This window comes from Rhinoraja longicauda, chromosome 21, assembly GCF_053455715.1.
Source record: "Rhinoraja longicauda isolate Sanriku21f chromosome 21, sRhiLon1.1, whole genome shotgun sequence".
In the NCBI taxonomy this organism is placed as follows: Eukaryota; Metazoa; Chordata; class Chondrichthyes; order Rajiformes; family Arhynchobatidae; genus Rhinoraja; species Rhinoraja longicauda.
In genome coordinates, this window is record NC_135973.1 from 21,490,908 (window position 1) to 21,635,086 (window position 144,179).

General features: G+C 43.0%; 1 protein-coding gene across 2 annotated transcripts; it reads right to left on the reverse strand.

Moving 5' to 3' along the window:
- Positions 1-4,734: 4,734 nt before the first annotated feature.
- baiap2l1a (BAR/IMD domain containing adaptor protein 2 like 1a) lies at positions 4,735-102,960 on the reverse strand. 2 transcript variants are annotated; one of them, XM_078418083.1, is made up of 15 exons: positions 102,733-102,960; positions 98,372-98,447; positions 81,727-81,813; positions 66,373-66,434; positions 58,720-58,791; positions 48,945-49,082; positions 43,716-43,868; positions 42,398-42,550; positions 40,187-40,328; positions 38,806-39,004; positions 32,021-32,089; positions 31,544-31,615; positions 23,313-23,490; positions 13,143-13,183; positions 4,735-8,454 (listed from the first exon to the last, which is right to left on the reverse strand). In XM_078418083.1, exons 1-15 carry the CDS (start codon positions 102,781-102,783, stop codon positions 8,382-8,384), a joined length of 1,566 nt encoding a protein of 521 aa, XP_078274209.1. In that variant the 5' UTR covers positions 102,784-102,960; the 3' UTR covers positions 4,735-8,381. The 2 variants fall into 2 exon arrangements, with proteins under 2 accessions (XP_078274209.1, XP_078274210.1); XM_078418084.1 differs by lacking the exon at positions 31,544-31,615.
- Between the last annotated feature and the right edge of the window lie 41,219 nt (positions 102,961-144,179).

Genomic DNA, 144,179 nt, shown 5'->3' on the forward strand with positions numbered 1-144,179 from the left:
TTGATGGACTGAATGGCTAATTCTGCTTCTATGTCTTATGAACTCAGCAGGTCAGGCAGCATCTGGAGAAGGAATAAACTTATTGAAGGTTAGTGTTGTGAGTTTAACAAGGTGTTCTGGACACATCGCCATCCTAGATAATTGGGGCAAGATGTGTTTGCGATACTTGATAACCATCAATGATCAGAGATGCAAGAAACGGCAGATATAGACTTTAGAGATGCAGGCCCTTCGGCCCACCGTGTCCATGCCGATCACCCTGTACAAGAGCACTATCCTACACACTAGGGACAATTTACAATTTTACCGAAGCCAATTAACCTACAGTCCTGTACATCTTTGGCATGTGGGAGGAAACCAGAGCACCTGGAGAAAAAAACACGTGGTCACAGGGAGAACGTATAAAACTCCATACAGACAGCACCCGTGGTCAGGATCAAACCTGGGTCTCTGGTGCTGTATGGTGGCCTTGCTGGGATAGGAACATCTTTTAAGGTACAGTGTCAAGGACAAGCCTTCCTTAAGCCTTGACTAAAATCCAAACAGGAAAATCTTGGCTTGATGGAAATACAGGTATGAATTGAATTACACTGCACAGGATCTGTGAATGAACGGGTGGTGAAAGTGTCAAATTACCTAGCATTATAATTCACCAGTTACTCTATGGTTTGTATACAATCTGTGAATGTCCAACACACTGGTTCTTTAACTACAAACGTTGTGATGCAGCTGTAAATTTTCCAAAAATTTAATTGGCATTGGATTTGTTAATTTGGACTGAATTGCACAACCAGCATACAAAGACCAAGTGCTGAAGGAACACAGCTGATCAGGCAGCATCTCTGGAGGGAATGCACAGACAACATTTTGCCTTGTGTAACTGGGTCAGAATGTGATTGAGAAACAGGAAAGCAGTGAGAGAGAGCGGGCCTCACAGAATTGCCAGAGAGAGGAAGAGAACGTTCAATGTAGACATAGGTTCAGGAGAACATTGAACTTTTACTGCTGGCTCGATAGAGATGTTTGATAATTAATGATCAGGGTTGAGGCCAATGAGGATAAATACAGATCAAGGTCACTGAATACGGTTTCCAGCTCAGAGTTCAGTGTCCTTCCCTGTCAGTGAATGAAACAGTTTTGCAAGTCTAAAATGGACGTGAACCTGAGTTTGGGAACAGAATCGGCAGAAAGTTTTGGAAAATGTCAGCATGTCCAACAGGGTCTGTGGAAAGGGAAATTTTCAATATTCTGGGATCAATGACACTTTGTCAGGGTGGCACAGTGGGGCAGCTGGTAATGCTGTTGCCTCACAGCATCGGAGACATGGGTTCGATCCTGGCCTTGGGTGCTGCCTGTGTGGAGTTGGTATATTCTCCCTGTGACCATGTGTGTTTCCACCAGGTGCTCTTCCCACGCGATGTGCAGATTAGCCGGTTAATTGGCCTTTGTTAATTGCCCCAAGTATGGAGTAGATGATGGTCAGCATAGACAGTGGACTGAATGGCCTATTTCCATGCTGTAGCTATAAACTAGGTGGGATGGGCCCATCACCTTGCCATTAACAACATTACATAGACTAAATTCATTATTGATAAAAATAAAGGGAGAAAGTATTGGTATTGGAATTTACACACTATTGGTAGATAAAGTGGACTAATTGTTACAATGCACAGATGGGAATCATTGATAAACTCCATCACTCAATAATACCTTTTTCTTCTGAAACAATAGAATGCTGGTTACTCTGGGGCAGTGGTTCCCAACATTTTTTCATCCGTAACTGAAAACTGATTACGTATATGGACTGTGTCTAGTTTAGGGATGGTGGGCCAAAGGGCCAGTTTCCACAATGAGTCCACGCCAACCAGTGATCACCGGTATGCTAGTTCTATCCAACACACTAGGGACAATTTACAGAAGCCATTTAACCTACAAACCTGCACTACTTTGGAATGTGGGAGGAACCAAGAGAAGCCCACACAGTCACAGGGAGAACGTTTAAAAACTCTACAGACAGCACCCATAGTCAGGATCGAACCAGTCTCTGGCACTGAGGCAGCAATTCCACAGCTACACCATCTGTGGCCCATGTAACATAGTATGAATTGATAATTCTGTCAATGATTTGTTTTCAAAATATTTTATTTTGGCTTTGCAACTTATAAATGACAAAATTAAAGCATTTAATAAAAAACAAAATTAGAGCATGATATAATTTTTTGGACCCCCCTCAAGCTCCAATTTTAATCCTGAGTGGCCTAACTTGAGATTGTGAACCAGCGCTCTAGAGAGCACAGTAACACCCCACATCTCAGTTGCTGCACCTGATACACTGCAAGCAGGAGCTGATGCACCCACTGTGCACTGAAACAGGGTGAGGTGGGGGCAATCAAACTGCTGATGTCCTAAATGCACTTCAGTACAGTATGCCCTTTTAAAATTTGAGTTTTATTCGAAATAAACTGGTTTGTATTGATATAGATTATTGCACTTCATGGCTACATTTACAATACATTCTTCAGTTTGACACCATTTTAATCCATACAATAACTTTGCGTCAGTATAATTGTCAGAGTGCTTCCCAAAACAGAATTTTAGATCATAGTATTTCTGATTTAATTCCTCTGCTGTACCAGAGATCATCTCAGGCAGGTGGACTCATGTTCAAGTATTTCTGCATCTTCAAAGGAAGTGTGGCAATAGATCATTGTGCGGAATAGATAATACCATCACGAAGAAAGTGAAATGTGTTCCATTTAAAAACAAATCAGCTGAGTATTGTCAATGCCAGTCATGGAGTTACAGTCGGAAAAAAAGAACGAGACACTTCTAATTATATCTGTCAGTCTCCTACAAACATCAGTAATACTTTTTGAAAGAAATATTTCACTCTTTCTTGTAGCATACAGTGGCCCCCACCCAGTATTAATGCTAACCTCGCCCACCCATTGTAAAACAGATGAAAATAGCCAAACTTGGTTTTCCACCCTGACCACATTGGGTTTATTCCTCTGTGCTTAAAGGTGTACCCACCTCACCATTTCTGTTCTGGAGCTTTTAGAAATTTGCAGCACAGAACTTACAGTACTCATCTGAGACACTAGTCTAATTTTCCCGATCTGTCGCATCTCCCCTCCACTGCAAAAAAAAAGTTGGCATTTGTTTTATGCAAAACAAACAGTTGAAGTTGCTCCAGCACTTTGTTTTGCTCGAGATTCTGGTGTATTGTGCCTCCATTTCTTTTTCATATTGTTTCAAACATAAGTCAGTTCTGCTCATTAGAGCATTGCACCTGTAGAAAACGTCATCTAGAGGCAGCCAGTAATAGTGTTAAGAAACTTTCTTACTTCAAAGGACTGGTTTCCTCGAGTAGTCTGGATGGTGATGTTGCACAAGATTTCTGGTTGTAAGTATGCCTATACTGCACCATCCAATGTTAAATCAGATTTAATCAAAAATATTAGGAGTATGAACCAACCCACCTGTTGACATTGTTCTAAAAGATTAAATCAAATGTATATGCAGATTTAAGTGTTTATAAACACCAACCCAAATAATATTTGTATTCACATTTAACTGGCATGATGGAAAGTAACAACTATTTTTAAATGTTGGAGTTATCTGCCCACTAATGAAATATTTTTAAAGAATATGTTACAGCTGTTAGTTTAAAGTGTAGAAAATGAAGAGTTGCATCAAAATGATGCCAGGTTTTACTTGTTTTTTGGTAGTTGTCCCTCTGACCTGTGTAATCTGTTAAATAGTGATTTATAAACAAGGAACTGCAGATGTGGTTTACAAATAAAAGACAAAATACTGGAATAACTCAATGGGTCACGCAGCATCCCTGGAGAACAGTTTTCCGTTCAGGACTCTTCAGACCCCAAACCGAAATGTCCTATCCATGAGATGCTGCCTGACCTGCTAAGTTACTCCAGCACTTTGTGTCTTTTTCAGTAAACCAGCATTTGCAGTTCCTTGTGTCTATTTATTTAGCGGCTTTGCCATTGGATGAGCGATTTGAAAAAACCTGATTGACTTTTTTGGACAAATATGCAAATAATTGTATAATCAATCTTACAGACTTGATGAGATGAATGATCAGCCATTCCACTGAGCTGTGCCAGTAAATCCCAGACATTTGAGAAACAGGTCCATTGATATTTAAAGGAAACCCAAGAGCCTTCCATGTATTATTAACTACTGTTACAGTGTGGAGTTGCAAAATAAGCAATGGAACACCCAGGGACACAAATATTAAAGTTTCTGGATGGAAATCTGCTAAGAAGATTTCAGCATCTTGACAAATGCCACTTAAAAATTATTAGGAATATGCACCAGCCACATATTGCCATTGTTCTAAATAATTGCATAGATTTCTATGGTGGCTTAAACAATATTTATACTTTGCAAAGTACATGGTTAAAAGGAAACTCTTGGAACACTATGAGGCTCTTCAGCCTTGCCTGACCAGAGCTCTAACGAGCAAAATGGGTTTATTAAACACTCCTGGAGATCTCCCGATTACCAAATATTTTGAATCCCCAAATTTCCCTACTGACCTTTCTATCCTGGGCCTCCTATCAAAGTGAGGCCACACGTAAATTGGAGGACCAGCACTTCATGTTTTGCTTGGGCAGCTTACAACACAGCAGTATAAATATTGATTTCTCTAATTTCAAGTAACTCTTACATTCCTTCTCTCTCCCTGTCCCTCCCCCACTCTAGTCGTTCTGTTAGTTCCACTGTTTGCATCCATATATCCCTTTGTTATCACCTCTTCCACAGCCAACAATGGATCATTGTGGGCTCCACCTTTTGTTGGTTATCGGCACCAGCTCATCTGTTCTGAACCTTTTCATACCTCTAGTTTCCCTCTCCCCTGACTTTCAGTTTGAAGAAGGGTCTCGACCCGAAATGTCATCTACTCCTTTTCTCCAGAGATGCTGCCTGACCCGCTGAGTTACTCCAGCATTTTGTGTCTATCCTGGATATATAATGCTATGCTGTGGTGTCACTGGAATGTCAGTAAATGACATGCAGAAAATTCTGATGAACTCTGAAAGAGTCTTGAGAAGAATCTCGTTTTACCAAACGTATGAGTACTTTCAGCCAGATAAGTCGCTTAGCCCTGTCATGGTTGTTGGTAATAGAGCAAGAAACAGCACGCACATATTTAGTTCAACATTAAATCATATTGATTAATTGAGATCCTCTTTATAAAATATACTATCAATACAATAAATGTTATCTTCTGACAACAAGCACGATACACATTTTATTGCATTTTCACTGGAGAGCAATGGATATTGAAATTATTGCTCATCTTGTCATGGACAAAAAAGCTCCCCAATGAAGGGATAGAATTTAATTCTAATACAGATTCTTTAGTAATGTAAAGCTAAATATTTAGAATTAGCTTCATCTCATCAATTTAACCACATCATATATGAAACAAACACTTTGGTTCTTCACCAGTATCACTTCAACTTCAAGTACGTTGTGCTTTTTTCCCCTCACTAATTTAACAAATTAGTTCTGAGGCAGGACGTAGAACAGAGATGGGATTAATCTAATATTACTTTCAATAGAATAATTCAGTGATGAATATGGCATATTAACTGTTTTTTCCAAATATCATGGATTAAAGCACAGGTTCACTGTAGAGGTGGAAAGGATGACTACATAATTGGAGAAAAGAATACACCAGGAAAAGAAAAAAATCACCGATATGCAGCAAATCTAACATTCAAATATCAGACTGATATTGATCTCTTCCCTGCATCCGAGATGAATTATTGGATCAAATACTTCAAGTTGAAATACTTGGCATTTGGCTGCAGTTGAGTAACCAATGGAAGGAACCGATTATTTGGTTAAAATGCAAGTCAGAGACAGCTGCACAGATTAGAAATAAAAACAGAAAATGTTTGGGACCTTCAGCAGGTGAAGATCCGTGGGTGGAAAGAGAAGACGAGATTAATATTTTAAATCAGAGACTCCTCAACCTGATCTTTGTCCTGAAACGTTCACCATTTCATTCCACAGACGCCAGCTAGCCTGATGACTCTATTTCATATTTTGTGCATCTGCAGCTTTAAAAAAAATATTAATTTTCATCAGCAGATTAAACTAGACCTTGAGTTTGATGCGCATTTGGATCTCCAAGATTAAAGGAAATATTCTTAGGGTGAAGGGTTCGAGATTTGGAGATGTTAGCCATAACGCTTACTTCCAACACCAGCTGACAGGAACAAGTCTTGAATGACCAATGGCAGTGCAAGCTTTATGGAAAAGTGAACATCATAAGCAATAAATGCCAAACTCCATGGCAATGTCATACAAAAGATATTTTGTGGTCATACATTCAAAATAGTGAAAGTTTAACCTCGATTTGCCACAGCTGGAAAAGACTGGAAGTGGAGGTGAAAATGTGTGAGCATTTCAAGGATTAGATGGATGAAGATTTTCTTTGATTAGTAAATTAAATACGCAAGGGGCCTTTTGCATCTTATTCACCTTGAATAAATCACTTCTGTATGTTATGATTTAGAATTTACACATACATGTCTCCTATTTCCCCTCCATTCTTGTGCTTATGAAGGCACTATATAAAAATACTCTGAACAGCAACAGAAATGACATTCAAGTTAAATTGTTCCATTGGTCACAGGAGCAGTACTTTGATCCTAACGTACAACTGTTGTTGCATTCTGATATTTCCACATTTAGTGTTCATTTCTAAAGTGCTGTCACCAGGCTCGATAATATGAAGCAAAACACTCCAGACGTTTAAGCGACATATAGCGAAAGGGTAGGTGACACAGAGAGTGGTAAAAAAACAGACTGAATACTCATTCTCCACACAGAAAGGAAAACCCAACACTTTTGGGGGGAATATGCCTGAAAGTGTGAATTGATATTAATCGGAGATGCTGGAATGGATTGAAGTGGCTTTTCTTTACTTCTTTTACACTTGCTCAGACTCACTGGAAATTTGGTATTTGCTACATCAGTTTAACTGACTACTATTACTCTAGTAGTCCAGCTGATTACTACTGTATACCCTCAAATTGTATGAAGTTAAAGCACAAAATACCTCGACTTGCACACAGATCACTTTAAACGAGGATCATCTCTATGGCACAACTCCAAAAATACTAAATACTAACCCATTAAATATATTGAATTTTCTTTAAATCACAATCTTTGGCTGATAAATCTGAAATGCACTTCAAATGGGTCTGCTGCAGCATTTAAGTTTCAGGAAGCTAGCTGGTTGGGCTACTATAGAGTTATGCCTATATTTGGAGCAGCAATTGAAGAAAATGGGCTATGGAGAAATGTAACTAGAATATATTGGGAGAAAGTGCAGCAGTCCAACTACAGCGTAACAGAAAAAGATAAATTAAAATTTCTGGCTGCAGTGTGGATCACCATTTTGATTGGGGTTAGATGTTCAAAATGTTAAACTCAAGTCTGAAGTACAATGATCCACACAATATTAATCCAGCTTTTCCTGCTCGGCTCATCATCTGTTATCATATACACAAATTAAAATGCAAAACATTAAATAGAAGAGGGAAGGAGGGAGAATATCCTCTGGCTTTTATGTCAAAAATGTAAATTAGTCCCATCACCTTGAAACCAACTCTTAATTAGGTTTAAATAAAAAGTTCTGGGAAGAGGGGGAGGTTGGAAAGGAGGTTTTGTTAATGCAACCGTGAGTAGGAAAGAAAAACTTAAAAAATATACATCCCTGAGAGAAAACAATTGAGTAGATAGAGCTGATTGATGTATGTATGGCTTCCATCGTCGATGCCAAAACAGAGTATGCTTTAGCCTAAACTAGTTTCAAAAACCATGAGCTAGTTGCTGCCTGAACACTCAAAGCTTGCACAAACAACCTTTGGAGTCTTATTCCTCAACAAACAGAACAATGAGTAATACATTTACAAGATTTCTTCAACAATAATTTTTCACTAAACATTAAACGTCAAATGGAATAAATGTTCTGCTTAAATAGTGCACAAGCTGGTAGATGAAAATGTCTTGATACATCGAGATTTTGGAAGGCAACAGCATTTTCCAACATTGAATAAATCCTAAAAAAAACTTTTCTCCCTTCTAAATGTTTAGTAACAAGAGCAGCTGTACATGCTGTATTCTTTCATAAATCATAACTTCTGTCCCACCATTACCTATATAAAATAGGAGTGTTTTTACAATTTGAAGAGCATAAATAACTGATATTATAAGGATAACTGTCAAGACAGTAGCTTGTGTGGAAGGCATGATTGTATATATAATGTCAATCTAGAATAGCATCTGTCGGTTTCCATTTCACATCTTGTACAGGAACTGCATTTGTTACCCGCGCACTAAATCACGGGTGCCGACCTGTCATCTGTTACTGTTGGACGCAGTTTTACAGTTGCAAAAGGATTTCCTCCGCTGTAACAAAAAAGAAAGAATGAGTAGAAACAAGGAACTGCAGAGGGTGTTTTACAAAAAAAAAGACAGTGCTGGAGTAACCCAGCGAGTCAGGGAGCAAGAATGAGTGTTTCCACCATCACCATGGAAGACCGCAAATATTCACACAGTACCATCAGGTGAGGACAAATTAATTGTATTTGGCCCCAATATAAAATGACGCTATGTACCAAAAAAAGGATTTTGCAAATATTAGGTGTCTGGATTTCAGTGCTATTTTGTTATTTTTATGTCTACATTTTTTGGCAGCTATGTTCATGCAAGCAAAGGGAATTGCTCTGAAAGAGATATTCAGCAGAGAGTTTGCTCATATCATAGTGGATGCTTCTAGTTTTGTTTTATTCATATTTATGAGAAAATTCAAAGAGGTAGCAAAGCTTTTTCCAACTGTGTATGCTGTACGAAAACAAAGCTTAGCAGAAACTGTTTCAAAGCAGCAAACAATGTACACAGGGAAAAACCACACTGATAATATGGCCAACAAAGCACTCCAACAGCTCTACATTGTCCGAAGGTGGAGGAAATTAAGCATGAAGAAAGACACAAAGTGCTGGAGTAACTCAGCGGGCCAGGCAGCATCTCGGGAGAGAAAGGATGGGTGATGATCTGGGTCAGAACCCTTCCACACAAAGTAACCAGCACAGTGTGTCTATCTTCCGTAAAAAACAGCATCTGCAGTTCCTACACAGGAAATTCGGCATGTCCTTAATGATTCTTACCAACAGATGCACCACAGAAAACATCCCATCTGGATGCATCACAGCTTGATATGACAACTGCTCGATTCAAGAACACAAGAAACTGCAGAGAACAATGAAGGCTGCGGATCAGCCTCCACGGTATTCACTCTGTCGAAAATTGTCACTGTCTTTGGAAAACAGCTAACAAAATCAAGGACCAACCACTCCCACCCCAGCCATTCTCCCATCCCCTGCTGGGCAGAGGATGCAAAAGCTTGAAAGCACGTTCCACCAGAATGAAGACTTTCTGTCCTGCTGTTATTAGACTCTTGAACAGTCCTCTCAAACATCAAGAATTATTTATCTGCCAATCTACCTCGCTGCAGCCCTTGCACTTTTTCTTATCTGCACCCTCTCTGTAGTTGTAACACCACATACTACATCATATTTTTTCTTTTGCATTACCTTGATGTATGTATGTACTGGTGTGTGGCATTATCTGCCTAAATATAACGCAAAACAAAGTTTGTCCACTGTATCTTGGTACATGTGACAATAGTAACAAACCAAATAGCACTCGAATTATGGCTTGTAGATGGTGGAAGAAGTTTGAAGTGCTGAGGGGTAAATCAGTCACTGCAGGACAACCCACCTCTGACTTGCTTTTGCAGCTAGTTTTTGTATGGCTGCTCCAGGTGCACTTTTGGCTCCAAGAGGTTGATGGTAAGGGATTGATAATGGTAAATATGTTGAATGTCAATGTCAAGTGAAGTATTAGGTTCTCTCTAATGGGAAAGTTCCTTTGTTTCATGACGTAGTAGTACAAAATGTTACCCATCATTCATCGGGTCATGCCTAAATAAGGAGGCAGTATACAACAAGATCCCCTCAGGCTGCCTCACAAACTGTGGAGCTGTAAATACCATCCCACATCGAACCTATTAATAGGGAAGAAGTCATTGGTGAAGCAGTGTGGATTTGTTACACTGAGAATGGTGGCAGCATGTGGTGCACCAGTAGAGCTGCTGCCTTGCAGTAACAGAGACCCGGGTTCAATCCTAACAATGGGTGCTGTCTATACAGAGTTTGTACGTTCTCCCTGTGATCGCGTGGGTTTTCTCCGGGTGCTCCAGTTACCTTCCACACTCCAAAGACGTAGAACCTTGTAGGATAATTGGCTTTGGTAAAATTGTCCCGAGTGTGTAAGATAGTGCTAGTGTACGGGGTGATTGGTGGTCAGTACTGACATGGTGGGCTGAAGGGCCTGTTTCCATACTGTATCTCTGAAGTAAAGTCTAAAGTCAGTGTTGGTTTGTTATATTGAGAGGTCCTGTAGCAAAAAAGAATAAAGCTATTTAAAAATACTTCTGTTATTTCCATGGGGGTGTGCCCACTCTGTTTTCTTCCTGTTCAGTTGCAGTGCCCTCCATAATGTTTGGGACAAAGACCCATCATTTATTTATTTGCCTCTGTACTCCATAATTTGAGATTTGTAATAGAAAAAAATCACATGTGATTGTGCACATTGTCAGACTTTAATAAAGGCCATTTTTACACATTTTGGTTTCACCATGTAGAAATTACAGCAGTGTTTATATATAGTCCCCCCATTTCAGGGCACCATAATGTTTGGGACACAGCAATATCATGCAAATGAAAGAAGTCATGTTTAGTATTTTGTTGCATACCCTTTGCATGCAATGACTGCTTGAAGTCTGCGATTCATGGACATCACCAGTTGCTGGGTGTTTTCTCTGGTGATGCTCTGCCAGGCCAGATGTATTGCAGCCATCTTTAATGTATGCTTGTTTTGGGGGCATACCTTTCGGTTTTCTCTTCAGCATATAAAAAGCATGCTCAATTGGGTTCAGACTGGGTGATTGACTTGGCCACTCAAGAATTGACCATTTTTTAGCTTTGATAAACTCCTTATTGCTTTAGCAGTTTGTTTGGAATCATTGTTTTGCTGTAGAATGAACCGCCGGCCAATGAGTTTTGAGGCATTTGTTTGAACTTGAGCAGATAGGATGTCAGAATTCATTATGCTACTACCATCAGCAGTTGTATCATCAATGAAGCTAAGTGAGTCAGTACCTTCAGCAGCCATACATGCCCAGGCCATAGGTGGTATGCTTTGGATCTTGGGCAGTTCCTTCTCTCCTCCATACTTTGCTCTTGCCATCACTCTAATATAAGTTAATCTTCATCTCATCTGTCCACAGGACCTTTTTCTAGAATTGTGGTTGCTCTTTTAAGTACGTCTTGGCAAACTGTAACCTGGCCATCCTATTTTTGCAGCTAACCAGTGGCAGTCTCTGTATTTCTGTTCATGAAATCTTCTGCGGACAGTGGTCATTGACAAATCCACACCTGAAGAGTGTTTCTGATCTGTCGGACAGGTGTTTGGGGATTTTTCTTTATTATAGAGAGAGATATTCTGTCACCAGCTGTGGAGGTCTTCCTTGGCCTGCCTGTCCCTTTGCGATTAGTAAGCTCACCAGTGCTCTCTTCTTAATGATGTTCCAAACAGTTGATTTTGGTAAGCCTGTTTGGCTGATGTCTCTAACAGTTTTATTCTTGTTTCTCAGTCTCATAATGGCTTCGTTGACTTTCATTGGCACAACTTTGGTCCTCATGTTGATAAACGGCAATAAAAGTTTCCAAAGGTGATGGAAAGACTAGGTGCTGAGAGCTCTCTTATACCTGCATTAAGGAGGCAATTACACACACCTGAGCAATTGCAAACACCTGTGAAGCCATGTGTCCCAAATATTGTGGTGCCCTGAAATGGGGGAACTATGTATAAACACTGCTGTAATTTCTACATGGTGAAACCAAAATGTATAAAAATACCCTTTAATAAAATTTGACAATGTTCACTTTAACCACGTGATTTAAAAAAAAATTACAAATCTCAAATTGTGGAGTACAGAGGCAAATAAATAAATGATGGGTCTTTGTCCCAAACATTATGGAGGGCACTGTATGCTGTGAATCAGGAGATGCTCGTGGCTTGATTAGTTTTGTTGAAAGCAATGTTGGCACTGCATGGTTGGCACTGCATGACAGGTTAGTCAGAGCAAATCAAAATACACTTTCAACACCCAGCAGGTCAGGCAGCATGCAGAGAAAGAGAAATAGAACATTTCAAGTTGAATATCACTCAAAAGAACTAGAAAAGAGTAAAAGTTAGTTTTAAATTGCAGAGAAGGTGGGGGGAGGACAAAGGATTGGGGTGGATAGGTCAAAGGGACCATTTAACAAGGGGGATGTGGGCCAAATGCAGGCAAATGGGACTAGCTTGTATGAGGTATCTTGGTTGGCATTGACAAGTTGGGCTAAAAGGACTGTTTCCGTGCTGTATGATTCTGTCTCTATCTTGTTAGGTTTGGCTTTGGCTAGGGTTGGTTTGGAGAGTGCAGGAACTAATGTCCTGACAAGGCAGAAAGAAGTGTGGGAACCGATGCCTTAAGATAGAATGGAGCACAGTAAACATCACCTGGTGAGCCAGATGCCAATCGATGGTCAGATATTTTTAATGCACTGCACAAATAATCACTCATTTCATATTTGTTTTCTCCAAAGAAGGGACACAGTGAAAATTAAATGCTGCTGATTCAGTCTGCAACAACAATCCCAAGCTTTTTGGTGCCTGTCGCTAACTCTCCATCCCATTCCCACTCTGACCCACACCTTTGACCTACTACGCTGTTGTAACAAGGCCCAAAGCAAGCTTGAGGACAGAACCTCATCTTCTGCTTGGGCACCTACCAGTCATAATACCAAATTCACCATTTCATCCAACATTCTCTCTGCAACGTAAAAGGTCTTTTGATCTGAAACTTTAATTTAAGATGTTATTTTGAATCTTTGACTCTAATGCTTCCTGACTTGCCGTGATTTTCATAATATGCTATTGTTGAGCACACGCTACTGGGAAGATTATAAAGTTGTAGCAATATCTCTTACCTGAGGAAAGGTGGCTTCATAGTGCCATTCACTTCTGAACTCTGAAAGAAGGAAATGTAAATTTCATAAAGCAGAGGTAATAAAATAATACATGAAAAAAATCTAAGCTTAACTACATTAAATTTACCATTCAGAGTTTTCTGATCGTAATGCATTGTAGACATTGTACTGTGTTCTTCCAGTAGAATAAACCTCAAAGTATATGTCGGCCATTCAGTACCAAGGTGAGAATACTTTCTGACTCCAGTGAGTTAATGGATTCAGAGTATATGCAAGACAAGGACTGACTTAAAAAAACACATTAACCAGAAAAGGGCTGAATAGTCTAATTTCTGTTCCTAACTCAAATACATGGACTATGATCCCATCAGGCAGCCTTTGCTAAATTCCAACAAATGGTAAAATTATAGATCTTTCCATAAATTTACATCCAGTTAAAACCAGATTCACCTTAATTATAATTTGACGATCTTTGCCAGTGGTGGGAAACTCTGATCTTAACCTACAGATAACTTTGATTTAACAATGGTTAATCAACAGGAACCCCTCATATGTCAGGCATTTAGATGAAAATACATTGACCCGAAACATCAACTCTTGTTTCTCTCTTATTAAGAGCTGACAGACTTGCTGACTGTAGCAGTTTCCATTTTTATTTCACATGTTCAGCATCTGCAGTTTTTGCTTTTCTAATCTAACAGTGATAAGTAAAGTCAGATATAATTGAGGACATACAATAAATTTCTGTTACTCGTCCAGGTTTTCTCATCCTTACTTTTCAAAAGTAGTATAAAACACTGCCACAATGGATCCGCAATACATATTCTGAAGCTGACAGTTCGGTTGGTGGTGATGGATGGGGGTGATTTACAGATTGGTAAATATTAGAATTTGGCATTTCTGGGTTAGAACTTTTTCTCCATGACTCAACCCCAGTGATTACCAGTATTTAAAAAAAAAAAAGAATATTTTAAAAATGAGCAAAATTAACAAATGTTCAAATTTAAAAACTGTTTTATTTTATTTGGACACCACATTTATTGGTGAAAGGGGGATCAAGTTCCATCCTGTCGCTTAACAGAGGCTTAATGGTCCTTTCTTGCAATACAAACCACAATCACACGATGGCAGTATTTAGTCAGAAAATTGGCACAGAGATCAGCTGTTCCCAATAAACCGATCTTTAAACTTTATTTTAGAGATACAGCACAGAAACAGGCCCTTTGACCGACTGAGTCCGCACCGACCAGCAATCACCCCGTACACTAATACTAACCCACACAAACTAGTGACTATTTTACAACTTGCCAAAGCCAATTAACCTACAAATCTGTATGTCTTTGGAGTGTGGGAGGAAACTGGAGTACCTGGAGAAAACTCATGCGGTCACAGGAAGAACGTACAAACTCCATACAGACAGCACCCGTAGTCAGGTTCGAATCCAAGACTCTGGCACTGTCAGACCTCAACTCTACAGCTGCGCCACTGTGCCACCCAATTCCTTAACGTACAGGTATGTAGGTTAATTGGCTGGGTAAATGTAAAAATTGTCCCTAGTGGGTGTAGGATAGTGTTAATGTGCGGGGATCACTGGGCGGCACGGACTTGGAGGGCCGAAAAGGCCTGTTTCCGGCTGTATATATATGATATGATATGATGAACTATGAAATCTGATCATCTTCTTCTTCTGATGAAGGGTCTCGACCCGAAATGTCACCTATTCCTTTTCTCCACAGATGCTGCCTGACCCGCTGAGTCACTCCAGCATTTTGCGTCTAGCTTCCTTAACAATGAAATGTGGATACAAGGAACTGCAATGCTGGTTTACAAAAACATTGTCCTTAACTATGAAAACATTTTAAAAAATGGTAGCATACTCTAAGTTCCACCTTTCCACACCAATGTTAAAAAAAAGCAAGTGCAGAAAAAAAGAAAATTAAAATTCTGGAAAGAAAAACACCAACACGAGGGCAAAAACTAACAGGCAATACATCTAAATTTAAAAAAAAAGAAGAAGTTTACCCCGAACAAAAACGGAAAAAGGATCTAGTTGTTATGGTCCACATTGACACTAACAACACAGGCAGAACTGGGAAGGATATTTTGCAGAGGGATTATGAGTTGCTTGGGGCAAAATTGAAAAGCAGCACCATGAAGGTCATTCCATCGCCACGTGCAAATTGGCTGAGGGTAAATAAGATTGCAGAAGTAAAGTTATGGCTCAAAGGTTGGTGTGAGAGAAGTGATTTCTGGCTCATGAGGTACTGAGGGAGGATGAATAGAGCTGCTCTGCTGGGAGTAATGTTATGGGAAATCACAAAACCAAGATCATAGACATAACTTTAAATTAACTGGGGAGAACGATTCAAGTAATGGGAAGTTTATGGAATTAAGTCTAATTAAGTTATGAAGAGGCGAGTTAAAATCAAAGAGTGACAGGAAGGGGCAGAAAGTATGCAACAGAAATTATATCCAAATAACTTTAAATTGTTAAAGTCAAAGCTCAAGGTTCTTTATCTGAATACACTCAGCATTTGTAACAAGACAAATGAATTAACAGCACTAACAGAGATAAGTATAGGAGTTGCAACGTCACGTTAGAGTTGTTCAAGCCTTTGGTAGGAGCAAATTTGAAGTCCTATGTACACTCCTGGTCATCCTGCTACAGGAAGAATGTCATTAACTGGAAATGGTGCAAAAGAAAGACTTGATGTTACCAAAGTTTTAAGGTTTGAGTTACAAGGATAGGCAGGGACTTAGACTTTTTTCCTCAAGAACGTCAGAGGCTGAGGGGTGACCTTATAGATGTATACAAAATCACGAGGGACATAAATAAGGTGAATAACAGTCCTTTACCCAGAGTAGGCGAGTCTAAAATCAGAGGGCATAGGTTTAAGGTGAGAGGGGAAAGGTTTAAAAGGAATCTGAGAGGCAACTGTTTCCACACAGGGGATGGTACGCTTCTGGAACGAGCTGCCAGAGAAAGTGGTAGAAGCGGGTACAATTACAACATTTAAAAGATACTTGAACAGGTATATGGATAGGAAAGGTTTAGGGATATGGGCCAGTTCAGGGAAGTGGGACTAGCTTAGTCAGGCAACTTGTTCGGCATGGACGAGTTGGGCTGAAGGGCTTGTTCCATGCTGTACATGCATTTTACATCTCTACATATTAGATTGCTATTACAGGAATATAGTTGTGGGGTGACCAGAACTGGGAGCTCAATATTGCAAGTTTTTCAATGTTCCAATAAGGAACAACAAAAAGGTGGGTGGCATTGTTAACCAAGGAAGGTATTAGTGTAGAAGTGAGTCATGATATAGATGCAGTGGATTGTCATGTGGAATCAGAGGAGTGGAAATAAGGGATAGCAGGTAAAGGAAGACTGGTGGGAGTGGTCTTTTGCCCCCCAAGGTGTTGCCTCATAATAGGCAGAAGTATAAATGGCATGTTAGAATGGAACAGCAATTAACACAAGCAATTTTAATCTGCATATTAATTGGATTTATCAAACAATCAATTGCACCAGGTCTGTTTTTAGAGCTATATCTTATACTCTGGAACAGGCTATTTTAGAGTTTGTCATGTGCAATGAGGTAGGATTAATGAGAGAGTTTGTAGTAATGTTCCTATGGGAGAAGTGATCATATGAGAGAAATAAATATATAGTACGAGGGTAAATACCTTGGGTCCAACTCCAGTGTCCTCAACATAAAGCTAATTACAAAGGTATGAAGGAAGAGTTATCTAAAATGCACGGGGGGTGAAAGGCGAAGGTCAGAAGGTGAGCAGCGGCAGACAGTTCATAATGCTCACCGGCAATTTATCCAAACCAGAAAGAGGGATTCAATTGAAAAGATGACAAAAGAAAATACTAAATAAAAAATTAAAGCAAACAATAATAAAAGTTAGTGATGGACTGGGAATATTTCAGGAAAAGCTGTTAACATGGAGGACAAAATGATTGAGTGTAAATTGACTTATGATATCAAAACAAGCAGCAAGACCTTATACAGATAGATAAAGATGAAGAGAATGGTTTAGATAAGTGTGGAATTCCTTAAGGGTGCGACTGGGGAATTGATAGCAGGAGCAAAGACTTGGCAGATAACATGTGGAGGAGTGCTGAGGAGATTCATCAGAATGATACCTGGGATGAAGCTTTTCTGCAACAAGGAGAGTGTAGAAAGGTTGAGAATGTTTTCTGTGCAATGGAGGGGATAATGGGACATCTGATTGAGGTACACATATGGTGGAAAGTGAAACACTTGACTCTTTACCAGAGGGAGATTGAAACTTGGAACTTTTTGCCCAAGGAGATGGAAGTTCTCTCAACATTTAACAATATTTAGATGAGGGTGTGAAAGAAAATGGCATAGAACGCCAAGGGCCGAAAGGTAGCGTTTAGTACATGGGGATTTGTAGGGTCTGCTTTTGTCCTTTAAGACTTCGTGTCAGTATATGGCCGACACGATGACCTTTCGGCAGAACTGGTCAGCTGAGACAGGAAAGATTGTTTGCCTGAAATTGCTGAATTCATTGTTGAGAGCTGAGGGCTGTAGAGTAACCTGATGGAACAAAATACTTTTCCTCATGCTTTTGTTGTGCTTTGTTTGACCAATGCAAGAGACAGAATGCAGGTTCTGTAGAACTAGGAGGGAGAATTAAAGTAACATGGAAACCAGTGTTAATGGGTGATCGATGGTCAGCATGGACGTGATGGGCCAAAGGACCTGTTTCCATGCTGTATCTCTAAATTCTCTAACAGGGAACTGGAAGTTCAAGGTCACCCCTGAAGACAAAATTCAAGCGTTCTTCAAAGCAGTTAACTGATCTGTGTTTGCTTTCTCCGCTGTGGAGGAGAACAGCATACAGAGCACAGTAAATTGTATGTTATGTGCAAATGAATTGCTGATTAATTGGGAAAATGTCCAAGTTTTGGAACAGTGGGAAGGTGTTGCATCTCCTACGATTGCATGGGAAGGGGAGTGACTGTTCAAGGAGATAACAGAATGAACCAAGGAGTTAAGGGAAATAACCCTTCAGAATATTGAAAGGGTTGGGGAGAGAAGGAGTGCCGACTGCCAGCTTCCTGTTGAAAGTGGTGGCAATAACAGGGTATGATCCATAGTCTGTGGGGCTGGTGAGGTGGAAGATGAGGATGGAGAGAACTCCTGTTTTGCAGGTATGTGTCGGTAGAGAAATCCACTTCTTGGGGGATCTGGGTACAGCAGGGATTGCACAAGGAATATACCATAGGAGATGATCTGGTGTTAGTGGTTGGGTGAAAGACAGCAATTTACAGTGAATCGAAGAAAATCCCTACAACAATGCTTTTAATAAAGTAGAATTCCTAGATTGGAGAGCCAGCACAAAAAAAAAAGGGAACAATATTTACATCGTCAAAAAATATCCCCACTCACAATAGCTTCCATCTTGTAAGCTAGGGGCACAAAATAAACCAGTGTTTTTGTTCTTGATTATTATTGAGTATTGGTATTGGATGAAATGACCGTATGTTTAAATAACCTATCTACAAGCTTGCAAACTAAACATAGTTAACTAAAGGAAATCTGAGAAGGTGAGAAGTGTACTTATAAAAACATACACCAATGAGTGACCTCCAGAAAGAGCAGGAATTTTTAAAACATATTAATTTGATATAGAAGTGTGGCAACTGGCAAAAATATAATTGTTTTCAGTATATTATTCTTTAAATTAAAATCTTACAAAATGGAATCAATATATTTTTGGAAGGAGCGCAAGGTCAAACTTTGTACAAATTTGGTGTAAGATAGGCAGTGCGTCCCCCCCCCCCCAATAACTCTCATAAAACGCCACGATAGTGCAGCAAATTATTTCAGATGATAAAAAAAGCAGAATTTAATGCTTGGGGACATGAGCAACTGAGTATCTTGCCTTCCTATTCCATGCCTTCACACATTAAACATTAACTAGTAGCCTTATAATATTGAAGAAATTGGTTCTCATTTCAGACAGAATCACTCGTACATGTCACATGAATCTTATGTAGGGCTGCAAGCAAGCTGCTGTGCCAAGCGCTTCTTTCAATTGCAATAAATCCTTCATAGATTTATAAAACAATTACAGGCAAAGGACATGCTGATCCAAATATCAAGACTCCAAGTTCCCAGCCTAATTTATCACCATCACTTAATGCACAAGTTACAGTTTTTACCCATTGGCTTTTAACACCTTTTCAATCATTGATTTTTTTTTGCATTAACTTCCTAGCGTTTATATTATTAATTATGAATGCATCTCAAAACAATGCAAGGGAGTACCCAGTTCCAAAGATAGCTCACAGTTGTGCACTAAAGCTTCGAAAAGCATTAAAATATGTAAATTTTAATTTAGCTAAAGCAGTATGCTCAAGGCAACTACTCTTGGGGATCCTACTATTTATGGCAATGTTATCAGAAGGCATTTCTAGGTCATACACAGCACAATCTAATTCTATATACCTTTCCTCATACTTCTCAGCTCAAGCCTCAAAGAAACACCTTCTAGACCAGTGAAAAATCATGAATTTTGTACACTAGTCATCCTTGGGCTTAATAGATGGACAAATCTCGTCAACTACATCCCAAATCAACTAATCCCAAAGACTAGTTATTCACCACGCCACACTCTACATCACATGCAAAAACAACTTAAATGGCTTAGTAAACATGAATTAACATAGGGTGAGTGGTGCAAATCAATTGAGATTTAATGCAGAAGTGTATGTTGGCAATATTTTCTGAATTACATATATTTAAAACATAGAAAAGATTTCTCCAACTCCACGTTCCCCACTGGTCCTAAACTGAAAAATCATACAGATATTTAAAATATTACTTGATAAATTCATTTCCAAAGCTGGTCATTTTCTCCTGTCAAAATTCACATCACTTTAAACACTTTTGCTTTTATCAGCATTTAGGAACTGTTCCTTACAATCAATACACCCATTCTTCATTTGACCCTTTAAATAGCTACGTCTAATATGAACGTATCATTTCAAATTAAAGTCTGCATCTTGTTAATGGGAAAAAATGTAAACTATTTTGTTTATAAATATGCAAGATTATATGACCATGGATCAACTGGGAAAGTGATCCAAGGAACGACAGATGGAACTTAATTCTGACAAGTGTGAAATGTTGCATTTTGGGAAGTTAAAGCAGGGCATGATTTGTACAGTAAATAGCAAGGCATTGGAGAGCGTGATTTAGAACAGAGAGACCAAAGGGTGCAAGTACATAGATCCCTGAAAATAGCAACACAGGTAGATAGGGTGGGGAAAGTGGTGCATGGCACACTTTCTTTCACCGGTCAGGGCATTGTCCGCTTTATCCTGCAACTACACTGTGGAGGGCTCGATTGTAAGCATGTACAGTCTTTTCGCTGACTGGATAGCATGCAACAAAAAACTTTTCACAGTACCTCTTTACAGGTGACAATAAACTAAAACTAAACTAACCATTGAGTACAAGGAAAGCACAAGAGATTACACTGGAATCTGTAGCAAAAAAAAAAGAGCAGCTGAAGGAACTCAGTGGATCAGGCAGCCTCCATAGAGGGAAATGGCCTGTTGACATTTTGGGTTGACACCCTTAATCTAAATTGCCAGACTGAGATGATGTTTTACTTTTATTAATTTGATATCATATACCAGATTTCCAACCTTTAGTTTGAAAATAGCATAGATAACAATCACGTTGCTTTGAATTATGAACAGTCATGGTATAATTTTTTTTTTAAAGAACTCAAATGTTCCTATTTTCACATTAATTTTTAGAACAAATTGCATGCAGTAAAGCAGCATTGTCCAGGAACAGGTCTGCAACCTTCTGGGCAAGTGCATGGTGCATGCTGATCCGAAGTAGCAAAACAAAACCAATCCTTTCAAGTGTAGGACTCGATCAGATAAGAACTCATCATATTAATTCATGAGAATTAATAGAGAATTATTTTGCTTTAATGAAATCAATGCTAAGCAAAGTCATTCACCATTGATTCTCATAAATTAATATGACTGGATTCTCATGTGATTAAGTCTTGGAAGTAAAAAGATTATTTTTTCTGCCTCCTCCATGCCAGCAAGAATGCCAGTTCAATGCGTTGGTCTCAGATTACAACTACTCACTGGATGTACAGGGAAGAGAATAACAAAGGCGATAAACTGATTAAAATACATCATCACTGACATTACTGAACAGGGTCCAGGCTTGATGGGCTGAGTGGCCTACTTTTGCTTTAATTTTCTTATATTCTAGATCTGCATTCAACACTAGAGAGCATGTACATCAGTATTACTCCAGTGGAAATCCTCTCTAACTCTTGACTTTTGCAATTGTAAGCTAACTTTGACCAGAGTATCAGTTCCATACTCCGCCTGGATGGCCCAACACACCACACAAGGGTATATTACACAGAACCCAAACATCACAGTTTTCACAATCTGTTCACTCCAATTATTCCTTGAATTTGTTTTATATTTTTTGCCACGGCCATCATTTCAAATGAAGGTGCATTGAATTTTTTTTGCAGAGCATGGCAAATCTCCAGAATTCTCTATTCCAGAGGGTTGTGGAGATTAGTTCATTATGAAAGTAAAGGTAGGTAAGTTTGTGAAAGATCAGGGAACTGAGGGCTATGGAGAATTGGCACAGAAGACAAGCCGAGGCCTGCATGATCATATTGAAGGTGCATGGTTGCTTAACCCCACTCTATGTTCTTATGTTCTTTGATTAACCCTGTCATGGCTCAATATATTTGTTACATCCTCTGATTTTTGTTTGATATTTTGATTTTGGCAGATTCTTCTTCCTGAAGAAACCATTTAGTATTAATTTCTCTAGCCAATTAACTATTTTTTGATATTCCTTCTCTTTAAAGGAATGGCACATTTGTATTCTAGCCAGGTTCATTTTGAAAATGTTACACCAGAAATCTGTACATCCTTTTGTACAAGTATAACAGGTAGTAAAAAAACAACCCATGGAGAGAGAAAAGTAATTCTTCATAATTCATGCCTGGTTAGAACACAACATTCTTTGTACTTGGCCATGCGTTGAAGTTCCCAACGTTGATTTTATCTTTGTTTACACTTGGATAACTGAGAACTAGCTGTTGTGTGAATCCTTTCTCTAACATATAAACTATGCATTTAACTCCAACCTTGGTTCATAGGCAAAAATTCAACCAAGAGAGGGAAGAAGAGGGAGTGACCGGCGTGAGACTGGTCCTCGATTATGCTGGTGGCCTTGCCAAGACAGCAAGAAGTATACATTGACTCCATCTACATTTCTCTCTGTCTCGGCATGGCAGGCAGCATAATCAAGGACTAGTCTCACCCCGGGCACTCCCCTCCCCCATCATGCAAGACGTACAGAAGTTTGAAAACACATACCTCCAGATTCAGGGACAGTTTCTCTCCAGCTGTTATCAGGCAACTGAACCTTCCTCTCATCAGCTAAAGTGCAGTCCTAACCTACTTCATTAGAGACCTATGAACTATCTTTAATTAGACTTTATCTTGCACTAAATGTTGTACCCTTTATCTGTACACTGTGGACTGCTTGATAGTAATCATGTCGCCTTATCTTTGCAAAGATAGCACACCACAAAACATTTTCACTGTACCTCTGTACACGTGACAATAATAAACCAAACTACTAAATTAAACTAATAGCTGTACACAATATTTAAGACGCTATTTTACCAGGATCTAATATAATGTATAATCCTTGAAAAATGATTGGACTTTCTAATTCATTGTTATATCTGTATGCTAACTTCTAGCAGTTCATGTAAGAGACACCCAGCTCCAAAGATTTAAGTCAATAATCCTTATACATCTATATGTTGATTTTCATATCTCGTAATGAGAAGTATATTAGAGTGAAATTCTGATCAACGGAATGTGACCCAAACTCATGAGACTTGGTGAGAGCTCATTCATTGAGTAAAAACACAAGAAACTATCTCCCTGTACCTTTAGCAGCAAGACTGGTTATCTAGTTTTGCTATTGCTTAATTAACATATGACACATACCTGCATGTAAGAAATAATAATGCTCCTAGAACTAGAAAAAAGAACACCCTGGATAAATGATTGACATTTAAATAATGTGGTACTACTGGCCTCTAATGGGTACTTACCAAGTCCGAGTTGTCTGGTTGAGATAGAATTCCTCGGTTTGGAGCACTGCTGTAAGAGTGGAATGTCATTTCCTTGTTGTGATGTCTCAGTGGCATTGATTCATAATCTGGTGGAGGTAGGGCAACATTTGACCTCTCTGCAAGATTAAGGATGCTAATACTCCGTGCAGAAGCTGTGCTAAACCAAAGACAATAAAAGAAAATTACAAGGTGCTTTTTTCCATTAACACAGATACGTAATACAAAAAACATTTTGTCTAGTAAACCTTGGTTAGTTTTTACTTTATTACTGCTGTAATGGTCCAGCAGAAGATAATTTCTCAACTAACTCCAGATTGTGCTTTTATTGGTTAATTGTGTCAGTAGCTTTTTATATGCTATTACCTTTACTTTCTAATATTAAACATACTGGTCAGAGGAAAACTTTGAAACAATTATGTTTCGATTTTTAGTTTATATTACATTTCTCTGCATGACCCTAGAGTAATTTTAATGGATAACCGTGCCTGTGAATTAAATGGCTTCGCAGCTCCTTGAAGGAATTTCATTCAATATCACAATCATTGTGAAAATGACCATGTACAGAGACCCATTGTGTGAGTAACAAGTAGTACATGAAGGCAAAGTCTTCACTGACTGTATACATTTAGATCACCTGAATTAACAAAATCTGAGGAAAAATTAACTCCCAGATAGCCAGACAACCCAGAACATGTTGTGATGTTGCTTCACCACAAGACCTCATTTTGGACTTCAATATGGTAGGTTAACCCTCTCCATATTTGTTCCTAGAGGAGATCAAACAAATTAAGGGGAAGGGAGATATAAACGATTACAGAAGGGTCTCGACCCGAAACATCACCCATTCCTTCTCTCCTGAGATGCTGCCTGACCTGCTGAGTTACTCCAGCATTTTGTGAATACCTTTGATTTGTACCAGCATCTGCAGTTATTTTCTTACACAGAGTACTGGAGTAACTCAGCAGGTTAAGCAGCATCTCTGGAGAACATGGATGGAAGACTTTTCAGGTCGGGACCCTTCTCCAGTCTGAAGAAGGGTCCCGACCTGAAACGTCACTCGTTTTTGTTTTCCAGTGATGCTCCCTAACCAGTTGAGTTACTCCAGCACTTTGTGTCTTTTTTGTAAACCAGCATCTGCAATTCCTTGTTTCAACATAAATGATGAACACGGTAGATTAAGGAAATGTTCCCTGCCTGGTACAACATCGTGAAAACTTGTAACATGGATTGTTAAAAACACAATTTAAATCTTTCTTGATGTGAAGTTTGATTGTACAGCATAAAGACTCTTCTTGTGGCCCAATAGTCTATGCCAAAATGTTCGTCGTAAGCTTCATCCCAACTTATTTTCACTCCCATTTATTTTTCACGTGTTGTTACTGAACTGTTAATTAGTGACCAACAGTTTGATCAAAACTGAAATTTGATTTTTCCAGATGCCATTAAATAATAGGATCCTAGTTCAGAGTGGATTTAGTGATTATTGGAACGGAAATAGATCAAGTAGTACAATCTTATAAATGTGGTACTTCTCTACCATTGCTGGCCAGAAAATTTTCAATCCTATCTTTTAACTATAGATTGTATCATCTATGCTTCATCAATGAGGCAAAATAAAGTTAGTAATATATACCAACATTTGCACTAAATTATAGCTAGCAAAGTGCAGTGCAACTCTGTTATTCCAGTGATTTATTAAAGTCAAAGGAAAACAGGCAAACCAAGGCCCTGCTAAATACAAACTGAGAAAGGGTTAAGATTTTAAACTCCTCATGAGAATTACTTCTCTAAAACCATTTCCTCATTAACTAGTACGAATTGTAATATATAATCTGATATTTGTATCGCCAGGAGATTAAGAGACAGAGGCTAGATATAGGAGTGCCAACTATCTCACTCCCAAATACGGGACAAGGTGACATCATCGCCCCACACCCCACATGATCTGACCCAGCCAGCGGCCATGTGCTCCCGCTCCATCAATGGCGGCTGCCTGGGCCGGGAGGCAGGTTGCTACGCAACCTCCATTAGGCGGCGCCCAGGCCTCCGGACCTAGACTGTCTGGAGATAAAATGTCCAAAAACTAGAGTGTCGGGACCTAAACTGTCGGGGCGTACATTGACCCCCGGGCCTAATACGGGACAAGGGCGGTCCCGTACGGGACAAACCAATTTAGCCCAAAATACGGGATGTCCTGGCTAATACGGGACAGTTGGCAACCCTAACTAGATATGGCCTTGACATGATTACTAAACCTTCTCAAACAAGCACATGGATTACTATTTTTGCTGTAATTTTCAAACTGAAAGCCTGGATCGTTACTTCTGTTGTTGCATACAGATTAAAATATTGTTGTGTAACTTAATAGGAGTTTTCCTTTGACTAGTTGGTTCTACCCTTCAATGTAATGGAAAACTGGCCATGGCTCACAACAGCCAGCCAGTCTGCCACAGTCCATTTTGTATCCTGTGGAGGTGCATATATTTTGGTAGCCTCATAATAAATAAAGTGCAACTAAAGGGTCCAACCCAAATTGAGTGATTAACATTACAAAATCTAGCTGATTTCAAAATCTGATAGACGAGATTACAGAAAATAGTTACTTTGTGGTATTAATTGTGGTAATTGACCAGGAGGGATACCAGTGACCCCAGGAGTGGCTGAGAGGGAATCCAGAAACCTGAGTGGCAAAAGCCTTGCAAAACACAACGTCACAGGTCAAGTAACTTCTGTAAATTGTCCCTAGTGTGTAAGAAAGAACCAGCGTACGGGTGATCTCTGGTCAGCGTGGACTTGGTGGGCCGAAGGGCCTGTTCCCAGACTGTATCTCTAAACTAAACTAAAATAAACATTTGTCCCACTGCATTGTAATCAAGCCTCATTCCCCACTCCATCAGTAATATTAAGATTTCTCACATCAGCCACCTCTACAGCCTCTCAAAAAGTGAATCACCGGGATTCGTCGTGATGCAATCTTAACCAAAATACAAACTGCTGAAGGAATTCAGTGGTCAACCTGACCTATTGGGTTCCTTCAGCAGTTAGTTTTTTGCTCAAAGTTCTAGCACCTGCAGCCCCTTGTGTCTCCGCTCTTTCACCATTTGGGAGTGAAGACGTACAACACCAGTTCCTTTCAATTCTTTTGGGTCTGAAGAAAGGTCTTGACCCAAAATGTCACATATTCTTTCTCTCCAGAGATGCTGCCTGTCCCGCTGAGTTACTCCAGCATTTTGTGTCTATCTCCAGTTACTTTCACCTCTTTGCACAATATCTCTCCAATTACTTAACTCAATGTATGGACACACATTAAAAACTAATGTACAAAATTATTATCCCACCACTGATGGGCGATAGTAGAAAGTCCTGAAGTTTAAGATGCAAAGTTATCTGGTACATTAAACTTCGCTTAACTAATAAGAGGCAGAGAAGCAAAATATTTAGTGTTATCCAAATTACATATTGGCACAGCTAACAATGAAGAACATGAAGATAGACACAAAAAGTTGGAGTAACTCAGCGGGACAGGCAGCATCTCTGGAGGGAAGAAAAGGGTGATGTTTCGGGTCGAGACCCTTCAGAAGAACGTCACCCTTTCCTTCTCTCCACTGATGCTGCCTGTCCTGCTGAGTTACTTCAGCTTTTTGTGTCTATCTTCGGTTTAAACCAGCATCTGTAGTTCCTGCTTACACAATGAAGAGCGTGACATATTCACAGCTATTTTCAATATCAATAGTGATAGAAATTGAAAATCTGAATTTGTGAAGAGTTCCACTTACTACTGTGCCAGTGTTAATAATATCCAAATATCAAATTCCAAATTACATTATTATGAGGTACAATTAGACAAATGATTTATGGCTACAGGAGAATATTACTTGGACTACTTTTAACGTAGATATCCGAAGTTCTATTATGTGATCGTCAACCACATGGCAACCATAAAAATGCAAGATATTTATGAACTCAACTGACCAGAGTGAAATACAATATGTAGAATCAGTGACAGATAACCGTCAGTGGTGACAACTACACAGTAATTATTGTGAATCAAAAACTGCCTTAAATAGGTAATTAATTGGAATCAGGAACTTCTGTTGTGTGAAGAAATGAGGAAAGCTGGCTTGAGACTAGAGGGGGTTTAGGAGAGATTTTATAGAAATGTTTAAAATTATGAGGAGCTTTAAATGGGGAGACACAAATAGGATAGATGACTTGGAGATAGGGGAAGATAGAGAAAAATGAGGGGAATTTGTTTTTTTTAAAGTAAATTTGTGATCTGGAATATACTACTTTATAAGGACAAGGGAAAAAGCATCAACATTCAACAGCATTGAATTGAATACTCAATAAGGGGGATAAAACGCAGATCTATGTTGGGAGGAGGGGGGAGAAACATAGGAGGGGGAATGACTGTAGATTTTTTTTCTCCAAAATAGCATGTCTAATAGCCAAATGCCCTCTATACTTTGTGATTTAAACTTATGCACAGCAGAATGCCATAGGAACACGGTAGACAGCAACCAGAGTTTGCACGTCACATCCATCAAAAGGAATGTGTTTTGTTCCTCACTGTGTTAGAGAAAGTACTGTGGCTCTGCCAGCCAATAAGCAGAGCCTACTGTAATATTAAATAGGCTTCAACAACATTACAACCAGTTAAGACTTTTGAAAATTCATGATCCTTTTATCTTGTCTTTATAAAATTATGCTTCTCTAAAAGGTCGTGTTTCTCAAGATTATTTCAAATACCACAAGACTTGAAGGATGGCCCAATTTTTCAGTAGCATCAATTGCAGTTTTAAGTTACTTAATTCATTGCTTCAGCATGCAAACAATGTGGTTTTCAAAAATTCCAACTTTGTTTATACCATCCAAGTTTGCTCTATCAGGATTTACTTGAAGAGTTGTAATTAGTTTAACCGGAATGCACAATTGAAAGAACACAGGAAGTTTGACAATTTTAGTATGACTAAGTATAAATTCCTTGCAAATTGTTGTTTCAGAAAATTGCGTTAGAATTTGTCGATTCTGATACCCCTGCTTTCAAGCTCAGTATGTATACAAATAATGCAATTGCCCCACAGAGTACTTCATACATGTGCCTCATATACCGAGTGGAAACATAGGCTTCATAGCTTTGTCTCTCGGTATGGGCAGCAAGTGGTTGGAGAGCTGCTGCCTCACAACTCGAGCAACTCAGATTCAATCCTGATCTCTAGTGCTATCTGCTTGGAGTTTCAACATCTGCCCTACCGCATTTTCGGCAGATTCAGCAAAGCTTGGGCAGGTGGGAGTCGGCTTGGAAGTCCTGCCAGGTAGCGGCGCCTCAGACCCGTGTGTGACTGCCGATCCGACTCTCATTGGACTTCCAAAAGCAACTTATTAACTGGTGCCCTGGCAGTCCGTGCTGTAAAATTAATTTATATTTAATATTTGTTTTACTTAAGCTCCTTGCAGTCCACAGTGCATTAGAGACACGGGAAGGGTATAATTAGTGGGTCAGAGGTGTATCATTATTACATGACTTCTGTTGGTTGGGCAAAACGGATAATATAGCAAGGCTCTGGAACCAAGGATGCCGGAAAATCGGTGTACTGGCTGAAATTGTCAATATTAATTACATACAACTAGTCATCATTGATGGGGTACAGCTGTCAGAAATTGCTTGGTTGGCAGCATTCTCAGGGATCTCAGTCCAGTTGATGGGTTAATCTGGTGTGAAGGGAGTGCTGCACTGTTGGACATGCCACCCCTTCGATGCATTATTAAACAGAGGTCCAACTAGCCTCTCTGGTCCAATTTAGAAACATAGAATCGATCCTTGGGTCCCGGAGAGAATTGCTCAGTTCACAGCTATTACTATATATATTTGGTGAATATCACAACTGGTTGTGGAAATTTGTGATATAGTTGCTGCTAAATTTCAATATTACAGGAATGAAAACACTTCAAACGAGCAGCTCATCAGCTGTAAAGCACATTAAACCATTCTGAAAGCGACTAGAATGGCACTATTGAAATCAATGTTTTTCTTTTTCTTTACGTGACTAAAATTTCAATAACCAGATGGCATAGATTTAAACTGATTGGCATGATGGTTTAAAAAAAAAAAGTTTCTGGTTGGGGGCATATAATATGCAGAATTCAAAAACTGCATTAAAATATCCATCTATTCACAAGACAAAACTAATGGCAAGCTTCCTTCACCACGCTTGGATCAATGGTCACTTGTTCTTAATTCCTTCAGCTGAAAAACCCACATTTCTTAATTTAAATTTCTGCGTAGGCACTGGTGTTGGGGCAGTAACTTTTTGCTGATCTCTCTTTATTTGAGATTTAATCTTGAATAGCTATATCAATTGTTCTTGGAAGATACAGTATTTCCGATACCCTTAAAATATATGAATGCACTTGTAACATTCTGTACTATAGTGATCTTGAATTCATTATTTACATGCAGCAAAGTGGCAGCGCTGGATTTTGCCACAGTTAAATGTAACAGATGCTTACTTAAACACAAATCTTTGGGTATGATATCATTTCAGGAACAGGTTAACTGATACAAGACAGACCTCAAATAAAATGGGAAGAATTTGTATAAAGTAATTTATATACATTAACCTTTATATTGATTGAATGAAAATGAAAATTGCAGGTTTATACAAAAATGACATCATTTCTTCTCAAGGATTATACAATCACTTAACGTATTTTTTCATTATGAATTATAAGCCTCAAGAGAAGCATTCTGTACAGGCTTTATCATCAAAAGCAATTTTGACATTAAAAATGGAAAAAAGTGATGTAATGTGAAAGAGTGCCCTCTATCAAGAAAAACGGCATCTTATATTCCACATGGAAAGCTTACAACCCAATGGTATAAATATTGAATTCTCCAGTATTAAATAATACCCCACCTATCCCATCTCCCTTTCCTGTTTCTCCCTACCCCACTGTGCATTCATTTCTTCCAGCATCCGACCCCAGTCACCCTGCTCCTTTCAACTCCTTCGTACACTCATCTCCCATATCAGAGTCCCTAATTTTTTCTTTTATCCCCGTCCCCCTCTTTTTCCTCCCAAATACCACCTTCTGACTTTGCATTTCTTTCATCCTCCTCTCCTTATCCAACACCCTTTTGTTTCGTTTTCATCATTAGCCTTTGCTACTTGGCAAAAGGTCCATCAACCTTCCTCCTCACCTGTATCCACCTATCACTTGCCAGGCTTTGTCCCATCCCCACCACTTTTCCAGCCTCCCCCCCCCCCCAGATGCTGCCTGACTCATTGAGTTCCTCCAGAACTTTGTGTTTTGTCCAAGATTCTAACATCTGCAGTTGCCTGTGCCTCATCCTTTCACAATGTAACTCCCACTGAAGGTTGGGATTGTGGATCCAGATGGAGGCTCAGTTCTCTGCCCCACCCGACTATAATTACTATGTCAGATTGTCACAGTACATAGTAAATATGGTCAAAGACTTCAACTCCCTTTTAAGTATAATAGTCAATACACAAATAAAAAGAGTGCCCATCTCATTTAGGGATTACTAATTATCAGCGGAGACAGATCCGTTGGATGTATTTTCTGAGCCAGGTGACTCAGAATAATATTTCAGTAAGATATTTTGAGATCTGGATAAACTACATTGCTCCTTCAAAATGAAGGCATTTCCATCTTTATCTTAATCAAGTCTGCAAAACTTCTCCAAACATTTACCTTCTCCACCTAAATTAGGTGTGATTAAATTCTGCCTTAACGTATTTATTACAAACTGCTGTTTCATGATTATGAACTGGAGTTTGGAATAGCGAGAAATCAGAAAACTAAAAGAGTAGCAGAACTGTTAATTCCAGAGAAGGCCTTTTGCATTCAACTACAATTAAATTTATTGTATAGTTTTACTAAAATTCTGTAGAAAAAACTGTATACATTTCCTGCAAGCTTGGATTTTAAAGTACATACAATTGTAATACTTATGTCAGTTGGCACAGAAGATGTGAAGAGCCGCCAAGAAACATCATTTTTAGAAACTCGAAGACTGTCGCAAGACAAAGAGAAATTTCTTCACACAGTGTGGTGAATTTTTGGGATTCTCCAGTGCAGAGGGCAGTGGAGGCTCAGTTGACTGAGTTTATTCAAGATAATTGAGAAATCAAAGGATACAGGGACAGTGCAGGAAAATAGCGATGAAATAGAAGATTAGACACAACCTTGGTGAATAGCAGAGAAGGCTGGAAGGGCCAAATGGCCTACTCCTGTTTCTTATGTTCTTAGGAGCCAATCTACAGGGAAAAAAGGGGAATTGTTCAACCCATGTTACCTCCACTCCAGAACTAATACCACTATAACTTTAACTATTGAACTGTGGTATGCAGATGATGTTTGCACACGCATAATCCCAAGCAGAGATCCAAAATAATATTGGAAAAATAAAATAAACTTATTTGTTGATGCATATCAGAAAAATGACCTTTCACTTAACATCTAAGAAGATTCTCTACTAACCTGCAACAGTAAGTTCTAAGATATGCAAACATTAAATGACCAACAAGTTGTGAAATAAATACTTTCTGCAGTTGCTTAAAACTGGAAGTTAAAATTTATACTTAAACACAAAAGAAAATTTAAAGATGTTTTTTCCTAACACGAAAGGTTTCTAATACTACATTTGCTTTAACATGTATTACCTGAGTGCAGGCGACGTATCTGGAGCTTGTTCTATTGGCCTGATGTAGGAAGTTGGAAACCAACCTCTCCTGTTCAGAAGGAATAAAAATATTGTAATTAAACCCGTTTAAATCAGCAAACATCTTCAAGAACAGCAATTTATTTTTGAAATTCCATGTATTTACAACATTCCAAGTCTGCTAGTGTCAAAATTTGACCTGCACTAAATCTTTGCATTTATTTTTCACTGAATGTGGATCTAAAATTATCTGCTAATGTTAAAATAGTTCAATGGATTTAGAGGAAGAGTTTACTAGATTCCTAGCTTCCTGTGCAAGAGGGTCCTTCAAATAGACTATGGATGACCAAATGACTTTTACATCCAGAAGTTATTATTAGATTCAGTAAACTCTAACATCAATGAAGACCATTCAACATCTTTTGATATGACAAAAAGATTTGTAGTTATATAACAGGAATATGACTTTCACCAATGTCTACTGGACATCATGCATAATAAATTGCGCTCTCTCACATTAAGCACAAGAAGTCATAGTTATAAATTATTCATGCACTTTCGGTTCATATTTCACCACAGTACATGAATGACCAAGTTGATATAAACACAAACACTGTTGCAGAGCCTTTTGCTTAATTCTTCCTTGAGGGCTTTACAATGTTTTCTAACTTCTGCTGGAAGTTTAGTTTACAGATATTGCATGGAAACAGGCTCTTGAGCCAACCAAGTTCACGTCGACCATTGTTTACCTGTTCACACTAGTTCTATGTTATCCCACCTTTTTCATCAACTCCTTGCACACCAGGGGCAATTTACCTGCAAAAGCAGTCTGAAGATTGGTTGATCATTTAAGTGAGAAGTCTGGTAAATTGGACAATCAGGCAATTTAATTGGTGATAGCGAGGAGGCTGAGGTGAGGAGGTTACAATTGTTTTAAGCCAGACACAAGGTAATGGCGGAAAAGTTGGTGCAGTGTGTTTCCTGCAGGATGTGGGAAGACAGGGACGTCGCTGGAGCTTCTGGGAGCTACACCTGCAAGAACTGTGTCCAGGTGCAGCTCCTGAAGGGACGTGTGGTGGAGTTGGAGAGGCAGTTGGATGACCTCAGGGCCATCCGGGAATGCGAGAGTTTCCTCGACAGGACCAATTGTGAGGCTGTCACGCCAAGGGTCCAGGTCGAGCGAAGGTGGGAGACTGTTTCAGGGGGGAGTGGACGAGGACTACAGGAGACCCCAGTGGCTGTGCCTATTGCAAATAGGTATACCCTCTTGGGAACTGTCGGGGCAGAAGACGTTTCCAGTCCGAGTGGCGGACCTGTTGGCAAGGATACTCGACAGGGGAGACCGAAGTCAGGAAGAGCCGTAGTGGTCGGTGACTCCATCGTCCGAGGGACGGACAGAAGATTCTGTGGCAGCAGGAGGGACTTGAGGATGGTCTGTTGCCTCCCTGGTGCCAGGGTTCAACACATCACGGACCGGCTTCAGAAAATCCTAGTGAGGGAAGGCGATCAACCTGAAGTCGTTGTGCATGTGGGCACGAATGACGTCGGGCGGAAGAGGAAGGAGGTGCTACAGCGGGAGTTTAGAGAGTTGGGAAAAACACTGAGAAGTAGGACGTCGAAGGTGGTTATCTCTGGACTGCTACCGGTACTTCGTGCTGGTGAGGCCAGGAACAGAGAGATAGAGGGTATGAATTTATGGCTGAGGGGTTGGTGCAGAGAGCAGGGATTTAGATTTCTGGACCACTGGGATCTCTTCTGGGCTAGGGGTGACTTGTACAAAAGGGACGGGTTACATCTTAACAGCAGAGGGACAAACATTCTGGCAGGCAGGTTTGCTAGTGTGACACCTGTGGCTTTAAACTAAGTAGTGGGGGGGAGGGGTTAACAAATTGTGAATATGAAGATGAGGTAAAAAAAGGGAATACAGGAGATATTGCAAAAGACTCTCGGAAGAATGGGAACAGAAGTTCTAGAGGGGAAAAGAAATTAAGGGCAGGGCCAATTGTGACTGATGTGAGAGGGGAGGTGAATACAGAAGTTAAAGTGCTGTACTTAAATGCGCGTAGTATAAAAAATAAAGTGGATGAGCTTGAGGCTCAGTTAGTCATGGGCAAGTATGATGTTGTAGGAATCACTGAGACATGGCTACAAGAGGACCAGGGCTGGGAACTGAATATTCAGGGGTACACAACGTATATAAAAGACAGACAGGTGGGCAGAGGGGGTGGGGTTGCTCTGATGGTAAGGAATGATATTCATTCCCTTGCAAGGGGTGACATAGAATCAGGAGATGTTGAATCAGTATGGATAGAAATGAGGAATTGTAAGGGTAAAAAGACCCTAATGGGAGTTATCTATAGGCCCCCAAACAGTAGCCTCGACATAGGGTGCAAGTTGAATCAGGAGATAAAATTGGCGTGTCAGTATTACAGTATAGCAAAGGGGATTACAGAGGCATGAGGCAGGAGCTGGCCAAAATTGACTGGAAGGAGGCCCTAGCAGGGAAGACGGTAGAACAGCAATGGCAGGTATTCCTGGGAATAATGCAGAGGTTGCAGGATCAATTTATTCCAAAGAGGTGGAAAGACTCTAAGGGGAGTAAGAGACACCTGTGGCTGACAAGGGAAGTCAGGGACAGCATAAAAATTAAGGAGAGGAAGTATAACATAGCAAAGAAGAGTGGGAAGACAGAGGATTGGGACTCTTTTAAAGAGCAACAAAAGTTAACTAAAAAGGCAATACGGGGAGAAAAGATGAGGTACGAGGGTAAACTAGCCAATAATATAAAGGAGGATAGCAAAAGTTTTTTTAGGTACGTGAAGAGGAAAAAAATAGTCAAGGCAAATGTGGGTCCCTTGAAGACAGAAACAGGGGAATTTATTATGGGGAACAAAGAAATGGCAGACGAGTTAAACCGTTACTTTGGATCTGTCTTCACTGAGGAAGATGCACACAATCTCCCAAATGTTCTAAGGGCCGGAGAACCTAGGGTGATGGAGGAACTGAAGGAAATCCACATTAGGCAGGAAATGGTTTTGGGTAGACTGATGGGACTGAAGGCTGATAAATCCCCAGGGCCTGATGGTCTGCATCCCAGGGTACTTAAGGAGGTGGCTCTAGAAATAGTGGAAGTATTGGAGATAATTTTTCAATGTTCTATAGATTCAGGATCAGTTCCTGTGGATTGGAGGATAGCAAATGTTATCCCACTTTTTAAGAAAGGAGGGAGAGAGAAAACGGGTAATTATAGACCAGTTAGTCTGACATCAGTGGTGGGGAAGATGCTGGAGTCAATTATAAAAGACGAAATTGCTGAGCATTTGGATAGCAGTAACGGGATCATTCCGAGTCAGCATGGATTTACGAAGGGGAAATCATGCTTGACAAATCTACTGGAATTTTTTGAGGATGTAACTAGGAAAATTGACAGGGTAGAGTCAGTGGATGTGGTGTACCTCGACTTTCAGAAAGCCTTCGACAAGGTCCCACATAGGAGATTAGTGGGCAAAATTAGGGCACATGGTATTGGGGGTAGGGTACTGACATGGATAGAAAATTGGTTGACAGACAGAAAGCAAAGAGTGGGGATAAATGGGGCCCTTTCGGAATGGCAGGCAGTGACCAGTGGGGTACCGCAAGGTTCGGTGCTGGGACCCCAGCTATTTACAATATACATTAATGACTTAGATGAAGGGATTAAAAGTACCATTAGCAAATTTACAGATGATACTAAGCTGGGGGGTAGTGTGAATTGTGAGGAAGATGCAATAAGGCTGCAGGGTGACTTGGACAGGTTGTGTGAGTGGGCGGATACATGGCAGATGCAGTTTAATGTAGATAAGTGTGAGGTTATTCACTTTGGAAGTAAGAATAGAAAGGCAGATTATTATCTGAATGGTGTGAAGTTAGGAGGAGGGGGAGTTCAACGAGATCTGGGTGTCCTAGTGCATCAGTCAATGAAAGGAAGCATGCAGGTACAGCAGGCAGTGAAGAAAGCCAATGGAATGTTGGCCTTCATAACAAGAGGAGTTGAGTATAGGAGCAAAGAGGTCCTTCTACAGTTGTACCGGGCCCTGGTGAGACCGCACCTGGAGTACTGTGTGCAGTTTTGGTCTCCAAATTTGAGGAAGGATATTCTTGCTATGGAGGGCGTGCAGCGTAGGTTCACTAGGTTCATTCCCGGAATGGCGGGACTGTCGTATGTTGAAAGGCTGGAGCGATTGGGCTTGTATACACTGGAATTTAGAAGGATGAGGGGGGGATCTTATTGAAACATATAAGATAATTAGGGGATTGGACACATTAGAGGCAGGAAACATGTTCCCAATGTTGGGGGAGTCCAGAACAAGGGGCCACAGTTTAAGAATAAGGGGTAGGCCATTTAGAACGGAGATGAGGAAGAACTTTTTCAGTCAGAGAGTGGTGAAGGTGTGGAATTCTCTGCCTCAGAAGGCAGTGGAGGCCAGTTCGTTGGATGCTTTCAAGAGAGAGCTGGATAGAGCTCATAAGGATAGCGGAGTGAGGGGTATGGGGAGAAGGCAGGAACGGGGTACTGATTGAGAGTGATCAGCCATGATCGCATTGAATGGCGGTGCTGGCTCGAAGGGCTGAATGGCCTACTCCTGCACCTATTGTCTATTATCTATTGTCTAAGAAGGGTCCTGACCCGAAACGTCACCTATCCATATTCTCCACAGATGCTGCCTGTCCCACTGAGTTACTTCAGCACTTGTCTTTTTTCGTTAACCAGCATCTGCAGTTCTTTATGTCTAACCTGTAATCCTGTATGCCTCCCCTCCCCCCCTCCCCCCTTCCCCCCCCCCCCCCCCCCGGGTCCCTGGTGCTTTAGAGCAACAACCCTACACTGCCGCACATGTTACATGAACATTTTCCAATGACAGTGCATATGGAAAAATTCCAAACATATTAATGCAGATCAACCTTTTCGATTTACAATACATAAAAAAGTAAGCAAATTATTAAACAGTATGCTTTGTGAACTACTCTACTAAAACACCTTGAACAACAACTGAAAAGCAAAATGAAAATACTGAAGCTGCAAATCTGAAATAAAAGCAGAAAAATGCTGTAAATACTGAGTAGCTCATGCAGCATCCAAGAAGAAAGAAACAGTTAACATTTTAGACTGATGACCTTTCATTAGGAACAGGAAGAAATGGAAAGCAAGCATGTTATAAATTGTAGGAAACCGAAAGACGAGAAGAGGAAAAAAAGGTTTTATGATAACCAATAAACTAAATAATGAAAAGGGAAGTGTTGCCATTTGAAAGAGGGTGGTGAACACCAGTTAGTTATGGTTGATCAATCCAGATTTAAGAAGGACTTGAAGGAGGACAAAGGAAAGAAAATCAATTGTGCTGAATTGTGTAGATAATACTGCAGTTTCTGGAAATCTGAAATCATAGAAAATACTTGAATGTGAGTTAGACAGGATGCGTGGAGAAAGAAAAAAAGTTAACAATTCATTGAGATATTTTCATGTATATTTATTAAGGACAAATTGTCACTCTATTGACCATGCAAATTAGGATATTTGTAACTCAGACATGGGTATTTTGAACACCAAATTAGCAGGGAATCTTGGATATTACTAGTTTGCTCTGACAGATGCCTTGCTACACAAATTCACAAGACTGAATTGAAAAAAAGTCTCCACAAGTAGATTAAAATCAAAACATTGGTATACTATTTTTAAATAAAGAAAATTTATTTTGTATAAATAAACATCATGAACCCCTTTCCACGGTTTTACATTTATGGTCCTAACCATCCAATATAGCAATTATTCATTCCAAACCTATCAATATCAAAAAACAGATTATCTATCTGGTCACTATCACATTGCTGTTTATTGGAGCTTGAAGCATCTGTTGTGTGCAAACTGGCCACCATGTTTCTCACTTTAGAATCGTTACCATCTAAAGGTTAACTGTAAAGTATGAAAGAGAACTTGTAGCCACAATAAATGCAAGTCTTACTTTTTAAAATCTTGTTAATACATGAGAGTTGCTATGAAACAGGCCCTAATACATGAACCCAAGCTTCCAGAAAGATTAAACAACACAATCCCCTCTTTTATCCTATTTGTAATGTTGATTTTTGCTTTGGTCCAGAATTATTCACAATAGGACTAACATTTCACCATGATCAAGAGACCACAGCAATTTTGGCACAAACTGCATCTCCAGTCAATTATAGTTTCTGTTGGGATTGTGCGTAGGGAGAAGGATCTCTCGTCTCTCAAGTACTACATGTCTGAATGGAAATTTAAGATACAGGAAAGGGCCAACTGTATTGGCGATAAACTCTCTCAGTTGGGGGCCTGGCTGTTAGGGTGGGAATGGGACTGAAGTTGATAAAAATGTTCTTTGCATAGTGTCAGTACAAAAGAGAAATGGCAGGTTACAAAATGTAGTCATGAGCTCATTGAGGAGTGAATCAATGTCTAACTGTTGAGTGTAGAAACAAGGAACTGCAGATGCTGGCTTACACAAAAGGACACAGTGCTGGAGTAATTTAGCAGGTCAGGCAGCATCTCTGGAGAATGTGGATGTAAGACATTTCAAATTGGGACCCTTTCTCAGACAGGGGACGGGTTCCTACCCGAAAAGCCACCTAACCATGTTCTCCCGAGATGCTGTCTGACCCGCTGAGTTACCCCAGCAGTTTGTAGCTAACCGTTGAATGTTCTTCTACTACATTTTTAATGCATTACCAATATAATAATTCTTATGTCGTAATGATTTAAGACAAATGAGAACTTACAGTTTTGTTATATCATGTTCTCCATACAGCCAGCCATCTTTTTCTTCTGGTATTAGAAGTGTTAGTACATCCCCTTCTGCAAAGCTCAACATAGTTTTGTTATTTCCTGCAGTGTGTGGAAAAATGCTTTTCACTTTTGGCCTTTGAACCATGTTCAGTCCAGTTGCAACAGAAATGGATCTTGATAGACCGACATCCTCTGTAGAAAAAGTACATTAAATTCATTACTGCAAGATCTTTTCAAGACCGATATCATACCATTGCAACAAATTCAATTATTTAACTGTAATTCAATTCAGGGGAATTACAAACTTTAAACATCACATGTTAGTTAAAAGCAGCAGAGTGAATTTATGTAACATATTCACTTGGCTTGAAATTAAAAGTTTTATAATATTTTTTAAAAAGAAAATGAAAAGTAGGAATTCACAATCCTTAAGTTATACCTTAAACTTTTCTGTACATTTACTTTTAGAATGAAACAAATAAGCCAAATTTCATTTCAGATAATTCAAGTTTTAAGTTGTCTTAGTAAACAATATGGTGTACTTTAATTTCATTTTCCAGCATGAGGGTTTTTATCTTCCATGTTCTTCAACATTTTCACTGGAAGTCACTGAGCTAACTTCCTGCAAATGAAATCCACTGCTCCAAAATCATAAAGAAACTAACTGTGACTCCATCCAGCAGAATATTAACATCTCCAGTTATACAAAACTGCAAGATTTACTTTAAAAAGTCAAATTTAATCACAAAACAAATGTTAAGCAAATGATCACCCGAGAGGTAATCTTGCTTCACAATACCAAATTGAAATAATCTTGTATTGATGTAATGTGTAGGAAGGAACTGCAGATGCGGGTTTATACTGTAGACACAAAAAGCTGGAGTAACTCAGCCGGTTAGGCAGAATCTCTGGAGAAAAGGAATAGGTGACCTTTAAGGGTTAGAATGTCGGAATGTCTGAAAATGGTTTCCAAAATGTTACCTATTCCATTTCTCCAGAGATGCTGGCTGACCTGCTGAGTTACCCCAGCTTTTTGTGTCAATTTTCTAGTATTGATGTAACACAGCTAAATTGCAAAATAAATTCAACAGTCATTATGCAGATTGAACCAGCACATATTCAATCCCTCAAGATCAACAAATCTCTCAGTGGTAATTAGAGATTGGTAAATAATGGTTGATATACAGGTTTACATGGAAATGCATGGGATTTTTTTTCCTTTCTTCACTTAAAATGTTCACAGGCTATATAATCTTCCTCACATGACTTAAAGAAATCAAAATGCACAGATCACATTAATAATGGATCAAGTTAGCCAAGCTTGCTTAGATTCTACTGGTACTAAGGGAGTATTTATTAAATTCCACCCCTTACCTGTGGATTCGGTATTTCTCTCAATCGGGGCTAAGCGCTGTGCATTTGGTTGGTTGAACATATCTGGCAGAGGACTTTTCTGAATTTTTCCAGGAGGAGCTGGTGGTATTTTGATATTGTTCTGTAATGTAGGATCATATACCTGGAAAACCATTATTATCTTCTTACTTAAAATAGTTTGGTATATCTTAATTAAAACATTTCTGGATGCGGCATTTCTTTCTTCTACACATGTTAAAAAACGAGGGCTTGATAGACATCTTGTTAAAAGATGGGAGCTTGGTCACCTTTACTTAGACATTATACATGCTAAAGTGTACTTTATATCGTGACATCTAACCATGATAACAAGATCCATCTGTATTACATTAATAACTGGGAAAATAAATAATGGTATTATTAGAAACTAACAAGAACACGATAATCCAGTATTAATGAGCTAACATCACTCTTTAGGATTATGCCTGCCTCATTAGCCTCCAGGCTTTGTTTAGAGAATAAAGTGAAATTAAATTTAAGGACACCTTCTGTAAAGTTTAATAGTGAGCATGATTTGTACCACAGAAATACCAGAATGAAAAACAAAACCAATTTGTTTTGCAAAATGCACACAATCACAAAATATGCTTTTGCATAAAGAAATTATCTTCTTCTATTTTCCCAATTGGTTTTAAAATCCTACAGAATTTCATAAACTAAAGTTTCACAGGAATTTGTTTTAAACAAACTGTGCAACTAATTATTTGATAATCAATCTTCTTTTCTATTTATTACTCCACTGTCTCTTTCACAGGTCTTGAATCATAAAACACCATCACATCATTATGTGATTTGTAGCATTAACTAGAAATGTTTGGTCAAATATTTATTTTGAACTAAAAAGTTCCCATGAGAATTTGACATGTTATTGAACTCAATAACCGGCCCTAATTACAGGAAAAAGTTATTAACTAGCTATGTATGCTTGAAGATTTAATTATTTTGAACAAAATGTTTAAAGATCCTACGAATAAAGACATTATTTAAAGTTCTGTATGGTGTATGGAGTTTTCTACTTGGAATTACTCAGTGTTCAGTGAATTCAGAAGCTATTTTTAACAACATAATCCAAAACAGAGATTTGAATCGCATTTGGAAAACAGGCAATTAAGTCTTCCTTAAGCTCTGTGCCACAAATTGTATTTTTACACAATTCCAAGACGTTAAACAAATAAAGATAATAACTTTTCCACGATTATTACGTTATTTGCAAGTGGAGAAAATAAAGTTTTACTCATTTTATGCAGTCAGAATAAAATAATCACCTTCACCAAAAGGGAAAAGATAATTATGATTCCCCTGTTAATATCTATCTTATAAAGTACATGTGTGGGGATACTGGACAAGAACAGGACTAGCTAGTCTATGAAACTCACTTAGCTCCTGCGCTCACAACCATTTTTTATAATAATGCATGAACTCAAATAGATTGGGAAAGCATGATTTTTCTTTCACAAAACCTTACCTTCAACTTTTCTTAGTGTCCGACTATAATGTATTCAATAGCAATGTCTATCATATCATATCATATCATATATATACAGCCGGAAACAGGCCTTTTCGGCCCACCAAGTCCGTGCCGCCCAGCGATCCCCGTACATTAACACTATCCTACACCCACTAGGGACAATTTTTACATTTACCCAGCCAATTAACCTACATACCTGTACGTCTTTGGAGTGTGGGAGGAAACCGAAGATCTCGGAGAAAACCCACGCAGGTCACGGGGAGAACGTACAAACTCCTTACAGTGCAGCACCCGTAGTCAGGATCGAACCTGAGTCTCCGGCGCTGCATTCGCTGTAAAGCAGCAACTCTACCGCTGCGCTACCGTGCCGCCCTTTATCTTATCTTTTTTCTATGGCAGATGTTAAGCTAACTGTTTTTTTTTGTAGTTTAGAAAACAAAGGACATGAATAGGCAATGTTTCAGGTCAGGACTCTTCATCCTTCTTTAACATTTCCTCTTTTCTGTCTTTATCTCATTTTGAACTAGCCAAATGGAGCATTAAACCCTTTGAGCCTGTCCTATCAGTCCATATTCACTCCTACTTCTAAAGTATAAAAATAAAATATAGATAATTTACTGTTATTTGGGATTCTATAATTACATGCATAACAAAGATATTATAATGAGCATTTCCCTCCTCTCTTGCCAAAGTCAGCTACTCACAGAGTATCTTCCTATCATTGGAGATGGTTGAGGAGTTTTGGATGGATATGATGGGAAGCTGCTATTATCTTCATTCAAGAAGTCCGGCACCTTTGTGGCATCCAAGCACTTATCCTGCCAAATATTTATTTTGGCACGAAGAAGTCCATTAGCCTAAGTAAGAATAACATTATATAATGGTCATTAGATGGAAATTATAATTTCATTTTTATAAAAGTACCTCAGAGTACAAGGAATGGATGGGTAAGTTTATAATTAGCACAGTGCAACATACTACACCTATGCATTTTAATCATTACCATTTCTCAGCCTGTGTTTCACGGCATAAACCCCTTTCCCTTGTCACCATTTCCATCCCTTGTTTTTGTCTGAAGCCAAACCAGATTGCTGGCATATTAGCGTTTTGAGTTTGATCCAAAATGATATCTCAACCACGCACTCGCTTTAACACCAGACTAATTTCCACCTCCATAATGTTTGTACTCCGATTCTATCATAGGTCTTCTATTGCCGAAACTCTCACTTTGTTAGTTTAGAGTTAGCATGGAAGCAGGCCCTTCGGCTGACCGAGTCCATGCAGACAACCAATTACCCAATCAGACTAGTTCTACGTTATCCCACTTTTTCATCCATTCCCTATACATAGGGGGGTATTTTACAGTTCAGTTTAGTCAGGGCCGTCTTTACAGCATTATGGGCCCCGGGCAAAGCAGTGTACTGGGGCCCCTACGGCAACTACTCACAGGAATAAAAATGTAAATGGTCGATAAAATGGGGCCCCTATGCTCGTGGGCCCCCGGGCAAGTGCCCATCAGGCCCATGCGTTAAGACGGCCCTGAGTTTAGTGTATTGTCACATGTACAGTGTAAAGCCTTTGTCGTGTGCCAATTAACCTACAAACTCACGTCTTTGGCTCGTAGGAGGAAACTGGAGCACCCGGAGGAAACCCACGCAGTCATAACGTCCAAACTCCACACAGACTTGATCCGAGATCAGGATTGATTGAACCCATATCTCTGGCACTGTGATGCAGCAGCTCTATCAGGTACGCTACTGTGCCACCCACAATTCTAGACTTACTTCTATTGCCCTCCTGGTCAGCTACCAATCTTATTGCAGTATCTCATCTCGCTGGACATGCCATTTGCAACCACATATATTGGCTCTCAACCCAACAATTGTGCAGAAAAAAACATGAATTTTGGCTATTTTCAGTTCCTTACAGTAATAACGGTTCAAATTTAACATCATTTTAATGCTTTCCAATACATAGTAACAAAGAAAAATTCAATTGTTTCACAATTATTTATATACAGACCTTTTCATGGTAATTGCTTAGGTCTTGGGAAAAAATGCAATGCTTGTCTACTAGGAAACAGAATCGTCTTTTTTCTTCAAGTAATGCGTCTTTGCAGCCATCAGTGATGAACCTCTGAATGTCACTTTCCCTTGTACTGATGGTTGCTAGAAACTGGAAGCAAAAGATCAAATGTCATTCTGTTCCTTCATAAAATATATAGCAATTTCTACCAGGTCACAATTATTCCTTCCTAGTTTCTCCCCAAACCAAGTTCTTAGATTTATTTCCACATTTATTATATCAGAACTACTTTTAATGCAAGTTTATGGCTCGGCCGCGGGGACTTGGGCGTGGGGAAGAGAGCGGAAGTTTTGTTGCCTCCATCACAGTGAGGGGGTGTTTGGAGTCACTGTGATGGGTGTTTGTGTTGGGGTTATGTGTCTTGTGTTTCTTTTTTTGTGTGACTGCTGGTAACGTAATTTCGTTCGGTACCTCGAACCGAATGACAAATAAAGGCTCTGTATTCTGTATTATTTCTTTCTAAAACAGTGTACTCTGGATAGTCGAATTAAAAATATATATATTTCCAATATTTGGTTATATTTCAGGAGCCAAAGATTTTGCGGTGGCACGGTGGCATAGTGGTAGAGTTGCTGCCTTAGAGCGTTTGATCCCGACTAAGGGTGCTGCCGGTACGGAGTTTGTACATTCTCCCCGTGGGTTTTCTCTGAAATCTTCGGTTTCCTCCCACACTCCAAAGACGTACAGGTTTGTAGGTTAATTGGCTTGGTACCAGTGTAAATTGTCCCCAGTGTGTGTAGGATAGTGTTAATGTATGGGGGTCGGTGCAGACTCGGTGGGCTGAAGGGCCTGTTTCCGCACTGTATCTCTAAACTAATCTAAATTAAAAAATACCCCCAAACTGGCTATTAAAAAAGGACAGTGTGAAAACACGAGGGATCATCAGGGATCATCAGGGATAATCAGAGGCCAATTTCAGATTAAAATATTGCTCTCTCAGGCTTAGGAATTCAGGAATAAAGACAATTTAATGTGCAGTTATAAACAGAACAGCAATAATTTAGTGGCTTTACTCAATTATGTTTTTACTTTGTTGTCAATGCATGAAAGATTATCAGGTCATACATACATGTCATAAAAATAGCAGTGAAACATTCTACCATACCTCCACACGTTAATTTGTATATGATTTCTAGGCTATTACTCCTATCTGTGAAATCTATTAATAGAACCAATTTGTAGGCAAGGTGCACACTTTCCAGTTCCTGGTTTCTCTTCAAGGACAAATAGATGACAGTGACGCAAATCTGCACCCTCTTTACAAAATGGGCATGTTTCCAAGTCGATACATAGAATTTTAAAATTAAGCTACAATTCACCAAAATGTCATCTATAGGAAGCTAAAGAAAAAGCCGAAATTGTGCTTAATTATCAAAAACATTATACAAGCATGGTGCAAGATTACATAATAATAAACAAATAGTTCACCATGGATCTCCTAAATGAACTATCCAAACTCTTGCTCTATACAAATAGTAAACCCATAGAGCTTGGCAGAATTCAATCAATAGTAATCTGTAAACAATATGCATAAGTTGACTTTTTCTTGCCAAAATGGTAGGGGTTTTGCCTAGGGATAAAGTCACTTGTCCATTTTAAAATGACAGTCTTAGCATTCATACTACAGTAAAAAAAAAGTATATACACAATATTGAATGTGCTCAAATTGCATTTAGTTTAATAGACACCATTTATTAAAAAACAGCCTGAAATATTCAAGGGATTGAAAATTTGAGCATTCCCCTATTGTAGTTGCAAAATAAATCTCAATAAAGTTGCCTCAAAAATGTTTAATTAATAATAAGCTATATAAATTTGGTAAGGTGAGCAATCCTCACGCTGTCTCAATAGAGAGTAGCTATACTTGGTATCTCTGTTTTTGTTCTACTTATTCTCCTGTTGTGGGTGTTACTGGTATTTATCGCCCATCCCTAGCTGCGGTTGAAAAAGTGACAATCATACCCTGAATAGTCACCTTCAACATCATCACTACCCCACCCTTGCCTATACTCATAATTGTGGGTTTCATGGGTGGGGAAGTAAAAAAATATTTAAATTGATCTTTGTGCATTTGGCAAGCACAAATGTAGTCATCAAAAATATTCAAATATATTAGGAAGGAAGCAAACTGAATGTGCAGCATTAAATGAAAACTTCGCAATGACACATATTGGAGGCCTAATTTAAAAAAAAAGTTATTTTCACATGTTGCTATTCACAAAGAGTTCCATATTGACAATGTTCATTTACAATGTATAATTACAATGTACTCCGGAAAAATTCAGAACAAAATATGTACATAATTACAGCATATGTACAGCATTAGAAACTTGCAGGCCAAGAGGATGACATTTAACCTATTGTGCTATTTGAATAATCATTTTAATCCAATGAACAAGCTTTATCCCAAACGCTGCAAATTAGTTGAAGTATATTTCGGAATTTCACTTGGGAGTTAAACAAATGTTTCTGCAATTTTTCACACAGAACACTCCAACTCAGAACAATCCCGAATGGAGAGAAAAAAATAATTTTACCTTTAAAACTTTGATCTTGTTATCAATTCACATAGAGGAACTCGTTTCTCCCTGTCAATACAATCCTCAATTGGAAACCCCATAATCTTCTCTACTTTAAGGTGAAAATTTATAATTTCTCCTATCTCACCATGTAATTGAAGGTCTTGTAATTGAAGAAATTGCTGGACAATTCTTTAAACCTTCATCTGATATGGTGCACAGTAGTCCAATGGAGCCTTAGCTAGTGATTAGTGTAGTGCACAACTACTTTGATTTTGTATTTATTCTCCCAATTTAGAAATTCCCCCAATTTATTCCCCCAATTCAGGGTGTTGGGCTACAGTGGGTCAGGCAGCATCTCAAGAGAATATGGATAGGCGACATTTTAAATTGGGACCCTTCAGGAGAAATTCTTCAAAGGAGGCATACCTTGAGGAGATTTTGCTGTGGGGCAGTGGAATGTGGAAACGAAAAACTGCAGATGCTGGTTTACAAAACACAGAGTGCTGGAGTAGCTCAGTGGGTCAGGCAGCATCTCAGGAGAACATGGAGAGGCAGTGTTGTTTCTAAAAATGTCTACTTTGCAGATGTTCCCCTCAGAATGCCTACTTTGAAGTTCTGCTAATGAACACTCCTGGCTCCAAATGTCACCTTTCTATGCTTTTCAGAGAAGCTGCCTGACCCGCTGAGATACTCCAGCACTGTCTTTTGTAAACCAGCATCTGCAGTCCCCTATTTACAAAGCCAAGGACTGTACTTCATAAGATTCAATTGCCTTATCAATTTGGACTGGTAATTTCAACCATGAAGATACAACTCCAGATCCTTCTATTTTTATACTGCCCACCTGTAGCTCAGTGGAAGAATTTTCATCCAAATCGGAAGGTTGTGGATGCAAGCTTAAATCCAGAGAACTGCTGCCTTAATACAGCACTGAGGGAGTCCTGTAGTGTTGTTGCTCAACTGCTGTCAGGATAATGTAAATAACCTCATTTTGAACAGCAGGGAGATACCCCTCAATCAATGCATTTTAAAAGAAAATATTAGTCATTATTAAATAGCTGTTATAGCCAAGGCTTCTATTTACAAATTATCTATCATATTTCCTAAACTGTGAAACATTTAGGAATCATAAGTGATTTTGAAATGTAATCACATCATTGATTACACTTCAAAAGTTCTTCAAGCCCCTGGGATATTCTGAAAATGGTGTAAAGGACAGCACATGAATGCATGTTCATTTTTCTTCCACAGTGCATCATGTTAAACTTATTCATATTAAATTGCATCTGCTACCTATTTGCCCATTTCACTGTCAATGTTCATTTGAGGTTTGCTTTTATCCTCATGAGTTACTGTCTTCCTAAGTTTTCCATCACACATGCAGGTACTATCACAACGTTTAAGAAACATTTGGACAGATACATCGATAGGATAGGTTTGGAAGGTTATTGGCCAAACGCAGGTGGGTGAGACTAGTGTAGATGGGGCATGTTGGTTGGCTTGGGCGAGTTGGACTGAAGGGCCTGTTTCCACGCTGTATGACTCTATGATGGACTTTGAATGTGTGCTCTTTCTACCTATCCAGGTCATTTCTGAGGGAATGTAGTAACAAATCTATAGACTGGCTCTAGCAATGGCAGGTTTGCCACTGGGAGGAGAATATAGGTCAAACAGTTCTGTATTATGTAGTTTTTGGAAGAATGAGAGATCTCATTGAAATTTTCCAAATTCTTTAAAGGCCTGGCTCATGAACATGAAACAATGCATCTACTTCCCTCAATCATTGTTGCTTGGTCCAAAAATTTCCAATATTTCGAATTATATCAGATTTGCAGTATTTAGCTTTATGATTAACTTTGAAAGCTGCTTATCAACAAAGGAGAGTGGCCAGAAAAGTGATTGCAAAGAAAAGACTGCTTTGATTACAATAAACAATTGCAATACTATAGTGTCAGGTGGTTTGTGGTTTCAGGTAGCAGACTTATTGTTAATTTCACCACAGTTGACTGATCAAAGGTATTTATTCACAAAATGCTGGAGTAACTCAGCAGGTCAGGCAGCATCTCTGTCGAGACCTGAAACGTCACCCATTCCTTCTCTCCAGAGATGCTGAGTTACTCCAGCATTTTGTGAATAAATACCTTCGATTTGTACCAGCATCAGCAGTTATTTTCTTACACAGATGACTAATGTGAGAATTCCATTGTACCACGACAACACAAATCATATCCGCCTCAGATGACAGAATTTTATTCATCCAGTGTCTGCGAAATACCGGTTCATTCTTCCATTTTCACCATTCACAAGAAATTTATTTTAGTTTTAGTTTAAATCTCAAACTAGTCTGATACCATCCTTACTTGATGCCCATACATTTTCCAACAATTGGTTATCACATACTTCTTGACCTCAGGCATACTTATTTTCAATGTTCATACTGTTGCCTTGGCTGGAAATCACACGCAATTCATTATTATAGATTGTACAATGGCAAAGTGCATCCTAGAAATAAACTAGTATTAGTCATGTACCAAAGGAGCAAGACAGAGGAAAGTTAACACATTAGACTCTAAATAATCTTGGATGAAGATGGGAGAGCATCTTTTGTTAGACATGATGGACCAATGGTGGACGTAACACCTACCTCCATTTCTTTATTTTCATATTTGTAGGCATTTTTCGTTCCTTGACTTTTCCTTCGAAGTTTTTTGAGTTCTGCTTGAGACTTTTCCAGGGAATCTAATTTAGTTCTGTGTTCTGTTTGGTACTTTTTAAGAGTTGCCTGCAAGGAAATTATTTCAACATATTAATCTGCATGCCTTGAATGGCCAATTTATTATAATATCTTGCAGGGCATTGGCAGAGAATTTAAAATAGCTGAAGTTCGAACAGGGATTCCAACCTCAACGCTGGCCTAATTCACCAAACTTAAATTCAGATAATTCATAGAGAGATACAGTGTGGAAACAGGCCTCTTTGGCCTAACTTGTCCACACCAGCTACACTCGTCCCACCTGCCAGCATTTGGTCCATATCCATCCAAACCAGTCCTATTCATGTACCTGCCCGTTTCTTAAATGTTGGGATAGAGCCTTCCATTTATTTCAACTTCAGACATAGTTATTGATGATCTTGGCTGTTGTTACCCTTTGTTTTTCCATATAAAACTATCACATCTGAGAATTAAGTTGTGTAGCACTCCAATAAACAGAAGTATTATGGCGAGTCTGGAGGCTCGTTCTTTGTTGAAGATGTTTATTGCGACAGTAATATTCGATCACAAAGTTTATATAACGAGATGACAGACAACCATTAAAACTAACTGTTCTCTTCGAAGGAATCTCTCAACTGACTCCTTTGGGCGCCAAAACCACACATGATGACGCTGTCCAATCAGCGGTCTCACTCCCTGGACCAATCCCTACGGTCGCACCCACACGTGACCCCGCTGGCCAATCTGAGGGTTCGACATCTAGGACCACTCTCTATGGTCGCTACATGACCCCCCCCAGAACCCGAGGTACGGAACCTAGCAGGGAGCCAGATTTCGCGACCAGAACGAGTAAGGAGAGGGGCAGCCGGAAGCACAGGAGCGGGGGTCCTTGACCGGGTGGAACTGCAGGAGCGGGGGGTCCTGGACCGGGTGGAACTGCAGGAGGACGGCCTCGCCGAGGCGGTTGACCGACCAGGACAGGGCTGTCCGGATCCAAGTGCGCAGGTTTAAGCCTGGACACCGAGACGAGCTCACTCCTGCCGCCCACGTCTAAGGTGAAGGTGACCGTCCCTTTACGCAAAACCTGGAACGGCCCTTCATAGACCCTCTGCAACGGGGAACGATGGGCATCCCTACGCAGAAATACAAACTCACAGTCCTTCAAGGCAGGCGGTTCGTGCACCATGAGACACCCATGACGCGAAGTCGGAACCGGAACCAGGGAACCCACGCGTGCCCGGAGTGATGCTAACACCGACGGAACTGACGGCAGCTGACCAGAGGACTCCAGCAGCAAATCTCCAGATACTCGAAGTGGCGAGCCATATATTAGTTCCGCGGACGAAGCACCGAGATCCTGCTTAGGAGCGGTCCGGATGCCCAAAAGGACCCAGGGAAGTTGGTCTACCCAGTCTGGGCCCTCCAGCCTCGCATTGAGGGACGTCTTGAGTTGTCGGTGGAACCTCTCCACGAGCCCATTAGCCTGAGGGTGATACGCCGTGGTGTGTTGCAACCGGGAGACGTACAGCTCTGCTAGCGTGGCCCAGCGGGTAGAGGTGAACTGTGGCCCCCTGTCGGTGGTGATAACAGACGGGACCCCGAAACGGGCCACCCAATGGAGGGCCAGGGCCCTGGCACAAGAGGCAGCGGAGGTATCTGACAAAGGGAAAGCCTCCGGCCACCGGGTGAACCGATCCACTACCGTGAGTAATGGGTGTAGCCCCGGGAAGAAGGTAAAGGTCCGACTAAATCCACGTGAATATGGAAAAAGCGGACCGCTGAGACCGCAAACTCTTGTACTGGGGGCTGGACATGGCGTTAGACTTTAGCGGTCTGGCAGGGAACGCAGGAGTGGGCCCAAGCAGCTACCTGCTTTCGCAGGCCATGCCACACAAACCGAGCGGCTACTAAGGCAGAGGTGGAGCGGATGGACGGGTGCGCCAGCCCGTGAATGGCATCAAATACCCGGCGCTAAAGGGAGGGTGGCACCACCGGCCTAGGACGGGGGAGGGAAACATCACACCAGACTTTTGTACCCGCAGGCCACCTGAGCCAACTTCAACCCTGAAGTGGCGGACTGGGATGCCGAGGCGGTGCCCGCCAGGAGCTGTGCCTCCGCAAGTTCCTGGGGGTCCACCTCGCAGTCTACCGCTGAAATGGGGGAAACAGCAGGCCGAGACAGGGCGTCAGCAACGGCATTAAGCTTACCCGCGACATGACGGACATCGGTGGTAAACTCAGAGATGGCAGTCAGGTGCCGCTGCTGGCGGGCCGACCATGGGTCGGACAATTTGGAAAAAGCAAAAGTTAACGGTTTATGGTCCGTAAAGGCCACAAACAGGCGGCCTTCTAGGAAATACCTAAAGTGACGGACAGCTAAGTAGAGAGCCAGGAGCTCTCGGTCAAAGGCGCTATATTTCAGCTCAGCCGAACTCAGTTGCCGGCTGAAAAACGGCAAGGGCTGCCAAAGGCCACCGACCTGCTGTTCCAAAACCCCTCCCACCGCCACGTCAGACGCATCAACCGTCAGGGCCGTGGGGGCGGAGGGGCTCGGGTGGACCAGCATGGTGGCGTCTGCCAAAGCCGCCTTAGCTGCTGCAAAGGCCGACTCCACGACCGAGGACCATACCAACTCTGCAGGTTTACCCGCGAGGCACTGGAAGAGCGGGCGCATGACCCGTGCTGCTGCCAGGACGAACCTATGGTAGAAGTTCACCATGCCCACGAACTCTTGCAGACCCTTCACTGTGGTGGGCCGCGGGAATGCACGGATGGCCTCCACCTTCTCGGGCAAAGGGGTGGCGCCGGCAGGGGTGATTCTGTGCCCTAAGAAATCGAGAGAATGGAGGCCAAATTGACACTTGGAGGGTTGGATGATGAGCCCGTGGTCTTGGAGCCGCTGGAATACAGTCCGCAAGTGGGCCAGGTGTTCCTGCTCCGAGGAGCTGGCGACTAGGATATCATCTAAATAAATGAACACAAAAGGCAAATCTCGACCAACACGGTCCATGAGTCGCTGGAAGGCCTGTGCTGCGTTCTTTAAACCGAAAGGCATGCGCAACCATTCGAACAACCCGAACGGAGTGATCGTGGCAGTTTTTGGTATGTCTTCCGGACACACAGGGATCTGGTGGTAGCCCCGCACCAAATCGATCTTGGAGAACACCACGGCACTTTCCAGCCCAGACGAGAAGTCCTGGAGGTGCGGTATGGGGTAGCGGTCGGCCGTGGTGACGGCATTGAGGCGCCGGTAATCGACGCATGGTCTCCACCCCCCAGATGCTTTGGAGACCATATGCAACGGCGAGGCCCACGGGCTGTCGGACTGACGGACAATGCCCATTTCCTCCATCTTCCTGAATTCTGCCCGTGCCACCACCAGCTTGTCGGGCGGTAACCTCCGGGCCCGAGCGAAAACGGGGGGGCCCTTGGTGCGGATGTGGTGGACCACGCCGTGCTTGGTCGAAGGGGCGTCAAAGCGTTGGACGAGCAGCTCTGGAAACTCCGCCAGGACCTCAGCATACGGGTCGGGGGCCGCGACGATGGCCTGGACAGTTGGGCTGGGAGGGGTGGCGGCTGGCGGAGCGGCGGGCTCATCGCTGCTGGCGGCTGGTCGAAGGTCGTTACCGCGGATATCGGGGACTAGTGAAAAGGCCCAGAGGAAATCTGCGCCTAGGATCGCCTGGCTGACGTCCGCGATAATGAATGGCCATTCGTACGTGCGGATACCTAAAGCCAGGGACATTATCCGCGTACCATACGTGCGGATGGGGCTGCCGTTAACCGCGATGAGGGTAGGACCTATCTTACCCGATCTGGTCTCGAGGCCGGTCGGCAGTACGATACTGACTATGGCTCCTGTGTCAACCAAAAATTCTGTGTCCGTGAATCGGTCTCGGAAGTAGAGGCGTCGGTTCTGGCCAATCGCAACCGCCTCTATGTACGATCGGCCGAGGCATTTCCCGAGAAGGTACAAGGTGAGCGGCAGTTGCGGGATTCTCCACCCCATCGTAGATGGTAATAGCACCAGCCGCGCTTGTGCGGATCCTTTTGGCGGGGTCTGGAGAATTGGCGAGAGACTCGGCGCCATCTTTATGCCGCTGTGGCGCGGCCGCTGATGTCGAGACCTTGTTGATTGAACTGCTTCTTTTTGATTTGGACGCCATTAGCGCATCGGCTTTTTCTGCATATGCCACGGGGTCCTTAAAAGAACAATCCGTGAGCATGAGTTTGACATCTTCGGGAAACTTCTCTCGGAATGCCTGCTCGAACATGAGGCGATCCGTGTGTTCACCTGCTAGCGCTAACATTTCAGCCATGAGAACGGACGGCAGCCGATCTCCGAGATCCGGTAGGTGCATAAGCCTCTTAGCTCGGTCATGCCTACTGAATCCGAAGGTTCGTAATAACAGTGCCTTCATGGCCTCGTACTTGTCTTCTGCGGGAGGGTTGACGATGAACCGCATCACCCGTGCGGTCGTCTCCGGCGGTAGAGCGCTGACGAGTTAGTAGTATTTTGTCGCGTCTGCCGAGATGTTTCTTAAGTGAAACTGGGCTTCGGTATGGACAAACCAAGATTGTGGTTGATGTGCCCAAAACGACGGAAGGTGAACGCTGACCGTGCTTAGCTCCGGTGCGCCGGGCATAGAAGCCAAAAACGAGGCGTCTTGTTCACTCATGGTAGGTGATCGGCTGGATCACGTCGGGGTCACCAATATGGCGAGTCTGGAGGCTCGTTCTTTGTTGAAGAAGTTTATTGCGACAGCAATATTCGATCACAAAGTTTACATAACGAGATGACAGACAACCATTAAAACTAACTGTTCTCTTCGAAGGAGTCTCTCAACTGACTCCTTTGGGCGCCAAAACCACACGTGACGACGCTGTCCAATCAGCGGTCTCACTCCCTGGACCAATCCCTATGGTCGCACCCACACGTGACCCCGCTGGCCAATCTGAGGGTTCGACATCTAGGACCACTCTCTATGGTCGCTACAGTATCTTCCTTTTTTAAAAGAGGACTAGCCTGAGTGGACCCGTTGGGCCCAAACCTCTCCTGCATTGGTCTAGCATCCTCTCCCCCCTTCCCCCTCATCCACTCCATCCCCCCTCACCCCCCTCCCTCCCACTCCATCCCCCCTCCTCTCCTCCCGCCACCCTCACCCACTCCATCCTCCCTCAACCCCCCTTAAAACTCCCCCAAACCTCTCCTGCATTGGTCTAGCACCCTCTCCATCCCCCCTACCCCTCACCCCCACATCCCCCCTCAACCCCCCTTATCCCCTCCTCCGCTCCAGTCACCCACTCCATCCCCCCTTATCCCCCTCCTGCATTAGTCTAGCACCCTCCCCTCCCCCACTCCCCCCTTTCCCTCCCCTCTCCACTCCCCCCTCCCACCCCAATCCCCTCAACCCCCTTTACCCCCCCTCTCCCATTCACCCACTGCATCCCCCCTCAACCCCCCTCCACCCCCCTCCTCCACTCCCGCACCCACTCCACATCCCTTCTCAACCCCCCTTAAAACTCCCCCAAACCTCTCCTGCAATGGTCTAGCACCCTCCCCTACTCCCCCCCCTTCTCTTCCCCCCACTCACCCACTCCATTCCCCCCTCAGCCCCCCTCACCCACTGCATCCCCTTTCAATACCCCTTATCTACCCCTCTTCCCCAACCAGTCACCCACTCCACCCCCCCCTCAACCCCCCTTAAAACTCCCCCGGCACTGGGGGTGGACGAGGGGGGAGAGGAAAGGGGAGAGGGAGCCACTCACCTCCCAGGCGGCCATCGCGTCCATCAGCAGCAGGAGAGCTCTCCTCACCCCCCCCCATTGGCCGCCACTCGGGTGGGGGTGGGTCCCGCCCCCCCTCCGAGTGGCAACCTTCCCCCAACTGCGCACGCACGTATTCGGCAGCCATCTTACGTAAGTATTAGATCAACGGGCCCCAATTGCGCATGTGCGGACCCGTTGGGTTCCCATTGTGACGTCAGGTAGCCAATTATAATAATAATAATAATAATATTCATTTATTGTCATTGCAACGAGTACAACGAAATTAAAAAATAGCCAATCCTGACGGTGCGTACAAACATATATGCAATAAATGCAAAAACAAATAAATACATAAATACAATTAAATACAATTATATTAAGTACAAGATTTTTTAACGGTGTTGCCTAGTGCAAAGGTAGTGTTCAGTTCTCGTATGGCCCTGGGGTAAAAACTGTTCTTAAGTCTGTTTGTTCGGGATTTGATCGACCTGAAACGTTGACCAGAGGGCAGATGAACAAACAGACGGTGGCCGGGGTGGGATGGATCTTTTATTATTTTGCCTGCTCTACTGAGGCAGCGTAGGCTGAACAGGTGCTCCAGGGAGGGCAGTGAGCAGCCGATGATCTTCTGGACCGTCGTGATGACCCTCTGAAGGGCCTTCCTGTCCTTTTCTGAGCAGCTGGCATACCATGTGGTTATACAGTATGCCAGCACACTCTCGATGGAGCAGCGATAGAAGGACAACATGAGCTTCTCCTGCAGGTTGGTTTTCCTGAGGATCCTCAGGAAGTGGAGTCTCTGCTGTGCCTTCTTTACTGTGGTGATGGTGTTGGTAGACCAGGTAAGATCCTCTGCGATGTGCGTACCCAGGAACCTGAAAGCTGGTACCCTTTCCACACAGACCCCATTGATGTAGAGTGGGTCGTAGTCTACACTGGTTTTTCTAAAGTCAATTATAAGTTCCTTTGTTTTGGAGGAGTTCAGGACCAGATTGTTCACTGAACACCATGCTGCCAGCCTTTGGATTTCATCCCTATAGGCTGTCTCATCTCCTTCTGAGATGAGTCCAACCACAGTCGTGTCATCCGCGAACTTGATGATGGTGTTGGTGGGATGGGTGGGGGCGCAGTCGTGAGTGTAGAGGGAGTAAAGGATGGGGCTCAACACACAGCCCTGTGGTGAGCCGGTGCTCAGTGTAATGGTGGAGGAGAGGTGAGGGCCTATTTTGACGGTCTGGGGGCGGTTGGTCAGGAAGTCCTTGATCCATTTGCAGATGGTTTGGGAAAATCCAAGGTCGGAAAGTTTGGTGACCAGTCTGCTCGGGATGACCGTGTTAAAGGCAGAGCTGAAGTCGAGGAAGAGCATCCTCACATAGCTCCCCTGGTGTTCAAGGTGGGTCAGTGCAGTGTGAAGAGCAGTGTCGATGGCATCCCCTGTAGACCTATTTGCTCTGTAGGCAAACTGGTGTGGGTCGAAGGTGGGTGGGAGGCTGGCTTTGATGTGCTGCAGGACCAGTCTCTCGAAGCACTTTGTGATGACCGGTGTGAGTGCTACCGGACGGTAGTCGTTAAGACCGCTGATGACAGACTTTTTCGGCAGTGGGATGATTGTGGCGGACTTCAGGCAGGGAGGGATGGTGGATTTTAAAAGGGACAGGTTGAAGATTTTTGTGAAGACCTCAGATAATTGGTCTGCACATTCCCTCAGCACTCTGCCCGTCACACCATCGGGGCCTGCAGCTTTCCTGGGATTCACTGCTCTGAGCACGCGCTTAACATCATACTCCTGCACAGTGAAGGTGTTGCTGTCAGGTGCTGGAGAGGGTGTTATGTCTGCCACTGTAGCTTTCACCTCGAAACGAGCAAAGAAACAGTTAAGTTCCTCTGCCAGCGAGGCGTCGCCGTCGGCAGTCGTGCGGTTGCTGGTCTTGTAGTTGGTGATGTGCTGGATGCCTTGCCATACCCGCCGTGGGTCATTGTTGGAAAAGTGGTCCTCAATCTTCCTCTTGTAGGACGCTTTGGCATCCTTGATGCCTCTCTTCAGGTTGGTTCTAGCAGCACTGTATAGAGCTCTATCACTAGACCTGAAGGCGGTGTTACGGTCCTTGAGGAGAGACCTGACATCCTTTGTCATCCAGGGTTTTTGATTGGGATACAACCGGATGCGTTTGTCGACGGTGACATTGTCAACACAGTTTTGGATGTAGCAAAGTACAGTTGATGTGTACTCCTCCAAGTCCTGATCCTCAAAAATATCCCAGTTGGTCCTTTCGAAGCAATCCTGCAGCTGCGAGGAAGCTCCTTCAGGCCATGTCTTAACAGTCTTTATGGTGACTGGAGCTTTCCTCCTGAGTGGGGTGTATGCTGGAGTTAGGAATATGGACAGGTGATCTGACTGCCCCAGGTGTGGTAGTGGTGCTGACCTGAAACCCTTCTTAATATTTGAGTAAACCTTGTCTAGTGTGTTTTTCCCCCTGGTAGCACATCTTATGTGTTGTTCAAGTTTCGGGAGAACTGACTTTAGGTCTGCATGGTTGAAGTCCCCGGCTATGATGTGGGCTGCTTCTGGATATGTGCTCTGTTGTGAGTTTATTGCACCGAGCAGGTAGCCTAAAGCTGTGCTAGCGTTAGCATTCGGTGGGATGTAGACTGCTGTTACTATAACCCCTGTAAATTCGCGAGGAAGGTAAAAAGGCCTGCATTTAACTGTTAGGGACTCCAGATCAGGAGAACAGTGGCTATCTATGATTTGGATGTTAGTGCACCAGCTGTTGTGCACGTAAATGCGCCGGACCCCACTTGCCAGGGAAGTGCAGGCTGAGAGATCAGCTCTGCATCCATTTGGAAAATCAAGGACTTATTAGGGATAGTTAGCATTGCCTTGGTAATAAGAAATAACATGTCACAAAATTTGATTGTCAAGGTCCCATGTGGTAGACCAGTCGGAAAGGTTAGATCACCTGGGATCCAGAACGAGTTAGCCAAGGATCGAGAACAATTAGGAAAGTCGGCAAAGAAATGGCAATGGCATTTAACTTGAACGTGCAAAATCATGCATTTTGGGGATTTAAATTAGGGCAAACTTGCGCAATGGCAGGGGCCTGAGAAGTGTTGCAGGGAGAAACACCTGGGGCACAACTACATGGTTCCCTGAAAGTACCAGGTAGAAAAGGAGGTGAATAAATTAAATTACATGCTTGCCCTCATCAAATGGGGCATTGGGTACAAGTGTTAGGACATCATGTTATAGTTGTGAAAGACATTAATGAGACCATACATGGAATATTGTATACAGATATTGGAAGGGCATAATAAAGCTTGAGGAATGCAAAAAGTATACTAAGGTTGTTGCTGGGACTGAAGAGTTGGAGTTACAAGGAGATACTGGGTAGCCTGGGATTGTTTTCCCTCGATTAAAGGAAGTGGGGGGGGGGGGGGGGGGGGGGGGTGCTTATAGAAGTTTGTAAAATCATGAGAGACATAAATAAACTAGATGGCCAGTCTCCAAAGATAGGTGAGCCGAATACTAAAACCATGGGTTTAAGATGAGAGGGGAAAGATTAACAGGGAACCTGACAGACAGGTTTTTCACATGAAGGGTGGTGTGCGTATGGAATGAACTGCTCGAGGAAGTTGCAGAGGTGGTATGTTTACAATGTTTAAAAAGATATTTGGACAGTTTTATGGATAGGAAAGGCTTAGAGGGATTTGCAGGCAAGTGAGACTAGTTCAGGAAGGCACTTTGGTCAGCATGGACAGGCTTGCCTGAAGGACCTGTTTCCAAGCAGTATAATTCCACAACTGACATCATTTTTAGTTGTGCAAGATCCCAAGTGTTCACAATGAGTTGGATATTAATTATGTAAACTGCATCTGTGCTTAATCAACAAATAATCAGCTGTTGTGCAATTTCCAATTAAATAGATTCGGTACTTGCATTCATGTACTTCATATCTTGATCCGTTTTTTTCTCCAATTCACCGATTATGTCTTTGTGAAATTTCCTAAACTTCAAGATGAAAACGATATTTTTAATAAGAAACTACATTTTAATAAGAAACTACAACAGAAGAAAGAAAATTACTTAAATAATGCCCAAATATATCTTGGCCTAGAAATTCAAGTGCACTGAATTTAGATGAAAGATGGGGAGAGACGATGGGAATTAACAGTGAAAAGGCAAGAGGCTGGTGTGAGGAGTTGTCATCTTCATGGTAAAGAATTTGAAGCAATTGGATTGTGAGGCCAGGATTTGAGAGGTCAGTACTGTGGTTGGAGGGGATGTAAAAAATATGAAAGATAAGAATATGAAAGTAGCGATGGATCCTCTTGGGATATTGTTTTCCATATTGAACCAAATGTAAAGAGAATGATCAAACAAGGTCCAAAACCAATTTTCAATTACAATATACTATAACTATACTATGTAATTGAGTTCATGAATTTCTTCTTCTCTTGAAGATGAATGTAAATTATCTAATAAATTGATTTGGGATCTTTTAAATAAGTGCTGATTCTACGCATGCTTAAAAACTATTTTGCCTTCCACTCAAGATCCACTAATGTTTTATTGTTTTTTTTTAATGAAACATAAACATACTGCTCTCAAGGAGTTCTCAAAATAATTTTGCAACTAGACAAAAAGCAATATTTTAGGCTTAACTTGATTCAAATGCAATCGTTTTAAAAACGCTAAGGAATAACTGCAACAACTAAAGTCTTTCCAATTTAGGTCTGAGATCATTAATCAAGTGTCAAGAGTGTTTTATTGTCATATGTTTCAGATAGAACAATGAAATTTTTACTTGCTGCAGCACAACAGAATATGTAAACATAGTGCACTGTAAACAATATGAGAGCAAAAAAAGGTTCAGTGTGTATATATACACACACATACTCACAAGTACACACACACACACACACACACACACACTCAAAAAATAAACAATAATAGTGCTATGGCGAGTCCGAGACTTGTAGTTGTAGATGAAGTTTATTGCAACCGCAATACACGAATACAGAATCAAAACAACAAGTCGCAGGACAACCAATATAAACTTACTGTTTTCCTTGAAGACTCAGACGAACTAACTAAATCGGGCGCCAAACGCACCCATGACATCGCTGACCAATCAGCGATGTCCTTCCCTGGACCAATCCCCATGGTCGCGTTCCCACGTGACCTCGCTGGCCAATCCGAGGGTTCGACGACCTAGACCATTCTCCATGGTCGCTACATGACCCCCCCCAGAACCCGAGGTGCGGAACCTAGCTGGGAGCCTGATTTCGTGACCACAACGAGTACGGAGAGGGACAGCCTGAACCACAGGAGCCGGAGGTTCCGGACTTGGTGGAACAGCCGGAACGAGAGGTTCTGGAGGAACTACCGGCACGGGGGGCTCTGGAGGAACTGCCGAAACGGGAGGTCCTGAAGGAACTGTCAGAACGGGGGTTTCTGGACTGGGCGGAACTAACGGAGGTCGGCCTCTCCGAGGGGTTTGACCGACCAAAACTGGTTGATCCGGGTCCAAATGGGCAGGTTTGAGCCAGGACACCGAGACTAGTTCGCTCTTGCCGCCCATGTCTAAGGTGAAAGTAGCCGTTCCCTTACGTAACACCCGGAACGGCCCTTGATAGACCCTCTGCAACGGGGCGCGATGGGCATCCTTACGCAGAAAAACAAACTCACAGTCTTTCAGGGCAGCCGGTTCATGCACCATGGAACACCCATGGCGTGAAGTCGGCACTGGAGCCAGGGAGCCCACCCGTTCCCGGAGAGATGCTAACGCTGATGGGACCGAAGGGAGCAGGGCTGAAGGGTCCGAAAAAAGGTCTCCGGGTACTCGAAGTGTCGAGCCATATACTAGCTCTGCAGACGACGCACCGAGATCTGGCTTAGGAGCAGTCCGGATGCCCAAAAGAACCCAAGGGAGTTGGTCCACCCAGTCCGGGCCTTCAAGCCTTGCACTGAGGGACGCCTTAAGTTGGCGGTGGAACCTTTCTACGAGTCCATTTGCCTGGGGGTGATATGCAGTTGTGGGTTGTAACTTGGACCCGTACAGTTCCGCCAGCGCGGCCCAGAGGGACGAAGTGAACTGTGGTCCTCTGTCAGTGGTAATAACTGCCGGGACCCCAAAACGAGCTACCCAATGGAGGGCCAAAGTCCTAGCACAAGACGCTGACGAGATATCAAACAATGGGAAAGCCTCTGGCCACCGGGTGAACCGATCCACCACCGTGAGGAGGTGGGTGTAGCCCTGGGAGGAAGGCAAAGGTCCGACCAAATCCACGTGGATGTGAAAAAAACGAAAGGCCGTGACCTCGAAATCCTGTACGGGGGGCTGGACGTGGCGCTGGACTTTAGCGGTCTGACAGGGCACGCAGGAACGTGCCCACCCCGCTACCTGTTTTCTCAGGCCATGCCAGACAAACCTCGCTGCTACCAAGGCAGAGGTGGAGCGGATGGACGGGTGCGCCAACCCATGAATGGCATCGAAAACTCGGCGCTGAAGGGAAGGCGGCACTACCGGCCTGGGACGAGGAAGAGAAATATCGCACCAGACTTTCGTGCCCTCCGACCCACAAGCCACCTGAGCCAACTTTAATCCCGAAGTGGTGGACCGGTAAGCCGAAACGGTATCCGCCAGAAGCTGCGCCTCCGCGAGCTCCTGGGGATCCACCTCGCAGTCCACCGCCGAAATAGGGGGAAAAGCAGGTCTAGACAGGGCGTCAGCAACGGCATTAAGCTTACCCGCGATATGACGGACATCTGTTGTAAATTCGGAGATAGCAGTCAGGTGCCGCTGCTGGCGGGCCGACCATGGGTCAGACAATTTCAAAAACGCAAATGTTAATGGCTTGTGGTCCGTAAATGCCACAAATGGGCGGCCCTCGAGGAAATACCTAAAATGACGGACAGCTAAATAGAGAGCTAGAAGCTCTCGGTCAAATGCACTATATTTCAGCTCGGCCGAATTTAGTTGCCGGCTGAAAAAGGCTAAAGGCTGCCAATGGCCACCAACCTGCTGCTCCAGAACCCCACCCACCGCCACGTCAGAGGCGTCAACCGTCAGGGCCGTGGGGGCGGAGGGGCTCGGATGGACCAACATGGTGGCGTCTGCCAGGGCTGCCTTAGCTGCCGTAAAAGCCGACTCTGCGGCCGGGGACCACAACAACTCTACCGGGTTCCCTGCAAGGCATTGGAAAAGCGGGCGCAGGACTCGCGCCGCTGCCGGAACGAATCTATGGTAGAAATTAACCATACCGACGAACTCCTGCAGCCCTTTTACAGTGGTGGGCCTGGGAAAGGCCCGGATGGCTTCCACCTTCTCGGGTAAAGGGGCGGCACCGGCAGGAGTAATTCTGTGCCCTAGAAAATCAAGGGCAGGCAGGCCGAATTGACATTTGGAGGGTTGGATAATGAGCCCGTGGTCTTGGAGCCGCTGGAACACGGTCCTCAAATGGGCCTGGTGTTCCAGCACGGAGGGGCTGGCTATCAGGATGTCGTCTAGATAAATAAACAAAAAGGGTAAACCCCGGCCCACGCGGTCCATCAGTCGCTGGAAAGCCTGTGCCGCGTTCTTTAAACCGAAAGGCATACGCAACCATTCAAACAACCCGAACGGAGTTATAGTTGCAGTTTTTTGTATGTCCTCCGGTCGCACCGGAATCTGATGATATCCTCGCACCAAATCGATTTTGGAAAACACTACCGCACCTTCCAGCCCAGATGAAAAGTCCTGTAGGTGCGGTATGGGGTAGCGATCAGCCGTGGTGACAGCATTGAGACGCCGATAATCGCCACATGGCCTCCACCCCCCAGATGCCTTGGAGACCATGTGTAACGGCGAGGCCCACGGGCTGTCAGACTGACGGACAATTCCCATTTCCTCCATCTTCCTGAACTCCTCCTTTGCCACCACCAGTTTGTCTGGCGGCAGTCTCCTGGCCCGAGCGAAAACGGGAGGGCCTTCGGTGCGGATATGATGGACCACACCGTGTTTAGCCGAAGGTGCGTCGAAACGTTGAACGAGCAGCTCTGGGAACTCGGCCAGAATCGCAGCATACGAGTCGGGGGCCGCGACGACGGCCTGGACAGTAGGGCTGAGCGAGGAGGCGATTGTCGGAGCAACGTGCTCGTCTTCGGCGGAAGGTCGGAGGTCGTTACCGCGGACATCAGGAACCAGTGAAAAAGCCCAGAGAAAATCTGCGCCCAGGATCGCTTGTTTGACGTCGGCTATGATGAATGGCCATTCGTACGTGCGGAGGCCTAAACCCAGGGACATTTTCCGTGTACCGAAAGTGCGAATTGGGCTGCCGTTCACCGCGATGAGGGTGGGACCTGTCTTACCCGATCTGGTTTCGAGGTCGGTCGGCGGCACTATGCTGACGATGGCTCCCGTGTCTACCAAAAATTCTGTGTCCGTGAATCGATCATGGACATAGAGGCGCCGGTTCTGGCCAATCGTAACTGCCCCTATGTACGATCGGCCGAGGCATTTCCCGCGAAGGTACAAGGCAAACGGCAGTTGCGGGATTCGTTACCCCATCGTAGGTGATAATAGCACCAGCCGCGCTTGTGCGGATCTTTTTGGCGGGCTTTCGGAGAATTGGCGGGAGACGTGGCGCCATCTTGCCGTCGCTGTGGCGTGGTCACCGATGTCGAGACTTTGTTGATGGAATCCCCTGCCTTGTTTTTTCCCGCTATGAGCGCGTCCGCTTTCGCTGCATATGCTTCAGGGTCCTTAAAAGAACAATCCGTAAGCAGCAATCGGACATCCTCGGGGAGTTTTTCGCGGAATGCCTGCTCAAACATCGGGCAATCCGTATGCTCACCGGCTAGCACCATCATTTCGGCCATGAGGACGGAAGGCAGTTTGTCTCCAAGCTCCGGTAGGTGCAGAAGTTTTGCCGCACCACCATGCTTTTTTAACCCGAAGGTCCGCAGTAATACCTTCTTCATGGTTTCATACTTGTCTTCCGCAGGTGAATTTATTATGAACCGCATCACGCGCTTGGTTGTGTCCGGCGATAGCGCGCTGACGAGGTAGAAATACTTCGTGGAATCATCCGACACCTTCTTTATATGGAATTGGGCCTCGGCGTGGATAAACCAAGCTTGCGGTGCGTACGTCCAAAATAACGGAAGATGAACGTCCGCCGCGCTTGACTCCGGTGTGCCCTGCTCAGTCATCGTCAACGAGGCGTCGGGTTTTTCTCAGTCGGTGATCGTCCAGATCACGTTCGGGGTCACCAATATGGCGAGTCCGAGACTTGTAGTTGTAGATGAAGTTTATTGCAACCGCAATACACGAATACAGAATCAAAACAACAAGTCGCAGGACAACCAATATAAACTTACTGTCTTCCTTGAAGACTCAGACGAACTAACTAAATCGGGCGCCAAACGCACCCATGACATCGCTGACCAATCAGCGATGTCCTTCCCTGGACCAATCCCCATGGTCGCGTTCCCACGTGACCTCGCTGGCCAATCCGAGGGTTCGACGACCTAGACCATTCTCCATGGTCGCTACAGTGCCATAATAATAATGATAATGTCTATTGTAGTTCAGAGCTTATTTGAGGTTATAGTCTTTAATAGCCTGATGGCTGTAGGGAAGAAGCTGTTCCTGAACCTGGACGTTGCCTTCTTCCCGATGAGTGTGTGGTCAGGATGGTGTGGGTCTCTGATGATGCTGGCTGCCTTTTTGAGGCAGCAACTCCGATAAATTCCTTTGATGGTGGGGAGGTCAGAGTCGGTGATGGACTGGGCAGTGTTCACAACTTTTTGCAGTGTTTTCCGCTCCTGGACATTCAAGTTGCCGAACCAGGCCATGATGCAGCCAGTCAATATGCTCTCTACTGTACACCTGTAGAAGTTCAAGAGAATCCTCTTTGTCATACCGAATCTCCGTAATCTTCTCAGGAAGTAGAAGCATTGATGTGCTTTGTTTATAATTGCATCAGTGTGCTGGGTCCAAGAAAGATCTTCGGAAATACGCACGCCCAGGAATGTGAAGACTTTGACTCTCTCCACCATTGTCCCGTTGATATAAACAGGATTGTGGGTCCTCATCCTTCCACTTCCAAAGTCCATAATCAGTTCATTGGTTTTATTGATATTGAGAGCCAGGTTGTTGTGTGGCACTATTTGGTCAATCGGTCGATCTCACTTCTATACTCTGACTCATCACCATCTGTAATTCGTCCAACAACGGTGGTGCCGTCGGCGAACTTGAAGATGGAGTTCACACCATGTCCGGCTACGCAGTCATGAGTATAGAGTGAGTAGGGCAGGGGGGCTGAACACAGCCTTGAGGTGCTCTCGTACTGATTGTTAATGAGGAAGAAATATTTCTGCCAATTCGAACAGACTGTGGTCTGTGGATGAGGAAGTCGAGGATCCAAAGTGTTTAAATGATTAATGGAGGTCACTCATGCCAATGCCATGAGGTGACCTATTGAGGTTCCTCATGGCAGTGTCCTCAGCCCATTCATCTTCAGCTGCTTCAATGATGACCTCCCAAGGGTTTGCTGATGAGTGCACAATGTTCAATTCCCTTCACAACTCACAGTAAAGGAAGCAGTCAATGCTTGCATGCAGCAGGATCTAAACAACATTCATGCACGAGCTGATGACTGGCAAATATCGTTCGTACCACAAAGGCGCCAGGTAATGATCTTCTCCAAGAGAGCGTCTACTCAAATCTCCTTGACATTCAATGGTATTATCGTTGTCCACACTCCCCACCCATCAAAACCAAGGAGTAGGGTGTGGGAGCATGGAAGAAAACAGAAAGGACATCATTTATGAAAACTCAACCAGATCGTGGCTAAAAGAGCAGGGATGAAGCTTGACATCCTCAGTGAGTGGCTCACCTCCTGATATCCCAACACCTTCCACTATATTTAAGGCAAAAGTCAGAGGCACAATATAAAATAACCTGTACTTGCCTGGCTGAATGCAACTCTAATAACTTTAAAGAAGCTTGATACCACCCAAGACAAAGCTGTCAACTTGATAAGCACCTCATCCGCCATCTTAACCATTCATTTCCACCACTGGCACACATGACTGCAGTGTATACCATCTGACGTAGGCTCTCCCATTAGTACCTGACAAACCTGTGACATCACCCCCCAACGCAAGGGCAGCTAGTTCACAGGAACAACACTACCTTCAACTTAACTGGGTCCAAATTCTGGAACTTCTTACCAAATATCACAATCGGAATACCTCATTTAAGAGATTGCAGAGACTCAGGCGTTGATGGGCAATTAGAAAGGACATGTTTCCTTTCAAGGCATGTGAAAAAATTAGAGAATTGAGGAAAAATATTTTTGCAGTGGTGGTGGTCTGGTGATGAGTACTTGGTGATGTAACCAAGAGTGGTAGAGCTGGGAAAAACATTTAATCCAAATGGCCAGCATGATCATTTGGCATGAATGAATAGCAACTTTGTACCATTTTGTACCACAATTTAATTTGTATTTAAATTTTATCCCTCAGGTTTATAATCTTGCATAAGATTAAAAAGGAAAAACAATTTGAAACTATTTTGAAAAGCAGTGTTTAACTTATACATACATTATCTTCCATTTCTAAGTTGAGTTTCTTGTGAACGTTTGAAATTTCCATTAAGACTTGTCCTATGGGAAGAAACAGAAAATAGGTTTACAAAGCTGCTTCATTTATATTTAGAAAAGGACTTGCTTATGATTTCTCCATTGTAAATGTTACTGAATTCCATGTCCGTCCTATTTTAGTTTCTCAATGCTCATCTTTCCCCATTCCGGGTCTCAACCTGAAGCGTCACCTATTCGTGTTCTCCAGAGATGCTGCCCAATTTACTGAGTTACTCCAGCACTTTCTGAACTTCTGTGTATTAACCAGCACCTGCAGTTCCTTATTTCCACAGTTTATACTTCCTCCAGCTAAGATTGCAATCAGAATAGAGTCATCAATATTGAACTAATGTTAGAATTTAAAAAGGGAAATCATGCGTTGGAGAAAGCAAATTTATTCCTCAGGTTTCATGTTAGGTAAAGCTGAGCTTTGTCTTTGAATCTTGAGCTAAACAAAAAAGTGTGGGGAAAAAAATAATCTTAGGTAGCAACTGTTTTGTGTTTGGGAATTCATAATTACATGATTCATAATTGCTCCTTGGCTACACACAAGTTAGTATATCTGACAGACTGGTGAGGAAAATGATGGAATTTTTCCAAAGTCTTCCAAGACAAGTGCAAAAACCAGGAACAATCAAAAGCAAACAAGATGCAGAAATCTAAAATAAAAATAAAAGATGCTGGAAATACTCAGATGAACTGATTATTTATGAAGGAAGGTTCTGATTACAGGTGTGTCAACCTGAAATGTTAACTCACTCCACAAATGCTGCCTGACTTGCTGTTTTATTTCAGATTTCAGGTTTCTGCAAGTTTTTTTAAATAAAAAAACTCCACCATCTCCCACCCCCCCACCAACATACGTTTTGTTCTCTCAACCCCTGGTTCTCTTTGCAAATTAAAACATGCTTATTTTCTCACTTTGCCAGTTCTGATGAAAGATTATTGACCCAAAATGTTAGCTTTGCCTCCCTTGCCACCAACAATGCTTAACCTGCTATGTATTATCAGTTTTCTTTTTTTTAATCCTAGTGCAAACACACATGATACACGGACTCTGAATTAGCCAAAGTCATTTACTCATGTCTATTGGGCCCAGACAAACTTTTCACATTGCTAGATCACTCATTCCGAGGTAGAAAAGCTAAGGAGCAAACAAATTACTGGAGGAACTCAGCAGATTAAACATCATCTGTGGAGGCCAAGGGATAGCTGATATTTCGGGTTTAGATCCTGCATTTGTCCTGATATAGGATTTCGACCAGAAACATCGATCATCCCTTTGCCTCTACAGGTACTGCCCGATCCGCTGAGTTCCTCTTGCAGTTTATTTTAGAAGCTAAACAATTTTCTTCAGTTTGACCAGCTTATTAACCTCCAGAGGATACAAATAAACAATCTTGCCAGGTGCTGACTTTAATAGGTAGAATTTTGAATATTGAACTTAAGATCCTAACAAGTAGCCTAATATCCCAGAAGAGCTTTTCTCCAGTATTTATTCAATGTTGCAAATTTAAACATGCCAATATATTTGTCAATAGACAATTTGTAAAGAAACGTTAACTTCATTGTCGTGTTGAAAGAAAATTTTCGCCAACCAGAGTAATCTTCTGCAATTACATAATTCATATGTAAGATGTTACAGTTTTGCAAGACACTCCCTAAAGCAATCTTACCTGTCTGCCTAGCAACCAAATAAATATTTAATAAACATCAATATTTGTCCAATGAGCATCAATGACAGGTTCTAGCAGAAGGTGGGAGGATTTTATGATGGAGGAAGTGGAGCACAATGATTGCATGTATTTGTGACTGGTTGTATATTATAAGACAATGCTGAAGAGGAGCACTGTTTGTTTAAAGAATTTGATTATTCTGAGCAATTAAATACAATATATTTATTAGCTTTCGGGCTGTAAAACACTATTTTTTCCTGGACCCTGCCAAGTCAGGATTTCCTGCTGACAGAGATCATGTTGCATACCCAAATGGCATGAACATTGGATTTTCCAATTCAGATCATTACAAACCACCCCCTCTCTCCCTTCTTCCCGCAAACCACTTCCCCTCCCCCGTGCTCCACCTGGACGCACCTATTTCTCCCCACCCACTTCCCCTTCCACTACATTCCTTCCTCTATCTTCACAGTACACAACTCTTCAATCCTTTTGTCTCACACCTGTCTTTTCATCTCTGGCCTTTGTCCAACCCTCTGCCTATCAACACCCCCACCCCTCCCCCACCCTTACTCCCTGTATCAATCTATGACCTGTCAGGCTTTGTCCTGCCCCTCCTCACAATTTTCTTCCCCTCCCCCACAATCAGTTTGATGAAGGGTCATGACCCCATGTTCTCTAATGATGCTGCCTGACCCGCTGAGTTGCTCCAGAACTTTGCGTCTTTTTTTCACATTGCTAGTCATTTGGCATTGCCTTTTCTTGCATCACAGCTGTTCCTGCAACCTATGAGAAAGCTGAAGAATGTGGGCTGCCACCCTTTGGTAACATGTCAAGGTTAGGCACGTGGGTCTCAATTCAGATGTAAATACCAACTTCCTTATCTGCAAACATTTACGTGCTTGTTCAAGGAACGGAGCAATCCTTTTTTTTGGTCCAAATTCTTGACATATTTTGCTGGTCTTATAAGTTATAAGTTTGCTGGTCAAGAGCGATACAGTGATTTAGTGTTTGCATTCCTGGTTGGTATCCATTGGTCTGGATATTGATCTGGAGAAGATTAAACTGAACATATAAACAATCAGCAGGAATAAGCCATCTAGCCCTCATTATTCAAAAAAGATGTAGCTGATTAAAAAAAAATATGGAAAGCACTTTGATTGTAGAAACTTTATCGAATGGGCAGATTAACTATGCGTCACCTCTTGTGAGTTTATGCAAAGGTGATCAAGCTGATTGGTAAAACCTTAAAGGTTACAGAATAGCAACACTATACTAAACAAACAAGTTTATCAAGATTCAGAAATAAGTGGAGGTGAGCCTTGCATGGAAAAAAAATATCAAGACAATATAATGCCTTCTAACTATTACCAGCTCCTAGCTATTTACTGATAAAAGATTGACCAAATATTTGGATGGATGAATGAATGCAGGATTTGATTAATTCATTCAAAATAAAAGGTGGCTTGAAGGGTCCCAATGCAAAATGTCACATATCCATTCCCTCCACAGATGATGCCTGATCCACTGAGCTACTCCTCCACTTTGTGGTTTGCTCAAGGTACCAGCTTCTGCAGTTCCTTGTGCCTCCAAAGCTAATGTCACCTTGCTACGAGTGGTCCAATCAGCTCCCTAAACCATAAAATCAGAGCAACACACCATAGAAACAGGCCCTTTGGCCCACTATGACCATGCTGACCAAGTTGGCATTCTGGTTCAGTCCCATTGGTTCATACTCCTCTTAACCCTTCCTATCTATATATCTGTCCAAATGTCTTTTGAAAGACATAAACATCTATATACTAACACTCGTTTGTTTGTTCCAGAACTACAGCCAAAATGGTACACAATAGCATGACAATTTTAGGCCGACCTTACTCACCGTCGAGGGGGAGAGTGTGCTGCATCATTGCAGGAGATTTGGGCCCAATGGGTCCACTTGGTCTAGTATGGAAATAAATCATTTATTGACTAATCCTGGAATCCACCAGAATCTGGAGATGCACCTTTACCAGTAAGCAATACCACACAAGATTCAATAGTAGTTAAAAGAACTATGCAAGATAGTCATACAGTTTTTCTACGATTAAATTCAGAAATCTGATTTTATCAGTTAAAATAAAAACTTTTGAAAAATAGACAGTGGTTATATTAATTGTCACATTTGTTGTGTTCTCGATAGTAATGAACACACTGCTAGATTCAAATTGTTTTAGATACATCTGAGATGCTAAAGTAGTCTCATAAGCGGAATCAAAATTTACAGTAAGTTACCGACCAAAATCTTTGCAAGGTGATTTGAAATGGCATTGTTATCCATTCTGGCATGAGTTTGCCAGCTACATATGTTGGCAAAATTGGCTGTGTGTTTTTAAAAAAAGTAGTTCAAAAAACTCATTCATTCATCCATCCATATTGTATATTTGTAACGTTATTTATATTTTCACAATTTTCATTTTTAGGCAAGATCTAGAGAGTAATCCAACACACTTCACAAAAGTGAATCTTTAAAGTATGCTTACATTTTTTATTAAATATAAAACAGTAAATTCTAAAAACAATCAGAAGGTTAAGCAACAACTGTGGAAAGAGAGAGTTAAATGTGTCAGGTCAAAGTTTCTTCAACAGAACTGAAGCAGTCTTTGATCCGAAACATTACATTTTCCACAGTTGCTGCCAAACCCAAGTGTTTCTACCATTTTCTTTTTCTTCAAGATTTCCAGTTACTTAACATCTTAAGTTTGAATTTATGCAATCATATATTCTAAGCTGCCAAATAGTTCACCAGTAAAGTGAAATTGTCCTACCGTTTTCTGGTCAGACTTTGGTTCTTATTTTGAAATATATTCTGACCTATTAGCATTTTCTTTTATTTGAATGTGATTGAGGTTATTCTTTTTAAATGTAAAACTTGAAATCATTTTGCTGCTTATTAATTCCATTCAAGACGGTTTTATCCACATGAACATTTTTTTAATATTACAGTGGAATAAATGGAATTAGATTATCTTTGTCTGAAAGCAAATTGTGGATTTAGAAGAGATATATAAATATGTATGCCATTACAAACCCGGCAATCTAGTTGAAAAGCTCAAATGACGCAAATGCTGTGACAAAATCAGTTTATTAAGCCCATATGAAACACAAGATTAAATCACTATCCTGACATACTCCCATCTACTATCATTTGAGTTTTGATAACTAATTTTTCATTATTTTCCTCAAAGTACCAATGACGATCAGTATGTTTTGTCCTTGCTGTGTAATAAATCTCACGCAAGATTAATAAATGAGATATTAGCACAGAAAGCTTGAAAGTCATCTGCAGTGGATTTCTTGGCAATTCTATGACCAGCATGTGTGTCACAGTAATAAGTAGTCAATTGCATTCAAGGCTGAGGAAACACGATGCATTAATACAAAAGGAAAAGTGGTTTGTGGTAAAAATCAGTTGCAATTGGGAGAAGAAAATGCCATTGTTTAGTGAATCATAAAATTGTAGAACAAGAAAAACCCTTTCTCTAGCAAGTCTTCCAAATAGATAATAATATTAGTTCTCTGTGAACAAATCCCATTTACACAGAGCACATTATAACTTTGCAATCAGAGAGGACATTAACAAAACATGCATCACTAAATCATTCTGAGTACCTCGTCTCAGTCTTTCAACTTCACCTCCTATTCCTTCATCTCTCATGCACTACTTTAGTTTCTATCTGAAACCCTCTAAATTACGTCTCAACTTTGTGACAGTGGGTATCCTATTTCAACCATTTTCTGTCAAGAAACAATTCTATTTGGTTCTCATGATTTCTTTCCAAAACTAAATGCACTAGTACCCAACAAAGCTCCAGAATAATTCCTTTATATTTCATATTAATCATCCTTTAGTGGTTGCCTTCCAGAAATATTTTCTGATTAAACCAAGGAATTCACACATCCTTTCAAGCAACTAGACCGAAGCAGGATTAGATTGGCAGAGGTATTTTTCTCCATGACCCATTCAATTTGATTATTCCGTATAATCTATACATTGCCTCACTTTTCAAGCAACTATTTAATTGCAATCAAACATCTCATCTATATATCTGATGTCACACTACAATTTATCTGCCATGTCTTTTTGTTTCAATAGTTTTTCAGAACACCTTAAAATTGAATAGCTGTTAACTAATACAAATAATCAAAAGCACACCAACAGACCATCTCCAGATAACAAATTCAATTTTTGCATTCGTCCATAAGTCAATATTGCTCACGTTAGAAAGTACATTAAAAATACACTCTATATGATAACTGTACCGTCACTGAATGGACATCTAAAGAACATTAGACGAAAAGAACAATGACTAAAAGTGAAGAGAGAGAAGAAACTAGTTCTGTTGATCATAGAAACAAACTACATATGTACATCAGACTGTTGAATTTAACATTATGGGAGCTTGTTCGTATGTAGGATTGTACATAAATTGGGAGTTCATAACTCCAGGAGCAGTCTGTAGTCATTGTTAACAAACCAGGTAATATTTGTACCACTGAAAGTTTCAACATTCAGCTAATTTCCTTTTGAAGGTACAATAAACTCTTCCATTTTGTTTAATTTGTTCTGTTTGATCAGTTGTAGTTTACAGGACACAAAAGCTGCAACAGGTGCCACAGCCTGTACTGTTTAATATACACAATTAAATATGGCACAACATAAACTTTACAAAATAAACAGTTAACATACAGCATAATATATTCTTCAAATATTCTAAAAAAAATAACATGACCAAAATTAATTGGAATGCAAGAAACAAATTCAAGCAGCAACATTAAATAAATTACGTTTTTGTATCATAACAGTGAGTATGCCCATTTGCACTGAAAAACCCCTTTAGATAACATTCACAGTTTTGATCAAATGGAACCAAACTGGTAATATTTGTGGCAAATGTTGCATGTCAGAGCACTTCAGTCAGTTGATCTTCAGAGATAAATTCATGCCTTAAAAAAATTGGAGTTAAAATAACAGGAAATTCTGGAAACGCAGGGCTTGAAAGTAGACTGTGAAAAGGGAAATATTCAAGATTTCAAACCTGTGACTCCTTCATCGCTTTTCAAGCTCTGGATTGTTTCTTTTTCCACAGACACTGCCCAACCTGATGAGTGTTTCCAGCATTTTCTGGTTTTATTTATTTTGGATTTTTCCAATAGCTGCAGTTTTTTGATTTTCAATAGTTAGAATTAACTAGTGTGGATCCAATAGATATCACTGCAAAATAATCTTTCCTAAAACAGTGGGGGGGGGGGGGGGGGGGGAGAGGGGAGGGATGGGGAGAGGAGAGGAGAGGGATGGGGAGAGGAGAGGAGAGGGATGGGGAGAGGAGAGGAGAGGGATGGGGAGAGGAGAGGAGAGGGATGGGGAGAGGAGAGGAGAGGGATGGGGAGAGGAGAGGAGAGGGATGGGGAGAGGAGAGGAGAGGGATGGGGAGAGGAGAGGAGAGGGATGGGGAGAGGAGAGGAGAGGGATGGGGAGAGGAGAGGAGAGGGATGGGGAGAGGAGAGGAGTGGGGAGAGGAGAGGGGTGGGGAGAGGAGAGGGGTGGGGAGAGGGGTGGGGTGGGGAGAGGAGTGGGGAGAGGGGTGGGGAGAGGGGTGGGGAGAGGAGAGGGATGGGGAGAGGAGAGGGATGGGGAGAGGAGAGGGATGGGGAGAGGAGAGGGATGGGGAGAGGAGAGGGATGGGGAGAGGAGAGGGATGGGGAGAGGAGAGGGATGGGGAGAGGAGAGGGATGGGGAGAGGAGAGGGATGGGGAGAGGAGAGGGATGGGGAGAGGAGAGGGATGGGGAGAGGAGAGGGATGGGGAGAGGAGAGGGATGGGGAGAGGAGAGGGATGGGGAGAGGAGAGGGATGGGGAGAGGAGAGGGATGGGGAGAGGAGAGGGATGGGGAGAGGAGAGGGATGGGGAGAGGAGAGGGATGGGGAGAGGAGAGGGATGGGGAGAGGAGAGGGATGGGGAGAGGAGAGGGATGGGGAGAGGAGAGGGATGGGGAGAGGAGAGGGATGGGGAGAGGAGAGGGATGGGGAGAGGAGAGGGATGGGGAGAGGAGAGGGATGGGGAGAGGAGAGGGATGGGGAGAGGAGAGGGATGGGGAGAGGAGAGGGATGGGGAGAGGAGAGGGATGGGGAGAGGAGAGGGATGGGGAGAGGAGAGGGATGGGGAGAGGAGAGGGATGGGGAGAGGAGAGGGATGGGGAGAGGAGAGGGATGGGGAGAGGAGAGGGATGGGGAGAGGAGAGGGATGGGGAGAGGAGAGGGATGGGGAGAGGAGAGGGATGGGGAGAGGAGAGGGATGGGGAGAGGAGAGGGATGGGGAGAGGAGAGGGATGGGGAGAGGAGAGGGATGGGGAGAGGAGAGGGATGGGGAGAGGAGAGGGATGGGGAGAGGAGAGGGATGGGGAGAGGAGAGGGATGGGGAGAGGAGAGGGATGGGGAGAGGAGAGGGATGGGGAGAGGAGAGGGATGGGGAGAGGAGAGGGATGGGGAGAGGAGAGGGATGGGGAGAGGAGAGGGATGGGGAGAGGAGAGGGATGGGGAGAGGAGAGGGATGGGGAGAGGAGAGGGATGGGGAGAGGAGAGGGATGGGGAGAGGAGAGGGATGGGGAGAGGAGAGGGATGGGGAGAGGAGAGGGATGGGGAGAGGAGAGGGATGGGGAGAGGAGAGGGATGGGGAGAGGAGAGGGATGGGGAGAGGAGAGGGATGGGGAGAGGAGAGGGATGGGGAGAGGAGAGGGATGGGGAGAGGAGAGGGATGGGGAGAGGAGAGGGATGGGGAGAGGAGAGGGATGGGGAGAGGAGAGGGATGGGAGAGGAGAGGGATGGGGAGAGGAGAGGGATGGGGAGAGGAGAGGGATGGGGAGAGGAGAGGGATGGGAGAGGAGGGATGGGAGAGGAGGGATGGGGAGAGGAGAGGGATGGGGAGAGGAGAGGGATGGGGAGAGGAGAGGGATGGGGAGAGGAGAGGGATGGGGAGAGGAGAGGGATGGGGAGAGGAGAGGGATGGGGAGAGGAGAGGGATGGGGAGAGGAGAGGGATGGGGAGAGGAGAGGGATGGGGAGAGGAGAGGGATGGGGAGAGGAGAGGGATGGGGAGAGGAGAGGGATGGGGAGAGGAGAGGGATGGGGAGAGGAGAGGGATGGGGAGAGGAGAGGGATGGGGAGAGGAGAGGGATGGGGAGAGGAGAGGGATGGGGAGAGGAGAGGGATGGGGAGAGGAGAGGGTTGGGGAGAGGAGAGGGATGGGGAGAGGAGAGGGATGGGGAGAGGAGAAGGATGGGGAGAGGAGAAGGATGGGGAGAGGAGAGGGATGGGGGAGGGGAGAGGGATGGGGAGGGGAGAGGGATGGGGAGGGGAGAGGGATGGGGAGGGGAGAGGGATGGGGAGGGGAGAGGGATGGGGAGGGGAGAGGGATGGGGAGGGGAGAGGGATGGGGAGGGGAGAGGGATGGGGAGGGGAGAGGGATGGGGAGGGGAGAGGGATGGGGAGGGGAGAGGGATGGGGAGGGGAGAGGGATGGGGAGGGGAGAGGGATGGGGAGGGGAGAGGGATGGGGAGGGGAGAGGGATGGGGAGGGGAGAGGGATGGGGAGGGGAGAGGGATGGGGAGGGGAGAGGGATGGGGAGGGGAGAGGGATGGGGAGGGGAGAGGGATGGGGAGGGGAGAGGGATGGGGAGGGGAGAGGGATGGGGAGGGGAGAGGGATGGGGAGGGGAGAGGGATGGGGAGGGGAGAGGGATGGGGAGGGGAGAGGGATGGGGAGGGGAGAGGGATGGGGAGGGGAGAGGGATGGGGAGGGGAGAGGGATGGGGAGGGGAGAGGGATGGGGAGGGGAGAGGGATGGGGAGGGGAGAGGGATGGGGAGGGGAGAGGGATGGGGAGGGGAGAGGGATGGGGAGGGGAGAGGGATGGGGAGGGGAGAGGGATGGGGAGGGGAGAGGGATGGGGAGGGGAGAGGGATGGGGAGGGGAGAGGGATGGGGAGGGGAGAGGGATGGGGAGGGGAGATGGGGAGGGGAGATGGGGAGGGGAGATGGGGAGGGGAGATGGGGAGGGGAGATGGGGAGGGGAGATGGGGAGGGGAGATGGGGAGGGGAGAGGGGGAGGGGAGAGGGGGAGGGGAGAGGGGGAGGGGAGAGGGAGGGAGAGGGAGGGGAGAGGGAGGGGAGAGGGAGGGGAGAGGGAGGGGAGAGGGAGGGGAGAGGGAGGGGAGAGGGAGGGGAGAGGGAGGGGAGAGGGAGGGGAGAGGGAGGGGAGAGGGAGGGGAGAGGGAGGGGAGAGGGAGGGGAGAGGGAGGGGAGAGGGAGGGGAGAGGGAGGGGAGAGGGAGGGGAGAGGGAGGGGAGAGGGAGGGGAGAGGGAGGGGAGAGGGAGGGGAGAGGGAGGGGAGAGGGAGGGGAGAGGGAGGGGAGAGGGAGGGGAGAGGGAGGGGAGAGGGAGGGGAGAGGGAGGGGAGAGGGAGGGGAGAGGGAGGGGAGAGGGAGGGGAGGGTGCTGCACTAATGCAGAAGAGGTTTGGGCCCAACGGGTCCACGGACTAGTAGTACCTTAAAATTTCAAATTTTCCACAGGAAATCTTCACAAGCAAATAATCTCTCTGCAAGCACCAATTTACAACATCAGCATTGTGACTAGTTAAACTGTTTTTGTTGCTAGAATTCCTAATAGCTTCCACTTGATGAATGTGTCCCATTGTATAATTATTTTAGGAGCAATATGGAAAAGCATATCTAAATTTCCAAAACAGCTTTCCATACATTAAAATTTAAATAGATACCGAAATCAATTGACATCCAACTAAACCATTATTTAATCCCAAGATTATGTGTTATTGAAATTTTATACTGCCTTTCAACACAACCTTTCCTATTCATTCAGAAGACCCTCTTTAGATGCGTATCTTAACAATTTCAGTTTCCTGTTTAAACTGTGAAACGTTAGGTTGGTGTCGTGACATGATGTAATGTTTCTCAAATCCTTTCAAACAAAAATATTATGGAAGTGTACTGAGGCCATCATTCTGTCAATGGTTTACTTGACGATAATACACCAAAACTGACTGCCAATATCTAGTTTCCATTGGAAGGTTTTTCAAGACAAATGTTCTGCTTATAGCTTTAGCGTCTCTAATTCAAATATCCTATTCAACATCTTAGATGCCACCAATGACCAGAACTAAATTGGGCCAGACATGTAATTAGTGGCTACAGAAGCAAGTCAGAAATTTTCAAGTCACCTCACATCCTTAGAGCTTCTTCACTTTCTACAAAACACAAATCATGAAAGTAATAGAAAGTTCTTCACTTAGCTGGATTAGAGTAACAAAATGCAGCAAACTAATTTATTTTACCCCCATTTTCTGGCAAGAATAGCTATTAGCTTGAACCTCTTATTTATTCATTTTACTTTGATTTATTAATACTTTTCAGGATCTAGCATTGATGGCAAGGCCAGTATTTCGTCTCCATCAAGAAGCAAGGCAACTTGATGCAACGTGAAGTGCTGCAATTTTTCCAGTGAAAGTATGTTCAAAGTGGTGCTGGATTGGGCGCTCCAGGATTTAAATGGCAATTATTAAAAAGCAGCAACATATTTCCAGGTCAGAGCAATGTGTGGTTTGAAGATAAAAAAGCCAGTGGATGCATTTCCATCTGCCCCAAGTCTGTGCCTTTCTAGGTAGAAGTCATGGGTTTGGGAGGTGCTGGTGGGGTAGTTTGGGCAAGTGTCTGCACTGCAGTTATGGATGGTCGACGCTGCAACCACTCTATGCAGGTGGTGGAGTGAATTAATGTTTAAAGTGACAGGCAGTACCAATCCAGTAGGCTATTTTGTTCTGAGTGTGAAGGTTCTCAAATAAGATTACTGCAATCCCAGCTAGTGGAGAGTATCCCATTACGTTCCTGACTTGTACTTTGCAGTAAGTGAAATGGCTTTAGTGTGAGGAGGTGCGTCACTCACCAAAGGATATCCAGCTTCTGAACCGCTCTTGTACTCACTGTGGTTATGGGGCTTGACCAATACAGTTCTGGTCAACAGTGGCCCCCAGGATATTGATCGTGGGATACATGGTATGGCAACAACATAGATTGTCAAGAGTAAGTGATTCATGAGCCCATATTATGGACTTTCATGGTGGCACAAATAATACTTGCAATAGTATACGTGATCATCTTTTCTGCACAACTGCTATATGTTGGAGCAGGTCAATATCCGTACGTTATGCCCTTATTTATGAAATAATTGTGGGCACAGGATAAATGAACTAAAAATATTCCCTGTTCATACATTAATTGCCTCGTCTTTCCTCAGTAAAAATTACAATGTTGATCCATTTTTCATAGAACAACATCCATCTCAGTTAACAGTGTAAATCATAAAAAATGTAAGCACAGATTATAAATTCAGAGCATGCTTATCATTCAACGCAGTATTATTAACTATTTCAACAGGAAAGTTAAACTAATAGCCATGTTTAATTCGGTGCACAAAATATCACATAGTATATTGTAGGTCAATAGATTTCTCACTGGTGTCTTGCCCTTTATTTAACCCTCAATCAATAATATTGGGGAAAATAGTCTACTCATGTATTTAATTATTCTCTTTGAAACTTTACTGTGTGCAAATTAACTGGCACATTTACCAATGCTATATTAGTACCTCAGGCTCACATATACTTAATTGGTTGTGAAATGTATTGGTAAATTATAAAGTAAAGGGTGTAGTGCAAGCTAGAATTAATTCTTGGCTCGAAGCACTTTTATCCCTTAACATAAATATCTAAGACTTCTCATAAATATTAGTGGTCGGTTTGCACAATTACCAGTCATTTATTTCAAGTATCAGAAAACTGGACATGAAACTCGACTTAAGAATTGTTCCCAAAGTATAAAATGTGTAGGTGGATTCCATGGTAACATCTGTCCTGCAAATTTGCTTTCTCAAGTGTTAAAGTAGCTTGCTTGGGAATATTTACATTGTATGCACACAGACTAATGACCAAGAGCAATTTGAGAAAAATGATATTTCATCTGCTGCTCATCTGAAATAGTGGAAAATCGATGTGTAATAAAAATGCCTGAAGTCTTCAAAGCAACAGTGTGTGCAGCTTTCTTCATGGTCAGCATGGTCAACTGCTTCCATGCCATGGACTTTAATAAAGGTTTTTATGTATCAGCTTAGAGAAGTCCATGGGAATACATAACTCAAGATGGGTGAACAGACAATCATGTAGAAGAATTCTCATTTGGTAAACCGGGAAACAAAAAAAAAAATTATTAACCAATATTTTAACCATTTTACACAATGGAAAATAAAGATTGAAACATGCACGATGAATAAATTGAATGATAGACTTAAAATTGTAACAAATATTTTGAAATGTTGAAGGAGTTATAACCTACATTGAAAATTTGTTTCTGTTAGGCACCCATAGGCTGCTGAACAATTTATGGTTGAAGACAATAAGACAAATTCACTCAGAGTCATAGACTCATAGAGTGATACAGTGTGGAAACAGGCCCTTCGGCCCAACTCGCCCACACCAGTCAACGATGTCCCAGCTGCACTATCCCACTTGCCTGTACTTGGTCCATATTGCAACATTTTCAAAATATTCACAGAAATACTAATTCATAAATACTTCATTTTTCATACTTGCCTTGGAGGCTGGAAAACAGTCATTCTTTGGCATCATGTTCAGCACAGACATCATGGGCCGAAGGGCCTATTCCTATGCTGTAGTTCTGTGATAGTTAACCATGCACATACATAGCCTATACTTGCAGTTTGTTTTAACGACAGTGATACAGATACTGTTGCCATTGTTAAAAATGTAAAATCAAGACTCAATCCCAAGTGCTCAGATCAAAATTATGGAGCCCTCAAATGAAAGGAAAGAGCTTTAATACATATAGAAAAATTGATTTATAGTAGTTTCTATATTATAACATTGTTCTGACATATTTACTGTTATTCTTTGTCATTTATGCTGTAAACACCTCCCCCAGTATAAAAATTAAAATAACTATGTGCACGGTGTTAACATTTTATTTTTATTTTTAAGATGTAGTCAGCAAACAGATGAATGGAAAGGAAATGTGCTTTTCCCTGTGGATTTTTACATTCATTTCCAGGTCTGTCCAATGGCAGACCTGGAAAGAGCTGAACAAGAATATTCCATTCATGGCAGTGAATGAACAAGCCTCTGTCTAGTTTTGCTACTATATTGCCAGATTTCGCACGGTATGGGAAGATGAGAAGGGAAGTGTGCAGAAATAATACAAGAAATAATAAGGGACTGTGAAAAAGATTTATATACTTTTCATAACCTCAGGAGGTATCAAAGCAATTTATGACCAATGAAGAATGCATGATGTGTAATCACTCTCGTGAAGAGGGAATAACAAAACAAGAGTATGCAGACAGGGACAAACTGTTAATTTTACAGTGGGATTACTTTTGAGAAGAATTGGCCAATTCTGATACAACCAGGGAAAAACTGCCTGTCTGAAATTGCTGAGTTCTGTATTGAGTCACAAAGAAAGCAATGTGCATAGATGGAAAATGAGGATCTGCTTCAAGCTTTTGTTGGGTCTAGATGAAACAGTACAGGAAGCAACAGATTAGCAAGTCCGAGAGAGTTCGAGATATGGAGAATTAATTTAGTTTAAAGATACAACATGGAAACAGTCCACACAGACCATTGATCACCTGTTCACACTTGTTCTATGTTATCCCACTTTTGCATACACGCCTTACACTTTAGGGGCAATTTACAGAGGCCAATTAACCTACAAACCCTGAAGTTTTGAAGTAGTCTGAAGAATGGTGCCGACCTGAAACATCACCTATTCATGTCCTCCAGAAATGCTGCCTGACCTGCTGAGTTGCACCAGCACCTTTTGTCCTTTTTTTAAGCCCACAAACCCATATGTCTTTGGGATATGGGAGGAAACTCACACGATCACAGGGAGAACGTGCAAACTCCACACTGACATCACCTAAGGTCAGGATCGAACTAGGGTTTCTGGCTCTGCAAGGCAGCAGCTTTATCAGCTGCGCCACTGTGCCACCCTAAAGTGACAGGTAACTGGAAGAGCAGGATCACCATTGCAGAATGAATATAGGTAATCTTCAAAGCATCAAAATATGCAGTGCAGAGAATATTCCTTTTGTCCAATACATCCTAACCTGCCCACTGCAAGTTTAAATAAACTTGGTTTTTTTTCACTTTTGGCACAGCTGGAAGAACCACTGTCCCTGAATGCCAGAAGCCCAGGTTAATTCCTGATCTCAGATTTCACTCTGCATGGAGTTTGCATGTACTTCCTGTGATGGAAAGGGCTTCCAATGGATGTTCTGTTCGATTCCCGTATCCCCAAAACCCGAGGGATCATACCTCAATTACCACTGTAACTTTGCACCTTGGCGAGTGGTAAAGTCTTGGGAGAGGGGAGGGGGGGAGGTGGTTGGATATGGGGTGGGGGGGGTGAAGAGCGATTGGGAAGTTATTGAGCATGAGGCAAATAAAATAATGATATTAATAATAGGAGTATGATTATAAATACAGTTGAGATACAAAAAGGATCAGGTTGTTTGTGCTCTTACCCAGTTCTCTGGACACTGGCGATAGTGAACTCATCTCTCCTAACTTCGAAATGGCATCAAAATATATCTTGCCTGCTCCCACCATAGCTGTTAAAAATCAATTAAAAAAATTATTTTGACAAATGGTCTTTATTTGTTTCGGCATATTTCACAGACAGTACAACATACCTACAAGAGCAAAGCATGGTATCTCACAAATGTTGTATTGCAAGGAATTTCTGGGAATCATTACAACTTTTATAGTTATATATTACATGTAAAGCTACACTTGAATTCCAATATACCAATTGAAGTGCATGTGGCTGGGTGGATCAAAATTATGACCAGAATTTATATAGCACCCAGCACACCCAAGGCTGTCACAAATACTGTAGTCAAAGAGAGCAACATTAGCAAACAGTACAGGTAGGTGCACGGAAACAATAGAAGACCAACTGTTGGTTTAAACTGCTTTTATTTTAATGCTAGGGAATAGGCAAGGCAGATGAACTCATGGTGTGGTTTGGCCTGGGGCACTGGGATATTATATCCAGATCAGAAACCTGGCTGAGAGAAGGCCAGGACTGACAACTCAATGTTCCAGGATACATAGATGTGATGGAAATGCAGGTGCAAGGGGAGGGGATGGTTGGCTTTTTGGTTAGGGAGGACATAAGGACTATGCTCAAAGAGGGTATTCTTGGGGGATCATCCACTGAGGCAGGATGGGTATACTTGGAAACGGGAAGGGAATTATCTCTTTTATGGGATTGTATTAGCAGCTTCCCAATAATCAGTGTCAATTAAATGAGCAGATGTATAGGGAGATTGTAGATTGACGTAAAACTTACAGGGTAGTATTATTATGAGATTTCAACATTGGTAATATTGACCTCCTAGTGTAAAGGGCTTGTATGGGATAGAATTTGATGTGTCCAAAAAAATCTTTCTTGATCAATATATAGATGGCCCTATGAGCAAGGGAACACTGAACCACCTTTTAGGAAACAAGATAGACCAAGTGATTGAAGTGTCAGTGAAGGAGCACATTGGGACCAGTGTTCAAAATTCAAGTAGTTATGGAGAAGGATAGGACTGACCCACAAGGTTCTAAAATGGGGCATGGCTAATTTGGGAGGCAGTACGGGGAAACTTGTAGAGGTCGTTTGGGAGAGTCTGCTTGTGATGTAATGTAGGAGATTTAGCAACCAATTTACAGACCATGTGGTCCCAAAATAGCAACATACTATTATCCAAATAATCTGTTTTAATCATATTGACCAAGGGAAAAATACAATGTACATTATACATTGTATAACACAATGGAAAACTCCCCTCATCTTCAATATCATCACTGAAAGAGTAGGTAAGGGGTCATTTGACCATCTCATCTAAAGGCAGCATCTTGGGCAATGTAACGCACAATAACACAAGGGAGTAACGTTTTGAGCTCAGGAACTTTCATAGTCATCCAAGTCAAAAAGATAGTGGTGTTGACCAGGCCACAGCTGACACCTATATATTTTATTATCAAGTTAAATAAAGAAAAATGCAAGCACTGCAAACCCATTACAGTAACTAAAAGTATATATACAGCTAATCCTTAAAAGATAAAGAATTGAATTTTTCTGATGGAGTGACTCCAGTTATTTTACAGTGTATGAAATAAATCTTGGGTAAAGACGAGTCTCAAGTCCATTGCATGCTAAATGAAATATTCCTGCCTTTGAGGTTTCTCTTCATATTCAAGTATTTTATCCGTTTAAGATTTGGCTTTTCAAAGGCTATTGAGGAGATTAAACACAAAACAGTTTAATTGCTTTTATGAAGACCAAGACTTTGCAGATGCTGGAACCTGTAGCAAAAAATAAACTGCTGAGGAACTCAGTGGGTCAGGCAGCATCTATGGAGGCAGAGGGAGAGTCAATGTTTCGGGTTGAGACCCTGTATCAGGACCGAGATTGTAGCAGGCAGAATGTAAATTATACTGGGCATCTCATGTTATACTCTTAGTCCTGATGCAACCGACCTGATGCTTAGTCCTCAACCAAAATGCCGTAGACGCAGTATCCACAGATGACCTGCTGAGTTCTTCCCGTCTTTCTTGCTTTCTTGACTGTCTATAGCTTAGTGCTAAAGTAAAATTTTCAAACCCTGTTATATAAATAAAGTCTTTATTTAAGTATATGAAATGGCCCAATTGCCGTCTTTTCAAATCGCAAGTTTACAAAGAAATACACCCATTATTCAGCTGGGACTAAAACCATAGAATAAAGTGATAAAGATCAGGATAAATTCCTTTGATCAAGGCAAGTTTCAAGTTTTTCTCATTCTATTAAGTTCACTTAGCAAACTATTCTTGACATAATGAAAAGAATGGAAATATTATTTTTTTGAGGGCTGGGTCTCCTTTTGGGCCAACTAGGAATAGAACTATTTTTCTACAGAGCACTTACTAATCTTGACTAAGCATGATTTCATAATTGCAATTTGTAAACCACAACTTGCAGATTTAATTGACCTATTCCTCATGGAATAAGAACAAAATCTATGTAAAAAATTTAAATTAGTTTTTCTTTAAAAATCCAACAGAATGTCAGCTGCTCTTTTTTAAAAAACAGTAATAACTGCAGGGTTTCTAATTTTGTCTTAAAAAAGGGCAATTAGTGTAAAAACTTGGTTAGAAAGTCTTTCTTTTTTTCATTAGGTCTCTATTGCAGCTCAACTATAATTGGAAAGGGACCTTTCAACAATTAAGATAAACTCCCGAGAATAATTACAATTAATTTCTTTCCCTTAAATGACAACAACCGACCAAAATTAGCTTGCATCTCTTTTAATCAGGGATAGATTTTTAAAAAAATATCCTGCCCAATTAACCAGTAGCAAGTACTTTTTTGAAACAAGGGCATAGGCTCTAAAGGCTGGATAAAAACCCCATTTCCATTGTGTGCAACAAGGCATATCATAGATTTAATGACAGACTTCACCAGGAGAAAATATTGTTCCTTAAACATGTCTGCAAGGAATTTAATCAGCCCAGTCATTCTAATTACACCAGCATTAATTTCATGACTTTGTTAGGATCAGACTTCATCCACCTTCTCTGCCCATTAAATAGTTTCAGATCTTCAAGGTACTTCGATTTACATTTACATTGATATTTTGCGATATGCATCTTCAATTTACAAAATTACGTTGCCCTTTCAAGATTAGTGAGCACAAGAATACAATGCATCAGATTTCCTATACTACATTCCACACATCCTTTTAAGTTTACAATATTTTATTTCAGGAAATGTTTTTGTAAGAATGTGGCCTTTTATAAATTGAGTAATGACTGTACCGTTACTGAGCATAAAGGACTGGTTTAATAAAGCAGGTGACCTATCCCTATCATTTCCAAGATACAATTACTAATTATTTGCAAAACTGTCCCATGGTTATTTCCTCAGTAAATTGATAGAAGGCAAATTGAGAGTTAAGGCATGATTGAACACTAAAGTTAACTCTATTTGGAACTTAACACTAGTTCCAGAATCAAGCTATATTTATGATGGTATATTAAAATTAATACAGAGCAAAATCACTGCAGTGGCAGTTACAACTGCACCTTTCCAATGTAATACCAAAATAAAAGTCTTGAAAGGACAATGTAATTTTGTAAATTGAAGATGCATATCACAATAGAACTGCATTATGAAAATGTTTCTATCGCATTTTCCCCAAAAAATCAAACTTAATTCGAACTGTCTGTGGCTAAATAAAATTGCCATAATTCTGTCAAATTCCATGACCGTTCAACCTAGGTAAATCTCTAGATTAAATGGAATTTCAGTAATAAATTTCAATTAAACCAGATTTATTAAATGTAAAGGCAGCTGCACATTAGCTGATTCATCTTCTAAATGTAGACTCTTAAAGACGCATCTTATTTAATCCTTGCTCAAAATCTGAGTCGGCCTCAAAATACTGTCCCCGTTTTTGGTTTCCTTAAAGTCTGACTTTGGACTGAAAAGAAGGCTTCGAAATGAATTCCCAGTTTGTAGAATTGTAGGTCATCATGATAGAATGAAGAAAATAGGATACTAATTTTAGTAAAGCACCGAGAGATTCAATAGAGATTTAAACAATAACGGATATGAAATGTGAAAAATCAAAACTGCTATCGCTGAAAACCTGAAATAAAAACAGAAAATGCTAGTACACGCAGCAGGTCAAGCAATACTTGTAAAAAAGACACAGTTGTCATTTCAGGTTGAAGACCTTTCATCATGAAGCTAGAAAACAAATTATCTGATGTTGTAGTGTGGGTGGAGATCAGCTGAATCATTTAAGAGGTATTTGCATAAAGAGTTATATAGCATGGAAACAATCCCTTCAGTTTGCACTGACACAATACCCATCTACACGATGTGATGTCTCCAGAAGGATTCTGACCCAAAACATTAGCTATTCTTTTTCTCCAAAGATGCTGCCTGACCCGCTGAATTATTGCAGCATTTTGTGTCCATCTTCGATATAAATCCAGCATTTGCAGTTCTTCCTACACCCATCTACACTAATTTCATTTTCCTTTTTGTATGTCCATCAACTTCCCACTACCGCAAAACAAAATTCTAATTCTCCTGTCACAAACTACACGAGGGACTACACAATTTACGGCTATTAAACCAACTAACCAGTATAGCTTTGGCACATGGGAGGAAGCGGGAGCATGCAGAAAACCCATGCAATTGCAAGAACATGCAACATGCATACAAAAATTATGTTGGTCATTGAACCCGTGAGGCTGCAACGCTAACTATGAAAACATTATGAAAACTAAGGATGGGATAAAGGGAATAGCTCTGATAGGGCAAGGCCAGCAATGCCATGGTGAACTCACTGTCATGAAGCTAGTTAGTTAATGAGGCCAGTTTGGCAGCGAAAGCAAAGCTCCGAACAAGAGATTGTGTGAAAGATAGAAAAAAATTGTGTGAAGAATTTTATAGTCAAAAAAAGTATTTATGAATGTATTTGCTTCATGAATGCAAGGCTAAATACATAAAGCGACAAGTGAGAGTGTGAAGCAAAAACTGAAAAAGCTAGTGGGGGATGCGAGAGATAACCATGCAAAAATAACAGGAGCAAATCTAATGACATTTTTCAGTCTGTATGTGTGCAGGGAACAGTTTGTTTATGAAATGGTTTGTTTCAACTGATCAGCCAAACAAAATTCAAAAGTCATGATTTTTTAAGGTTGTACAAAGCCCTTTTTAAGTGAACAAAGAAACATCCTGCTGGTGGAATTCAGCAAGTCAAGCAGCATTTGTGGAGGCAGAGATAGTTGATGTTTCCAGTCAACAACCTGCATTAAGACAGAGTGTAGAGGGAAGACAAACAGCAGAGGTGTGAGGAGGGCAGGTGATAAGTGGAACCAGGTTAGGCGGGGTGGGGGTAGAGGGGAAGCAGAAACAAGAGGCTGCAGATTCAGAATCACTCACATCCACCATTTCCTGACTCCACCCCTTCCCCACCTGGCTCGGGCAAACATTACGTACAAAAATCATTAAAACATTGTGCCAGGTTCAATTACTTGGATTTACATTACTTGGATTTCAATAATTTTGATATTTCACTTTAAACTCATACATGTATACTTTTTAAATTTTCACATTTAAAACAACTTTAACAAAAAAATAACACGTACAAGATGCAACCCAGACATAGTACCTTCTAAAAAAGTAAACATTACCACTTTTGGCATGAATATTGCATACACTTGCATATTGGCAAACCTACATTACTGTTGGACATACTTTTAGTTATTTTTGGTATTTCAGCTACAAAATTAAAAGCAATGTATTAATGCAAGATTTAAAAGCAAATATCACATGGTAGTTCAGAACATTTCTCTCTTTATCAGATCTACATGCAAACTTAATTTACATGTAAACAAAAAACTTGTGTAAACATTGTCTGCAACAAGGCAAGTATTTTACTGTAATCATACCAACAGGATACAGAGACTGAAGTTGTACAGCATGTGACACCATTGTTATTTAACATTTGGGTACAATAATATAATTCACAGGGGACAGATGTTCACAAGTTACTAGGCTGCATATAAAAATAAAGACATTGCATATAATAATTTAACATTTTGCTAGAGACAATAAAATAAACAATGAGAAATCCATGCTCGAATTGGCTAGTGAAATTGAACAAAAGAATATTCACGTTAATCAAGTCGAGGGTGTTTAATTGTCATATGCACCAAAAACGGAACAATGGAATTCTTACTTGTAGCAGCATAACAGGTCTGTAAACACAGTATTCATAAATAACATAATAAACAAAAAGTTCAATGAATTAAAAAAACAATATTAACAAAAGCCCAAAGTCCCTTATGCAACCAAAACAGTTCATAGTTTAGTTGATGTTGAAGAGCCCGATGGTTATTGGGAAGAAACTGTTCCTGAAGCTGAACGTCGCTGTTTTCAGACTCCTACACCTTCTTCACAATTTTAGGAGTGAAATGAGAGCAAGGCCAGAGTGGTGTGGATCCTTTATGATGCTGGCTGCCTTTTTGAGACAGCACCTTCTACAAATCCCTTTGATGGTGGGGAGATCAGTACTTGTGATGGACCGAGCAATGTTCACCACTTTTTGTAATCTCCTTCATTCCTAGGCATTTCAGATGCCCAATCAGGCCATGATGCAACCAGTCAATATGCTCTCTACCATAGATCTATAGACATTCAAAAGAGTTTTCGTTACACACCAAATTTCCTCAATCTTTTAAGGAAGTAGATGCATTGGTGTGCTCTTTATAATTGCATCAATGTGCCGGGCCCAGGGCAAATCTTCAGAGATATGCACACCCAGGAACTTGAAGTTGTTGACTCTCTCCACCACCAACCCGTTGAAGAATCCTTGGCTTCCTTTTCTAAAGTCAACAGCTATTCAATCAGAAGATCAATCTCCCTCCCCTACTGACTATTCATTGCACATAATTCCTCTAACACAGCATTGTCATCGGCAAATCTAAAGATAGAGTTTGAATTATGTCCAGCTATGCAGTCATGGGGAAAGAGTGGAGCAGGGGACTGAGCACACAGCCATGAGATGCCCGTGTTGATGCTTATTGAATGAAGTGTTGTTGCCAATTTGTAGCGAATGTGGTCTGCTTTTAAGGAAGTCATTAGACGAAGGGATTAAAAGTACCATTAGCAAATTTGTAGATGATACTAAGCTGGGGGGTAGTGTGAATTGTGAGGAAGATGCAATAAGGCTGCAGGGTGACTTGGACAGGTTGTGTGAGTGGGCGGATACATGGCAGATGCAGTTAATGTAGATAAGTGTGAGGTTATTCACTTTGGTAGTAAGAATAGAAAGGCAGATTATTATCTGAATGGTGTCAAGTTAGGAGGAGGGGGAGTTCAACGAGATCTGGGTGTCCTAGTGCATCAGTCAATGAAAGGAAGCATGCAGGTACAGCAGGCAGTGAAGAAAGCCAATGGAATGTTGGCCTTCGTAACAAGAGGAGTTGAGTATAGGAGCAAAGAGGTCCTTCTACAGTTGTACCGGGCCCTGGTGAGACCGCACCTGGAGTACTGTGTGCAGTTTTGGTCTCCAAATTTGAGGAAGGATATTCTTGCTAGGGAGGGCGTGCAGCGTAGGTTCACTAGGTTAATTCCCGGAATGGCGGGACTGTCGTATGTTGAAAGGCTGGAGCGATTGGGCTTGTATACACTGGAATTTAGAAGGATGAAGGGGGATCTTATTGAAACATATAAGATAATTAGGGGATTGGACACATTAGAGGCAGGAAACATGTTCCCAATGTTGGGGGAGTCCAGAACAAGGGGCCACAGTTTAAGAATAAGGGGTAGGCCATTTAGAACGGAGATGAGGAAGAACCTTTTCAGTCAGAGAGTGGTGAAGGTGTGGAATTCTCTGCCTCAGAAGGCAGTGGAGGCCAGTTCGTTGGATGCTTTCAAGAGAGAGCTGAATAAAGCTCTTAAGGATAGCGGAGTGAGGGGGTATGGGGAGAAGGCAGGAACGGGGTACTGATTGAGAGTGATCAGCCATGATCGCATTGAATGGCGGTGCTGGCTTGAAGGGCTGAATGGCCTACTCCTGCACCTATTGTCTATTGTCTATTGTAAGTCAAGGATTCAGTTGCAAAGGGATGTGCAGAGATCCAGTTCCCTGAATTTAGCAACAGGTTTGGAGGAGATAATGGCATTGAACACCCAAGTAGTCGTCGATGAACAACAGCCTTACGTATGTGTTTTTATTGTCCAAGTGGTCCAGTGCAGAGTGGAGAGCCAGCAAGATCACATCCCCTGTTGATCTATTGTGGTGATAGGTAAATTGTAGTGGGTCCAGGCTCCTGCTAAAGTATTTGCTATGCGCCATAACCAACCTCGCAAAGCACTTCCACTTTTGTCAGAAGACAGCAGAAAAACTCATTGAAAGATTCTAAATAATGAAGGGCCTGGATGTACTAAATAGAAAGGATCTAGTTCCTGCAGCAGAGATTGGAAATTAGGTGTATGGGTTGAAAGTAACTGTAGGGGAATTGGGGAGATGAGGAAAGGCATTTATCTTAGAAAGTGATGGGTTTAAAAATTCCATGTAATAGTGGTAAAGACAGAAACCATCATCATAATTAAAAAGTGTAAGAAAATAATTGCAGATGCTGGTACAAATCGAAGGTATTTATTTCACAAAATGCTGGAGTAACTCAGCAGGTCAGGCAGCATCTCAGGAGAGAAGGAATGGGTGACATTTCGGGTCGAGACCCTTCTTCAGACTGATGATAATTAATCATAATTATCATAATTAAAAAAGTACTTGGATGTATACTTAAAGAGTCATGGCCTATAGGACTGTGGACTTGTGCTGGATGGTGAGATCAGGTTGAATTATTTTCTTTATTGACATTTTAAGAATCTTGTGCTCTTGCAACAGCATAACATTAAATGATCGTATTATTCCTACTTAATTATCCCAGTTATACATGTTATCCTATGTTATGTTATTTTTCAAAGTCAACATTTTATTCTTTATTCTTGTTCATTATTCTTTAGGTTACAGATTCGCAGAGAGCTCAGTCAATACATCTATTAATTTTGTGGAAGGAACTGCCAATGCTGGTTATACACCAAAAATACACACAAAGAGAGACACAAAATGCTGGAGTAACTCAGCAGGACAGGCAGCATCTCTGGAGAGAAAGAATGGGTGACGTTTCGGGTCGAGACCCTTCTTCAGATTTATTAATTTGTACTATACGTCAGGATTTATATTAAAATTTGGTTTTATAAAAGCATTAAAACTTTGCTTTAATATTACATACAAGCCATTTTCAATCAGATGAAAGACAGCCCCAAATTTAATGAGGCTCTCAAACAACTTCTATATCCTCTTTTCTGCACCTCATTTTCTTGTTGGAAAGCAATTTTCCTTCAACTTAATTTCAAAAATACTCCGAAAGCAAGCCAATGGGAAATATGAACATTTAAAAAATAGCTTATATAATTCTGTCGCAAAACAGTGTGTCATGAGTGAAAGGACACAAGATCAAAAGATTCATCACTTAAAAGCAACATTAAGATCAACAATTGAGCAATATTTTAAAATCTGCATGACTAAATTATAAATCTTTCAAATGTTTGCATTGTTGGACACTATCTGCAATTATCCATTTTCATTTTAATAAACAGTACAATTAAAACCATTAAACATTGTTTTATCCTTAAGTCTGCATTAATCTTGAAATGCAGTCAGGAATGGCATAAAGACTCTGGGCACTTGGCAATATTCAGAACAACATAAAAAGAATGGCTCCAAGTACAAAAAAATAACCTGATTCAAGAGACTAGTAAAGTCAGATTTATGTGGTAACTTCCATAATCTCAAAGTCAGAATTGTGCAGCATTGAGAAAGCCCCTTCAGCCTGTCACGCCTATGTTGATCATCATGCCCAACTGTACCATCACACTTGCCTGCATTAATTGCATATCCCGTTCAAGTTCCTGTCCAGATTCTGCTTTAATGCTACTTTCCTGCTTTCAACACTTCCTCTGATAGCTCATTCCAAATAACTCTCTGAAAAATGTACTCCTCAGATTTAAATCTTTTAAATCGCGTCCCACTCACCTTAAACCTATGCCCTCTAGCTTTAGATACCCTTACCATTGGAAGCAGACCTAGCCCATCCAATCTCCCTGATAACTCAAGCTCCCCCCCACCAAATCCATTCAACAACCGTATGAATATTTTCTGCACCTTCTGTGGCATAATTACACCCTTCCTGTAGTGAGGTGACCAGAACGTCACACAATAGTCCAATTGTAGCCTAATCAGCATTTTGTACAACTACAACATGGCATCCCAACTCTTAAATTCAATGCCTCAGCTAATGAGGACAAGCATGCCATACACCTTCCTCACTACTTTGCTACCTCTGTTCCCATTTACAGGAACTATGTACTGTAACCCAAAATCTGTCTATTTAAAAACACTCCCCAACCCATACTATTCACTGTGTTCTACCTTTGTTTAGCTAAACAAAATGCATAATTTTGAACTTGTCTGAATTAAATTCCACTCGCCATTCCGTTGCCCACTGTCTCATCCAGTTGGTAACCTAAGATAACCCTTTTCAGTGTCTACCACATGACCAGTTCAAGAAAGATGGGAATAGGAAGACAGGACATACAACTGGGTGGCTGAGGGATTGATGATCCTGATAAAAAAAGACAAGGAAAATAAATCAACTAGTTTGTTATTAAATTACCTCATGATAAGCAATCAGAAAATGTGATAAACCACAAAGTGCAAGATTCTCTGGTGAAAAATGACAAGAATGAAAAGTAACAATTAAGTAACACTAAAGATGCTTCCTATTAAGAATAAATAGATGTGGCTGCTGCGGTGAATGTAGGTTACATGAAGAACAAAGCAAGGCTACTGTAGAATTGTACCTTTCCAACTTGAGAGAAGCAGCAGAAAGCACAGTGGTGCAATAACAGTGTTAAGTCGTGGAATATGTGTCAAGCCCTTTCACCTGAAATAAGGTGGTAAGCCATCAAGAAATTTCTAAACTATAACAAAGATTTAAAAGTTACATAGTAGGAAGCCAATTAACTGTAATGCGAGACTTTGCATCTCATGACTAACTTCAACCCTTAAGTTTGCTAGTTTTAAACAAATGAGTGAAAATATAGCCAAATAATTTTCATGTGGAGAAACCCAAGTAATCCTTCAAACCAAAAAAAAGGTTAGCAGGAAAAGGCAGTGCTGAAGTAGCTCAGCAAGTCAGGCAGCATCTGCCGAGAACATTAATAGGTAACATTTCGGGTCAGGTCTGAAGAAGGATCCCAAGTCTAATCATTACCTTTCTATGTTCTTCAGCGATGCTGCATGACTGCTGAGTTAATCTGGCACTTTGTGTCTTATTTTTCTAAACCCAATATCTGCAGTTCCTTATTTCTAAAAAAAATAGCAGGGTTGTTGGACTCAACAGGAAGCTAGGGAGTTTAATACAAGCTGGAGACTGCGCACACAAGTGATTAATATAAATGACAAGCGTTTATAATCACACCTTTAACACGACACATCAAAATCAGTGAACTACAAAAGGTTATCTGATCAAAAACGATTAAAAATGTCTATTTATGATGCATTATAAAAGGACTAAAAAGATTGGTTTTGATGGAGTTTATTTGAGGGGAGGGGGAGAGAAAGAAGAGTTGCAGAATTTCACAGCTTAGTTCAAAATAAAAAGTTGCGACTTGGTGGAACAACTAAATTAGGGATGATTGAGAGGCCAGAATATATGGGGCACAGAAATCCTGTAGTATGGTGCTGAAGATTGAAAATACACAAATTCCCAAGAGAGCCTTTAAAACAAGATGAAGATTTTAAAATTGCGGCTGTTTAAATGGGAGCCAGAAAGTGCAGGGGTGATTGATAAATAAGATCTAGAGCAAATGAAATAGAGCAGCAAGGTTCAGAAGATCATAGGATGAATATAAGTCTGCAAGCTCATCTTGGAGATTAAACATAAACAGCAAGGTTCAGAATGGTGAGACTCAATCTCAGATGTCAGGGAATGCAAAAAAAACTGATTGGGAACAGATTTTGCAGAGATAGGAGGAAGTTGGGGGATTAATATACATTTTTGCTGCATAGTAAGTTGGAGCAAACCTGCTCCCCTTTTACTTAAGGTCAGACGAGTAAAGTGGCGTTAGTAAAGATATTTGCAAAGATAGTGATAAGACTGAGCTGCGTGTCACCAGCATATGCAAGAAAATTATTTTTAAGGCAGATACTACGTAGTAAGTAGATTAAAAATAGAGAAGGTTGAAGAATAAATCTGGGGAACTCCAGGGGTGAACAGAGAAAATATTTTGGGTGATTCTTCCGACCATAATTCGATAGACAAGAATAAAATCAAAAGAAGCTAGCTTCACTCAGCCAGAAACACTTTGGAGGAGGATAACTGAGTCAAGTAGCTGAGAAGGGATAGTTCACCTTGGTCCTATTTGCCACCATCAACAACCATTAATTTGAAACTCAATTAGAGCAACCACAAATTCTGTAACTCCAAGTGCAAGCTAGCCCAAAGGCTTTATACTATCTATTAGCCAGGTGTTGTTGCTCTCCACTTGTCCCAATGAATGTAGTTCAAATAATGTTTACGAAACTCATCATCCAGTTCAAAAGAGTCCATGAGAAAAGTATTCCACCCACCACTCTAAACCATTACCTCCACCACCAGCACAATATAGGTTTAATGCATACCGTCTGAAAAATGTATTGCAGTTATTCACCAACGCATTGCAGTTATTTACTCCAAAAGTACCTCCCAAATTCACTACCTCCACCACCAACTGCAAGGACTGTAGGGTTCCTTTCAAGTTACAAACTATCCTGATTTGGAATGGTATTAATGTTTTTTCATCATCACTGTATTGGAACACCCTTCCTACGAAGAGCAATTCAAGGCAATCACTCATCACCTTCTCAAGGGTAAATGGGAATTGAGAAAAATACTGGATTTGCACATGATGCCCACACGTAGTAAATTAAACAAAATACTGACCAGAATTCTAAATATTGAGAATCGAGAGCCATTTTAAAGTTCTTCAAAAATATTCCCTGAATTTCTGAACGAGCCAATAGTGTTCCTAACTGCACCATCATCCAAAACAAAGCAACAATTCTAAACATGTTATTTTCACTGGATGCTTCATCTTGGCTTCTGTGCCTTTCTATGGCTCTTGCTTTGCATATCATTTCTCTAATACATTTGAATTGAATTGAATACATTTTAATTCAAGTACGTACATACAAGGAATTTGCCTTGGTGCTTTGCTCACAAGTAACAACACGATATACAGTAAACAATTAAGAATAAAATATTATAATTTAAACACGTGAAGAATGAAATAAAATACCAGAGCAAAAGGAGGCTACAGACTTTTGATTGTTGAGTAGAGCTACTGTTCGTGGAAAAAAAAGTTTTTATGTCTCGCTGTGGCTGCTTTGATAGTCAGGAGTCACCTTTTGATGCTTCAAAAAGTTTATGGCCAGGGTGAGAGGGGTCAGAGATGATTGTACCCGCTCGCTTCCTGGCCCTTGCAGTGTATAGTTTGTCGATGGGGGGAAAGATTGCAGCCAACAACCTTCTCGGCTGATCGAACGATGCGCTACAGCCTCCGGATGACATGCTTAGTGGCTGAGCCAAATCAGACCATGGTGGAGAAGGCGAGGACAGACAGACTCTATGATGGCAGTATAAAACTGGACCATCATTGCCTGTGGCAGATTGTGTTTTCTCAGCTGCCGCAGGACGTACATCCTCTGTTGGGCCTTTTTGGCTGTGGAGCCGATGGTGGCCTCCTTTTTAAGAACCCTGGAGATGATGGTTCCAAGGAACTTAAATGACTCCACAGATGTGACTGTGGTGTTGTTGATGGTGAATGGGGGGGAGGAGAGGGGGGGGGGCTCTCCTACAATATCTTAAAACCATAAGTACATTCTTTCTTTGGCTAGATTGTTTTGCTTATCGCCTGGTCATTCAAGTTACAAATGTTTAGTTAGAAAAGTTGACTTTGGGAATGTATCTATCTTGCATGCTTAGGATTGTTCCTTTAAAAGTGCTCTATTTATCTTTTGGTTCACTCAATTTATTTTCTTTAGTTGCCTTATTTAATCAAATTTCAGTCTGATATACTTCACGTGCATGACTCCTATAAAGTTATCAATTTTATCAAATTTGGATTGTTTTCTCTGGAGCCTTGGAGGCTGAGGGGAGACATGATGGAAGTTTATAAAATTAGGAGAGGTATAGATAGGGTAGACAATCAGAACCTTTTTACCCATGATGGAATTGTCAAATCTAGAGGGCATAGCTTTAGGTTGAGAGGGGGAATGTTTAAAAGACTTGCAGGGATAAGAAAATGAATATGTAAGGAATGCAGGGATATGGATCATGCACAGGCAGGTGGAATTTGGCATCATGTTCAGTGCAGATATTATGGCCAAAAGAGCCTGTTCCTGTGCTGTAGTGTTCTATATTCTATTTGTCGTCATTCTTTCCAACAGATATGATTTGTGATGCTACCTGCCTCCATCCTCATGCAGTACATCCCAATTTCAGTCACCTACTGGGTGAAAAAAATCTTACTTTCCAAAAATCCTGCCCTTTACCTTAAATTCATGCCCTCTATTTATAGACACCTCTTAAGAGGAAGTTTCTACCATGTACCTTACCCTTGCCCCTCATGAGTTGTATACTTTAAGTTCCCCTCAGCCTCTTTTCTCTAGGAAAGCTAAACCAAGCGTTTTTACTATCTTCTTAGATGAAACATGCAATCCAAACAACATCAGATGAATCTTATCTGCAGTCTCTCGAATACAAACAATTTTTCCATGAAATATCAACCAGAATGACACATATTCTTCAGTTGACTTAATTAATATTTTATATACCTGTATCATAACTTCCTTGTTTTGATATTTTATCTCTTGGCAATTGAAAGCAAGTCTTGTATATTTTTCAACCACCTTAACACCTTGTATTGCTTTTTCAAGGATCCTTGGACATGTACACTAACAAATTTCTGTTTGGCTTTTAGTTTTAGAGATATAGCATGGAAACGGGTCGACGCTGACCAACGATCACCCATATACTATACACGCATCACCTGTACGTTGCTGGAATAAGGGAGGGAACAGGAGCACGTGGAGAAAACCCACACTGTCACAGGGAGACTCCGTACAAACAGCGCCCAGAATCAGGATTGAACTTAGGTCTCTGGCACTATAAGGCAGCAACTCCACTGCTGCACCACTGTGTCTTCTTCAATACTTCCTCCTACTTTGATTGTGTAGGTCCTAGCCTTATTGCAACACCTCACATTTCAGGATTAAATTTAATCTGCAACTTCTCTCTTCATTTGCCAATATTGTTCTGTAGCCAAAGGCTACTTATCAACATTGAACATTTGTCTTATCTGCAAATGCTAATCTTACCTCTTACATCCAGAGTCCGAAATCTGATTTGCATAATTATAAGATGAATGTCCACATGACATGTTCATTTGAAAATAGACACAAAATGCTGGAGTAATTCAGCGGGACAGGCAGCATCTCTTGAGAGAAGGAATGGGTTATGTTTTGGGTCAAGACCCTTCTTCAGACTGAGAATCAGCGGAGAGGGAGACATAGAGATATGGAAGGGTAAAGTGTGAAAACACAGATCAAAGAGGATTCTGATCTAAGAAAATGTAGAATCGTTCATTGTTGGCTGAGGGGTAGGTGACAACGAAGCATACAATCAGTAAAATTTAATCAGGAAGACAGTGAAACTAGTCGGAGAACTAGGACCGGGGAAGGACAGAGAGCTTCCGACACATAACTTGTTAATTTATTGCTTCTTGCTTCATACTCGTGTGTGTTATATCTTTGTGTCTTCTACCCATTGTCTGATCTGGAATGATTTTTTTTCCCTGCTGAACCCACCTCGCTTCACACAATCCTGATCCAATTTAACTAAGATTTTATTGCAGTGTGAATGTTCCTTTGGTCTAATGTTATTTCTCTTTTATAGACTATTTCTTTTTTATAAGCCCATTTTGTTCCTTATAAACATTGTTACTCTTATATCATGTTGCGAACAACATTGATTACCTCAATCCTTTCTTTTCCTTACCAATGGAAAGGGCAAATTGGTGCCTTCTAACCTCCAGTTTTGATTTATGTATCTTTCTCAAAATAAAATCAAAGTCAAGGTTTCAACATGCAGAATTGACGATTTATTTACTTCAGGGGATGAATAAAATGAAAATATATCCCAGTTTACAAACAAGACAAAAGTATCTGACATTGCTCGAGCTCATATGCCCGAGGTTATAAATGTTTTGAAAATCCAGAGTGGACTGATGGATCAAAATTTTATATTTACAGGCCAAAGTTTCTCTCAATCTGGAGTACTTGTAAAGCATTAAGTATCTACAGGAAGATTACGATCTGAAATCAAGAACAGTTCCTGGAACTGCAGGTTCCTTCCTCCTTGTGGTGCCAGGAACCTACCAAAGTGCAATAAACAGAACACCTAAAACAACCATCACATGCTCAGCAAATATTTAAGTCGAACACTTACCACTAACAGCTTTTTCATAATTTTTGCCTAGATTTACGAGATTCCGTAATCCTGGATTAAACTGTTCCATTACAGTCTGAAGGAAACAGAAATGTTTATTGTAACATTTATATGTATTATTTTCATTATAAGCTTACTGAAATTGTGGGTGACATTTGCATGATTTTGATTGTAATAAATTTGAATCTGAAAGGAAAGTATATAAATGGGAACAATTGTAGCATCATTGTGAAATGACAATACAATTGTACATTTGCATTTATGCTTAAACACCAGCATTTCAGCTTTAAGCACACTTGATACTTTGCAGCTTTCTGTAGAGGGAGCCATAATTGCACCAACCATTTGATTACAAAAGTAAAATAACACCAAAAAATATTAGTAACAATGTTTAATCATTTCTTGACACAAACCCCACATTTAAAACACCCAAATAACCCAATTAAAGATACAATGCTACAAACCTACAATGCTCTCCACAAAAGAGAATCATTCATATTTTATAAAAATATTAACCTCAATCAATTCAATAGTGGTATTGTTGTTTTATCGGTATCCTGGGTGCAAAAAAAAAGTACCATAAAGGAGAGATCAACATTCAAAAAATTATACTCAAACCTGTTTGATATCTAAATCTGTGCCCAGAAATGTTTCAGCCAAAATCAATTCACAGATTACATGCTGCAGCACTATTTGAGCAATAATTAAAAAAAAACAGAAAGCAATTCAAACAAGCTTGCACCAGACCCCGAGGTTTGATCTCAATTCCCTTAAGCTTCAATCCAATTCAGCAACTTCCAGGCTAATATTTCTTTAAACTGAGTTGGTTTGGATGAGTGGAAAGAAAATGCATCTTTTAATTAATATAGTTCTTCCACCAATAGTATTTTGGATGATGCATCAAGTATCAATTGTGTCACTGAGTGGAGCTTCCTGGAGAAAAAAAAGATGACTCAAGGTTTGGACTCCCTAAATTGCCCCAAGGTTGAAGAAACTTCTATTCAGGACATAATAATTTCACCAATGACAGGCACAAGTACATTCCCTGCGTTACCACTCATCTACCTAACCCACCAATGTATACCACAGAGACACATGAGACTGGAGATGCTGAAATCTGGAACAAAAAAAAAGCCAGACGCCCTCAATGAGTCAAGCAGCATCTTGATAGTCGACATTTCTGGTCAAGATCGGGAATTAGGACAGTATGTGCAGAGGGAAGATAGCCTGAATAAAGAGGTGAGGGGGGATTGTGACAGTTTGTGACAGTTTGGTGATAGGGACAATTTGGCAATAAGGTGAGGAAGGGCGTGTTTTAAGACACGCTTAAGGGTGAGAGGTGGAGCAGGGAGAATAAAAATGGGCAGACAGAGTTAGACGGGGAAAGAGGAGTGGGGGAGGTAGAAAGAGGTTGGAAACTTACGTGGAACAAAACAAGGGGTGGTTGATGGGCAGATGGGAACCAGATGGAGGAGTTAGGAAATGTGAACCAAGGGAGATGAAACCTGGGTGAATCAGTGTGAAGTTAATGGCACACAGAACCAGTTGGGGGAAGTGTGCCAAAATTAGGAAAAGAATGGGGAATAAATGGAAAAGATCAACAAAGTGAGAGAGAAGGGAGTAAATGTAGGGATAAGCAGTGTACCTTCACCAGAAAAGTGCCAGGGGTCAGGAAAGGATAGGTGGATGGGTGTACCAAGGGATCACAGGGAGAATGGCACCTACAGCCCAGGTGGTGGGGGAGGGGGATTGGCGGAGGGGGAGGGGGTTTGGCAGGGGGGATGATTTGGCGGGGGGGCGGGATTTGGCCGGGGAGGGGGGGGATTTGGCCGGGGAGGGGGGGGATTTGGCCGGGGAGGGGGGGGATTTGGCCGGGGAGGGGGGGGATGATTTGGCCGAGGGGGGGGATGATTTGGCCGAGAGGGGGGGGGATGATTTGGCTGAGGGGGGGATGATTTGGCCGAGAGGGGGGATGATTTGGCCGAGGGGGGGGGAATTATTTGGCCGGGGGGGGGATGATTTGGACGAGGTGGGGGGGGGTGATTTGGCCGAGGGTGGGGGAGATGATGGAGGGATGATTTGGTTGAGGGGGGGGGGAGATGATGGGGGGATGATTTGGCCGAGGGGGGGATGATGGGGGGATGATTTGGCCGAGGGGGGGGGGATGATGGGGGGATGATTTGGCCGAGGGGGGATGATGAGGGGATGATTTGGCCGAGGGGGGGGATGATTTGGCCGGGGTGGGGGATGATGGGGGGATTTGGCCGGGGTGGGATGATGGGGAGATTTGGCGGGGGGGAGGGGTGGAGATTTGGTCGGGGTAGGGGGGATTTGGTCGGGGGGATGGAGAATTGGTGGGACCCCACAGCAGCCATTTATACCATATCTTCCAGTCATTAATTTAATACCTAATAAACCATTGCTATCAGAACTCAGCAATGGTTCTACATTGTTCATCATAACATTCATCTTCAACCGCAGTCATTGTTTTTCCCTCAATTCTCCCAACTCATGCCTCAATATGGCATACACTAACTGGTACCGGGACTTTACATCATAAATGATTTTTGAATAGTTTCAGTTCCCACAATGCCCTTTTGATATACTGGACAGTTCTTGTATGTTGTGTCAATGTGCTGCAGAGCACTATTTACAAAGCAGGACGCTGACATCAATTCAGTCGATTGCAAAACTTCACCCCCACTATACAAAAATAATGGAATAGGCAGATCTCCATGTCCTTGAAGAGATAATCTCTATAAATATATGACCCGTTTATGGTTTAAACTAGAGTACGGAGACCTGGAAATTTTTAAATGTTCACGCAAATATATATCAAAGCTGCATTGCACTATGACTAGATGAATCAATCATCTCCTCTATAGCTCGTCCCTTGGTGGAGCCAAAACAACAAAGCTAATTTGCCAAGACCAAAGGTGTGTGTTTTAAAGCAAGAAAAATAATGTTTGCCTTAAATAAACAATTATCAGGACATATGTGGTGACAATCCGGCTGTATATATATGATATGATATGATATGATAATCCCAACCAATTGCACAGCCTACTTATGGTTCAAATTCCCCTCAACAACCTACGAATCAAGAGATCAGACCAGATTGTTATGAACTTCTGTAGGAAGTATAATCTTCTAGATTAAATTTTAACATAGCTCCCTAAACTTTCTTGGATGATTGCAAGAGATGCCTTGGCAGGATATTTATGAAAGAGCATGGGAATTATCCCTGGCATCTGGTTAATATTTAACACTCAACCAGTAACAGTAAAAACAGAATAACTTAACTAATAACAGAGAATATAATCACATTATGGGACCCTGCTGTGTATGCGACATGACAACAAAGGACTTCATTGGATGTGAGACATCCTGGTGTGAAAAACACTACAACATCCAAATCGCACTTTTAACTTGGGTGAAAAATGCAGGAGTATCTCAGCACAGACCAGGAAGCATTTTGTGCAGTTTCTTTTAACTCCATGCATATGTTTCCAATTCAGATATCCAAGGGACAGGCTGAGTTGTCAATTACAGATCCAACGAGGCATTTTAAAATCATTTTGATTGAACACAAATCCATACTTAGACAACAAAAATGCAAGATTTTATTTATTACACAATCCAATATTAATGTACTTAGTTGTAAAACTTTTGAGACATAAGGAACTGCAGATGCTGGTTTATATTTTTTAAAAAAGACACAAAGTGCTGGAGTAACACAGCAGGTCATAGAAAACATAGGTGACATTTTCAACCAGGGCCCTTCTTCAGACTTTTGAAAATGATTTTTGTTGGGAGGGGAGGGGCATTTATGTGGAAATTAAATTGTTGCGGATAATACAAACGTAAAACCTCAGTTTCAGCTTTTACACTTAGAACAAAGTTGCCTCGGTTAAGGAAAAGAAGCTTCAGAAGACGGCCTTTGGCGAACTTTGAGAGGAAAAAAAAGTGATAACTGCGACATAATAAACCCCCCACTTGCTGCCTTTCCACGTCCGCAAACACACCCAGCACGAAAAGGTGACTAAACAGGTAGGCTGAGTACACAGAGTGGGAAGCGATACCCACCCCTTTTATGACCTACCATTAGTCTCATCACATTCCCAGCTCTATTAAATTAGACAGATCCACATTCGGTGAGCTTAAAATGATTGTTAAAGTAAGTTTATTTAAGGCTGTACTTTGTTAAACAGCCCACGTACCTCCCTCAGGTGAGCAGCAACTCACCTGTGCCACCACCCCACAGCAGAAACGCCGCCGGCCTTTACCAGATAACGAATAAAACTATTTCATAAAAAATATTTTAGTTTAAAAGCATGCTTTTTTTTTGCTGGGGTCCTCACCTTGTACGTGCTCTCCGTGAGCCTGTTGATATCCTCGGGTTTGTGAGACATAGTTATTTTCTTAAACCCCTGGCAACGTCGCCCCTAGCAAAATTAAACCGAAAAATACAAACCGATAGCCACCGAAAGGTGTTGTCTGAGGAAAGGGTATGGAGTTTGACAACGTTGGGGGGTAAACGAGGTCGTCGGTTCGCTGAGGAGATCCGCTCGACGGCGCGACTGCTCGAGCTCCTGTCAAACTTCTGCCCGCCGCCAGCTCCCCGCTGACGTCACCCGCTCTCCTCTCCCCGCCCCCCCCCCCACCCCACAGCGCAGGCGCCGGGGCCCCAACCGTAAACCCATCCACGCGCGTCTCGGCCGCAATGCCGCCCGGGATTTGTAGTCCCCTTGTTCGAACCGCAGAGTGATGAACTAACTCAGCTGCTGAGGCAAATGGTGGATAAATGAAAGGTAGACACAAAATGCTGGAGTAACTCAGCGGGTCAGGCAGCATCTCTGGAGAAAAGGAATGGGGACGTTTCGGGTCGAGACCCTTCAGATAAACGAGGCAGGTACTATGCCTCATATGTTACTATGAACGAGGCAGGTCTATCTTCGGTGTAAACCAGCATCTGAGGTTTTCCTACATGCTTCCCAGATGTTATCAGGTAACTGAACCATCCTACCGACAAGTAGAGAGAGGTCCTGACCTCCCATCTACCTCACCTCTCGGACTATCATTAATCAGTCTTTACTGGACTTTATCTTGCACTAAACCTTATTCCCTTTATCATGAACTCTGTGGACGGTTCATTTGAGATCATGTACAGTCTTTCCGCTGATTGGTTGGCACACAACACAAAGCTTTTCACAGTACCTTAGTATATGTGACAATAAACTAAACTAACTAACAACGTTTAAGAGACATTTGGACTGGTTTAGTTTAGTTTATTGTCACATGTACCAAGGTACAATGAAAATATTTTTGTTGCATGCTATCCAATCAGCGGAAAGACTATACATGATTACAAGCGAGCCACCCACAGTGTACAGATACAGGAAAAGTGAATAACATTTAGTGCAAGGTAAAGTCCAGAGAAAGTCCAGAGAGTTCGGATTAAAGATAGTCCGAGGGTCTCCAATGGTAGGTCAGGACCACTCTCCAGTTGGTGAGAAGATGGTTCAGTTGCATGAAACAGCTGGGCAGTGTGAAGTATAAATGAAGTCAATGGAAGGGAGGATGGTTTGCGTGATAGTCTGGGCTGCATCCACAATTCTCTGGAATTACTTGTGGTCTTGGTCAATGGTTCTTTATTATCACATGTATAGACGTACTGTGAAATTCTTTTTTTGCATACAGTTCAGTAAAGTATCGCCATACCTAAGCAGAATCCCTGACTAACGATTTGGTATAAAGCGTATAGGAATAGTCCACTGAGATTGCATGCAAGAGGTGCCAGGCATTCGCACCATTTTCACAATCCAGTCCGGTCCATGTGTTCAGTCCTCTGGTTAATGAGGCACAATAACCTCCACTTGCAATGATCACGGGCCAGTGATTTCCATGCATTGGTGAAGATTTTACAATTTTCAGCATTTCCTTTGGAAAATTCCTTGCTGTAATGGATCTCAGACCAGGGTTCCTGTTTCAGGAGTCTGATCTTGGGTATGCGAACTATGTAACCTGCCCAAGGGCTTCACTGGATGTAATTAGAGCCTCAAACCTTTGGCTGTTGGCCTGCAAGAAGATACTAACAATCTTTCAACAATAATGCTAATGGATTGAGAAGATTTTGTGGCGATCGCATTGGTTGTAATTCTCAGCGTTTTAAAGTCCTGACATTTGACATCCATGTCTCTGAAGTACAGGTTGTTCTGCTGATTGCATTCCTAAGAAACCTCTTGTTATAGAAAATCATGTTGTAAAAACTATTGTGTCAATTGGGGAAAGGGTGTGGGGGGGCTAGAGATTTGCAATTAAAAAAATATTTCCTAAATAAATTTCCAGTTGTTCTTTGGTTCTGGAACGAAATTGGCTTATAATCAATTTGGCTATAATACTCAGCAGATCAGGCTGCATTAATTTTTATTATGAAGATTTGATCCACTGAGAGGTGGCTCCTGATTACATCGTAATTGTTCATAATGTCATGGCCTTATTATGGATCTGGGTTATTGGTAAGGAAAATCACAAGATGCTAGAGTAACTCAACAGGTCAGGCAGCATCCCTGAAGAACATGGATAGGTGATGTTTTGGGTTGGAATCTTTCTTCAAACTTTAGACACTTTAGAGATACAGCGTGGAAACGGGCCCATTGGCCCACTGAATCCACACTGACCAGTGATCACCCTGTACACTGGCACGATCCTACTCACTGGGGACAATTTACGATTCACAAAAGACAATTAACCTACAAACCTGTACGTCTTTAGAGTGTGAATAAATCTGAGCACCCGGAGAAAACGCATGCGGTTACAGGGAGAACGTACAAACTCCTTACAGACAGCACCCATAATTGGGATTGAACCCAGGTCTTTGGCAAGATCAAGCAGCAACTCTACCGTTGCATCACTGTGCCGTTCTTCAAACAAGGTTATTGATGTGTGGTGGGAGCAAGCTGCCGTGTTGATATTTAATGTGAGCCCAATGCTGGGGTAATCTTCAGGCGTCAACTATGACTTAGTTCTGGGCTCTGAATTATACATATGCAAGTGTCATAATGATGTAATTCCCACCATTTCATCTCCCCATCCTCAGAAATGATTTTATTGAATATTCACATTCCACCTGTAATGATCTTAAAATTTTAAAAAGTCTTAAAATCTTGGAAACAAATACAGTAGGGCCTGTATCAGTGCTGCCTTGTAGACCAGGTGTTTTATGTCCGATGAGAGGTCTTAAATACCGTTTTCCTCACTCACCCATGGCTGTCCTGGTGCATTAAAGGTAGTGTTGGATTTCTTTATCAGTCACTGTCTCATCTCGCAGGTGGTTCACTGTGAATCTAATATTGCTGAGGGGCTGTGTGGTACAGTGAGCACAGTGAGGATCTTTGTTCTGTGGGTGTTGTGTGATGCCCATTCTCTTTTATGCTTCAGCGAAAATGTTGATGATATCCCAGAGCTTGGCCTCTGAGTGATGCTTCTTGTAATTAGACTACTGATGCATCTTGCAACTAGACTAGACTACTGCTGCATCTTGCAGCCGGACAACTACTGCATCTTGCAGCTAGACTTGATTACAGATGATAGTTTAACTCTGCATCATGTTCAGCATGGACATTCCTGTGCTGTACTGTTCTATGTCTAGTGTGCCTTTGGATGGATGGAATCCACACTGTGTTTGGGGAGAATCTCTTTGGTCTTGGGAAGTAGAGTTTGAGGTGGACCCTAGGTAGGCACAAAATGCTGGAGTAACTCAGCAGGACAGGCAGCATCTCTGGAGAGAAGGAATGGGTGACGTTTTGGGTCCAGGCCCTTCTTCAGACTGGTGAACCCTTGTGATGACTTTCCCTGTGGTGTTAATGAATCTGATGGGCTTAATACAAATCATGATCATTGCCCATTCGTCTAAATAAGTCATAGTCATACAGCAAGGAAGCAGGCCCTTTCAACCCAACTTGACACGTCGACCAAGATGCTCCATCTAAGCTAGTCCTATTTTGTTTGTGTTTGGCCCATATCGCTCTTAATCTTTCCAATCCACATACCCTGCTCAATTGTTTTAAAAGTTATTAGTGTACCTGCCTCAACTACCTCCTCTTGTAGCTTGATCCTTTTACCCATCACCCTCTGAGTGAACAAACGGAGGGGTGAATGCTGAGAGAGAATATTAATGGGCACTGGTTCATATCAAGGGGTTGCCAATATACTACAAATGTGAAGAGGGATTTCCTTCTCTTGAAAGGTGGGGAATCTTTGGAGCAATCTACCCCAGAAAATTCTGGAAGGTGAGTCATTCAGTATTTTCATGATGGACAGGTTTTTGGTTTATGTGGGAACCAAGCGATATGGGAAAGTGGTAAGGAAGGTGGAACTGAGGCCAAGATCTGATCAACCTTGATCTCACTGAACAGCAGAAAAGTCTGGAGGTGCTGCAAGGTCAACTCCTCTTTTTAAAGAAGGGTCCCAACCCAAAACATCACCTCTCTATGATCTCCAGAGATGCTGCCTGACCCGTTGAGTTATTCCATCAATTAGTGTCTTTTTTGTAAACCAGCAGCTGCAATTCCTTATGCCTACAACTTGTCTTTCAGTTTCTCCCGTTGATATTCCACCTTCATTTATTGTGATCTATGGCTTATCAGTCACAAAGGAATTTGAAGGTATTTATTCACAAAATGCTGGAGTAACTTAGCAGGTCAGGCAGCATCTCTGGAGAGAAGGAATGGGTGACGTTTCGGGTCGAGACCCTTCTTCAGACTGATGTCAGAGGGGCGGGGAAAAAGGAAGGATATAGGTGGAGGGAGGAAGATAGAGGGACATCTGGGAAGGAGGAGGGGAAGAGAGGGACAGAGGAACTATCTAAAGTTGGAGAAGTCGATGTTCATACCGCTGGGCTGCAAGCTGCCCAGGCGAAATATGAGGTGCTGTTCCTCCAATTTCCGGTGGGCCTCACTATGGCACTGGAGGAGGCCCATGACAGAAAGGTCAGACTGGGAGGGGGAGTTGAAGTGCTCGGCCACCGAGAGATCAGTATGGCCAACGCGGACCGAGCACAGGTGTTGAGCGAAGCGATCGCCGAGCCTGCCCTTAGTTTCGCTGATGTAAATAAGTTGACATCTAGAGCAACGGATGCAATAGATGAGGTTGGAGGAGGTGCAGGTGAACCTCTGTCTCACCTGGAAAGACTGTTTGGGTCCTTGGATGGAGTTGAGGGGGGAGGTAAAGGGACAGGTGTTGCATCTCGTGCTGTTGCAGGGGAATGTGCCCGGGGATGGGGTGGATTGGGTAGGAAGGGACGAGTGGACCAGGGAGTTGTAACGGTCTCTGCGGAACGCAGAGAGGGGAGGGGAGGGGATGGGAAGATATGGCCAGTGGTGGGGTCCCGTTGTAGGTGACGGAAATGTTGGCGGATGATTTGTTGGATCCGCTGGCTGGTGGGGTGGAAGGTGAGAACGAGGGGGATTCTGTCCTTGTTGCGAGTGGGGAGAGCTGGAGCAAGAGCGGAGCTGCGGGATGTAGAAGAGACCCTAGTGAGAGCCTCATCTATAATGGAAGAGGGGAAGCCCCGTTTTCTGAAGAATGAAGAAGGAATTTGAACTCATTTCCAAATGATTTACTCACTGTTGAATTGAAAGCCCTCTGGCATAACTACTAGGTCATCACATACCAGTAGATTCATTGGGTCTGAAAAATTGTCCCTAGTGTGTCGGGAATGGAAGAGAAAGTGGGATAACATAGAATGGGAGATTAACGGTCAGTGTGGACTCAGTGGACCAAAGGCCTGTTTGCATGCTATATTTCTAAACTAAACAGGAAACCCTGTCTGAAGAAACGTCACCTATTCCTTTTCTCCAGAGATGCTGACTGACCCACTGAGTAACTCCAGCATTTTGTGTCTATCTTTGGTTCAGCATCTGCAGTTCCTTCCTACACATAGGATCTGGGAGGTTTGGTCTCACCAATGATTTCTGGCATTCATGTTTAACTTGAGCCATCTCGGTTCTCCCTTCTCTCCACTTATTTCTTTGCCCCTCTACATTTTATTCAGCCTCCCCTTGCATCTCTGATCTACTCAACTGCTTCCATGTTACAAACTTTGCATTCTCATTGCACATTACATAAAGAATTTTCTTTGGTCCTTTCCTGATTTCTTGGTGACATATTATATTATAAAATAGAAAGATATGAGGCTTAAGAATAGTATTCCAGCGATTCCAACTTCCAAGAAAGCATTCTCTCAGGTTGCATCAGAGCTTGGTTTGGGAATAGCCCTGCTTGGGTTTCCTCCGGGTTCTGCAATTTCCTCCCACACTCCAAAGACGTACAGCTTTGTAGGTTAATTGGCTTCGATAAAATTTTTAATTGTCCCTAGTGTGTAGGATGATGCTAGTTCCTAGTGTGTAGGACAGTGCTAGTGTACGGGGTGATCGCTGGTCGGCACGGACTTGTTGGGCCGAAGGACCTGATTCCGCACTGTATCTCTAAAGTCTAAAGTAAGAAATTGTAGACAGTTGTGCATTTAGCCATGTCCATCACATAGGCCACACTCCCCACCATTGACCCCATCTACACTTCACACTACCTCGGGAAAGCAGCCAACATAATGAAAGACCTTTTTCACTCCTGTCATTCCTACTTCTCTCTGCTCCCATTTGGCAGAAGGTATAAAAGCTTGAAAGCATGCACCATTAAACTCGGGTACAGTTTCTTCCCCACTGTTATCAAACTTCTGAACGGTCCTTCCATAAACTGGGATATAGTCCCGATCTTCCAACCTACCTTATTGTGGACATTGAACTGTAATGCTAAAATGGTGAGAAATTATATTCTTCACTCTGGTATTTTCTCTTTGCTCTACCTGTTGTAATTGTGTTTGGGTTGAATGTATTCATGTATAGTATTGGATTTGATGGGGTAAAACCTTTTCATTTATCTCAGTACACATGACAGTAATAATAACCAATAACCATAGGCAATTCCAATCAGCGGGAATACTTGCTTTCAATCCATTGTTAATTATTCTTATAATTTTAAAGAGGAGTAGAGAGGAGCAGAGATTTCAGGAGGGAATTCCAGAGATTGAGACTTGTCAACTGAAAGCATAATTAATAATGGCAGCGGTAGGAAATGTTGGGATTTTCAAGGTCAAATCTGCAGTAGGTTCTAGGCACTCGTGATTAAAAGACAAAATACTTCAATTTTTTTAATTGCTTTCAGAAGCATTTATTTTAGCCAATGGACAAGTTTCAACTGTAACCATCATTGTCATATAGGAAATACAGTAGTCAACCATAAACGTGGCAGGCTGCTGTAAATGATGTGATTATATCTGTTATCTGTTTCCGTAAGCAAAACACAAAATGCTGGAGGAAAACAGCAGTTCAGGCAGCATCTGTGGAGGGAAACAACAGGCAATGGTTTGGTTTGGATCTTTGTGTTGTACTTGATTCAGGCACCAGTAGTTCCTTATTGTTTCCATCTGTTTCAATGACGTTGATTAAGAGGAAATATTGCGTAGAACACCATTGCTCTTCTTTGAAATAGTATCACAGGATTATTTACATATACAGATTGAGTGGGACTTGTTAATTCAAAAGCCAGCACCTGAGACAATACAGCAGTTTTTTTAGAACTGCCATGGATTTTTGCACTCTAGCCTCTGGAGTGGAAATGTATCCATAATCTACTGATTTAGATATGATTCAAGAGTGCTATCAAATCATCGCCAGATCAGGAGAGGTAAGGATTAAGCAACAAGAGCAGCGAAGTTAACGCTCAAGTCACAGTTAAATGGCATGGAAACAGGATCTTCATCCCAACTTACACATACATACCAAGACACCTCGTACATATACACTAGTCCCACTTGCCTACATAGAAACATAGAAAAATAGGTGCAGGAGTAGGCCATTCGGCCCTTCGAGCCAGCACCGCCATTCAATATGATCGTGGCTGATCATCTAAAATCAGTACCCCGTTCCTGCTTTCTCCCTATATCCCTTGATTCCTTTAGCCCTATGAGCTAAATCTAACTCCCTCTTGAAAACATCCAGTGAATTGGCCTCCACTGCTGTGGCAGAGAATTCCACAGATTCACAACTCTCTGGGTGAAAAAGTTTTTCCTCATCTCAGTCCTAAATGGCCTACCCCTTATTCTTAAACCGTGACCCCTGGTTCTGGACTCCCCCAACATCGGGGACATGTTTTCTGCATCTAGCCTGTCCAATCCTTTAACAATTTTATATACTTCTGTAAGATCTCCTCTCATCCTAAATTCCAGTGAATACAAGCCCAGTCGACCCATTCTTTCATCATATAGTATGTCAGTCCCGCCATCCCGGGGATTAACCTGGTGAACCTAAGCTGCACTCCCTCAATAGCAATAATGTCCTTCCTCAAATTAGGAGTGCAAAATTGCACACAATACTCCAGGTGCAGTCTCACCAGGGCCCTGTACAACTGCAGTAGGACCTCCTAGCCCCTAAACTCAAATCCGCTTGCAACGAAGGCCAACATGCCATTAGCTTTCTTCACTGCCTGCTGTACCTGCATGCTTACTTTCAGTGACTGACGTACAAACACACCCAGGTCTCGTTGCACCTCCTCTTTTCCTAATCTGACACCATTCAGATAATATCCTGCCTTCCTGTTCTTTCCACCAAACTGGATAATCTCAAATTTATTCACATTATACTGCATCGGAAGTGGCGGCGCCTAACGGCAGCGGCTCACTAGCAGTCTGTTCGTCTTTTTTCCTTTTTTTTTTTTGTTGTGTGTCGGTGTTGGGATGGTTTTTATATATTTGTTTGGTTGTGTATGTGTGGGAGGGGGTGGTGGTGTGGGGGGGGGGGGTACTTTTCTCTTCCTCACGGCGCGGGGTGCGGCTCGGCTGCGGGGCCTAACATCGCCCGGTGCGGCTTGGCCGCTGGACTTTACATCGCCCGGTGCGGCTTGGCCGCTGGACTTTACATCGCCCGGTGCGGCTTGGCCGCTGGACTTAACAGTGCCCGGTGCAGCTCGGCCGCGGGACTTTACATCGCTGGTGCGGCTCGACTGCGGGACTTAACATCGCCTGGTGCGGTTCGGCTGCGGGACTTAACATCGCCCGGTGCGGCTCGGCTGCGGGTCTTTTCATCGCTGGTGCGGCTCGACTGCGGGACTTATCATATCATATCATATATCTACAGCCGGAAACAGGCCTTTTCGGCCCACCAAGTCCGTGCCGCCCAGTGATCCCCGCACATTAACACTATCCTACACCCACTAGGGACAATTTTTACATTTGCCCAGCCAATTAACCTACATACCTGTACGTCTTTGGAGTGTGGGAGGAAACCGAAGATCTCGGAGAAAACCCACGCAGGTCACGGGGAGAACGTACAAACTCCTTACAGTGCAGCACCCGTAGTCAGGATCGAACCTGAGTCTCCGGCGCTGCATTCGCTGTAAAGCAGCAACTCTACCGCTGCGCTACCGTGCGGGGCCTAACATCGCCCGGTGCGGCTTGGCCGCTGGACTTTACATCGCCCGGTGCGGCTTGGCCGCTGGACTTTACATCGCCCGGTGCGGCTTGGCCGCTGGACTTAACATCGCCCGGTGCGGCTTGGCCACGGGACTTAACATCGCTGGTGCGGTTCGACCACGGGACTTTACATCGCCCGGTGCGGCTCGGCCACTGGACTTAGCTGCGCAAGGCTTGGTCGCGGGCCTTTCATCGCCCGGTTCGGCCGCGGGACGTTTCAGCGCCCGGTGCGGGGACTGTGCGGGTCGGTCGGGGACGAGCTGTCTGTCCATGGGCGTGGGGAAGAGAGTGGAAGTTTTGTTGCCTCCATCACAGTGAGGGGGTGTTTGGAGTCACTGTGATGGACGTTTGTGTTGGGGTTATGTGTCTTGTGTTCTTTTTTTCTATGACTGCTATGTAGTTTCGTTCGGTACTTCGGTGCCGAACGACAAATAAAGCTCTGTTATACCTGTTGTTATACCTGTTATCTGCCATGCATCTGCCCACTCACCCAACCTGTCCAAGTCACCCTGCAACCTGATAACGTCCTCCTCGCAACTCACACTGCCACCCAGCTTTGAGTCATCTGCAAACCTGGAGATGTTACATTTAATTCCCTTGTCTAAATTGTTAATATATATTGTAAATAACTGGGGTCCCAACACCGAGCCTTGCGGCACCACACTAGTCACTGCCTGCCATTCTGAAAAGGACCCGCTAATTCCTACTCTTTGCTTCCTGTCTGCCAACCAGTTCTCTATCCATGTCAATACCCTACCCCCAATACCATGTGCTCTAATTTTGCACACTAATCTCTTGTGCGGGACCTTGTCAAAGGCTTTTTGAAGGTCCAGATACACCACATCCACTGGCTCTCCTTCATCCATTTTACTTGTTACATCCTCAAAAAATTCCAGATGATTAGTCAAGCATGATTTCCCCTTCCTAAATCCATGTTGACTATGCTGACTCATCCTGTCACTGCTTTCCAAATGAGTTGCTATAACATCTTTTATAATCGACTCAAGCATCTTCCCCATTGCCGATGTAAGGTTAACTAGTCCATAATTCACCGTTTTCTCTCTCCCTCATTTCTTAAAAAGTGGTTACATTGGCTCATTTGGCCCATATCCCTCTAAACCTTTCCTATCCATGTATCTCTCCAAATGCCCTTTAAATGTTGTTATCACACCTGCCACAACTCGCCTCCACTGGCAGCTCGTTTCACATATCCATCAAAAAGCTGGAGTAACTCAGCGGGACAGGCAGCATCTCTGGAGAGAAGGAATGGGTGACGTTTCGGGTCGAGACCCTTCTTCAGAAGTATAAATATAACCCGCACGTATGGCTGAGCGTTTGTGAGGCCAGCTGGTAATGGTATTGGTTTATTATAGTCACATGTACTGAGGTATAGGGAAAAGCTATGTTTGCATGTTATCCAGTCAAATCATGCTATACATGAGTACAATCAAGACATACACAAGTACAATAGACAGTGCAAAGAGAAAGGTACCAGAATTTGGTTTACAGCATGGAAGTAGACACTTTTGAGGGACGAGTCCATGCCGACCAGCAATCATCCGTTCACACTAGTTCTATGTTATGCCACTTTCTCATCTCCTCCCTACACAACAGGGGCAATTACAGAGGGCCAATTAACCTCCAAACCCGCATGTCTTTGGGAAATGGGAGGAAACTGGAGCACGTGAAGGAAACCCACACAGTCGCAGGGAGATCTTGCAAACTCCACAGAAGCAGTACCTGACGTCAGGATTGAACCCGGATCTGTGGCACTTTGAGCCAGCAGCTCTACCATCTGTGCCACTATGCCACCCTATAGTTAGGTTTAGGTTTATTATTATAGTTATATGTACTGAGGTGTAGTGAAAAACTCTGTTTTGCATACTATCCAAACAGATATACTAACATAGACACAATCAAGTCAAACTCAAGAACAACCTGTCTACCTTGTCGACACGTATACCCACTTTCAGGGGACGATGAACTTGTACCCCAAAGTCTCTGTCCTACAGCACTCTCCAGAGAAAACTTTCTTTGTGCCAGCAAGCGTTTCTGCAAACGTCCCAGCAAACTACGCAGGGAACACCCACCCCTGGGTAGGATGTGTAGTCAAGACAATCAAGTCAAACTCAAGTACAATTGATAGACCGGAGGAAATACAGAGTGCAGTATATAGTTCTCAGCATTGTAGTGCATCAGTTCCAGAGGCAAAGACCAATGTCCACAATGGGGGAGGTGAATTAGACTGTACCCTCGCTTATAGAAAGACCATTCAGAAGCCTGATAACAGAGAGGAAAAGGGTTTACACTGTTGTAGCACAAGTTACAGAGAAAAATCTACCTATTGTACTTAAGTTTGACTTCATTGTATTCTTGTTTCGTATTACATGATCTGATGGGACAGCAGGCTGAACAAAGCTTTTTACTGTTCCACGGCACCTGACAATAATAAACCTCAACCTTAATGAGATTTGTGTAAGTGACTGCTTCGGTGCGGATGCGATGGACCAAACGGCCTGTTTCTGTGCAGTACGACTCTCTGACACTAGTGCACAAAGCTCACGGGGTAAACTCCTGTTATTCTGAGCCTAACTTTCGACAATTTTAGCATTGCCACGCCGAACCCAAATGTCAGCACATTGGAATGGCTGGAATGAAAGGAAGTAATAACTGCGCACGGTACAGTCTACAGGTTTGACACAGTAGTTCTTTGTGTTCTCTCGACGGCTGTTCAGCTGTGTTTCCAGCAAATGACTACTCTCGTCGTGAAACATTATTGTTGGCATAGTTCCTCGGGATGGGTGTTCCCTGTGCAGTTTGCTGGGACGATGGCAGAAATCCTTGGTAGACACAAAGGATGTTTCCTCTGGAGAGTGTTGTAGGACGGAGAGACTTTGGGGTAAAAATACGTAGCCCCCTGAAAGTGAATAGACAAGGTAAACAGGTAGGAAAGGTTTAGAAGAATGTGGATCAAACGTGGGCAGGTGGAAATAGTGTACATGGAGCATCTTGTTCAGCATGAACAGGTTGAGCTGAAGGGCCTGTTTCCGTGCTGTATGACTCTGAGTTTAGCCCAATTCGTTTGGCCCAATTCATCAATGCTGACCAAGGTGTTCCATCTATGTTAGTCCATTTGCCCACATTTGGTCCATGTTCCTCTAAACATTTCCAATCCATGTACCTGTCCAAGTGTCTTTTCAATACTGTTATAGTACCTGTCTCGGGCAGGTCATTCCATATACCCACTATCCTCTGAATGAAAAAAAGTTGCCCCTCAGGCTCCTATTAAATCTTTCCCCTCTCACATTAAACAAATGTTCTCTGATTCCCCTATGCTGGGTAAAAGACTGTGCATTCACCATATCAATTCCCATCATGATTTTATGCACCTCTATAAGATCACCCCTCAGTCTCTTGCGCTCCTAACATGCCCAACCTTTCTATAGCTCAGGTCCTCGATGGTGCAGAAGGCATTTGACACTCTTGCCTTCATTCAGAGCTAGGATGTCATGTCACATTGGTGAGACCACACTTGGAATATTCAGTGCAGTCTAATTACATAGCTCTAGGAAGGATGTCATTAAGCTGGTAAGGGTGTAGGGAAGTGTGACACAGTGGTGTAGTAGTTGATTTGCTACCTTAGCGCCAGAGACCAGAGTTCAAACTTGACTACGGGTGCTGTCTGTATAGAGTTTGTACGTTCTCCGTGAGACTGCATGGATTTTCTACGGGTGTTCAGCTTTCCTCTCACACTCCAAAGACGTATAGGTTTGTAGATTAAATGGCTTAGGTAAAATAGTAAATTGTCCCTAGTGTGTAGGATAATGTTAGTGTACGGGGTGATCGCTGGTTGCCGCGGACTTGGTGGGCCAAAGTGCCTGTTTATACGCTGTATCTCTAAAGAAGATACACAAGGATGTTCCATGAAGATCCTTAATTATAACGGGAGACTTGATAGACTTGGGCTGTTTTGGGGGATATTGGCGACTCTCACAATCAACAGCCCAGGCCTGAGGGTTCTCAGCACAGTAATGTGACCACTGCGCTACTCTCTCATCTGGAAATTACTGCTGAACCTGTTCCAAAACCTATGTCAGGCTGCACAGTTCAGATCACAATAACTCACTGGGTTAAATGTAAACTCGAGTTGTAAGTGTGACTGTTCTAGATTATATGTCAAGTTGATCACCTGTTCAATGAGTCGCTGATACATCAGGGGCAGCACGGTGATGCTGCCGTACAGCACCAGAGACCCTGGTGTGATCCTGACTACTTGTGCTGTCTGTACGGTGTTTGTACGTTCCCCCTGTGACCGTGTAGGTTTTCCCAGCGTGCTCCGATTTCCTCCCACAATCCAACGACGTACAGATTTGTAGGTTAACTGGTTTCAGTAAAGATTGTAAATTGTTCCTAGTGTGCAGGATAGTGCTAGTGTAAAGGGATCGCTGGTTGGTGCGGATTAAGTGGGTCGAAGGGCCTGTTTCCACGCTGTATCTCTAAACTAAACTAAACAGCAGCTTGCTGCTTTACAGCAGTGATTGTACTTCCAAAGAACGTGGCTGTAAAGTGCTTAGGTTTAGGTTTATTATCATCATGTGTACTGAGGTACAGTGAAAAGCTTTGTTTTTCATGCTATGCAAACAGGTCAGATTATTATCAAGTCAAATGCAAGTTGCATCTGCTGCTCTAGATGTCAACTTCTTTACATCGGAGAAACCAAACGCAGGCTCGGCGATCGTTTCGCTCAACACCATCGCTCAGTCCGCCTTAACCAACCTGATCTCCCGGTGGCTGAGCACTTCAACTCCCCCTCTCACTCCCAGTCTGACCTTTCTGTCATGGGCCTCCTCCAGTGCTATAGTGAGGCCCACCGGAAATTGGAGGAACAGCACCTCATATTTTGCTTGGGCAGCTTGCAGCTTGTATGAACATTGACTTCTCCAACTTTAGATAGTTCCTCTGTCCCTCTCTTCCCCTCCCCCTTCCCAGTTCTCCCTCTATCTTCCTGTCTCCACATATATCCTTCCTTTGTCCCGCCCCCCTGACATCAGTCTGAAGAAGGGTCTCGACCCGAAACGTGACCCATTCCTGCTGAGTTACTCCAGCATTTTGTGAATAAATACCTTCGATTTGTACCAGCATCTGCAGTTATTTTCTTACAAGTCAAATGCAAGTACTATAGATAGAGGAAATGGAAAGATATAGCGTGCAGAATATAGTTCTCAGCATTGTAGCACATCAGTTCCATAGACATAGTCCAATGTCCACAGTGGGATAGAGGTGAATCAGACAGTACCCTATGTTATAGAAGAACCGTTCAGAAGCCTAATAACAGAGGGGAAGAATTGTTCCTGAGTCTGGTGGTGCACATTTTCAAGCTTCTGTACCATTGGCTGGATGAGAGCGGGGAGTAGAAGGAATGACTGGGATGGGAGAAGTCTTTGATTTAGGGAGAAGCACATTTACATTGGAAGTTACCTTAAAACAAATCTTAACATGGCACAGAGGTGCAACTGGTAGAGCTGCTGCCTCACAGCACTAGAGACCCAGGTTTGATCCTTACCTCGGGTGCTGCCTGTGTGGAGTTTGCATATTCTCCCTGTAACCGGGTTGCAGTGGGTTTCTATCAGGTACTCTGGTTTCCTCCCACATGCCAAAGACGAGTGGGTTTAATTGCCCTCTGTAAATTAGCCTCAGTGTGCTGGGAGTGGATGCGAAAGTAGGAGAACCTAGAACTAGTGTGAGCGGGTGATCGATGGTCAGTGTGGGCTCGGTGGGCCGAAGGGCCTGTTACCATGCTGTATCTGTAAAACTAAAGACAACACAACTCTCAGGCCATCTGTTACAGAAAGTTGTATCTTCTCATGAAGAAAGTAACTAAGGTCTACTTACATAGAAGCTGTTCTGATCATATCCAGATGCAGTTGCTTTGAACTTTTTTTTGAGTTTCACCTGAGGCAGATATGGCTAATTGCCACAGCAACTCAGACTGATTGCGCGTTCCATTAATTCCATACCCAGACAAAGTAGGGCAAAGAAAGGCAAAAATATCTCAACAAAATCATATCTGGTGCACTTCTGTTGCAAGGCCTATTTGGTTAAAGATGCAAAAATAATTTTTAAAAGAAGGGTGAGGAATAAAGCCTACTATTTGATGCACACAACTCCAAGAAATTGTAGAGAGTTATTATCAGACAAACCAGCATCCCCTCCATCGACTCCATCCACACTTCCCGCTGCCTCGGGAAAGCAGCCAACATAATCAAGGACCACTCACACCCTGGTCATCTCCTCTTCTCAACTCTCCCATTGGGTGGTAGATACAAATGCTTGAAAGATTCTTGAAAGTGCCACCAGATTCTGGAACAGCTTAATCCACTCTGTTTTCAGGTTCTTGAACAGATCTCGTATGCTCGGGATGAATTTCTGATCTTCCAATCAACCTTGATATGGCCCTAGAATTTTTTATATTTGCACTTTCCTTGAAACACTATATTCTGCACTCTGCTTAATTTCCCTTTGGGATTACCTGACATATTTACGTTTATATTTCTGTCCGCCTGGGGCACTTTGCTCAGTCAGCCTGGGCCTACACGATCTCCTGGTTGCTAAACACTTTAACTCCCCTTCCCATGATCATACTGACCTTTCTGCACTGGCCTCCTTCACTGTCAGAGTGAGGCTGAACACAAATTTGAGGAACAGCACCTCATATTTTGCTTGGGCAGCTTATAACCCAGCGGTATGAATATTGATTTCTCTAACTTCAAGCAACCCTTAGTTTCCCTCTCTCTCTCCGTCCCTCCCCCACCCTAGTTCTCATACTAGTTTCTCTGTCCTCCTGAATAATTTTACCATTTATATGCCTCGTTGACACCTTCCTCTCAACCAACAATGAACTATGGTACATTTCCTTGATCATCGTCTGCTTTGGTCTATTCTTTTCACACTTAACATATTCTTTATACCTTTCTATATCTCATTTCCCTCTCCTCTGACTCTCATTCTGAAGAAGGGTCTCGACGTCACCCATTCCTTCTCTCCTGAAATGCTACCTGTCCCGCTGATTTACTCCAGCATTTTGGTTCTATCTTTATTCCAAACCAGCGTCTGCAGTTTCCTCCTACATATTTAGGTGTGGCGTGATTTGCCTAGATAACATGCAAAACAATGACTTTCTAGGTACACGTGACAATAATAAACCCATACCAATTCAACCTTGTCTCACCTTTCAATTTCCACCTACCTCGACTCCATCCTATCCCCCCTGGTCCAATCCCTCCCTACCTTTGTCCAAGACTTTTTGTCCAAGGATTGTCCAAGGATTAAAAGTACCATTTGCAAATTTGCAGATGATACAAAGCTGGGTGGTAGTGTGAACTGTGAGGAAGATGCTATGAGGTTGCAGGGTGACTTAATGTGGATAAGTGTGAGGTTATCCACTTTGGTGGTAAGAATAGGAAGGCAAGAGTATTATCTGAATGGTGTCAAGTTAGGAAAAGGGGACGTACAACGAGATCTGGGTGTCCTAGTGCATCAGTCACTGAAAGGAAGCATGCAGGTACAGCAGGCAGTGAAGAAAGCCAATGGAATGTTGGCCTTCATAACAAGAGGAGTTGAGTATAGGAGCAAAGAGGTCCTTCTGCAGTTGTACAGGGCCCTAGTGAGACCGCACCTGGAGTACTGTGTGCAGTTTTGGTCTCCAAATTTGAGGAAGGATATTCTTGCTATTGAGGGCGTGCAGCGTAGATTTACTAGGTTGGAATGGCGGGACTGTTGTATGTTGAAAGACTGGATCGACTAGGCTTGTATACAGTGGAATTTAGAAGGATGAGAGGAGATCTTATCGAAACGTATACGATTATTAAGGGGTCGGACACGTTAGAGGCAGGAAACATGTTCCCAATGTTGGGGGAGTCCAGAACAAGGGGCCACAGTTTAAGAATAAGGGGTAGGCCATTTACATATAACATATAACAACTACAGCATGGAAACAGGCCTGTCCGGCCCTACCAGTCCACGCCGACCATTCTCCCTGACCTAGTCTCATCTACCTGCACTCAGACCATAACCCTCCAATCCCCTCCTATCCATATACCTATCCAATTTACTCTTAAATAATAAAATCGAGCCAGCCTCCACCACTTCCACCGGAAGTCCATTCCATACAGCCACAACCCTCTGAGTAAAGAAATTCCCCCTCATGTTACCCCTAAACCTTTGCCCCTCAATTCTGAAGCTATGTCCCCTTGTTGGAATCTTCCCCACTCTCAAAGGGAAAAGCCTACCCACGTCAACTCTGTCCGTCCCTCTCAAAATTTTAAAAACCTCTATCAAGTCCCCCCTCAACCTTCTACGCTCCAAAGAATAAAGACCCAACCTGTTCAACCTCTCTCTGTAGCCTAAGTGCTGAAACCCAGGCAACATTCTAGTAAATCTCCTCTGTACCCTCTCCATTTTGTCGACATCCTTCCTATAATTTGGCGACCAGAACTGCACACCATACTCCAGATTCGGCCTCACCAATGCCCTGTACAATTTCAACATTACATCCCAACTTCTATACTCGATGCTCTGATTTATAAAGGCAAGCATACCAAACGCCTTCTTCACCACCCTATCCACATGAGATTCCACCTTCAGGGAACAATGCACAGTTATTCCCAGATCCCTCTGTTCCACTGCATTCCTCAATTCCCTACCATTTACCCTGTACGTCCTATTTTGATTTGTCCTACCAAAATGCAGCACCTCACATTTATCAGCATTAAACTCCATCTGCCATCTTTCAGCCCACCCTTCCAAAAGGCCCAAGTCTCTCTGTAGACTTTGAAAATCTACCTCACTATCAACTACTCCACCTATCTTAGTATCATCTGCATATTTACTAATCCAATTTGCCACACCATCATCCAGATCATTAATGTAAATGACAAACAACAGTGGACCCAACACAGATCCTTGGGGCACTCCACTAGACACTGGCCTCCAACCTGACATACAATTGTCAACCGTTACCCTCTGGTATCTCCCATTCAGCCATTGTTGAATCCATCTTGCAACCTCACTATTAATACCCAACGATTTAACCTTCTTAATCAACCTTCCATGTGGAACCTTGTCAAATGCCTTACTGAAGTCCATATAGACAACATCCACAGCCTTGCCCTTATCAATTTCCCTGGTAACCTCTTCAAAAAATTCAAGAAGATTAGTCAAACATGACCTTCCAGGCACAAATCCATGTTGACTGTTTCTAATCAGGCCTTGATTATCCAAATAATTATATATATTGTCCCTAAGTATCTTTTCCATTAATTTTCCCACCACAGACGTCAAACTAATAGGTCTATAATTGCTAGGTTTACTTTTAGAACCTTTTTTAAACAACGGCACAACATGCGCAATGCGCCAATCTTCCGGCACCATCCCTGTTTCTAATGACGTTTGAAATATTTCCGTCATAGCCCCTGCTATTTCTGCACTAACTTCCCTTAATGTCCTAGGGAATATCCTATCAGGACCTGGAGACTTATCCACTTTTATATTCTTCAAAAGTGTCCGTACCTCCTCTTCTTTAATCCTCCTAATTTCCATCACTACTCTACTTGTTTCGCTTACCTCACATAATTCAATATCCTTCTCCTCGGTAAATACCGAAGAAAAGAAATTGTTTAATATCTCCCCCATTTCTTCCGGCTCAGCACATAGCTGTCCACTCTGACTCTCTAATGGACCAATTTTATCCCTCACTATCCTTTTGCTATTGACATATCTGTAGAACCCCTTGGGGTTTACTTTTACATTACTTGCCAAAGCAGCCTCATATCTTTTTTTCGCTTTTCTAATTTCCTTCTTAAGATTCCTTTTACATTCTTTATATTCCTCAAGAACCTCATTTACTCCCTGCCGCTTATATTTATTGTATATCTCCCTCTTTTTCCGAACCAAGTGTCCAATTTCCCTGGAAAACCACGGCTCTTTCAAATTATTATTCTTTCCTTTCCACCGAACAGGGACATAAAGACTCTGTACTCTCAAAATTTCACCTTTAAATATCCTCCATTTCTCTATTATATCCTTTTCATAAAACAACAATTTCCATTTCACTCCTTTTAAATCCTTTCTCATCTCCTCAAAATTAGCCTTTCTCCAATCCAAAATCTCAACCCTTGGTCCAGATTTGACCTTCTCCATAATGATATTGAAACTAATGGCATTATGATCACTAGACCCAAAGTGCTCCTCAACACATACCTCCGTCACCTGACCCATCTCATTTCCTAACAGGAGGTCCAACACTGCCCCTTCTCTGGTAGGCACCTCTACGTATTGCTGCAAAAAACTATCCTGCACACATTTTACAAACTCCAAACCATCCAGCCCTTTAACAGAATGTGATTCCCAGTCTATATACGGAAAATTGAAATCACCCACAATCACCACTCTGTGCTTACTACTAATATCTGCTATCTCCTTACATATTTGCTCTTCCAATTCTCGTTCCCTATTTGGCGGTCTATAATACACCCCTATAAGTGTTGCTAAACCTTTCTCATTTCTGAGTTCCACCCAAACAGCCTCCTTAATCGAGCCTTCTAGTCTGTCCTGCCAAAGCACTGCTGTGATATCCTCCCTGACAAGCAATGCAACCTCTTGCCCCTCCGATTCTATCACATCTGAAACAATGAAATCCTGGAATATTTAATTGCCAATCGCAACCCTCCTGCAACCATGTTTCACTGATCGCCACAACATCATACTTCCAGATGTCAATCCAGGCTCTAAGCTCATCCACCTTTCTTACAATGCTCCTAGCATTAAAATATACACATTTAAGGGACCCATCATTTCTTATTCTCAGTTTATTTCTTTTCCCTTCTTTCTCTCCTACATATTGGGTCTGAGTGTTTCCCTTTTCTGCCTCCTGCCTCACACACTGCCTATTAGCTATCTGTGTTTGAGTCCCTCCCCCCAACCGTACTAGTTTAAAGTCTCCGCAGTTATTTTAGCAAATCTCCCCGCCAGGATATTGGTTCCCCTCGGGTTCAGATGCAACCCGTCCTTTTTGTACAGGTCATACTTCCCCCAGAAGAGGTCCCAATGATCCAGAAACTTGAAACCCTGCTCCCTGCACCAGTTCCTCAGCCACGTATTTATCCTCCACCTCACTCCATTCCTATTCTCACTATCGCGTGGCACAGGCAGTAAGCCTGAGATTATTACTTTGGAAGTCCTTTTTTTTAACTCTCTTCCTAGCCCCCTGAATTCTCCTTTCAGGACCTCTTCCCTTATCCTACCTATATTGTTGGTACCTATATGTACCACGACCTCTGGCTCCTCTCCCTCCCCTTTCAGGATATCCTGGACACGCTCAGACACATCCCGGACACCGGCACCAGGGAGGCAAACCACCATCCGGGTCTCCCGACTGCGTCCACAGAAACGCCTATCTGACCCCCTCACTATAGAGTCCCCTATTACTACTGCTCTCCTCTTCCTTTCCCTACCCTTCTGAGCAACAGGGCCGGACTCCTTGCCAGAGGCCCAGGCACCGTCGTTGCCCCCAGGTAGGCTGTCCCCCCCAACAGTACTTAAACAGGAGTACTTATTTCCAAGGGGTACAGCCACCGGGGTACTCCCTAGTCCCTGCCTCTGTTCCTTGCCCCCCCCTAACAGTGACCCACTTGTCTACCTCCCGTGGTCTAGGAGTGACCACCTCCCTGTAACTCCTATCTATAACCTCCTCACTCTCCCTGATCAGACGGAGGTCATCAATCTGCCGCTCCAGGTTCCTAATACGGTCCCTTAGGAGCCCCATCTCGTCACACCTGGCGCAGATGTGGATGTCTGGAAGACTATCAGACTCCCAGATTCCCCACATCTGACACCCAGAACAAAAAACTGCCCTGGCAGTCATACTCTCCAAACAAAGCCCCGCGCTCGGTTACTAAACCTACCGCCCGGCCGCTACTCCAACCGCTCCAACCGCCCACCCAAAAGAACTGAGTGATCTCCTGGGAGAGGCGAAAAACCGGATAAAAAACCCAGGCCAATTTGGGAAAAAATCCGGGAAATTCCTCTCCGACCCCAAGCTAGGCGATCGAAACTAGTCCGGGAGATCACACAGGTCTTACTCCTTACTATCCCCACACTATCCCCACACAATCCCCACACAATCCCCACACAATCCCCACACAATCCCCACACAATCCCCACACACTACTTCCCAAGCAACACAGCTTGGTGCTGCTTGCTACTGCTGCTGCTGCTTGCTGCTGCTGCTTGCTGCTGCTGCTTGCTGCTGCTACTGCTGCTTGAACTGAGATGAGGAAAAACTTTTTCAGTCAGAGAGTTGTAAATCTGTGGAATTCTCTGCCTCAGAAGGCAGTGGAGGCCAATTCTCTGAATGCATTCAAGAGAGAGCTAGATAGAGCTCTTAAGGATAGCGGAGTCAGGGGGTATGGGGAGAAGGCAGGAATGGGGTACTGATTGAGGATGATCAGCCATGATCACATTGAATGGTGGTGCTGGCTCGAAGCGCCAAATGGCCTCCTCCTGCACCTATTGTCTATTGTCTAAGACACCTCACATGCTCTCCGTCTCCTCAATAACCTCTGTTTTCCAGGCCCCCCACTCCATCATCTTTACTATGGATGTCCAGTCACTCTACACCTCCATTCCCCCCAGGAGGGTCTTAAAGCCCTCCGTTTCTTCCTCGACCGCGGAACCAGCCAATTTCCATCTACCAATACTCTCCTCCGCCTAGCAGAGCTGGTCCTTACCCTTAACAACTTCTCCTTACATTCCTCCCACTTCCTCCAAATCCAAGGTGTAGCTATGGGCACTCGCATGGACCCTAGCTATGCCTGCCTCTTTGTAGGGTACCAAGAACAATCCCTGTTCCAGGCGTACACTGGCCCTTTCCCTGAACTCTACCTCCACTACATTGACAACTGCATTGGTGCTACCTTCTGTACCCATGCAGAACTCACTGACTTCATCAATGTCACCACTAGTTTACTTGGATCAACTCCGACATCTCCCTACCGTTTCTGGATCTCACCGTCTCCATCACAGGAGACAGACTAGTGACTAACATCTGCTACAAACCTACTGACTCCCATAGCCATCTTGACTACACCCTGTTTCCTGTAAAGATTCTATCCCCAACTCCTAATTCCTCCGTCTAAGCCGCACCTGCGCCCAGGAGGAGGTGTTCCGTACAAGGGCAGCGGAGATGTCTTCATTCTTTAGGAAACGGGGGTTCCCCTCTTCCATTATAGATAAGGCTCTCACTAGGGTCTCCTCAATATCCCGCAGCTCCGCTCTTGCTCCCCCTCCCCCTATTCGTAACAAGGACAGAGTCCCCCTTGTCCTCACCTTCCACCCCATCAGCCGTCGCATACAACATATTATCCTCCAACATTTCTGCCACCTCCAACGAGATCCCACTACTGGCCACATCTTCCCATCTCCACTCCTTTCTGCTTTCCGCAGAGACCGTTCCCTCCGAAACTCCCTGGTCCACTAGTCCCTTCCCACCCAAACCACCCCCTCCCCAGGTATTTTCCCCTGCAACCGCAGGAGATGCAACACCTGTTTCTTTACCTCCCCCTCGACTCTATCTCTCTCTCCCCCTCTCCCCTCTCCCCCCTCCCCCTTCCCCTCCCCCCTCTCCCCCCCTCCCCTCTTGCTCTCTCTCTCTCTTTCACTCTCATATCCTTCTCTCTTTCCCTTCGCCCCTCTTCCTCCACCAAAAGTCAGTTCACAGTTTGCAATGATGTATCCCTCTTGGGATCACACCATCTTGACCCAACAATTGGCCTATCAGGGAACCATGCTATCTAAGGTTATCTGTTGCTGACTCTGATTTGTCCTGGTCTTTTCTTGCTTCCAGTCCTTCCCCCATAATCAGTGAAGAAGGGTCCCAACCCGAGGTGTCACCTGTCCATTTTCTCCAGAGATGCTGTCTGACCCAATGAGTTACTGCAGCACTTTGTGTCTGTCTGTAGTTCCTCTACGAGTTTGTTTTGCTACAGTATATTACCTTGAGACTGTGTGCTTCCAGGTGCACTGTTGTATTATATTCCCGAACTGTCTATCACTCCCAGTGATCTGCGTGAGTTTTCTCCGGGAGCCCCGGTTTCCCCCCACACTCCAAAGGCATACAGGTTTGTAGGTCAATTGGCTTGGTAAAATTGTAAATTATTCCTAGTGTGTGTAGGATAGTGTTAGTGCACGGGAATCGCTGGTCAGCATGGATTTGGTGAGCTGAAGGGCCTGTTTCCGTGCTGTATCTCTAAACTAAACAAAAAACTAAACTAAAAGAATGGGATTGCTCTGACTACATCAACTCGATGCCTCCTACGTTGAAAGGAACTATGAACAATGTTTTCTTTTAAACAATTGGTTTCCATCACCACTCCTTCCAATCATAAAAATAGATTCTCATCCTTATTAGCTGACTAAACTTGCTTTCAGCAAGACAAGATCTGTTTGTGTCATAATATGTTTGTAGGTCAAAGTCCCAAACACATGCAAAGCGAATGGTTTATGCAATAACCTGTGAGTCAGTGCGATGAGTTTTGCCGAGACTGCCACTGACACATCAAAGCATAATATGAAGGCACACCCAAGGTAATCTAAAGGCAAAATAGGGTTGAATCCCTCATAAAATTAGTAGGAAGTTAATCAGAGCGAAAAAGCGTTCTATTTTAGAGCGTGACTGCCTGGAAACAGGCCCTTCGGCCCAACGAGTCCACTCTGGCCATCGATCACCCATTCTTTAGACTTGACTTTAGACACAGTGCTGAAACAGGCCCTTCGGCCCTCCAAGTCTGCACCCCATACATTAGCACTATCCTACACACAAGGGACAGTCTACAATTTTTTCACCAAATCCAACTAACCTACAAACCTGCACGTCTTTGGAGTGTGGGAGGAAACCGGAGCACCCGGAGAAAACCCACGCGGTCACAGGGAGAACGTGCAAACACAATACAGACAGCACCCACAGTCAGGATCGAACCCGTGTCTCTGGCACTTTAAGGCAGCAACTCTATCACTGCGCCATTGTGCTGTCAGGCAGCATCTCTGGAAAGCATGGATAGGTGATGTTTTGGGTCAGGATCCTTCTTCAGACTGATTGTAGTAGGGGGGAGAAAGCTGGAAAAGAGAGGTGGGGACAGGACCAAACCTAGCAAGTGATAGGTGGGTACAAGTGAGAGGTTTGATTGGCAGATGATTGGAGAAAGGCCAGAGATGAAAATACAAAGGGTGTGAGATAAGGACAGACGATCCGTGAAATGTGAAGCCAGGGGATGTAGGTGGAAGGGGGTGGGGGGAAAAGGAAGAAATGGGTGAGCATCCTGATGGGTGTTTATAGGTTGCAGGATTATTGGGCTGAGAGACCTTGGAGAGATTTAAAAGGTCTGAAGACTTAAATGAACTCAGTATCAGCAGATAGGGGAAGATGTTGGATAAAGCCCTTAGATTTCACTGTGTTAAGTTTTGGCTCTGTTGTTTAGCAGAGGCAAGGGAAGTTTTACTCCCACTATTCTGGAGTGTGAGACATGGGCGTGAAAGACAGGTATTACTGCCATCTGCTGACCAACATAATTTTCTTATAATTTACTGCAGCACTTGCATTTTTATTGCACTTGCTGCAAGCAACTTCAAGGCACTTACAGCCCATAGAGGGTTGATCTGGCTCAACCACTATAAATGCAGCACATAAATCTGCGCACTGCAGGATCCAACGCACTGCAAAGAGGCATAAAGCAGTGAATGGTGGGGGAGTGTTGTAGAGCAGAGGGTTCTAGGAGTTCCCTGAAAGTGGCATCACAGGTAGATAGGGTGTCGTACTGCATGAAGCAGGCCCTTTGGCCCAACTTGCCCACGCCAACCAAGATGCCCCATTTACGCTGGTCCCACCTGTTCACTTTTGACATGTATCCCTCGAAACCTTTCCTTTCCATGCACCTGTCCAAATGTCTTTTAAATGTTGTTATTGTACCTGCCTCAAATACCTCCTCTGGCAGTTCGTTCCATACACCCACCACCCTCTGTGCAAAAAAGCTGCCTCTCAGGTTGCTATGAAATCTTTTCCCTCTTGCTTTAAACATGTTCTTATGAGGTCAAGAAGGCTTTTGGTGCATTAACCTTCATCAGTCAGGGTATTGAGTACAGAAGTTGGAATGTTATGTTACAGTTGTACAAGATATTGGTGAGGCTGCATTTGGGGTATTGTGTTCATTTTGGTCACCCTATAGGAAGGGTGCCATTAAGGTGGAAAGAGTGTAGAGCAGATTTACGAGGATGTTGCCAGAACTTGAGGGCCTCAGCTATAGGGACAGGTTTGGCAGGCTAGGACTTATTCCTTGGAGCGCAGGAGGCTGAAGGATGACCTTATCGAGGTGTATAAAATCATGAGGGGAATAGAAATGGTGAATTCACCAAGCCTTGACCCAGGGTTGGGGAATCAAATAATAGAGGACATGTGAGAGTGGTGCCAGGTAACTTGGTTTAAGGTGAGAGGGGAAGGTTTTAATAGGAACCTGAAGGGCAACATTTTCTCACATAGGGTGGTGGGTATATGGACCGAGCTACCATTGGAGGTATCACAAAATGCTGGAGTAACTCAGCGGGTCAGGCAGCATCTCTGGAGAGAAGGAATGGGCGACGTTTCGGGTCAAGACCCCCTGTGTAGGAAAATAACTGCGAAACATCACCCATTCCTTCTCTCCAGAGATGCTGCCTGAGCCGCTGAGTTACTCCAGCATTTTGTGATACCTTTAATTTGTACCAGCATCTGCAGTTATTTTCCTACACAGGTCATTTCGACAGGTATATAATCTTCTATACAAACTTAAAGAGGATATGTTGGATTACTTGATCTGATCAGTTTTTCACTAACAGGAATTTGATTATTTAAAAAACGGACAAAATTGTTAAATAACTGGCAGAAAATTGACGTCATGTGTTGAATGCACTTCGTGGTTACTGTTTGCATGCAGTTTATGACTGTGCCACCAGAGGGCAGCTGATCTCCACCTGACGCCCAACTGACATTGACCTCATTACTGAGATGGAGAACATTGTTTCACAATCATGGAGTCTCAAAAATAGCATGGAAACAGGCCCTTCAGCCCAACTGGTCCATGCCAACCAAGGTGCCTTCCTGAGCTGGCCCCATTTGCATTTGGCTGATATCCCTCCAAACCTTTAGTTTAATTTAGTTTAGAGATACAGCATGGCAACAGGTACTTCAGCCCACTGAGTTTGTGCCTACTAACGATCACCCATACACCTGTTCTATCCTACATCCTAATGACTATTTACAGAAGCCAATTAACCTACAAACCTGCATTTCTTTGGTATGTGGGAGGAAAGCGGAACACCCAGAAAAACCCGTGCGGTCACGGGGAGAACGTACAATCTCTGTACAGACAGTAGGATTCCACCCTGGTCTCTGGCGCTGTAAGGCAGCAACTCTACCGTGATGCCACTGTAGCACCCTAGAGGTACCTGTCCAAACGTATTTGAAACATTGTAATTGAACCCACCTCTACTGCTGTAACCGCGTTCGTTTCCTCTGGGTGCTCTGGTTTCTCCTCACATTCCAAAGACATACAGTTAATTGACTTCTGTAAAATTTTAATTGTCCGTAGTGTGCTAGTGCATGGGTTAATCAATAGTCGGTGCAGACTCGGTAGGCCGAAGGGCCTGTTTGTACGGTCTGTCTATAAAGATAGTGCTGGAAACACCCAACAGGTCAGGCAACATCCATGGGGAGAGAAACAAGATGAATATTTCAGGGCAGTCTATTTGTCCGAACCTGAAATATTGACCGTCTCTCTTTCCACAGATGCTGCCTGACCTGCTGAGTGGTTCCAGCATTTTCTGCCTTTATTTCAGGTTGAGATGTGAGTTGCCTGGCGATTATTATAGTTTCGTTAGTTGGGCGGGCGGCTCCTTTCTAGCCGACCTACATAATCCGAATCACACTCTGTTGCCGTTTGATTGGTTTCAAGAGAAGGAAGCTCCTCACCCTGAGGTTGCCGCGGCAACCAAACAGGCTCTGTGGTCCAGTGGGTCCAAGGTGAATAATCTCACGTTGCCTGGGCCCACAGCGAGTGAGGTCCTGCAGAGGAGCAATTACCACACTGTGCTGGGAGCAATTATCAAATGTCTGAGAAAGGTCAGCATGAGGCAGGCAATCTTTAGCCCTGGAGAGGACTCCATGCCTCCCTCCCCCTGTGTTTTACTCCGCCCCTAGCCTGCTCTCACTCTCCCTCCTCTCTTCCTCTTTTACTCTCACTCTCCCTCCTATCACTCTCCCTCCTCCCTCTTTTACTCTCTCTCCCTCCTATCACTCTCCCTCCCCTCTTCCTCTTTTACTCTCACTCTCCCTCCTATCACTCTCCCTCCCTTTTACTCTCACTCTTCCTCCTATCACTTCCCTCCTCACTTCCTCTTTTACTCTCACTTTCTCTCTTATCCTCACTCTCCCCTTTCTCTTTTACTCTCTTTCTCTCCTTTCCTGCTCTCACTATCCTTCTCCCTCCCCCTCTCTTACTCTATACTCCCTTGTTCTCTGCTAAACTGCTCTCATTCTCCCCCTCTCTCTTTTATTCTCCTATACTGCTCTCACCCTCCTACCCTCTCTCTTTCCCTGTTTTACACCCTTGTTCTCTCCTATACTGCTCTCACTCTTTCTCTTTCCCCCCCCCCCCCCCCCCCCCCCCCCCACTCTTTCTCTGTTTTGGTCTTTCTTTCTTTCATATCCTCCTCTCACTCTCTCTCTTCACACAGCGGTTGGTGGAGATGTGAAATGAGCTGCCAGAGGAGGTATCATAACAACATTTAAAATCCATTGGACAAGTATATGGATAGGAAAGTTTAGAGCAATATGAGCCAAATAAGGGCAAATGGGACGAGCGTAGATGGGGCATCTTGGCTTGGAAAAGTTGGACCTGTAGGGCCTGTTTCCATGTTGCATGATTCAAGAGCCAAGAATATTTTATTGTCATATCTCCTGAAATGAAACAATGAATTTCTTATTTGCAGCTGCACAACAGGTAGGTAAACCTAAGTGCTCAGTAGATACCATGATAAATTTTGGTTTCGTTTATTATTGTTACGTGTACTGTTACGAGGTACAGTGAAAAGCTTTTTGTTGCGCGCTATCCAGTCAGCGGAAAGACTGTGCATGGTTACAATCAAACGTCCACAGTGTACAGATACAGGATAACGGGAATAATATTTAGTCCAGTAAAGTCTGATTAAAGATAGTCTGAAGTTCTCCAATGAGGTAGATGGTTGAAGTTCTATGAATTAAAAAAACCCAATATAGTGCAAAACCAAAATGTGCAGTCAAGGCAGTTTGTAGTTTGGAGTTTAGTTGGAGTATGTAGTGTTCATAGGAGACTCTATGACTCTAGGTGACAGAGATGAGGGAGGAATAAAGGGAACAAAGAGAATGTCTGGATAGGGAGGAGACCAAGAGACTGAATGACCCACTGCTGGCTGGTGCTGGCTGGGAGAGGGTGGGAAAGGCTTGTTAATCGAACCGAACAGTTTGGAAGACAGACAAATAAACTAAACTTGTCCAAAACTCTGTCAGTCTGAGGAACCACCAAGAGATTACTTGAGAAGCCAGGTCCATGACCGCTGTCACCTGACCATTGAAGTCTCACATTTGAGTGTGAACTGTTCCAAGATTTGCGTATGGCATGCCGACAAAGCTAATTTCGACTCGAGCAAAGCCCATTAAATTTTGACACTTCCTGCAGACTGGGTAAATTGGTTCTGGCTGGGACACGAGGAAAAGGTAGTGCCTGTAATTCCTCTACAGCGCAGGACGTGAGAGGAACAGGATGTGAGACCTGCTGATTGATCTCTGGGGTATTGTGATCCCTACATTTCTTGCATCGGGCGTTATGGCTCCAGCACACGTTGTGAAGAACAGTTAGGGAGCCGGTGGGAAACACATCCCCCTTCCGCACAAATCAAAAACCAAGCAACACACAACCATTGATCTCCAATACAAGCAATCGATCGATGGAATTGATTGAAAGATACAGCATGGAAACAGGCCCTTCAGCCCACTGAGTCTGGGTGATTAATGTCCTTTGGCTGGAGAATGTAGGAACAATGAATGAGTGGTACAGTGGTGCATTCAGTCGAGCTGCTGCCTCATAGCACCAGAGACATGGGTTCCATCTTGAATTTGAGTGTTGTCTGTGTACAGAGTTTGCACGTAATCCCTGCGACCCTGTGGATTTCCTCCCACATTCCAAGGACAAGCGAGTTTGTGGGTTAAGTGGCCTCGATAAAATTGCCCCTTGTGTATAGGAAGTGGATAAGAAAGTAGGATAATGTAGAACCAATGTGAACGGTTGATCGATGGTTAGTGTGGACTCACTGGACTGAAGGTCCGGTTTCCATGCTGTATCGTTCAATCAATGAATCAATCCATCCATCCATCCATCCCTATCCGTCCCACAAAATATCCAGGCTCAAAGGATAATATATTGCTGTTGAAAACTATGGAGAAATTTATTCTGAAGAGCCGCTCTCGCCTTTGAAATCTCTTCAAAGTCTCCACTCTCCAGTGTTTGTTTTGAGACAATACAGTGCAACGGTTGAGATATAAACGTTGAGAGAGGAATATTGAGAAGGACAGCAGGCCGACCTTCCATGCTCTGCATTGCAATGTTGTCATGAGAGCCCTTACATCCATTGTGAGGTCAGGCAGGGTCACGGTCGAAGGTCTCGTCGTTTTTAAATGCCCCATTGAAGGTCGCATTGAAGGATGATGGGGCTGGAAAGTGAATGAGAGGAATCAACCAGTGAGAAAGGCCTGGACAGGGTCTAGGACCAGAGGGCACAACCTCAGAATAAAAAGATGTACCTTTAGAAAAGAGATGAGGAGGATTAAGTCCTCTGGTGCTACTGCAAGCAAGAATTTTATTGTTCCGATTCCAGTACAGTGTGACAATTAAACACTCTGTCAATGGGATTTAATGGAAAACATGGAAAACTGAGAGGTAACTTTTTTTACACAAAGGGTAGTGGGTTTATGGAGCGAGCTGCCGGAGAAGGTAGGTATTATCACAATGTGATGTTTCCATAGGTACATGGATAGGGTAGCTTTAGAGGGTTATGGACGAGAAGCAGGCAGGTGGGACTAGTGTAGTCGGGGCATGTTGGGCAGCGTGGGCAAGTTGGGCCGAAGGCCCTGTTTCCACGCTGTATGACTCTTGACACAGGTCTCTCCTCAACCTTCCGCTATCCGGAGGAAACAATCCAAGTTTGTCCCACCTTTCCTCTCTGGTGCAGACTCCTTCCGTCCGTGCCTCTCACGGCGCTGGTCACAGGCACCCTTATCAAAGCTGAAGGATTTTATTGGCTTTTTTCAAAACAAGTGTCACCACTGAAAGTGAGAAATGAAAGACAGAGCCGTGCGTGCGTCAGGCTTCCTGTTTGTGTGGAGGTTCAATAACTCCTCCATGAATAATTCACTAAATAGTCTTTTCATCATGATACAATCTGAATCCCACCCTTGGCTCTCAGCTGGCCAGGGAAGTGTTTGCAACCTTTCCCGTTACATGCACCCCGAATACCAAAACACTCAGTGCTGAGCCCAGCCCTGACCTTTGGATGTGGATGCATTATGTGCATGAAATAAGCTGGAGTGTGCAGTCCTCCCTAGCCTTTTGTGCACCATTATTCACTCTGCATTGAAAAGTAGAATGGAAAAATGTTGCACAAAGGATGTTTTAAAAGCCACAGAGGGAGATAAGTGGCTGTAGAATGTAATTAGGCTCTCCCAAGTTTATTGGTGCCTGGCACGTGGAATGAGATAACGACCAAGGAAGTTTCAAGAGAATTGCATCGATTCTCTGTGCTACTCTGAACAACAAAAGTGAGACAAGCTCAAGAATCAGCACCTAATATTAAAGAGAACGAGAGTGTTTTGTTGTCTTATATCCTGGAATGGAACAATGAAATTCTTACTTGCAGCAGCACAATGGATATGTAAACATAATACACTCCAAACACCATAACATAGAGCCAAAAATAAGTTCAGTATAAAAATAACATGCAAAGACAAAACCAGTTCCCCAAGTCTATCTAGTTCAGTCGGAGATTGTAGTGTTTAATATCCTGATAGTTGTTGGGGAAAAAACTGTCCTGGAACCTGGACGTTACAGTTTTCAGACTCCTGTACCTTGTTCCCGATGGCAGGAGTGAAATTAAAGTGTGGCCTGGGTAGTGTGGGTCTCTGATGATGCTCGCTGCCTTTTTGAGGCAACGACTCCTATAGATTCGTTCGATGGTGTGGGGGTCAGTACCCGTGATGGAGCGGGCAGAGTCCACCACATCCAGTTGGAGCCCTCAGTAATCAGTGGCACAGCTGGTAGAGCTGCTGCCTCACGCTGCCAGATACCCGGGTTATCTGGAGATAACAGCTTTGGGGTTCTGGTCCCTACTTCCAGATGGTAGCAGCGAGATAAGAGTGTGGCCAGGGTAGTCTCTCACCTGTTATCACAGCTTGTCTCTCATAATATTAGTCGCACAGCTAGCAACAGCCAATTAACCTGCAAATCTGCACGTCTTAGGAGTGTGGGAGGAAACCCGAGCTCCAGGAGTAAACCCACGCGGTCACAGGGAGAACGTATAAACTCCGTACAGACAGCACCTGTAGTCAGGATTGAACTAGGGTCTCTGGCGCTGTAAGGCAGCCACTCTATGCTGCGACACTGTGCCGCCCCTCATGTGAACGTTGGTGAATTGGTGCCGCTTTGTGTGAGCATGCACCAAAAAACTCAAGGAAGGACAACAACACAGATCCCTGGGGTGAACAATCCTCGTAGGTGCCAGGTGCAGCCCCGACCGCAGGGATAAGGAAGCATTCGCGGTTGTCTCATTGGCTGAAATTTAAAACCAAACTTCAAAGGGATGATGTGTCCCTCAGAGTAACTTTCTAGAAACAAAATACGTGTCATAGGTAACCTCATATGTGGGTTATCTCTACCCCTGTATACTCCAGCTGAGTACATTGATTCATGTACATAGAGGTTTGTCCAAAGATGTAGAGGTTCATTGGTTAATTGGCTTTGGTAAAATTGTAAATTGTCCCTAGTGTAGAGCAGTGTTAGTGTACAGGGATCACTAGTCGGCATGGACTCAGTGGGCCGAAAGGCCTGTTTCCGTGCTGTATCTCTAAAGCCTAAAGGTTGTGTGCATTGATCCGTGTTTACTCACCCCAATGCACTATTCTCTGTGATCCTCTACCTACCTTCTTGGTGACTTATGTTTAGGATGGAAGAATGCCACAGAGTAGATGCAAGGAACTACAAACACTGGAATCTTGAGCCAAACACAAAGTGCCAGAAGAACTCGGTGGGTCAGGCAGCATTAGTGGAGGGAAATAGACAGACAATATTTCGGCTCTGAAGAAGGGTCCCGATCTGAAACGCCACCTGTCCATTTCCATCCACAGATGCTACCTGACCTGCTGACTTCCACCAGCATTTTGTGTCCTCCCCATGTTAAAAGATGCCCCACACAGGCATCCACCTGGAGGGCCACAATGTCTGTGGCACCAGGATCTGCCTCTTCAGCCATCTCAAGACCCGTAGGAGCCACCAGGAGGACAATCACACTTGGCCGAGTGATTGTCGATGATGAAGCCATTAAACTTTAGAGATATAGTGCGGAACAGGCCCTTCGGCCCATCGAGTCCGCGCAGACCAGCGATCTCCCCAAACACTTACTGACAATTAACCTACAAATCCGCATGCCTTTGGAGCGTCGGAGGAGACCAGACCACTCGGAGAAAACTCACATGGTCGCAGGGAGAACGTACAAACTCTGTAAAGACAGCGCCCTTAGTCACGATCAAATCTAGGTCTCTGGCGCTGTAAGGAAGCAACTCTACCACTGCCTCACTGTGCTACCACAATGCAACATTGTGTGAGCTTGTTTCGCTGACTTCTGCCATCCCTAGATTAAAAATTGACATCAAAAGTTGAATTTGATGCACTACGGGACATTCAGAGATTGCGAATATGATTCCAATAAGTGGAAGCTAATTCTTTTTACAATCTTTGATCAGAAAATTGATCTGACGATCAAATTTAGCTTTTAGCCTATGCCCCTCAGACTGCAGGTCATTAATTAGTTCTGATTTAACATATGAATCAAGTCGTTAACGCAAGAAAACGTCTCTGTTTATGAGCAATTATGACTACTAATGGAGCAAAGAATCGATCTCAACCCCCAGGGAACTGCCGTACTAGTACAGCGGTCTGCAAAGTCAAATGTGAGTTTGTTTATATAGTGGCGATATGTAATGCTGGAAGTGACAGACTAATTTTAATGCCTACAACCAATTCTCCACACTGCATTTTTCTGCAAAAATTATTTCTTTTATCAGAAGTTACTGTGGTTACTGTTTGCTCTGCTCCTTAATTAAACACAATCATCTAAGTAAAAGATGTGGCACGGTCGTGCAGCAGTAGGCGGCAACGTGTGATGGTAGAGTTGCTGCCTTACAGTGCTTGCAGCGCCAGAGACCCGGGTTCCATCCCAACTACGGGTGCTGTCTGGACGGAGTTTGTACGTTCTCCCCGTGACCGTGTGGGTTTTCTCCTAGATCTTTGGTTTCCTCCCACACTCCCAAGACATACAGGTTAATTGGCTTGGTATAAGTGTAAATTGTTGTGAGTGTGTGTAGGATAGTGTTAATGTGCGGACTCGGTGGGCCGAAGGGCCTATTTCCACACTGTATCTCTAAACTAAACTAAAACTTAGTTATATGGCTTGCGTATGGCTTAATTTGTTTGTGTATGGCTTAATTGTACTCATGTTTGAATTTAGGTTTATAATTGTCACACGTACTGAGATTAATTGGATAGCGCGCAAAGAAAAGCTTTTCACCGTACCACTAGATTCAAGAATCGCACTGCTATCAGACTCTTGAATGGACCTCTTATAAACTAGCGATGAATTTCCGGTCTTCCAGTCTACCTCTTTGCGGCCCTTGCACTTTTTAATCTGCACTTTCTCTGTAACTGTAACACTATATTCTGCACTGTTTATTTTCCCGTTTGTACCACCTGGTTGCTGGATAATAGATTGTTAGTTGTGTGTTCTGCCATATCATCAACTATTGTTTGACACAATGTCATCAATCAACCCTCTATTTTAATAACCCTTTTCACTTCCCTGACAAATATTTTTCAAAAGTTCTCATAGAGAAAGACAGATCTGGCTTAAACTCCTGAAGCTGCTGAGAAAATGGTGACGATTTGACAATTGTCCCTCGAGAGCAGTCTACATAACGAAGGTTTGAAACTGATTGATTGATTGAAAGATACAGCATGGAACCAGGTCCTTCTGCCCACCAAGACCGTGCTGACCATCGACCATCCATTCATACTAGTTCTATGTTATCCCACTTTTGCATCCACTCCCTACGCTCCCTACCTACAAACCTGAACTTCTTTGGGATGTACGAGGAAACCGGAGCACCCGGAGGAAACCCAGGTGGTCACAGGGAGATTGTGCAAACTCCACACAGACAGTGTTCCGATCCAGGTGAAGATCAAACCAGGGTCTCTGGTGCTGTGAGGCAGCGGCTCTACCTGCTGTGCCACTGTGTAATGTTGCAACATAATTGCTGGCAAATTTGATTGATTGAGGTGGAGGCGAAACTCATTGTAATCACCGGGAAAATGCTTGAAGCAAGAAGAGAAATGGGTCCTGCATTTATATTTCTGTCGAGTCAGAGTTATAGAGCATGGGATCTGGCGGCCCTACAGGGGCAAATCACTCGGCCGACTAAGGTCTCCCTGAGACAGTCCCATTTGCCTGCATTGAGCCCATATTCCTCTAAACCTTTCCTATTCACACACCAGTCCACATATCTTTCTAACATTGTAATCGAAGCCACCTCTGTCACTTCCTCTGGCAGCTCATTCCATCCACCCACTATCCTCCATGAGAAACACTTGCCCCTCAGAGTCCCTTTAAAGGTTCTGTGTTCAAGGCCAGAAATCTGAAATAAAAACAGAAAATGCTGGAAAAGTTCCGATCAGGCAACGTCTGTGGAAAGAGAAGCAGCCCTGGTTGGAGATCTTTGATCAAATGAAGAGACTTTGACTCTTCTTCCCTCTACGCAGATGCTGCCTGACCTGCTGAGTGTTTCTAATTTTATTTGCTTCAATGGGTTTGACCATGAGCTAAGATAGACACGATGGGCTGAAGGGCCTCCTTCACTTTAATATGTGCTTGTACATCTGCTTCCATGGGACTACAGAGGCTGAATTATTCCACTTGTGTGTGCCCACACACAGAATCCTTACAACATAAAACCTAGAGGCCTTGTCACTCTGTGGAGAATGGAGCAGCAAAAGAGACTTGTGCACATTGCCGCTTCCTTTGAGCTTATAATTTATTCTTCTTTGCCACTTGACACAGTTTCTGAAGCAAGATAAACAAAAACGTACAGTCACTCATATTCCAGCCCATGGTTGGAATGCCATAAGCTTCTGCGGGCTTGTCACCATTTTCATCAATTTTGAATATTAAATTAAACGAGGTTCTGAAGGCATTGATCACAGAACAGTACAGCACAGGAACAGGCCCTTCGGCCCACAATATCCGTGCCAAACATGATGCCAAGTTGAATTAATCTCCTCTGCCTGGTATTATGAATAGAAATTAGACCAGCACACACCAGACACACCATATTGTGACGTCTAATATATCAGCTTGCTGCTTAACTACCGTGCACATTTATGCATTTTTGAAAATTATTCTGCTCCTCTGAGATGAAATTTAAAGTAGTCAAATTATTGGCCACTGCAGAATTATTTTTTTGTGTATTAGATACAGTATTATCCATGTGTATTGTGTTTACAGACCTGTTATGCTGCTGCAAGTAAGAATTTGATTGTTCCGTTGTCAGTAGATATGACAATGAAACACTCTTGTCTCTTGACTTGAAAAGTTAGAGAGAAAATAAGTTTTCAAAAATGGAGGAGGGAGGGGAGGGGCAGAGGGATGGGGGGGGGGGGGGGGGGGGGGATGGGGCAGGGGGGGATGGGGGAGGGATACTCTGTGCCAGATCTGTTGTTTGCTGTATCACTAAACTAAACTAAACTAAACTAAACTTAAAACGAAACTAAATTAAACTTAAAAATAAACCTAAAACTAAACCTAAAATCCACTTAAAAGGCAAATCAAGTTGCTTCAAAGGCAACTTAAATCTCCAGTTTAGAAATAACAAAAGAAAACAAGTCCTTCGGCCCAATGAGTCCATGCTAACCATTGTTTTGTCTCTAACGTTCCCAGTTCTGATGAAAAGTCATTGATGTAAAACACTCTCTTTCTTCCTCTGCAGATACTGTCCTGAACTGCTAAGTCCAGCATAGAGTGTAGAATGGTACAGCACAGGAACAGGCCCTATGGCCTACACTGTCTTTGCAAACCATGAAAACAAAAGGTAATTAATCCCACCTCCCAGAAATGCTCCATTTTTCATTATATTTTTCACTGATCATCAGATGGACCAGTATTCCCCCTATCCCCTGTCATGACGTCTTTGGGGTGCGGGGGGGGGGGGAAACTGGAGCACCCAGAGGAAACCCACAAGGTCGCAGGGAAAATATGCAAACTCTTCACAGGCAGCACTCGAGGTCAGGATCAAACCCGGGTCTCTGGCGCAGTGAGACAGCAGCTCAACTTGTTTAGTAGCCGTGGGCATTCTGACCCCTGTCCCAGTGCGAAGTGGATTTAATTCCCATGGGTCACTGTGTCACCGAGCCACATCCAATTATCATAGCTGGATATCCGTTTCTCAGACGTGTCTATATTTGTGAGAGGCCTTATTAAACCTCTTAAATATTGTTAACTTTTCTAAAAGCAGCCAAAGAACTTAGCACAGATAATGCAAACTCTCCAAGCCTTTCCGAAAATAGCTTTGAGCGATACAAAGAGACCTGCTCTCCTTTTAAGCCAATGTGATAATCTGAATTAAACAATGTGTTGCCTTCACAGTGGGCTGGTCAAAGCTGTGACATCAGAACAAAGGGTGATTATTGGGTTATCCTTGATTTAGTAGTCTTGTGGTTGAGTCACTGCACCTAGTCACTAGAGATCTAACCCAGTAATCCAGCAACTTCACATCGTAACAGCAGCAAAGTTTAGTGTAGTTTAGAGAAACAGTGTGGAAACAGGCTCTTCGGCCCATCAAGTCCATGCTGACAAACAATCACCCTTACATCAAGTTCTATGTTATTCCATTTTCCCATCCTACACACTACGGGCAATTTACAGAAGCCAATTAACCTACAAACCTGCCGTCTTTGGAATGTGGGAGGAAACCAGAGCACCCGGAGAAAATGCACGCAATCACAGGGAGAACGTGCAAACTCCATGCAGACAGCACCCGTTGTCAGGATCGAAGCCGGGTCTCTGGCTCTGCACGGCAGCAACTCTACTACTGTGCCTCTGTGCCACCCTAAATTGAAAAAAAAGATTAATGAGGATATTGTCATAAAAACCTATCTGGTTTGCTGATGTCTTTCTGGAGAGGGAATTTGGGGCCTAGGAGTCGGAGGGGTGATCTTATTGAGGTGTACAAGATCATGAGGGGAATAGATAGGGTGAATAAACTGTCTTTTACCGAGGGCAGGGGAATCAAGAACCAGAGGACATAGGTTTAAGGTGAGGGGGGAAAGATTAATTGGAACCTGAGGAACAACTTTTTCACACAGAGGGTGGTGATTATATGCAATGAGCTGCCAGAGGAGGTTGTTGAGGCAGGTACTTTAACATCATTTAAAAGAGGTTTGGGCAGGTACATGGATAGGAAAGGTTCAGAAGGATATGGGCCAAACTCGAGCAGGTGGGACTGGTGTAGATGGGGCATCTTGGTCAGCATGGGCAGAAGGGCCTGTTTCCGTGCTGTATGACTATATGACTCAGTGACTCAATACTGGTGGAACACAATGGGTCAGGCAGCATCTGTGGAGGAAAGCCACTCATAGGGAGGGTCAGTCACGTTTGAATCGGCAGCAGGGAAATGCTGGCCCCTGTTGTTGTAAGGCAGCAACTCTACCAGCTGCATTGCATTAACAGAAGGATATAGCCTTCAGCTCCTTGTGTTCCTTCAATCATCCACCTGATCCTGCCTTCACTCCAATTCCTCCTGAAAATGTGTATCCCTTTTGGATTAATTGGATTCAATTTTTGGTCAACAAATGCTCAGATAATGTCAGTCCATATTGAATTAGAACATAGAACATAGATCAATACAGCACTGGAACAGACCCTTTGGCCCACAATGTCTGTGCCAAGACCAACTCTCAGCTGCCTGCACATAATCCATATCCCTCCATTCCCTGCATATCCATGTGTCAGAAACAGTTTCTTCCCCTTTGTTATCAGGCTTCTGAATGATCTTTCCATAATCTAGGGTAATGTCTGATTCACCTCTACCCCATTATGGACATCGGACATTGTCTATGGAACGGATGCGCTACAATGCTGAGAACTATATTCTGCACTATGTATCTTCCCTTTTGCTCTATCTATTGTACTGAAGTCTGACTTGATTATATTTATGTATGGTTCATAAGTCCCAGAAGCAGAATTAGGCCGTTCAGCCGATTGAGTCTACTCCGCCATTCAATCATGACTGATCTATCTTTCCCTCTCAACCCCATTCTTCTGCCTTCTTCCCATAACCTTTGACAGCCTTAATAATCCAGAATCTGTTAAACTCCACTTTAAAAAGTTAGGAAAGGGGACGTACAACGAGATCTGGGTGCCCTGGTGCATCAGTCACTGAAAGGAAGCATGCAGGTACAGCAGGCAGTGAAGAAAGCCAATGGAATGTTGGCCTTCATAACAAGAGGAGTTGAGTATAGGAGCAAAGAGGTCCTTCTGCATTTGTACAGGGCCCTAGTGAGACCGCACCTGGAGTACTGTGTGCAGTTTTGGTCTCCAAATTTGAGGAAGGATATTCTTGCTATTGAGGGCGTGCAGCGTAGGTTTACTAGGTTAATTCCCGGAATGGCGGGACTGTCATATGTTGAAAGACTGGAGCGACTAGGCTTGTATACATTGGAATTTAGAAGGATGAGAGGGGATCTTATCGAAACGTATAAGATTATTAAGGGGTTGGACACGTTAGAGGCAGGAAACATGTTCCCAATGTTGGGGGAGTCCAGAACAAGGGGCCACAGTTTAAGAATAAGGGGTAGGCCATTTAGAACTGGGATGGGGAAAAACTTTTTCAATCAGAGAGTTGTGAATCTGTGGAATTCTCTGCCTCAGAAGGCAGTGGAGGCCTATTCTCTGAATGCATTCAAGAGAGAGCTAGATAGAGCTCTTTAGGATAGCGGAGTCAGGGGGTATGGGGAAAAGGCAGGAATGGGGTACTGATTGAGAATGATCAGCCAAGATCACATTGAATGGCAGTGCTGGCTCGAAGGGCCGAATGGCCTACTCCTGCACCTATTGTCTATTGTCTAAAATACCCAATGACGACCTCTGCAGCTGTCTGTGGCGAAGAATTCCGCAGATTCACCACCCTCTGACTAAAGAAATTACTCTTCATCCCCTTTCTAAAGGTACATCCTAGTAGTTCTGATCTGTATGGATCGCAGCAAAAAAAAGCTTTTCACTGTAGCTGAATGGCGGCGCTGCCATAGCAGCTGCGGCTTACCTGAGGTCCATTTGTCTTTGTGTTTTTGTTGTTTTTTTGTCTTAATTGTAGTTGTGATGTCGTGTTTTTGTGTTTGTGTACTATGTGTGTATGTGGGGGGGAGGGGGGGAACTGTAAAATTGTAAATAGGTGTCCCTTCCGAACGGAGACCCGACCTTTGTTTTCTGGGCCGTGTCTCCGTTCCTGCTGCGGCCTACCATCGGCCCAACTCCTGGAGCTGTCGGCCTCCAGGGCTCCGGTTCGCAGAGCCCGCGGACCGGACTTACCATCACCGGAGCCGGCCGTCTTCAGAGGCTGCGGGAGCAGCTGCGACTCGCCTTAGGCTCGGGCCGCGTGGATGCCGACATCAGGAGCTCCGGCAGCGGCAGCGTGTTCGCCCGCCCCGGATCGCAGGGCTTGGGTCGCGGACATTTCACCGTCCGGCGCGGCCTAAGATAGGCCGCGGGATATTTCTCTGCTGGGCGGGGGCTTCAATGTCGGGAGCCATGACCGCCCCGACGTGCAGCAACAGCAGCAGCGGCAGCGTGTTCGCCCGCCCCGGATCGGACTTATCATCGGCGGAGCCGGCCGTCTTCGGAGGCTGCGGGAGCGGCTGCGACTCGCCTTAGGCTCGGCCCGCTGCGGACCGTCCGGCGCGGCCTGCAACCACAACAACCTGACCGTGGGAGAGGACAGCAGGAGAAGGGAAAAGACATTGTGGCCTTCCATCACAGTGAGGAGAGGACTGGAGGAGACTCACTGTGATGGATGTTTTCTTGATGGATGTTTCTTTTGTGTGTTTTGGGGGTTGTGTAATTTTAATGCCTATTTTGATGCTTTTGTTGTTGGACTGTGGGTGACTGAATTTCGTCCAATTTGGATGACAATAAAGCTATCTTGAATCTTGTACCTCTGTATGCGACAAAATTAAACCTAAACCCAAGCCTATCCAAGGGTCTCTTAGATGCCATTATTGTACCTGCTTCCACCACCACCCCTGGCAGCGGGTTCCAGACACCCACCACCCTCTGTGTAAATTAAAGCAAAAAATATTGGACATATTCAGGTTGGTGGAGAGAGAAATGGAGTGGAAGAATTTTCAGTGGACGTGTTGCACTGGGTCAATGCAGGACATTACTGCAAAGTAAGTCCATTTGAATCACACACTAACAGCTGCAATGAAAAGATCAGCTCTTCAAAAACTAACATACGGCACTTGGCTCCTAACAGGCTATTGAATCAATTCTCAGTATCCCTGCATAGACCTGTATAGATTACTCACAGTAGGCTTATTCATTAGGCCTTTTAAATGTTAAGGCTATTCGAAGGACGCCATCTGTTAGTTCAGCTCATCAACACAGTCTTCCCCAAAGGGAAAGTTAATACATTGACAACATTGTTGATAGAAGTATTGACTTAACCCAATTTAAAGCAAGGCACTTTGACCATGGAACTGATGGAATATATAGGGTAAATCGACATAGTCTTTACCCAGACTGGGGGAATCAAGAACCAGAGGACATAGGTTTAAGGTGAGGGGTGAATGATTTAAT

Bases quoted from the DNA above. Each gene is read 5' to 3' on its own strand.
- baiap2l1a (XM_078418083.1), bottom strand. From the start codon at position 102,783: ATGTCTCACAAACCCGAGGATATCAACAGGCTCACGGAGAGCACGTAC. The intron at 39,005-40,186 runs GTAAGGGGTGGA...CTTTTTCTACAG, and splicing joins GAGAAATACCGAATCCACAG to AGGATGTCGGTCTATCAAGA. The intron at 13,184-23,312 runs GTAAGTACCCAT...TCCTTCTTTCAG, and splicing joins AACCAGACAACTCGGACTTG to AGTTCAGAAGTGAATGGCAC.